Source organism: Mya arenaria, chromosome 8 (assembly GCF_026914265.1).
Source record: "Mya arenaria isolate MELC-2E11 chromosome 8, ASM2691426v1".
In the NCBI taxonomy this organism is placed as follows: domain Eukaryota; kingdom Metazoa; phylum Mollusca; class Bivalvia; order Myida; family Myidae; genus Mya; species Mya arenaria.
The window spans coordinates 37,000,625-37,144,803 of NC_069129.1; the positions used below are offsets into that span (position 1 = coordinate 37,000,625).

The 144,179-nt window shown below is 35.6% G+C and overlaps 4 protein-coding genes across 5 annotated transcripts; all 4 read left to right on the forward strand.

Annotated features, from left to right (window-relative positions):
• Positions 1-24,100: 24,100 nt before the first annotated feature.
• On the forward strand, positions 24,101-26,197 carry LOC128244165 (uncharacterized protein K02A2.6-like). The gene has a single exon (XM_052962181.1). The coding sequence runs from the start codon at positions 24,101-24,103 to the stop codon at positions 26,195-26,197; it is 2,097 nt and encodes a 698-aa protein (XP_052818141.1).
• A 527-nt stretch (positions 26,198-26,724) lies between these two features.
• On the forward strand, positions 26,725-28,047 carry LOC128244166 (uncharacterized protein K02A2.6-like). The gene has a single exon (XM_052962182.1). It carries the CDS (start codon positions 26,725-26,727, stop codon positions 28,045-28,047), a length of 1,323 nt encoding a protein of 440 aa, XP_052818142.1.
• A 23,556-nt stretch (positions 28,048-51,603) lies between these two features.
• On the forward strand, positions 51,604-101,695 carry LOC128243277 (SNF-related serine/threonine-protein kinase-like). Of its 2 annotated transcripts, XM_052960932.1 has the most exons (7): positions 51,604-52,322; positions 52,532-52,673; positions 53,108-53,317; positions 57,078-57,254; positions 73,070-73,495; positions 82,561-82,629; positions 84,149-101,695. In XM_052960932.1, the coding sequence occupies exons 1-7, from the start codon at positions 51,728-51,730 to the stop codon at positions 85,491-85,493; spliced, it is 2,964 nt and encodes a 987-aa protein (XP_052816892.1). In that variant the 5' UTR covers positions 51,604-51,727; the 3' UTR covers positions 85,494-101,695. The 2 variants fall into 2 exon arrangements, with proteins under 2 accessions (XP_052816892.1, XP_052816891.1); XM_052960931.1 differs by lacking the exon at positions 73,070-73,495.
• On the forward strand, positions 97,091-112,287 carry LOC128243285 (uncharacterized). Its single transcript, XM_052960954.1, has 7 exons — positions 97,091-97,184; positions 106,462-106,563; positions 107,060-107,119; positions 108,664-108,737; positions 109,356-109,812; positions 110,511-110,685; positions 111,828-112,287. Exons 2-7 carry the CDS (start codon positions 106,489-106,491, stop codon positions 112,124-112,126), a joined length of 1,140 nt encoding a protein of 379 aa, XP_052816914.1. The 5' UTR covers positions 97,091-97,184; positions 106,462-106,488; the 3' UTR covers positions 112,127-112,287.
• Positions 112,288-144,179: the final 31,892 nt, after the last annotated feature.

Sequence of the window (144,179 nt, forward strand, 5' to 3'; positions counted from 1 at the left end):
TAAATCATTTTTTTACAACGGTCGCATCAGTTCTAGTAGAGAAACTGCCTGTTGCATCCAAATTGGTCAATGTTTCATCTAGTGTTTTTCAAAACTTCTACAAGCAGAGAAACCCTGAGTCAAAATCCTTTTAACTACATACTGTTTCAGAGCAATTTCTCTTAAATTAATTATCCAAACTAAATTGTTCAAAAAGCACTGGGCTTGATGATATTCCTGCTAGATTTCTAAAGGATGCAGCTCCTTTTATTAAGATACATATCACATTTTTAATAAATAGTTCTTTTGTTAATGAAAGCGTGCCAAATGACTTAAAGAGTGCCAATGTCATACCGCTTTTTAAGAAAAATAGTAGGTCAGAAGTTTCAAATTATAGGCCTGTTAGCATTTTATCAATTGTGTCCAAAATTCTTGAGCGAGCTGTCTACACTCAGCCGGAATCCTTCTTAGTAAAAGATGGTTTGTTGTATGAATATAAAAGCGGGTTACGTGGTAACTACTCTACCGACTCCTGCCTAATAGACCTTATAGATTAGATACGTAGATAATCTGCTAAAGATTTATTTACGGGCATGATCATGTTGGATCTACAAAAGCTTTCGACACAATAGATCATGATATTTTATGCCGAAAGCTACAGGTCTTGGGTGTGGAGTCGGTGGAGTGGTTTTGCTCATACCTAACCGACAGAAAACAGTCTGTTCATGTTAACAATACCAAATCAGATTTTGATCAAGTTGTGTGTGGTGTACCTCAAGGAAGTATATTAGGTCCTCTGCTGTTTTTATGCTACATTAATGACATGTATACAAGCATCAGTTCTAAATGCAAACTTATACTTTATGCTGATGACAGCGCTATCTTATTTTCTCATAAAGACCCTGATATTATTAGACAAGTTCTTGGTCAAGAATTGCAAAACTGCAGCATGTGGTTAACTGATAACAAATTATCCCTTCATTTAGGAAAGACCGAATGCATTCTTTTTGGCTCCAAACGCAAACTTGGCAAAATAGGGGATTATAGCATTCAATGTAATGGCCATGAAATCAAGTCTCAAGATTCAGTCAAATATCTTGGGTCAATTTTGGACTCTGATTTGTCAGTTACATCTACTGTGAATAATATTGTTAAGAAGGTTAACTCTAGAATCAAATTTTTATATAGAAAACGTGAATTTTTAAACAAATCTCTTAGGCCACAACAAATTGATCATTTAATCTACGGATATTGCCAAAAAAAAGTAGGAGCGAGCGAGCGGAAAAAAAATAAAAATACTTTTTTTTAATTTAAGGCATTTCAGAGGCGAGCGCAAAGCGAAAAATTAAAAAAAAATAAAAAAAAGTTTATTTCTTACCAAATTTATCATACAATTATATCAAGAAATGCTTTTTAATTGCAAACATAGGTCCTCAGTTATAAATGAAAAGGTTTTGATTGTATCACATGAAAATCTGTCTCAATATTTAACAAATGGCAAAAAGATCCAGTGCTTTACTATTAACTTCAATTTAAACGTGGATATATTGTAAAGACAACATTCCTCATAGTAACGTGCAATTATTCGAAGACAAAACTTTTTGTATTCATTCCGTAACTTACTATCACAAAAAAAACATTTTAGACTTGCCAGAGTAATTCAACATTTGAGCATTTCCAAATATTTGGTCAGGTCTAAATTTGAAGCTCTTAAAGCACATGATAAGGTTGTAGTGACTTTGATATTGCAGAAGATCGAACATGTAAATGTAACACAGAGAACATTTAAAAAAAAGACATTGTGGATTAAATTGCGGGACCTCATAATTAAAGCAGCACCAAACAAATCTGCAAATGTTGCAACGGTCATTATATAAGAGCAGGTGGTGGATTAAAGACGTTTTCCTTTCAAGACCTCGCCTTTGCCATGAACCTGCGGGGTAAAGGTCCGTGCCTTAAAAAAGAATATCATGACGGCCTCCATAGCTTTAATGCCCGTAAGAAACAGGCCACTTTAATCACAGGCCACTTTACTGGACTTTCAGTCCAGCAAACCCGGCGTCATCCAACGCATTCACCCGGCTAACCCTGGTATACCCCCGGACCCTGGATGGGGGAGGGGGGGGGGAATATTTTAAAAACATTTACAAGTCCTACTATTTATATCTGTTTATAACAATTATGAGTATATGAAAACTGAGAAATGCATTTTAGAATTTAAAAAATACTCACGAAAACATGTTCAATTGTTGTAAGTCGTGTGTCCGTGTATTTTAATTTAAGTTTTGCACTCAAAATCCGATTTAAATAGTTATTATTTAACACTAAATTTTGAGTACAAAACAATGAATTACTAAAACACACATAAATAATTATTGCCTTCGGCGCTGTGAAACTGTTGTTGTTTACTGAAGGCTATAATCCATTGACTATGACACTGATTTTCATTAAAAACTTGATTTTACATTACGAAAACTGAAAGTAATCTGTATAATACCGGAAATAAATAACAACGGTGCGACCTGCAAAACATTCCCGACAAAAAAGACTGTCAACAAATATCGGCTGTTTTGCGGTTACCCGGACCTGATTTTGTCCTGACACGAGGAAATTTTGCTCGCAAAGAATGTAAAGCATGGAAATACCTTCAAAAAAAGGCGAAGTCGACGTTGCAGGTTTAAATTCTATGTAAAAGAACTTCAGAAAGTAGAGGAAATTCAGAAGTAAACAAAAAAAATATGCGCGGCCAAAAAGTATGTGCGGGCGCAAAAAAAGAGTTTTTTTTCGTTTTTCGAATTTTAGGTGCGGCAAATCCGACGAACAAATGATCAATTTGTTGTGGCCTTAGGAAAACTCTTTGTAATGCATTAGTTCAATGTCATCTTGACTATGTTTCATCATCTTGGTACTGTGGCCTTACCATGCAGTATAAAAATAGACTCCAGGTGGCACAAAATAAAACTGTTCGTTTTATTAATAGTTTTCATGGTAGAACCTCGCTTTCAGTGGCAAGTTTTGCTGATCTTGGTTTTTAAATGTCGAACAAAGATGTAGACAACTTAGGCTAAATTATGTACACAAAATATTTTATGACAAGTGTCCAAGTTACATGAAGGATAATTTTGCCAAATGTATCGAAGTTCACTCATATGGCAGTAGATCCAACTTAAAATTTTATGTCCCACATAATGGTGGTTTTACAGCAGCTTCTTTTTATTTTAATGGTATACGGGATTGGAACATGCTTCCAAATAACATCAAAGATACAAAATCAAAGTATGTTTTTAAGAAATAAGTCAAAACTCACCTCTTAAATGAGATGGAGAAGTTTGAAAAGTCTGTCTTTTTGTATTCATAACTTTAATGTATAAGATAAATATAAGTGCGCTTTCTAAGAATACGCACAATTTTTATATAGTTGCTTTGGTAATTTTTAAATATTCCTTAACTATTTGTATAATTGTGTGGTATATTATATAATTATGTGATACTGATCGTAGTTTATTTGTGATGAATGTCATATATTAATTTAATTCATCTGAGTATATGATATAATATTATATAATACTGTTCACTAAATCATTAAATGCCAACTTTAATACCTTAGACATGGACCCCGTTGGAAATAAGCTTTTGTACTTGTGCAAATCTTTACGGGTTATCCTGTGCAATGTCATTTATTATGTTAAACTTTATTTGGTAAAATTTTATTTGGTAATAAATTAGATAGCTTTATCATTAACACCAGAAGTAATACTTGTATAATTAGATCTAGTATTATGTATTTCATGCTAAACTTTCTGTGATATAACTTATTAGGACTCTAAATATCATGCAAATACAATATGTGATATATCCTATATTGATGTAAAATGTACTGTTATTGACATAATGCACGAATAAAACTACTACTACTACTACAACTACTACTACTACATGCCACAGCCGTACCCTTCAACCCTCTACTATCACTACATACATTTCAGCTAGTGTTTACGTCCATAAGCTTTACAATTTGGCCAACCCTGCCTAGTCCTTTGTCATCAAAAAACGATTACACAGTCTCCGACGTAATAAAGTGTCTGATGTACGCAAACCATTCACATTAACCAATTTGCATGCTTTACTTCTTGCTCTTAAATACGTCGTCCCATACCGCTACACGCTATTTCCTCATGCACTCAATGTTTATTACAGCTTTTTTGGGGTTGTTCCGTGTCGGCGAACTGGCTCATTCCACGATCGGTTAACAAAATGTTATCCATAGACATGACATTTCATTCCACTACCATAACTCAAACGTTAGCTCTGTCTCGCTCACGTTAAAACATTACAAACATTCGCAAGGCCGAGTTGCGCACATTCCCCTCGCCCGGCACCCAACCACTAAATTATGCCCCGTCCGCGCCATATTACATTACCTACGTCTCACCTCACATACATCCGGACCCCTGTTCATACACTCAAATGGTTCTCTGGTCACCACCTTCTATTTCCGCTCTATACTCCGGTCATGTATTCTCATATGTAACCTCAATCCTCGGCTCTACACTGCACACTCCTTCCGCATTGGCGGGTCTACACATGCCTATGACAGAAATATGTCCTCTTCCAATATTCAATCTCTTGGCCGGTGGAGGTCTTCTGCTTATAAGCAATACATTCGATCCCCTGTGCATCCCCTCATCTCTCATTCCTAACAATGTTCCAATATCCCCTCGGGCGCTCAACATTACCTTCCTTTAAGCCACCAAAGATCTGACGGTTTTTAGGCAGCAGATCTATTTTTTCCACAGTTTTTTCATCATTTTTAGTGGAATGCCGTTACCTGTTCTTCTTGTATAATTATGTGTTATGTCTTATTGTTTGATCATTTGTATATTTTTTTTTTTTTTTCATTCGTTGTCGACGGTTTAAGGCCGCGGCATCACTCACTATTCCTGAAGTATGTATTACATGTTTTATATTGTTGTGTCTCTCAATGCCTTACATTTGACAGCGCGGTTAGTACGGCCTGACAGTTCAAGGCTGCAGGTTCCAGCTAACGGTTCTCTCAAATTTCGATTTTATTGTCATGTGATCTCATATGGCCGACGGGTTAAGGCCGCGGCATATTAAAAATTTATCATGTGCTTTATCCCTGTTTGGTATATACTTGTGCAATACACCCTTTTCGTTGTGTATATATGCATGTTTACCTTGTTAAACGACCCTGACAGTTCAAGGCTGCAGAGTTTTGTATATATATTTATGTATATATGTTTTATCTTCATACCTAGTTTTTGCGGATGACAGTTTAAGGCTGCACCGACATATGTTTAATTTTTTTATTATTATTATTCCTGCCCATTTCATGTTTTTATACATCTTTCACACAGTCTCGTCTCTCTGGGCGGCGTTTCATTTTGGCGGTTTTGGTCCACCCAGATATGTTTTTTCGGACAACTTTTCTAAATTACCTTTTGAATAACTTAGCAATATTTATGGCATTTTAATAAATGCCCGTTTTTCATTCAAACGGTGTTTGTTTTCCTTCAATCCATACTAGTTCGACTTCCCTGTACATAACGTAACTTTGACCGTGGACAATTACATAAATAATTTGTTCGATAAGCATCAATTCGAACCTACCGAAGTTATACAAGCTATCGATGTTCGATTGAAATTTCATTTATAGACAATCTGTTTCACGTTTATTTTTTACGCGTGGCAATATTTGTCTTCGGTCATTTCAGATACTCCTCTCAAAGATGAACCACAGTCCATCCACAGTGAGGCTGATTGTCAAGACATGCTACATTCTCCACAACTTGATGAGGAAGAGGTACCACACTATGCAGAATGAAGAGGACAGAAGAGGCGACCTGGTTCCTGGGGGAATGGAGGAGAGATCGCTACTTGGAGGATACCAGGACTGTAAATATCAGGGGCTGCAACACAGCAAGCAAAAAAGTAAATTGAGCCATATCAAGGGGAAATGGGTCTCATGGTGTTGCAAACGTGTAGACCCAGATCAGCCGCCGCGTCTTCGACAATTCCTAATTAAGTGGTTGAAGACACTACAATAGTATACCCGAAGTATTGGGTCAAGAGTACAAGAGAAGTAAATATACTAAGACAAGAAATTTTATATACACAATTTCTTTAATGAAAAAGGACTTCAGGTGTAATCAACATACATACAATGATACAAAAGCAGCAAACACAGTGATCATATACATCACTGACAAAGTATCTAGGTGTTTCACCGACTACGTGGTGTGATGGCCCGTGAACTGGATGAAGCATCCGGAGCAGACAACAGAACTGGAACAGAAAGGGGACGGGTGGTACCACGAAGACTACTATCTATGCTGTTTCCTTATTGACCGAGGACATCTGGGTTCCTGGTCATAACGGACATGTTGACATGAGAACAACAGAACCTGAGTAAGAGGGGAGGTCACGTTGGCCACAGGGGTCACAGGGATATACTAGTGCACTTACAAAACTTCAAAAAAGTTGAAATCAAACAGCAGTCAAACAGCATTTTTTTCGGCCAAATAAGAAGACTCGGTGACGTGACGTCAACTATATATGACGTAGTTTTAATCATACGCAGTTCAAGATTTCCGGTAAAAAACGGCAAGCGAAAGACATATCAAGTTGAAAAAGTAAGATTTTATGTTTTCCCGCGACCAGATTTGTTAAAACTTCTGTTTTTTGTTTATCTATTGTATGTTTCCTATAATATTTATGTCGACAAAAAGTACATTAATTCTACCTTTTAATTAGTAAGTGTTTGTCCTATTTTGACTCTGATTTTAGCGTTTATTATATGTATACTTTAATGTTTAATTCTAGCCGCGAAGTCACACGTGTCAAAAACTGTCAAACAATAAATTAACGAAGTTGTAACTTGCCGAAATATTTAAAGAAATATGCATTTGTTTATAAAGCTGCAACTGCAGTCTAAAAGTACATAAAATTGACTACAAATTGGTGTGCATTTGTCTTAAGTTGAATATAAACTGAATTTAACACTTGAAAATTGCAAAATCTAGCCACGATGTCACAGCCTTTGATATTAATGTGATGTCGACGTTACGTTTGAAAACTCAATAATGTTTACGTATACGATTATATACGAACATTGCAATATAATTCACTCATAACTTATTTGTTTAGAATTAAATTAAAATGAATAATGTATAAATACTTTCATCTCCACTATTAAGATGAAGTTCGAAACTGGAGCAGAAAAAATAGCATACTATCGAAAAACACCTCAAGTAATCTATGCAACGTTAAAACGGTTAAAAATGACGATAACGTCGGTTACGCTAATGTACGCCAACATCGTACGCAACGTCCAATACGACGTGATGTCGAGTCGGACAACGTTAGAAGGCAAAGTGACCCCACCTGGTTTTCGCCAGTCGTGTACAGCGTCCGGTAACGTCCGGATGCGGAAATACGCTTTCGAAAAGCTTCGGACGGCTTCGGAAGCATGCGCAAAGTTGCGCTTTGGTTTGAATGTTTGCGTTCGTAATCGCTTACGGAATGAACAAAATTTGTTTGCGCGATCCAGCGCATTTTAGCGAATAACAGTAACCGTTCGTCACACTGCGTAAATCATTCGCAACACATATTTCCCTTACCATTCGTTTTATTTCAAATTGTGTAACAAATTTTCAAACAGTTTCGGTCAAAATTCGCCAGAATTGACAAAATATCCAATTCGCCAGGCTACGTTTGATGGATTCGCCTATGTGTGAGGAGGCCTTGATAAAATGTAGAAACTGTACGTGACCCAACGTGACCCAACACGATAACCCGTCATCCAATCAAATCGCAAGAATTTCGTTAAGATACCGTGTTGGGAAAAGCTGGTATCACAGTTTATGGTACCGGATACTCGATGTTGTTACCGGGGTTTTTGTCACAGTCGGTACCGGGTTATATAATATTCTCTCAGAAAATCCCGGTATCGATAGGTCCGGTATGTCCACAATAATCTACTATGACTTTGAATACAAATGTATGTTAAACAACAGAATTAGCATGTATCAATAGGTAAAATAATGCACTTTTAACATACTGTAAATATTGATTATATATATCTATAAGGAGACTATTTATCCTGGTAATAGAAATTATGTTGTTTTTTTCTTGGTAGGATGCCTAATTATTTGGTTTTTGTGCGAAAATTGCTTGTTAAGTGGAGAGAGGCATTGATTCCATACATTAGGAACATGCTTGCTTTTATGATGTTAACTATCGGTCAGGAGTGGTGAAAAAGACATGGATATAATCATATATATAGGATGCCAACTGAGTGTTTATTTCGTATCGAATTTATTAAACGAGTTCATTTTCAAACGATAAAAACGAGGCCATGTCGAGTTTTTATCGTTTTAAAAGACGAGTTTAATAAATTTGATACACAATTAACAGTAGTTATTTATAACATAACTCATTTACGGTCGAAATCTTGATAAAAATTCTTCAATATACTTCACTTGTCATAGTGCGAAGAATTTACATTGTGTGTTATTAGGATGATTTATCCGCAAGAAAGAAAATTGCCCGACATAAAATCATTTTATTAACACTAAAAAACATAAATCATGTTTCAATTATCAACAGATTGTCAAAGGTTTCAATTTAAAACAACAACGATATTTCAATCAATTTGAATCATGCAAATCAATAATAAGAGCAATGTCATAACATCGTGACGTCATAAGTAATAACGCGAGTGTGTACTTGTCATTTGGCGGTTGAAGTTTAAAATGACCGTAAGTCAGCGTCATGTTGCAGTCGCTTTCAATAGTGCGAATTTGCGTTGTAGCTGGTCGATAAACATGTTGTAAAATCCACCAGAAAATTTTACAACATGTTTGTAGCTCCAATTCACGGAGGTAATGTCCTTGTGCACATCCATAAAATGACAAAAATCCATGATGAAATCGACCAGCTACAACGCAAATTCGCACTATTGCCCGATTCTTGTGGAATCAGTGACTATGACAGTGTCAGTGTGTGAATGTTCAAGCATTGCTGGCGAACTGCATAGATCGAGCATTTTGCTAGGAAGTAGACGAGGTATTTTCACCGGATAACAGGATACTGGACATTTTCTTGTGTTGATTTTGATTTTATCAGGCTATAGTTGTTTATAGATGCATTTTTTGGGTACCGACGTTTGCATAATCTGGTTCGCAGGAACATTGTTGTCATTCAATTTCTGGACGAGGTATTTTCTGGCGATGTGATCAGGGAGGTGTTTGTTTGGATTAGGCCAGCCTTCTTCACCATTCGTTTCATCGTGATGCTGAGTTTGTTGACACCGACATGATTTAGTTTGAAACATTATTTCTATTGTTTGTTAACACTTTTTGACAGCGCGTATGAATACTTTTTTCTGTGATGCGGTTACCTAATTTGCATAGTTATTACACTAGTTATTTATGAAAATTATTGCATGAGGTTATATCACTCCTGCGTCGTAAGTAATGTTATAAATAATCATACTTACGATATTATTATTTATTTCATACAAGTTAAATTAACATCTAAAATATTGTATGGCTGAGACATAAAATATGAAAACTTGAAAAATAGTCCGTTGTATACACTCATTTTCTGATGACATATCTCACAGTAGCCTAGTGCGCATGCCCAAATCTACTGCCGCAATTCTACACGAAAAAATAGGTTTTATGACATAAAAGAAATAGGCCTACGATTGTACATCACCACAGATCATCATATTAACATAATATTTTCTATAATAATTAAAATGACGTAAAAAATCACCATCCCTGAATCGATACTTCCACGTTTGCCTGAAAGAAATAATAATTTCATTTTATATGAGATATATTGTTAAACAACAGTTCATGGTGAAAACATGGAGTGTGACCTATATTGTACTGTTTCTTTGGATGCTATAAGATGTATATGTATTTGTATAATATATATGTTTAATATATATGTATATATTATAATACAAAAACATCTTATAGCATCCATAAAAACAGTACAATGTAGGTCAAACCCATGTTTTCACCATGTATACATTATATGTATATTATTTTAAATATGTATGTTTTGATCTTTAAAAAGATGATACATTAATGTAGTCATGTAAATCTTGGGTAAAGAAGCTTTTAATTTAATATTTTTTTTTATTTTTATTTTTTGTGTGTGTGTGTGGTTTTTTTTAATGTGATACTTGGGGAATAGATTTGTATATTTTTATAACATTTAATGTTTTAATTAATACAATGAAAATGTGTTTTGATCTTAAAAAAGCTGATACATTAATGTAGCCATGTAAATCTTGAGTATAGAAGCTTTTAATTTAATAATTATTGTTTGTTTTTGTGTCTTTTTAATGTGATAATTTTGGAATAGATTTGATTTTTTATAACACTCAATGTTTTAATCAATACAATGAAAATGTGTTTTGATCTTTAAAAAGCCGATAAATTAATGTAGTCATTTCGTACCATAGCCATTCCTACCCTCCAATTTTTTAAATGTGTGATTATATGGTCCATGGCTATTTAGATAATCTTATTGTAATACAACATGTACACAAACTGCAAAACAGAGATCTTTATCCGATAATCACTCCTTCAATAGGCAATAAATAGCGGGTCATTTGATTCCGAGATATGTCGTCTGATAATATAGTACCGGGTTTTAGCACCACCCTTCTTTCGGTTTGAGTTTACGTTTGAGGTCAGTGGACCAAAGGTCAAGGTCGTTGTGACCGTAAACTGAAATAATTCAATTTCCTATCAATAATTTAAAAACGCTTGGGCCTAGAAACCTCGAACTTGGTAGAGGTCCCTCATACATGACTATTTTGACACCAGTTGGGTTGAGATCAAGGGTGACCTTGAGCTGAAAATCCGATTTCTTTCAATACTTGGTATGCTAGTGAACTGCATCATTCTGCTTCTTTTAAGTCATGTTTCAACAACATTCGCGACGTCTTTGATGTTTTGCATCAAAATTAGTCTTGTTATCAATTAAAGTACACATATTTTTAAAACACACTGTACTTCACATTTAACGTGGAAAATATCAAAAGCAGTCTTCTGCAATTTAAGAACTGGTCCATAAGTTAAGACTACATATTGGACAATATCAAATATAGTCGGCGTGTACTAAAATAGGGCACCGACTAATAATAATAATTATAATAATAGCATATCAAAATATAACAGAGAGGCGCGCCCAGGACACTATTGGAACACGCATTTACAAAAGCCGTTTATTAAAACATATTAAGATAATTACAAAATATTCCATAATATAGTTATACATATGCATAAAATTAAAAGGAAAGATGGATCAGAGCACTGAATTTAATAGTTAGATTTGACCACAGGGACTGAAATAGGAGGTCGACATAGCGAAAAAGTCGAGATAGAAAAATCGGCACAAGCAGATTTATTTTATATAGAATAAGAAAGAATAAATTCTGGACCGAAGAAAAAAGTCGACACAACCTGAAAGTCGAGATATCCGACGTCGACATAGCCAGTCTGGACTGTATATGCTATACACTTGATTTACACCCTAGAAAAAGTAGTTAGTGTTATACATGTTACACAGTCTGAACGAAAGAGCGGAAAACAGGCGGTTTGGACGGGCAATGCATTATAATATATTTCTGTTTAGTGGGAAAGTCGAATGCAGTGAAACCGAGGAGTGCACTGGTGTTTGTTTTATGCCGGTCGGGACGAGCTTAGTGCGGCTGTCGAAAGCGCCAAATAGGAGGTTGCGGGAGTTGTCGGGTCGTTGAGGAGATTGTTCCCGAAAATGGGAGCTTCGCTGACTGACTGAGTAATGAAGATGAAGTTTGTTTGAAAATCAAGTCCTTTATTTTGAAAGCAAACACACATATATATATATATGAATAAACACAAAGTACAAAAGATGTTACAAATACTTAAACTAATTTGGGGAAATTAGCATACAACTCGCTTTTAAAAATGCATGTGAAAGGTTAACTGGTTGACAACATTTCATATTACAATTAGTTTAATTTAATAATTGTTTGTTTAATAACTTGAATAAAATGAACTTTATAAATACTTGCGAACCAAAATAAGATCTGTACATTTCTAAGTGAGTTCATATTTTTAGACACATAATTGAATAACATAATGTCCACATAATTCAAACTTCTTATTACATGAAAATAACTTCTAAAGACAGTACAGCATTACTTCCAGGACGCATCCAGTTTACATAAAGACAATTCATCATTACTCGAAGGACGCACTAAGTGAACTTTGAAGACACTACAGCATAACTTCTAGGACGCACCTACTTTACGTAAAGACACTCCAGCATAAATCCAAGGACGCACCTACTTTACCTGAAGACACTCCAGCATAAATCCCAGGACGCACCTACTTTACCTTAAGACATCCCAGCATTACTCACAGGATGCACCTAATTAACCTTTAGACACTCCCGCATTTCGCCCACGACACACCTCGTTTACCTTAATGTACTCCCGCATTTTGCCGCAAAAACACCCTTGAAGTACACTATCTAGTTTACATTCTACAGGTAGTCTTTACTATCTACAGTCAAGCGTAGAGGCTCTAAAGCAGCAAACTATAAAGATGAAAAACGTGTTAGTTATTATTAAATCCCAAATGCGTGAGGAATAATTTGATATATGGTGGAATAGACAAAGACCGGGTGAGAAACAAATCAAGGTTCGTGAGTTTTTTTATAGTTTAGAAATTATATTTAAAGTGGACGTAATCCACGTCCTCGTTACATTGTGAGCAAAATGGACAAATTCAAGGATCGCGAAACGGCCTGGAATTCAAGGTCACCAGTTGAAAAATCATTAGTGAGCATTTCCATGTTGAAATCATGGAACCACGACGGATGCTTCTACCCAAACCAAAGGCGGCCAAGTAAGCTGTAAAACGGGTCCGACACGCTGTACGTAAATGGGATTCCGGTAACATTTGACTAGGATCAAAAGCAGTACCCGGAGGCCCGAGGGGCATGTGGAGGACCCTCGAACGTGCCGACCCCCCGTTACTCAACCCAGGACGGTGTTGTAACTAGACAGCGGACAATGTCCTCATATACTTTTCCACCATCGTCACAATCATCACATTCTACCGGGGCATCCATGAATAACGAAAACAGTAGGTCTAATAATGAATCAGAAATGTTTGCTTTCCTTAGAAATATGAAAAGTGATCTAGATAATCAAAATGGTCGTTTAGTCACAGACATCGGAAACATAAATAATAAAATTGATTCAGTGTTTTCGTCTATAAATGAACTTAAGCAAAACAATGAAAGACTTCAACAAGATAATGAACTGCTTCGTGAAGAAATGTCCAGTCTTAAAAACAGTCTGATCAACTTGAAAACCAGTCACGCAGAAACAATCTACGTTTTAACGGAATAAGTGGGTTTCTCAATGAGAAATGGGCTGATTCCGAGGACAAAATACGCGCATTCCTGCGAGATACACTGAATTTGGGAGAACAAGCGGACAGTATTGAAATTGACCGTGCGCATCGAATTAAATCCCGGGACTTAAGTAAATGTTCTATCATGGTTCGCTTTACACGGTACAAGGACTGTGAACTTATTTTAGGACGTGCAAATACATAACTCCAGCAACTCATTGTCTGTACAGCAGGATTACAGTGACAAAGTTCGTCAACACAGAAAACATCTTGGGAAGCGTATGATGTCCGAAAGACGGAAAGGAAACTACGCTTCGGTGAGATATGACAAACTTATTGTCAACGATCATGTATATAAATACAATGACAGTACGCAATCAATCGTATCAATTGGTTTACGGCAATCAACAGCTCGACCACGTGCTCCAGCACGTGGTATTCCGCAAGGTCAACCTGACGAAAACATAAACTCGGGGCAGCGATTGGACGTAAACCATGTGACCAGTGACATAGATGATTCACGCGGCGGAAACCGACCAATCAGAGACAATACGGACTTACCCGAGGACGACGCCTGTCTGATTCATCAATTATGGATTAGGGACACGGCCGAGGCTATTCAAACCATGACAATACTGTGGGGGCGATTAATATAAACATTGTCAGCTGGAATGTTGCTGGCTTGGGTAAACATGTAAACAATATGGAATTTAAATCCTTTCTAAATGCATTTGATATTATTCATTTGTGTGAAACATGGGGTAAAAGCATTGGTGAATTTAGTAATTTGCTACAATCATACATTTGTCATGATAATGTACGACCATTTAATCAAGGTAATATACGAAATAGTGGGGGTGTAAGTGTTTTCATAAAAAGTAACTTACAGAAATTGAACATTATTTCACGCATTTAGAATTGTTACAATGATTGTGTTGTATTATACTGCAAATTTTCAATTTTGTTTAAATCAAAAGATATAATTATGCATTACACATATGTCTCCCCTGAAGGGTCACATATTTATAATTGTAGGGAAGAGAAAAATGGTATATCGTATATGTTTTCAAATTTAGAAGAGCTTAAGTTTGAATATCTAAATGCACTTACATTTTTGAGCGGAGATTTTAATGCAAGAACAAAAGATTATTTAGACTATATACCTTTAGATAATTTGAAATCTATTTTTGGGGAAGTAGATTATAAAGGTAGTTCTTTTAATATGGTCCGTAGAAATTTAGATAGTGTGCGAGGTAATAACTTTACTTTTGTCTCTAATGATGGTGCTAGTGTTGTAGATGACATGATCGCTTCGTCGGAGCTATTTTAGAAATCAGTTGTCTTTAAAGTACTTGATCGACACTAGTCTGATCATTTCCCGATTAAATGTCAATTTAATATTGAATATTTATCAGCAAATACTAATGGTGACTGTATTAATTCAAATATAGTTTTATCCAACGTGAAGAAATATAAATGGGGCGATAGGCATAGTGACTCTTTCTGCAACAGTATTAACACGCTGTTTAATGAAAATAGGCGTTTAATAACATATCTTATTAATCACGATATTAACGCGGCGATTGATAAAATAACCGCCTTTTACTATGAGGCGGGAAGTAGGATGCTTTTAGCACCGAAAAACTTTCAATCATTGCAGCCTCGTTGGTGGGATGAGCGTTGTGATTTTCTTAAGAGACAAAAGTATGTGTATTTACGCAAATTTCGCTCTTTAGAATTAGCGTCTGATCTAAGACTATATAAGGACTGTAGAAATGCTTTTAAGAACCATTGCGGTGTAAAAATTCTTGAATTACAAACATAAAATAGACAAGAACTGATTAATAGTCGAAATAATCCATGTTTTATGTGGAAGAAAATCAAACAGGCTAAAACGAAGCAGTCTTTAGATACTAGTATAGAAGCCAGTAAGTGGTATGATCACTTTCGTAGTCTGTTATATGATGATGGAGTCATGCCTATTTCTGTAAATAACGACATGCACAATACTGATATTGATGATAATGATTCCAATACTCTAAATGAGCCCATTACACACTCTGAAATTGAACACGCGATCCGCAAGTTAGTTAATGGCAAAAGCTGCGGAATAGACGGAATTCCATCTGAATTTTATAAAGGCACTATCGGTAGTATTGCGCCTTACTTATTGACTTTGTTCAATAGAATATTTCAATGGGGATTTCCCAATTTCATGGGGTCAAAGTATAATATGTCCTATACATAAAGCGGGACCCACACACGTTTCTGGAAATTATCGTGGTATTTCACTTACCAATACTATGTATAAGATTTTTTCAGGTATCATAAATAAACGTTTATATGAATGGGCTGAAAATAATAACAAAATAGATGAATCACAATCCGGATTCCGATCTGGTTATTCAGCCATCGATAATGCATTCTTTTTCCAAGCAATGGTTAAAAAAATATATCGAAAAGGGGGGTAGGTTTTATTGTTTATATGTCGACTTTCGTATGGCGTTTGATAAAATAAATCACCAGATTTTGTTCCAGTCGTTACAAAAAGGGTATCAACGGGAAGTTCTTATATGTTCTCTTGTGTTAAAGTACCAAATGAGGTCTCTGGCGCGCAATCTAATAATAACGCCTGAACAACCATTACCGAATTCTTTAAATGTTATATAGGAACGAGACAAGGGGATAAGTCAAGCCCGACCATTTTTGCATTATTTATTGACGATCTATCGACGATGTTACGAGAGAGATGTGGTTCCGGAATATTTATTACAAACGAAATTAATGATATTATATGTCTGATGTTCGCCGATGATGTAGCTAGCTGTGCGGAAACAGCAAACAAATTACAACAACAGTTAAATGTCATTGAGCAATTTTGTGCAAATACTGGCATGGAACTCAATTTAGACAAAACTGAAATAATCGTTTTCAGAAATGGTGGACCGCTAAGAAACTACGAAAAACGTTTTTTTTAATGGTACCCAAATAAATACTGTATTTCTACAAATACATGGGGTTACTACCTACTCCCGAATTATCGTGGGGTTATTATCTGCACAAGCACAAAAGCACAAGCACAAAAGGCATTTTTTTCAATATATAGCTATAAGAAACACTTTGGAACTTTCCCAACAAAGGAATTATTTATACTTTTTGATAGCATGGTTAAGCCAATTTTGTGCTATGGATCGCAGATTTTGGGATATAAATATATTGGTACCGTAGAATCAGTTCAAAATAAATTCTGCAAGAGACATTTGTATGTTAAAAGAACTAAAAATACATGTATAACTCTGGGCGAATGTGGACGTCTTCCTCTGTGTGTTACTTATTTTGTTAACTGCATTAAATACTGGTGTAAGTTATTAACTATGTCTAATTATAGATATCCTAAACACTGCTACAAAATGATAAAATCGTTAGATGACGCCGGGCGAAATTGTTGGGCATCCGATATTAAAACTTTGTTATTCACGTACGGTTTTGGATATATTTGGATTGCTCAAGATGTAGGAAATATAGATCTAATTATATATACTTTTAGACAACGGTTGATTGACTGTTTCGTCCCAAACTGGCATAACGACATTAGTGAGTCCACAAGGTGTCACCATTATAAACATTACAAAACATTATTAAATACAGAAAGGTACCTACATCTGGAAATTCCATTAAAATATAAGATTGTGTTTTCTAGGTTTCGCTGCTCCAGCCATAAACTGAATATGGAACTTGGAAGATATATAAATACTCCACAAGATGAGTGACTTTGTATATATTGTCTGAATCAAAATTTGACAGTTATTGATTGTGAATAGCATGCATTCTTTCAATGTCCCAAATTCGATATTATTCGTAGACAATATCTTTTTAATTGGTATTCATCTGGTAATAGTTTAAATGATTTCTACTCTTTAATGTCTACTGAAAATGATAATACAATATTGAAGTTAACAATCTATGTATACCATCTGTTAGACTTGATAAATGTGTAAATCGTATGTTGCAACTACTATACTATGTTTGTTTTATGTACATTTTGTGTATTTTGGGCCGGTGGCCTTTATTTACTTGAATAAAATGAATTGAATTGAATAAAATGAATTGATCCATCGGAGACTGAAATAAATACCTGTCTGGAGTTGTAAAGGTCTAACGGGAAATAAACTTTCTGACAAAGATTTTCTAACATATAAACAGCAAATAATACTGTCATTTTATATGTATCATGGACTAATTATTGCTCTAGTTTAAATGTTAAAAGGTTTTAAGTGCTTTTTTCAGAATTTATAAACTTAATTTCACAGGGTGTTTTATTTGAGTGTATTCAGATTCATTTAACCCTAAATTGTATCTGTTGAAATAAAGAATCAACTATCTTATAGTCTTTTGAGTTATTATTTTCCTCATTCATAATTAATATTCAGTAAGTTATGATGTTTTGAACAGCATTGTATTCACTGGGGTGTTAAGCTACCCTCTATGATAATACGGTGTAGAGTCATTTAAGGTAGTACAGTACTTACTTTGTCGCTTAAAGGGGCTGTACTCCGTATGATGAAATAGCGGGGGGGGGGGAGAAAATTGTCGAAAACTGACATAAACTTGGTATCGATGTGTACAATGCATTGAAACTTATTAACTGAAGTACCACATAGTTTACAATTAATTTATTTTTCGCAATTATTTCGTATTTTTCCATTAAAAAAAGATTACTAGGTATGTCTACCTAGTAAAATTCATTCCTTATGCGTGATTGGCTAGTCGATGTTATCACGTGATATTACCAAGTAAAGTATATAGCTTAAATATTCCACTTAGGGTAAGCTTTCATAGCACAGTGGATACAACATTTTATTAAATAAATAATACCGTCCCTTTAATACCTGCATGCAAGTACACTATACCTTATCTCCTTAATACTAACAGTTGTTCAATCGTGAATAGAGTGGATCTTTGCCATTCGATGCTTGCCTCTTGATGACTACGAATCGTATTAAGATATATATTATGCATGTCCGGACTTTCAGACAATATCAACACAGAAAGCTTTAAGAATTACTTTGCTGGTCTGTTCAGTGGCAAACGCTCTACACAAATAGACGAAATATATAATTTTATCAACAATTCTGATTTTAATATAGATGACCCTACATTTGAAGCACATATTATTCGTTACTAGCTATAATTCATAATATAATTTAGTCTGTTGTTGTTTTTTTCAAATTGCAATTTAAAAAAATATGGTCAAAATATTTACATTTACATACTCAAAAAGTGACACGCATAGGTCCGCTGCAAGTAGATCGCGTAGTAATTTTATTTAGCAGTTAATCTTTATGACTTTACTCGTGGGAATCTTAATGATGTTTGCAATAAATCATTTCACTGGCAATCAATTTAAACTTAGATCAATAAATACGATTCTAAAACAATACATTTAATTAATGATATAATTGTTTTCGATTAAAATGGCCGAGGAATTCCGATTGATGGACATTTACTTTTAAATTTTGATTATACGGTTCAATGGCAAAAAGGACAGAAAATTAGATTTCTGTTAAACAATTTGAATGTTATGAATATAAACGGGGCTTATTTGTTTGCTATTTTAGATGCAAAATTTGCTATTTTAAGTCTAAGTACTAGACTTAGTCATTAAGAATTTCACCTTACGCGGGTGTTTACAGGTCCGCCTACCGCCACTCATCCGATACACACTCCCTAAGTCAGAATTTGCCTTGCCAATGTAACAGCCAATAATGTTGTATTATAAGTCAGTGAGATGACCTGAAGTAATTTCATAATTAATGAGAAGCGCTCGTTAACAATTTACTTCATGCCATCTAACTACTACTGAATAAAAATCTAAGAAGTAATCACCATTAACATTGAATGGAAATTTTGGTTTAAACTCAATAAATTAGTATGAAGATGTTAAAAGAATAATTAATTACGTTGATGATTTTAGAAGTAAATGGTTGTTTCTAAAAACAATCAATTGAGTAATCATTTTAATATTCAAGTAAGTCCAGAGGAAACTTTAATTATATTTGCAGTTTGTTTATAAATGACCGTTCGGAACACTTTCAAAACAATAGGGTTCGCAAAACATTGTTCCTCATGATTTCTGTAGTTTGGGAAAAAGCTTGTTTTAGTTTGGTATTGGATTGTGTGGTATATCCTGTGGTTTGGTCCAAACTTTTCAATTTGGACTAAGTTTCCATTTGGTTTAACCTGATTAAAAAACTTGTGTTTGTTTTGATGAAATGGTGTTCGACGTTTCTTTCCTTGTAGTGTTCTATTGGCTTGACGTGTCCAAAAACTTTGCACTGGACATACCAAGCAAACTGTTTGTCTTTGAAGCTTTCCATTTGGACTGTCACTGGTTAAAGCTTTTTAATATCTAATGTAGGAAGTTTAAGACGGACAAGCTATTTTCATTCTTGAAATGTTGGAGCACTTTCGTTGATGGCACTGGGTCCTGATTGAGGAGAAGCCGATTAAGGTTTATCAATATTTTGTGGCTGCTTTTTTCTTAATTGTTATCACTTTCTTACTTTAATTGTTTTTTCAGGTGTCTTCTGTTGAATTTGTGTAGTTGCTACCGCAGTTTTTGGTGATATGTCTGTTTTAGGTTTTTCCTTTCATTTTCTCTTTTTGGCATTTTTTAAGTGTTCTGGTCTTGCGGTTGTTGTTTCCGCACAGCCTTTCTGTTGTTTGCATTCCAATTTTGTTTACTGGTAATATTATCCTGATAGGTAGTATCTATGACTGACTATGGATTAATTGTTTGGTATGGAAGGCCGGAGTTCACCTTTCCGGAGATCATAATTTTGCCTATATATTTCAATAGAAAAAATATTATCCCCGGGAATTAATTCTCCGGAGATCTTAATTACAATTATCTCCGGGATTTGCAAACAAGAATCCCGGAGATCATTATTATAATTATCCCCGGAAAAAGTGTCAGAATTCCGGAGATCATAATAATAATCATCTCCGGGAATTGCAACCAAGAATTCCGGAGATCATAATTTTAATTATCCCCGGAAAAAGAGTCAGAAACCCGGAGATCATAATAATAATCATCACTAAGTGCAACCAAAATTTCCGGAGATCATAATTATTATCCCCGGGAATGAAAAGTCAAAAACCCGGAGATTATAATTATTAGATTTCCCCGGGAATGATTATGCCAAAGTATCGCGGCATTTAGCGAGATTGATTGTCTTTTTTAAAGTTCATAGCCGTGGGGACTAAGAGTGTGACAAAATGCGCGTGACAGAAGGTATGTGCATACTTTCATTGTTAAAGCTGTTTTGCATTGTAATATAGAATTGAAAGTGATTTTTAAACGTCATATATCTTTTAATCTTTATAAAAAATATGTAATACTCGTTTGTCTTTGGTTTGTGATTTAAAATTAACGATACTGGAGATCTGATAAGACGATTACTAATTTAGGCAATAATAATTAGATCAATTAACAATTTAGGTTGTTGTGAAACGACCGTTATTGAAGACGGTCTTGACAGCGCTCACGCCTGTTGGTATTCATTTTGAAGCTTTCACCCAAAACCCTAATCATTTTTTAACCAAGACAGAATCCAAACTTCCCATCAAAGAATTAACATGTATATACTCAAGACCTTAATCATTCTCATTCATCAGAGGCATGATAATCAGGGGCGTAGTCAGCCTTTACTGAATGTTACGCACGGATGGGGGGTTGGAAGGGCGACTACACCTGTAGCCGAAGGTGCTCGGGGGGGGTCCCAGGGGACAACAATGAAAATGGAACTAACATGTTGAGCACTGATGTGTATTTGAAGTGATTTATAGGTTCGAGGACGCTGACTTCGTAGTATCAAAGTGATTGGTTTAGCCACAGTAAGCTATCTAGTACAGAGAATCAATGTTTACTATAGCCTGTTCTTCCCTTTATAATATTTTGATATCAATATTTAGCTATGCCCTCGATTTTGATGCCATTTTTGCGATATATATTTTTTTCATTTCTCAAATTGATATTACGTAAGTGCGTAACGCTGGCTACGCCCCTGATAATGATTAATCTAACGTATTCACTGGTGAGTAAGAATGGACCAAACCAAACTTCATAATAACAACAAAGGACACTGATTACATATAAGCATAAAATATATAATACATAAGTAACATAATTATAATTCTTGGTAATGTTTCGTAGGTAATATATAATACTCGGTATACAGTATACCAAGAGTGAGCTATATATAATATTATTTAATAAGACTATTCGCAAATAAAAAATTGTAATCGATTAAATGATGCATCATGGCAATGTCCAATCAAGGAAGCTGTGTTCAACATCCTCCGACGAATTTGAACCAAGCAATAATTTATACTCAAAATTACGCTTAAGCCATGTGTAATACACAAAGTCAAGTGTAGTTACTTAGACTATTCAGAGCTTGAAGGAATTTTCATTAAAAACTGGATTAATTTACAGTAAACCGTGAGCACAGGGAATAAACTTTTACATGCAATACAAATTCGCGGCTTTCCTGTCATAATCAGATCTATTTGTGTCATTAGAGAAATATAGAAATCTCTACGTAAAATGTGCACAGAGTTATGCATGAGTCTGCTAACTTAATGTAGCCAAATGTATAAAGTTGTGCAAATGCACCTAATTCAAGAAAATGATGGCGTAACTCTAAACATTTGCGAGGAATGTAAAACTACATTGTTTAATTTGCCGCGTACATCATTATTACACGAGCTCCAACCTTGCATAGATCTGTTGCTGAAGAGGGTCAAAAGACAAATTCAAAATGTGTTGCACACTTATTTTTTAATTCCTTCTACCAAACTATGAATAAATTACATTTCTGGATCACTCCTGGTATGCACGGTATACTTAGTATTTATTTACTGTCACTGTAGTCTTCTGATAATTTACAGATATAAAGGAGCATATCCGACAATACCATCACTTGGGTTACAACTATAGGTTGATACACCATCTTCTAGAAACCAGACATGAGTGTACCATAAGGTAAGAATCATGTATTCTAGAAATGAATTGCTCAGTTAGCGAAGGTATACTGATAAAATGTAATCAGTAATTTCATCAAATTCAGTGATTTTTTGGTGCAATTTACTGCCTTCTAAAGGCTGTTTTCCATTGCGAAAAACTCAATTTTTCCCAAGATTTTATAGCTTTTTTGCCAATTTGACAAACACAGATTACATTTATGAATAAAAAGGCAATGAAATTCTTGAAAAAGAGACAAAATCTTGACAAGACTAAGTCTTTCACCTTATAATGTTTGTAAAAATAATTTTAAAAAATGTAAAATTGCCATTATCATAGCTATTTTGGCCTGATTTTGTATTTTTCCCAAAGTTGACTTTTTATCTAAATTTTCAAGGCACAGGCGGTGAATATAATTCCAAAATTATTATGTGGTCTGTCTATCCAGGCAGCACATCAACTTAAAGAGATTTGAGTCAATTATTTAATATGTCTGAAATTGTTTAACCTTGAAATTTGAAAAGAATGTTTAATCTGCTTAATGCACCAGTCAATTGTAACCACTGCCCCCATCCCCCCCCCCCCCAAGGTCCGGGAGTATGCCGGGGGATAGCCGGGGACATGGGCCGTGTATTTACCTTTCAGATGGCCCCGCAGCGCCGGGTGAATGCGGTGGTTTCAAATAAGTCCGGACTAGGTCAATAATTATCCCCGGAAAAATCTAATAATTACGATCTCCGGAATTCTTGGTTGCAATTCCCGGAGATGATTATTCTTATGATCTCCGGGTTTCTGACTAAAGAGTTATTATAATTATGATCTCCGGGATTCTTGTATGAAAATCCCGGATATAATCATAATTATGATCTCCGGGATTCTTGTGTGCAAATCCCGGAGATAATTGTAATTATGATCTCCGGAGAATTAATTCCCGGGGATAATATTTTTTCTATTGAAATATATAGGCAAAATTATGATCTCCGGAAAGGTGAACTCCGGCCTTCCATAGTTTGGAGCATTGCACTATGGAAGATCATTGTCTTCAATTTAATCATCAGTGTTGTCATTGAGTTCGTCAGGGTCCAGTTCATCAGCTGAATTGTGAAGATCATTTGAGGTCTTTTTAGGCCTTTCATCTAGATTGTAGTGTTGTCTCGATTCGCATTGAAGAGGGATTTTACTATTTTGTCTGAGACTGTCTCACTGTACATTGTAGTTTGGTCCTATCTGAGTGATGAAGTATGGACCGACCCACTCGCGATGTAGCTTTGGTCCTTTTCCAGGCGGTATTTTTGTGCTGTGTAGCCAAAAACGTTGTGCTGTTTGTAATGATATCATGTATGTGGCCAGTCTATGGTCACATGGTCAAGCATGCTGTAATTTGATAGGCACTTCCGCCCAAAGGTGAAGCGCCAGTTCTTGGAATAAACTCACACTGCTAACATCGCTGTTCTCTGTGTTTATTACAATCCTAAACTTAAGTGGATTTAATGCATCCGATTAGCATATCTTTACATGGTGTCAGAAGTAAAAACTCTGACACAGAATCTAGTGGAAATTGAAAGGAATTATTTCAACGTTCCAAAAGGATATACGTGGACATAACACATTGTTTTGGACTTGCCCATTCAAACACGTGGCCATTATGGAGATGTATGGGGTGTCAATTCCCAAAATGGATTGGGAAAGCACGAACTTACCTCAAGCCTGGGATAAGTTTCAAAGGCACGCCGAACTAGTGTTCTCTGGGCCCCTAAAGAACAAAAGTGACGAAGAGAAAGCGTCGCACGTCCTTCTTTGGGTCGGAGACAAAGGAAGGGATATTCGCCAGACGTGGACGACAATTAGCGAGACTGACGCTAAAAAGCCGGCAACGTTTTTTAAGAAATTTAAGGAATACGTCCAGCCGAAACTTAACCCGATATTTGCCAGGTTTAAGTTTAACAACATAGTTCAAGGTGCTGACAATTTTGAATCATTCGTTACAAAACTGAGATTAGCGGCGACAGATTGCCAGTTTACCAGCTCAGACGAAATGATTCGCGATCGGATCGTTTTTGGAATTTCGTCGGCCAAACTGCGCGAGAAGCTTATTAACGAAGGAGAGAAACTGTCGCTGGACAAAGCTGTTCAAATAGCACAGAACTTTGAAAACGCCAGAGAGCAGATGCGAACCATAACGACGACTTCCGGCGAAGAAGCCCATTCTTCAGCTGTATACCAGGTGCGGCGGCAACCAAATGAGCGATACCGGAAGTACCAGCCAGAGAGACCAGCTGCGGCGTATAAGCCGAGGGACGACAACAAAAACTGTGGTAATTGTGGAAACAAACATTCAAGGACAGCCAACTGCCCTGCAAAGGGAAAACAATGCCATGCGTGTAAAAAGTGGAACCACTTTGCACAAATGTGTCGTACGAATGAGGTGACCAAAAGGGTAAACGAACTGAGAGTGGATTATGAATCAAGTTGTGAATCAGACGACGATGCATTCTATGTGGACACCGTGAAAACAGCAGGTAAGTTGGTTTCACAAGCCCATGCCACTCTTATCATTGGCCCCGTCAAGAAACCTATAAAGTTCAAAATTGACACAGGCTCTATGGTGAACATTTTGCCTAACAATGTTTACAGGCAGCTTAAAGTTCACGGCCCCTTATCAATAGCATCACACAAGCTGACCTCTTACACTGGGGATTCTCTGAAAGTACTCGGCACAGTAGACTTGCCATGTGGCTACAAAGAGCACATGGTAACAGCCACTTTTTACATTGTAGAAACAAATTCCCAACCTCTACTCTCGCTGACTACGTCTGTTGACTTAGAGCTCATCAAACTGACATACGCTGTCGATAAATCGTCCTCTAAACATGACATTGTGACAGAATATAATGACATTTTTCAAGGTGTTGGTCTCCTTCCAGGTAAATGTCAATTACACCTGCGAAAAGATGCAATTCCCGTAGTAAACGCTACTAGACGGGTACCGTATGCAATAAAAGACAAACTCAGACAGGAGTTAGATCAAATGGAACAAGAATCGATCATTTGCAAGGTCACAGAGCCAACAGAATGGGTCAATTCTCTTGTTTGTGTAGAGAAACCCCAAACTGGCAAATTACGCATTTGTATAGAACCTAAACACTTAAACGACGCTCTACTGCGACCTCACTATCCAATGAGAACACTTGAAGAAGTGACCTCTGACATCTCAGGTGCTCGCTACTTCTCTGTGTTGGATGCCAAATCAGGTTACTGCAGTATCGAGTTGACAGAAGAGTCTTCATACATGTGCACATTTGGCAGTCCATTCGGACGGTATAGATTTCTTAGACTTCCTTTTGGAATCAAATCAAGTCAAGACGAATTCCAAGGACGAATGGACGAGTGTTTAGAGGGTCTCACTGGTGTAAAATGCATTGTTGATGACATTCTTGTTCATGGAAAAACGCTAGAGGAACATGACACTAACTTACGCAACGTACTAGGACGATGTAGAGAAACGGGCATTCGACTCAATCCTGACAAATCCAAAATCGGACTGACAGAAGTCCCGTACTTTGGTCATATTCTTACATCCGACGGACTCAAACCAGACCCTGACAAAGTGGCATCCATCCTACAAATGAAAGCACCGACGTCACGTGCAGAGCTAGAGACTCTGTTAGGAATGGTTACATATCTCAGCAAGTTCTCACCAAAACTGGCCGAGTTGACAAACCCATTGCGGGCACTGCTATAAAATGACGTGCACTTCCATTGGGACAGACAACATGACAAAGCTTTTGACGATGTCCAAAAAGCCCTGACTGAGAGCCCTGTGCTAGTATATTTTGACACGCACAAACCTGAGACGCTTCAGGTAGACAGTTCAAAATACGGACTAGGTGCATGCATATTGCAAGATGGTAAACCTGTCATATATGCATCAAAATCATTGACACCTACAGAGGTAGGATACGCACAAATTGAGAAAAAAATGCTTGCTATCCTATTTGGGTGCAAACGTTTTCACCATTTCGTGTACGGACGTCAGGTTCTTGTTCAATCAGACCACAAACCGATTGAGAGTATCATAAAAAAACCGCCCCAGCCAGACTTCAACGTATGTTATTGCAACTGCAAGCATACGACATTCTGGTCACGCACGTACCTGGAAAATCAATACCAGTCGCTGACACACTTTCCAGGTATTATGCCGAAGACACATGTTCAGACTTAATTGACGGTCTAGATTTCCAAATCCACTCAGTCAAGTCAAATCACAACATGAGCGACACAAAACTAGACGAGGTTAGGATATCGACTGACAAAGACGCCGAACTTTGCACTTTGAAACGTGTCATTCTCGATGGATGGCCTGACAAACGCACACATTGTCCTTCGTCTGTATTGAAATACTGGACATTCAGAGACGAACTAACTGTCACGGACCGTATGATAGTGAAAGGTGAGAAAATTCTCATCCCTCGCGAAATGAGATCTTCCATGTTAGAAAAAATTCACATAGGTCATTTAGGAATCGGCAAGTGCACCAGCCGAGCACGTGACGTAATGTTTTGGCCTGGAATGTCGAGTGACATATCCGACATGGTTCAACAATGTGACATTTGCCTGACGCATAGGAGTTCAAATAACAAAGAACCAATGCAACCTCATCAGATTCCAGAACAGCCCTGGCAAGTTGTTGCAACTGACATTTTTACACTGGACGGTGTTGATTACCTCGTTACCGTTGACTATTACTCCAGATTCTTTGAAGTTGACAAATTATCGGACACAAAAAGTATCACCGTAATACGCAAACTAAAGACACATTTTGCTAGATACGGTATCTGCCAAAAAGTTGTCAGCGACAACGCAGCTCAGTTCACATCAGAACAATTCATTACATTTGCGAGGGAATGGGGTTTTGAGCATACGACTTCTAGTCCCCTTTACCCTCAATCTAACGGTCTGGCAGAAAAGACGGTACAGACGGCTAAACGACTGTTACGAAAGGCAAAATCTGACAACAGAGACCCATACTTAGCCTTTCTAGAGTATCGAAACTGCCCACTGGAGTGTGGATACTCTCCCTCTCAACTGCTGATGTCACGACGATTGAGATCTATTATCCCGACGGTAAAATCTCTTCTTAAACCACAGACGGTTAACACAGACATTGTGCAGGACAAGATCAATAAATCGCGCTCCAGCCAAAAACACTACTACGATCAGACTGCTAAATCGCTACCGCCCTTGGCAGACGGACAGACGATCAGGGTTCAAATGAAAAAAAGATGGGTTCCGGCAAAACTTATTAAAGACAACCATGACAGATCGTACACAGTTCAGACTGAGGACGGTGGTATTTACAGACGAAACAGACGATTTATTATGAGTACTAAAGAGAAATGCCCCGAACTTTCGGAAAACTTTCCAAATTTGCTGCATCAGACATATTGCGGCAAGTCTCAGTCCAATGAGTCAGCCGAAATATCTCCCTTAATCTCTCCACAAAATATGTCTGCGTCCCACGAAAATCAGCCATACGTAACTAGATACGGGCGCTCTGTGAAACCAACTTCCCGCTTAGTAGAACACGCTTGAATGAAAGCATGTGAGGTTTGTTTACTATTCGTAGTAAATGCCATGCATAGTAAATTCCCGAGTGCCACAGTCCAGACTGTAAACAGCCTCTATAGACTGGCACGCGGGATTAAATCACCATGCAGCACATGTTTTATATGACGTGTTGATATACCGGACTACATCAAACACATGTTATTTTTATACTGTTTATATAAGTTATCAAATTAAGATTCTTTGATGAAATATGTATCTCTCATAAAAATGTTGTTCAATCTCAAAAGAAGAAAGATGTAATGATATCATGTATGTGGCCAGTCTATGGTCACATGGTCAAGCATGCTGTAATTTGATAGGCACTTCCGCCCAAAGGTGAAGCGCCAGTTCTTGGAATAAACTCACACTGCTAACATCGCTGTTCTCTGTGTTTATTACAATCCTAAACTTAAGTGGATTTAATGCATCCGATTAGCATATCTTTACACTGTTATGTAGCCTGATAGTTTGGACCGCTTCACATACTCTTTCTTGTACTTAGCCTGTGACCGATGGATTTTTAACCTGCAAGCTTGCGATAGACCTCTACATTTCAGTTTAATATCTGAGAGATGGTCTTTCGTCTGTAATACCGTGTCGATGGGAATCCTCATTTATCGCCCAAACAGCAGAAAAATATAATACAAATAAGACAAAGTAATTATAAATTCATTTATATTAAGCACTTATACATTTAAATGCTCAACGGCAGGCGTCAGGGGTTGATCACCATGGTGGGTGGTTTTTCTTATTTCAATTAGTGTAACATAACCTGTCTACACTTGAAGTGTGGCGGAGGTTGCGCAGTAAGTCATTGAAATTTCCATTCCCACGCAGATAATCAACAAGCAGCTTCGCTGTCGAATATATTTTCAATTGTGCAATGTATTTTCAATTGTAAATTGCAACGTATGAGATCAGTGTTGTACTAGAGCAGTTGCAGTTGACAGTAAGCAGCCCATGAGAGAACAGTTGCTCTTTCCATCTCATAGGCGGATCCAGGGGGGGGGGGCGGACCCGGCGCACACCCCCCCCCCTAAAATTTTCCAAGTATATGTATAAATTATTAATATATCGTTCCATCATTGTAGATAGCTTTTAAGGTTATGATTTGCTCCACACAAAAAAATAGATCTCGATTTACCGTGGTGGTATCGAACATCTATTTGGCCACATTGGACTCTTACGAAACATAATTGGTCCGAGACGTTGTGGAACGCTCTTATCGATTAAAATATATATTATGACGTATTCAGTAGAATGTGTTAGCGTTTGGCTATCCTCCGTTTTTACGGCTATACGCAGGAAGTAAAACGCCGTTCAATCGGACACATGCGTAGTTTTGTAGTGAATATCGGACGGCTGAAATACATGCGGGGAATATCGGACACAACAGTTATTTTAATAAAATATGTTCTGGTTTTATTCGACATTGTGTTGAATGTATTAACCCTGAGAAGTCAGTGAAACAGACATTTGCTCGTCTGTTTCACTTTTCGGATTATGTTATCTATGCAAATAACTATGTACTTGATTTGGATCCAAGCTTTTAAACTCAAACTACATGAAAATATAAAAAAAAAGGAAACATGTATTTTGAGCAGGCGACACTTTTCGATGTAGACTACGGGAAACAGTTGGGAATTGGAACTGATTCGACTGCTATTTTCGAAGGATGTGCTCAAAAAAATATGCCGTTAGATTTAAAGCCTGAACACGGTAATGTCGTTTTTTTTGTGCTCGATTCAGATCCGATTCCGGTTTCCATAGCTCCCAAACTGTAATGGTTTAACCCTCATCCTGCCTTCAAAGAAATAGTCCGCTGAATTATCATGTGTTTGGTCATTAAAACTTGTTTGGTCCGTCTGAAAACTGGTAAAACAGTTGACTGAGTGTAAAACAGCTTGGATCCAGATCAGACGCCGAGTTAGTTCGTCCAAGCTGGTTAACTTTAAAATTACTATGGTCGCGATCGGTATGATAAGGGTCAACACTGTTTATAGCGGTAAGGGACAATTTACGAGAGGCAATCCAATTTAAACTCATAAAAAAAAAATCCCACTATGGCGTCAATTTCTATCTGCTCGAGATGCTAATACATGCGTATCTATGAAGTAAATGGGTAATTTCGATAAAGTTTTGTTTGTTACCCTAAGCATGCCGATAGCGACCGTAGTGATGTCGTCGACCAGATTGGATCCGGATCAGACGCCGAGTAACTCGGCGTCTAATCCGGATCCAAACCGTTTAGCAATCCAGTAACATTTTCACCAAATCCGATAATATGAAACAAGATTAACTTAAGAGATCAAATACACGAGAATTCAGCGGATTACTTGCTTAAAGCAGACACTTTCACTCGGTGTCACTGAACAAACATTAAAGTTTGCCCAATAACTGTATGAATTACTTTTTCAATATTACCAAGGTCTTTCAATTTATGCGGGGAAAAAACTTGATCTATAGGGAGGTGACGATCAGCTTAACGGCGTTACTACGTTACAAAGTGTCTCTCGCAGTTCAAGCTTTGTAAAAACAGTGTAAACTATGGAACGCCGGTGCGCAATGCTTTTTGCGAAATGCGAAATACTTCATGCTTTTTGCATAATGCTTAATGTTTTTTGCAAAACGCTTAATGCTTTATGCGAATGCTTTTTGCGAATTGCTTAATGCGGAATTCTTTTTGCGAAATGCGAAAAGCTTCGATTCAATATTTTTTACCGTTTGTTAGCATAAATTGAGCAGAATCATTTTGTATGAAATGAAAAAAGGTACACATTAATTTGAAAAATACTTTTATCTGCATGTAATGGAGGTGAAAAATAATACGTTTGTTGTGTCTATTCATTAGAATAACATATATAAACACACCAATACAATATAATATTCAGAAACGGTAAAGTAAAGAGGTGTCCTAGAGAAAATAAGCCAAAAAGTCAGTTAGATTGCGAATAGCAAGATGTGCAACTCTGTATATTGCTGTAAACGCGTTAGGTTAGAAAGAGTATCGTTTCTTCCACCGTATAATAATATTTCTGTAGCAGTATCAGTAGCCTATGTCTTACATCCCCTTCATTGCCGGGAGCAGTTCGGAACGTGCACAATATTTCGTCCGATTCAATTTGATTGTGTTATGCCATATGCGAAATGCTTTTTGGGAAATGATTTTTGTGCAAAATGCGAGATGCTAAATGCTTTTAAAATGCTTCATGCGAAATGCGAGATGCGAAGGAAATCCGTTATTCAGGAGGTGTTACTATATTAAGATTTCACAGAGCACGAGCTTCCGTAATTCCGTACCCGGCCATTCGATTGGTCGAAAATGAAACTATTGTCTATATATAGCATTTGCATAACGCATTTCGCAAGAAGCATTGAGCCCCGGCGTTCCATAGTAAACATATGCAATAGTTTAAGAGCTTGAGCCCCTGAATTACCATGAAAACACATGGGGGCCTTAGCGGCCAACAGAAGTCAATTTCAGAAGTTACGCCCCCCCCCCCCCCCTAACTGAGAAACCTGGATCCGCCACTGCATCTGGCACCATTTAAAAACTGGTTTCAAGTATTATTATCTTTACTGTTTCTCTTCAGGGCAAGCGTTTATATGTAAAACGTATCGCCTATATAAACTATAATATAGTATACGGTTAATATGGTGTGATACTCTAATTTGACTTCTGTATTCAAGTTTTGGGGAAATTATGCTAACCCGAACAATTCTTCAAGTGTAGACATTTCATATGGATGTCTTTAACCAAACATTGTGCAGATGTACATTTGATTTGAAAACATCATTTTTGGCATTCCTCTGTGTCAAATATTTATTATGATAAAGATGTATTTTCGGGCATTGGTTGAGTGCCTATTTCCAAGCCTTGTACTTTTAAGGATGGATTTTCGGGCATTGGTTGTGTGCCTATTTCCAAGGCCTTTACTTTTAAGGATGGATTTTTGGGCATTGGTTGTGTGCCTATTTCCAAGCCTTGTATTTTTAAGGATGTATTTTCGGGCATTGGTTGTGTGCCTATTTACAAGCCTTGTACTTTTAAGGATGGATTTTCGGGCATTGGTTGTATGCCTATTTCCAAGCCTTGAACTTTTAAGGATGGATTTTCGGGCACTGGTTGTGTGCCTATTTCCAAGCCTTGTACTTTTAAGGATGGATTTTCGGGCATTGGTTGTGTGCCTATTTCCAAGCCCTTTACTTTTAAGGATGGATTTTGGGCATTGGTTTTGTGCCTATTTCCAAGCCTTTTACTTTTAAATATGGATTTTTGGGCATTGGTTGTGTGCCTATTTCCAAGCCTTATATTTTTAAGGATGTATTTTCGGGCATTGGTTGTCTGCCTATTTCCAAGCCTTGTCAGTTTGGGATGGATTTTCGGGCATTGATTGTGTGCCTATTTCCAAGCCTTGTACTTTTAAGGATGGATTTTCCGGCATTGGTTGTGTGCCTATTTCCAAGCCTTGTACTTTTAAGGATGGAGTTTTGGGCATTGGTTGTGTGCCTATTTCCAAGCCTTGTACAGTTTGGGATGCATTTTCGGGCATTGGTTGTGTGCCTATTTCCAAGCCTTGTACAGTTTAAGAGCGATTTTTGGGCATTGGTTGTGTGCCTATCTTCAAGCATTGTACAGATTGGGATGGATTTTCGGGCATTGGTTGTGTGCCTATTTCCAAGCGTTGTACAGTTTGGGATGCATTTTCGGGCATAGGTTGTGTGTCTATTTCCAAGCTTTGTACAGTTTGGGATGGATGTTTGGGCATTGGTTGTGTGCCTATTTCCAAGCGTTGTACAGTTTGGGATGGATTTTTGGGCATTGGTTGTGTGCCTATTTCCAAGCCTTGTACATTTATGGATTGATTTTCGGGCATAGGTTGTCTGCCTATTTTCAAGCCTTGTACATTTATGGATGGATTTTTGGGCATTGGTTGTGTGCCTATTTCCAAGCCTTGTACTTTTAAGGATGGATTTTCGGGCATTGGTTGTGTGCCTATTTCCAAGCCTTGTTCTTTTAAGGATGGATTTTCGGGCATTGGTTGTGTGCCTATTTCCAAGCCTTGTACAGTTTGGGATGGATTTTCGGGCATTGCTTGTGTGCCTATTTCCAAGCCTTGTACAGTTTGGGATGGATTTTTGGGCATTGGTTGTGTGCCTATTTCCAAGCCTTGTACATTTATGGATGGATTTTTGGGCATTGGTTGTCTGCCTATTTCCAAGCCTTGTACAGTTTGGGATTGATTTCCGGGCATTGGTTGTGAGCCTATTTCCAAGCCTTGTAGTTTTGGGTGGATTTTCGGGCATTGGTTATGTGCCTATTTCCAAACCTTGTACAGTTTGGGATGGATTTTTGGGCATTGGTTGTCTGCCTATTTCCAAGCCTTGTCAGTTTGGGATGGATTTTCGGGCATTGGTTGTGTGCCTATTTCCAAGCCTTGTACATTTATGGATGGATTTTTGGGCATTGGTTGTGTGCCTATTTCCAAGCCTTCTACAGTTTGGGATGCATTTTTCGGCATTGGTTGTGTGCCTATTTCCAAGCCTTATACAGTTTGGGATGCATTTTCCGGCATTGGTTGTGTGCCTATTTCCAAGCCTTGTACAGTTTGGGATGGATTTTTGGGCATTGGTTGTGTGCCTTTTTTCAAGCCTTGTACAGTTTGGGATGGATTTTTGGGCATTCGTTGTGTGCCTATTTCCAAGCCTTCTACATTTATGGATGGATTTTCGGGCATAGGTTGTGTGCCTATTTCCAAGCCTTGTACATTTATGGATGGATTTTTGGACATTGGTTGTGTGCCTATTTCCATGTTTATACGTACTTGATTTGTTGTATTTTTTGTAATAGCTTCAGCACTATGGTCAAGAAGAACCCTTAATCTGCTAAGACGGGGAAAAGTAAGGCAGACCCTTAGCCCAGCACAGGAGAGAAACAAAGCCGATGTGTTGTAGGCCAATGTGATAGCGAAAGATGATGACATTCTTCAGGAAATCAGGGATTTGATCAACAGTGCCGGTGCTGCTAATCCAGACGCTACAGCTGTTTCGATTGCGTCCTCTGTTTCATCAGAGCAATATTTATGCGAAAAACTACAGAAATAAGCTCAGTAGCAAAAAGTTTAAACATAAACTCGGTTTAATGGCACTGGGTAAACGCCAAAGACATAGAACATAAAACTTTGCTTCAGTGGATTCGCTTTATAGCGAAGTTAATACTGACTTCACATCTGAAAATACTGCCCAAGAAGTTTCTTTTGGAGCTTTCTCAGAAATTCACCCCCCGTTAGATCAGAAACTTACTGACAAAATTTTAAATGGAGAATATGTTGACTATGCATCTATTATCCAATGGGGCCATCATGATGAAACAATGACCATCAGAAAAACAAACAATTCCGCAGTGACTTCAATACAGAAAGCATCTTCTTAACAAATAACTAAAATTGACCAGGGGAATAAGGCTTTTCAAATCTACTCAGAAATATACTCAGCAAAATATCCTTCTCAAGCACCACAACTTTTCCGGTACATGTCTATCATCCAAAACCTCTCCCATAACTCGCAACAATGGATTGCCTACGATGAAAAATTTAGGCGTCTGCGTGCAGCATCGCCATCCATTCCTTGGGGAACTATACACACCGAAACATACCTTGTCTGCTGTATGATGAACCATTCCTTCCGAGGCCCTTCAAAGTTCAATTCTAGGCAACACACAAACAAAATCCCTTCACACATCCTATACAAGAAAGGATACTGTTGAGATTTTCAAGAATCAGTAGCCTGCAATAAACTCAAATGCACAGTTTCTCACCAATGTAGCAACTGTGAGGGGCCCCACGGTGCCTGTGGATGCCCAAAGCCATTCCATGCACCAAAAAGATTCCCATACTCAACAGTTCATGGTCAAAGAACCCATCAACTTTACAAACAAGCCTGTTTTCGTCTCATCCACGATTTATCATTCTCACATTCAGCAACCTTGCCTGCTGTGAACTCACTTATACCAAAACAAAATTCCGCCGTAACATAGGAAACATTTGACCATGTTGCCTCTATCATTCTGAAATGTAGGCGTAACTCCGCCATTGCAAAAGCTGGTATTGAAGAAGCGTTTCGATTTATCACAATGTCACCATTAGACTACCACAAACTAGGTTTCACTTTTGATAACAAATATTATTTCGACACTGTTTTACCAATGGGTGCTTCATCATCAGTGGCCATATTTGAAACTTTCTCTTCAAGTATTCAATGGGTCCTACAAATTAATTTAAGGTCAACCATAAATGGATACCAACATTATTGATGACTTCATATTTGTGGGTCCGGCAGGAACTCAAGTTTTTTTCAAATTTTCTGAAAACTTTCCTCAATTTTGCTTAAGATTTCTGCCAATTAAGGACTCCAAAACAGTCCATCTAAACACTTCAGCAGAAGTGCATGGAATTCTAGTAGATACCACTTCCTTAACTGCCAGGCTGCCTGCAGACAAAGTCAATTTGCTTCAAACAGCGTAAAAAGGTTACACTGAAAGAATTGCAATCCCTTTTAGGTCATCTAAATTTTGCATGCAATGTTATAAAACCAGGACTCTGCTTTTTAAGGCGCCTTTATGACCTGACCATTGGTGTAATCGAACCTCACCATCATATTCGCACAAACGAAACTAGAGCAGATCTTGCACTATGGCATATCTTCCTAGATAACTACAATGGTTGCACACTTTTAACAGGGGATCGATTCATTCCATCTACAACCCTGAATTTTTTTCCAATGCCGCGGGGTCCAAAGGGTTTGAGTGCACCCATTGTTCTTCCTGGACATTTGGTATATTTCCTTCAAAGGTCAAACATCACCATATCAATATCCTTGAACTGTACCCATTGCACTTGCCGTGACAATGTTTGGCAACCTCTGGCAGAACAAAAACATATTATTCATTTGTGACAACATGGCCGTTGTTTACTGCATGAACAAACAGGCGTCAATAGACAAATTATGATAAAACTAATAAAGTTATTGTTCTGACTACTTTGGGAAACAATCTCTGCTTTCATTCCAAACACGTAAGCACTAAGAACAACACAATATGCGCCTTGCTTTCTCGTTTGCAGGTTAACAAGGCACTGCCATTGGCTCCTCACCTCAACAAAACACCCTTTCCAATACCACTCAACCTGAGCCCACAGAAATTGATGCACTTAAACAACATCTGTTGCATAATCTACTAGGCAGAAATCGGCTCACATCTATCTCCTCAAAACTCAAAAAGCAAACCAGCCGTGCAATACAACACGTTGTCACATAACAATTATGGTGGATGTTGGTTGTGCATCCATTTCACATGGCATTTCTTCATGCAAGGGTTTTCTTCCTTTTTAACGATTAGGGACATTGGTATTGTGTCTCAATCATCTATAGACATGTGCTTTGATAATCATTGTAAATACTTGTGTCATATGTATATATGTTTCATATGCTGTTAATTTGCGTCGAAATATAACTGTCTAAACGTGCCAAACTTGTATCTTACTTTGCCATGACTTCTCAAGTGTCAAATCTTTTGACAAATGTTTTTTATGATGTTTACTTTTCATATGTGTCAATGACTGCATTTTCAATGAGCTGTGCCTTTACACTTCAATTTACTATACTGTACTATATGTTAGTATAGGTTCATATGTATTGCACATTGTCAACTTTCTTAATTCATTTTAAACTTGCCATCTTTTATTTTTATTTCATTTTTTAATTGTTTGGTAGTTTTTGCTACCCTGAAGTATTATTCTCTAGACATTATTGAATACGAATATACTTGCGCTCGGTTGGACTTGGTTTGGGACTTCTTTGTACGTCCAACTTTATGGGACTTGTACTTATTATTTCACTCATATACTTAATTATATAATCATACAATAAATATTGGCTGGTGTAAATACATCAGCCCTTTTCAATATAATATCTGTTAGTGTTCTTGTCCCATAAATGAACTCCGGTTGTGAGAGCGCAAATATATAAAATATAATTTATAAGACAAAGGAATTATAAATTCATTTATATTAAGCACTTATACATTTAAATGCTCAACGGCAGGCAGTCAGGGGTTGATCACCGTGGTGTCTGTGTGTTCTTATTTCAATTAGTGTAACATAACCTGTCTACATTTGAAGCGTGGCGAAAGTTGCGCAGTAAATCATTGCAATTTCCAAGCCCACGCAGATGGTCAACAAGCAGCTTCGTTGTCGAATAGTTTTCTTCCTACCCACCCCACTTCTTTTCTGCCTGTCCAACGTTACTCATATTGTTTACACTTCATATACGTCCAGCTTTGTTTTTTTGTGTTAATATTGTACAGTCAGAAAGGCCTTTTTTGTACGCCCAACTTTATGGGACTTTTACTTATTATTTCACTCCTTTTCTTAATTATATAATCATAAAATAAATATTGGCTGGTGTAAATGCACCAGCCCTTTTCAATCCAATAGCTGTTAGTGGTTCTCATAAATGAACTCCGGTTGTGGGAGCGCAAATATAAAAGGGGCTGTAATCAGTTTATTTAGTTGCTGGAGTGGGTCAGTATGTCATTAGATTTCCCGGAATTTCAGTCAGTCATCCTGCTGATCCCTACAGTAAGCACGGAATTATTGTAGTACGAAAGAGTTCTTAAACTCAGCAAGACCATTGGTTTGAGGATGGTAGGAGCTTGTGTTGGTACGCTTGATGTGGAAGAGTTCAGACAAGACACTCACAACTTTGGACATAATTTATGAGCCTGTTGAATTTAAGGACCCGTCTGTGCTTGTTGAAACCGCTCTTGTGTTTAGTTTCTGTTCCAAGAGGTACTTGCTAAAACAGAACGAACATACAGGGTTGAGAAGATAGAAGCCAATGGTTCAGCAAAGGTTTCGGAGACGTCTGACGTATGAGGAATGGGATATGACATTGGCTCGGTGATTGCATTGAGCTTGCGGTAATCAATGCAAACTTTGCATTCGCTAATTTACTTTTTTACCATGACAACTGGCCTAAGCCATGGTGTGCTGCACTAGTGAACCTTTTTTCATCTCGTCAAGTTCGGCATCCAAAACTTTCCCCATCGCTGGAGACAGGCGAAATAAACCAGAGCTAGCAGGTCGAGCTCCATGCTTGGTGTATATTTCATGGGTATGAAATGTTGTTTCACCAATTTCAGATAAATACTTTGCACATATATCTTGATTTTCTGCAAGAAGATTGTTAAGTTGAACTTGTAAAGTTGAAACTTCTGGAGTTCAGTTAAAATCAAATTACTGTCCACATTGATCCCGAGTCTATTAGCCAAAATCTTGTTATACATATCATTTAAGTTCACATTTGTTGTATCTATGTTTTTAATGGTTATATCTGCTGATTATTCCTTTAAATTCAAAACACAATTGTTCACTAGATGCGTTTTTCTTATTGCTAATGCTCTGTTTATAAACACTGGTTGCTCTATTGGGTTCATTAAAACAATTCAGTGTGTCTTGTAAAAGTGATTTAGAAATGGACAATATTGAAGCTTTCTGAGCAGAAATACTCCTATCAAAGACTAAACATATTTTAATAAGGTCGTGGTATAGACCACCTAATCAAAATGACATCTTATAATTATTTGAGTCAGTTTTATCCAATCTTTGCTCAGACCTAAAATTATACATTTTTGGTGATTTTAATATTTGTCGCCTTGAAAACTCAATTTTAGTCAAAGCATTTCCTAAGATTTTAGACATTTTACCTTAAAGCAAGTTATTGTCAATCCTACTAGGATTACTAGTCAAACCTAATCGTTGTAACATCATACGATATATAGTAATCAAGAAAATGTGTTACAGTGTGGTACCTTACCAGGGGGGTCTTAGTGACTATATAGTATATACCCATACTCTGTACAAGGATGTTCTAAAAAAGGTACATTTGATGCACACAAAATTGTTTCGCTAAGATCATTGAAAAATTACAGTAAAGATAACTTTATTCTTAAGTTTAAGCAATCTGATTAGTATAATATGTTTACTGCCTGCTCTGTACAGGATTCATGGTTTATTTTTAAAGAAATGTTTTATCGGTTATAATTAACTCTGTCGCACCTGTCAAAGAAGTTCGTCTAAAACAGAGAAGTGAGCCTTGATTGGACTCACACATTTTAGAGCTTACTAAGAAAGGTGAATTTTTTATTTGTTTAAGTACAAAAACTTAATCAAACTGACTGATACAAACTATATTGTTTTTTTTACAGAAATTTAGTCCAAAGAGAGAAAAAAAATACTAGTATGCTTAGTGTCATTTTTTAGAAGATAAGATGGAAGCAAATAAACTAAATCCTAAGAAACTTTAATCACAAACTAAAAATAGAGTCCTAGCGTTGTTTTAAAAAATGATGATGAAAATTGTTTTGATAATATCAAATTGCAGATTATGTCAATATTTATTTTACCGCAGTAGCATCTGTACATGTTGATAAACTACCTTCACCATCGTAGTCTTTTCGTCTAGACTCGTCTATTTTTAAGAATTGTTACAAACAGAAAACTCTAATTCTGCAAAATTCAAACTGCGCACAGTTAGTGAAGATTTTGTTTTCAAAAAATTCAGCAATTATTTTAAATGTAACAAAAGCACTGGGCTTGGTAAATTCCGGCTAAATTTCTAAAAGATGCTGCACTTTTTATAAATATATCAAGGGATACATTTTACATTCTTAACCAACAGTTCAACTACAAGTAATAAAGTGTTTAGTGATCTAAAAGAGGCTAAAATTAAACCTTTGTTCAAGAAAAACGAACGATCAGATGTCGATAACTCTAGACCTGTTAACATTTTATCTATTGTTTCCAAGATACTTGAAAGAGCAGTGTATAACCAACTAGAGTCGTTTCTTGTTAAAATTGATATTGTGTATAAATTTCAAAGCGGTTTTAGAGGAAATTACTCCACTGATACCTACCTTATATACTTGAGTGAGTTTATCAAAACACAAAGCTCAAAGGGTCTTTATAAAGGCATGATCGTCTTAGACTTCCAAACTCGATACTGTGAATCATGTCACTTTGTGTGACCTGCGTGGAATCAATGTAGTTGTTTAACTCGTATTTATACGAAAGACGACAATGTATTAATGTCAACAATACTGTGTCTAATTTCATAATATTTGATAGGTGTACCCTAGGGTAGTATTTTTGGGCCACTTTCGTTTTTATCCTATATCAATGACATGAGGATTAGTATTAATGAAACATGTAAATTGATTGTATATGCAGATGACAGTGCTATACTGTTTTCACATATATAAGGATCCAAATTTTATTGCAGAAATCTTCGTGAGGAACTAGTATGTTGTCAGGAATTGCTTGTAGACAATAAGCTTTCATTACACTTGAGTAAAACCGAATTTATTCTTTCCGGATCAAAACGTTAACTTTCTTAATTAAAAAACTTTTCTCAAATGCACTGTGGGGGAACGGACACCGGATATAGCTCAAAAAAGGATAAGTAAACATACAAATATGCAGTTATTTTTCTTTACCAGAGGTAAGACGTATCTACAAATGAAACAAGTGTTTGAACTTATAGCTGAATGCTAAATTTGGCCTATGGTGTACTTATAATGCTTACGATTTAGCAGACCATGAAAAATGTTACTTCAAATCAGAGATGATCACCTCAAAACTCACAGAATTTCGACAAGTATTGTTGTTTTAGGTAATATATCGAATAAATAAAAAATCTGAATCAAGGGAATTTTACAAGCATAAGCTAAGTTGTTTATATTGTAAGAACTGGCAATGTAACTTTTAAACTGTTAAAGATATGCCCTTAGAAACGCTTAGAGTACTGTACTGGGGATTATGTTCTGAGGATAGTTTCAAAGTTGAAAAATGTGTACTGGGGATAGCATGTAAAATGGGACAAAAATGATAGTAACACTGTTTATATACAATATACATGTTTGTCTATTTCGAACTTTTTCGTTTACTCCAGTCTTTATAAATAGTTATAAATATTTATCATATGTACGTTTAATACTTATTTAGTATCCAAGTAGGGTGCAAGATGTAACAAGACGTATCACATTTTACCAGAGGCAAGCTGCTTAAATATCAAGGTTGGTCACAATACATAATTTCTCACTGAAGTGAACGAGCAGAGACCATTATTCTTATTCTAAGTAATAGCAACATCGACCCAAGCTTAGAAAAAGCTTCACGTGTTCCAAATTTTATCACAATATCGTCATTCCTTTCGGATGACTTTCTGTGTGCAAAAACGTACCTACTTGATTTACAAAACAATTCCATATATATGTATAGCAAAGACCACATAAATTATACGGCCATATGTTTTGTTTCCTCAATAAATTACAATACCGGCGTATTTCAAATATTTAAATATTTGCGACTCGAACGTTGATGCTTGTGAAAAACACATCATGGTCAACTAATCTATATGAATGAAACAGTTTTAAGTGCATACACATACAAAAAACAACAACATTTTTTTTGCTCTCATCCCTCGATATGGACATCATCGAACAATCCCCCACCCCCGAGCTTGCGTAGAGGTAAAAACCGTTATATCATTATCACAGTCTCGTTATTCTAAATACATCGTTACTATCCTTACTATCCTCAGTCCACTTAATAGCTATCCCCTGTGAAGTTATTTATTTGCTTCATATATCCCCAGTATACCTTATCCGTAACAACAAAACATATCGTATTGATATATTACACAATACTAGATGCTGCAATTACAATGAAATCGCTTGATTCAGTTTTTATTCTTATTTTCTATTTTATTTTTGAAATCGTACCACATTACTGAACATTTGTAAGCGATCATGCAGCTGTCGGCGAGAATTGAGCTATTATACAAGTGAGGAGACACACTTCCATCATAGTCGTATATTGCACAGGATCAAGCTATTCAAAACTCTTCGATTTTGATAAATATCACCATAAAATACAGATTTTTTTTTACCATGAGTCAAAATCAAACGCTTATCGATTTATCAATTTTTAGGCTATATCCGGCGTCCGATCCCCCACAGTCTGTATCTGTTTCTGTTCTGATACGTAGAAGCGCCACTTCTAGTATATATCTACAGGGTGTGTGTGTGTGGGGGGGGGGGTTCTAGTAGCGCTGTGGGAGAGCTGTTCAGTGAGTAAAGGGAACGTGTGTTATTTGAAACACGTCTATCTATTATATTAGAAGTTAAAAAATCCGTGAATGCCTTTGCTTTTATGCAGCGCTTGTTTGATTGTTAAGTCAGGTCAAGATCAGGGTCCGGCACCATACCCCCTGCTATCTTGTAGAGCATCACCAGTCTGTTGAATACACGGCGGTCCTGTAGGGGGCTAAGTTCCAGTGTGTTAAGCATTTCTGTCACACAGCCTTCTTCCTTAATTTGTCTTGTAGTTGTTTAGGACGAAGAGTGCTCCTAGGCGTTGGATTTTTTCTAGTTTATCAATATCTTTTTTTCAGGTATGGGTCCCATATAATTGAGCCATATTCTAATTAAGATCTTACGAGTGCAATAAAGGCAGTTTTCCGGCATTCTAGTGGACAATGTTTCATGTTACGGCGAAGGAATCTAAGTGTAGAGTTTGCCTTTTTGCAGATGATTGCTATGTGTTTAGACCATGTTAAGTCATTTGATATAAGAAATCCAAGGTAATGGTTTGAGTCCACGTGTTTCAGTAACATAACATAACATAACATAACAAAACATACAGTTTATTGTAATCTAAGGCCTCCGGCCCATAATACAGTTATTCATACATATACTTTTAACAACAAAGATATAATACAATGATGAACAAGATATATTTTAAAGCAATGAGATATCGATAATATTCTTGCAAACTGTTTTAAACAAATGTTTAAAAAATGCAAAGAATCAACATGCTTGTACATCAATATTGCATTCATAAGCTTCTGGTATAAGAATAAGATGCATATATAATAATAAAGTACAGGTGAATAACACTATAACGAGTTATCATTACGTTTAAGAAATGTTTCTCTTGTTATAAAAGCGTTGTGAATATATTTTGAAATCAGTACAATACTATTTTGACACTTCTGATATAATGATGCTTGCGTGGGAATAGACAAATCCAGTTAGGTTTGAAATATTCATTTCGCAAGTTTGCATACAACGGACAAATCATGAACATGTGGAAATCGTCTTCAATGACATATATATGTTCGGACAAACAATATGGGCGAAATCTAAATTCTCGCTCAATATTCAGGTGTCGACCCTTTTCAATCATCAGGGGGTGACTTGAGCACCTAATGTTTGACAAGTGTCTTTTCAATATTTATGATAGATCACATGATAAATATCGTTCAGGATCAAGAGCAGTTTTGAAATGTTTATAATGGACTGCCTTTGGTGAAGCCTCTATATACAATCTTTAAGTCTTTCAATAAATAGCCTTAAGAAATGTTCTTGGTTTCCAATCTCTTGTGAAATCCACGCATAACCAAAGCCGTTCTCAAATAATAATTTCTTCACACTTGTTGTACGACCTGATTCATCCAGTGATTTAAGCATAAGATAACTCTGTCGTGGATAACGGTTTTCTGGCATGTGTATCAGTTTTAACCAGTACTTAATGCAACGTGTTGTATATTGTATGGACATAGGGTTTCTTCCACACTAACTTAATGCAAAAAAGTTAGCAACATACTCCGTACTTTCAGAATAACGGTATACCCATATATCGGCACAATAACACAAAATAGGTTGTGTAATTGAGTCAAACAATTTAAAAGCGTCTTTCGGGTGTAAATAACCAAAATGTTTTTGATATCTTAATATGTTTGTAATGGCTTTTGTCGCCTATTTCGCTAGTGTTTCCCTAGTCAGTGTCCAAGAGAGCTTTGGAGTGAAAACTGGGATACAACTTCCAATTGAGTACCACGATAGTACCATTTTTCATAGTGTCTTAAAATACCACCATTTCGGAAAACCATATCTTTCGATTTGTCAGTACTAAGTTCCATACCAGTATCAGCACAGAATGATTCAATAAGGGTGATTTGTCTTTGTAAGTTTATAGCTGTGTCTGCGAAACTCGATACATCGTCGGCAAACATTAGAGCGTATAAATTACCTATTTTGTCGGTTACAAATATCCCATTCGTAGAATTAGCCGTAAGGTAGTGAACTAAGTCATTCATAAATAATGAGAATATTACTGGTGATGACACACAGCCCTGCTTTGTCCGGCTACCAGACAAATCGGCCCCTTACCAAATCGGCCCCTAGCTCAAACGGTTACCTTTTCGGCCCCTTACCAAATCGTCCCCATCCCGTAGACGTTTCGGCCCCTGATTACCGAGACGTTTCGGCCCTTATTTATATTTTATTTTTTTTATTTCTAAATATAAGTAAAAAACATGTAATTTCATTTTTTTATTTTGATAGACAAAGCTATATACATGTAAAGATTTATTCACGAGATATTTTTATAAAACAGAATAGAGTTGAAGAAAAAAAAACAAAACTTCATTTTTTTTTTAAATAATCTTTAAATATTATACATAACTATGTTGCTAATATTATGTATAATGACATGTCCATTGTCTAGCATCAGACTTGACCAAACACCTATCGCCCGCCGTAGATGGCACCAACATTTTTCAGGAACGCCTCGCAGGTGACATCATGCGAATCGTATGAGTCCCACTCATCCATGATCCTGGCGTCTAGAGCGGATACGTCATTTAAAGTTTCATCAAGGAACGATTCCGCAGTGGCGAACTGCGAAACATCTGAATTGATGGATAATGATTTATGAAAAGAAGAAAACAGATTTTTTATAAGAACTAATATACAGTACATCTTCTTATTAACTACAATTTAATAATAAATAAACAAACACATGGTAAGACATAAGTTATACATTTTATGAATTTATATTTTAAATCAGGTAAGGATGAAAAAAAACTATTATTAATCTTATATTGAATACGTATGCAAAACCATACTGGCTTAAAAGGTGTTTTTAGACAGACGGTCTTATGGCGAATTGTCACATTCCACAGGGGTATCAGGCGTTGGAATTATGACACTTTGTGTTTACAAGCTTATAAATACGTGTACAAGCTTTGTTCCGACTTTCCCAACCGCTAATTCTCACACTTACAGAATAATACCAATTATCTCTTCGCACCTCAAACAGAATATTATTATTTTATTACGGATATATTGTTTTACTCTTTTTAAAATGCACATTTGTTGTAGAATATCTGTTGAACTATCAAGTTGTCACTTGTTTGCAAGTCATATCTATAAAACAACCATTATTTCCTAATTATGTATAGATAAAACACTAATTGTCAAAAATAATAATTAATAATTATTCTGGAGCAATAGTATACCACATACATAACAAGTTAATGGTTGAAACGTAAAGGCATTTTTAAAGACCTTGCTTAATAACATAAATTCTATTCTATCATAAGTTTGATAAAAAATATTGTGAGAATGCTATCGATATTAAGGTATAATATGAAAAGGTAATGATTTCGGTGTTATACATACCGCAAGGTACATACAACACAAAAGAAACAAGAATATGTACATCGCGTATGTCCTAAGGATCTACAGAATTATGTTTAAACACTACCGTTTTTGATACAATAAACATAACAAAGAAAAAAAGCAAAGAATTTATATTAGGGAATCACAAGTCAGACACGCGTGTAATCAGGAATGATTGCAAAATAAAAACCACGAAAGTCAGTCCAGTGTCAATGACAACAGCTTTGATATACCTTTGGCGGTACGTGCATTTTAATCTAAATTAAACCACAAAGTTATGGGAGTACATAGCGGTAAACATACCTGGATAGTGTTATACATTTATATTTATACGTTTTTTTTGTGCCTATAAAACATATTACTTGCACCTACCTGTATCGCAGACTCGATGCTGCCAACGGTCTCACAACCTTACCTCACTCAATACAAAAATCCGAATCATACATTACAAATTTTAACAAAATTCCATTACAATAAAATAAAAGTAGAACAACAACGCGTTAATAATGTCCAATACACGAAAATTTAACAGTAGCACAGCAACACGTTTAAAACAAATGGTACCCACTAAACAAATGGTTCCCACTTTTAGAAACGATTTAATACATATATTTACGGTGTTTATATTACTCAAATCTTCTTGAACCAACTGTAAATAACATTAAAAATTAAAGACAATTATTCATTCACACGTCTTTGAATGTCTTTTTCACACCCACAACACTTACCGTTTGCCTTGTAAAGAACGCATGGTTCAAAGACACATTTTCTTTGAAGTCTTTAATGATCAATTAATAATTATAACAGTTATAACAAATAAACTTTCTTAGATTTTCTAACATTTTATATTAAAAATCAGGGTTAATAGTTATTTAGATTTTAATTATATTTTTTATATCAGTCATATCAATGTTTTTCATGCATATTTGTCTATTTGTAAATTTAAAGATGTTATTTACAACTTATTTACCGATCTCATTTACATTTATAAGACGACCTACAATGTTTTTCTTTATACTCAAGATAAAAATAAAATAAAATTAAGGGGCCGAAATGTCTCTGTTAAAAATCACTAAGGGGCCGAAACGTCTCGAGTCATTTTAATTAAGGGGACGAAATGGCAGGGCCGAAACGTCTTAGGGGCCGATTTGGTAGTAGGCCGATTTGGTAAGGGGCCGATTTGTTTGTCCCAATGGAGCACCGGAAGTAGTCCGTAAAACCGCCTGTTGCTGTGGATTGGATATCATCGGTAGGTATACGAGCCTGGACGTTGGAACCTGGTATTTTCACGCAAGATTTTAATTGTTCGTACATAGATTGTAATATCACTAGAAATTTACCACGGACTCCATTTCTGTACAGACATTGCCATAGTTTTTTTGTATGTTGACAGCTATCAAACGCCTTTTTAAAGTCCACGTAAAAGACGTAAAATCTCCCTCGTTGTCGTGAGATATGATTTTGAATCAATGATTGCAACGTGAATATATTGTCTATTGTAGAGTATTTACTTCTAAACCCTGCCTGAGCCTCATCTATGATTCCATTTTCTTCACACCATTTAGTAAGACGCTTTGTCATTATATTCACAAATATTTTGCTTAAACTATTTGTAAGCGAAATTGCTATTATTGGTATCCTTTAATGTCCCCTTTTTGTGAATAGGGGTGATAACATTTTCACTCCATTCCGATGGAAAGTTACCCGTGTTAAATATGTTATTAAATAGATCAGTCATATACGGGGTAATCAATTGAGGGGTACTTTTGAACATTTCGATACAAATGCCATCAGTTCCGGGTGAACAGTTCCCTCGTAAGTGTGCTATACTATCCCGTACTTCACTTTCTGTTATTGCTTCATTCAATATGTCACCGTTTACAGGTCGTGTAATATCATCAAAAACTGATCGATTATCCCAATTATCGTAATTATTGGGGTCGCAAAATAACTGTTTGAAGTATTCGAACTATTCACTGTCAGATATACAATTGATACTCGGTTGTTTATTGTCCTTTATGCTTTTCAACGTACTTCAAAAGAGCTTTGGGTCATTTCTACAGCTGATGAGATCGTTTCGGCGCCTTTTTGGAAGTTCATGTTGTTTTGATCTACATACAGCTTTAAAAGCATTTTTTGCTATTATATATTGCTCAAAATCCGCTTGGTTATTTGTAATACGAAACTTTCGCAGCCTGCTATATTAATCATATTTCAACTGTGAACAATCAACGTCCCACCATTCAGGTTTTTCATTTACTTTTGAACGATAACTTTTGCAACGTTGCCTTTTCATAAGTGCCCCAGCTTCTTCATATACATGTATAAAATCAGTTAAGCTTTGATTTATGTTTAATAATGGTGAAGAACGTTCGAAAACACGAAATAAGTTACCAAAAGTATTCACAAAGTCACTTCTCATCGACTCCTTCCATTTGTAATAGTACGCATGATTTAATTTCTTGTCTCTATATTTTACTTTTTGAGTGTCATTAAGGGGCCACTTTATGGTACATATTAATGGAAAATGGTCTGAGAACGATTCGCAGCCGACTGTAAAGTAAGAAACGTTGGCGAACAGTGACGTCGATGCAAGTATAGTTAACAACGCTTCGCCCATTGTTCGCGGTACATGCGAATTCTGCGTTATTATCGTGAAACAGACGTCCGTTCAGTGTGTGAATGTCATGTGTGCAGCACAAATCTATCATCGATGTCCCAAATGTATTCACTATTGTGTCTTTATTACATTTAGGAATAGCAAAGTTATCGGGCGGATAATCACTGTCTCCGAAAATGAAGTCCAAGTCATCGTTTGGAATAAAATCTTGCAACAATCCGATACGCGCATTTAGATCTCCAGCGACTATAAGATCAGCCGATGGAAAGTCAGATTCAATCGCAGTTATTGTTTGGTTAAAAATAGATATACCGTTCGTATTAGTTTCTTCATAAATTGTCGACCGCTCGGGTGACACATATGTGAATAGCATAAAAATGTCATTTTGCAGACAGTTTAGTTGTTTTGCCAAGACCAAGACTATACAATCGTCTTAATCATCGTAAATTCGTTTAACATGGTCATTTAACCAACCTTTCATGAAAACAGCTACTCCGTCAGAACCTCGTTTGTTTGAGCATATACGAGATTTGGAATACAAAGTATAATCTGACAGATATAAACTAAAATTATCATTTTTAGTTTCCCATGTTTCATAGAGACTAATGATGTCAAACTGAGCACAAAAGTCAGAAAATAAACAGTCACTTTTAAACTTTCTCAGTCTCTGAATATTAAGTGAACAAATCATAAGTTCGGTAAAATTGCTATTTACAAAACTGCATTCTGGACCTTGGCCGGAGCCCTATTTTTCAACTAGAACTGGCCTTTTTTCAACATCATCGTAACAATAGGCACTTCCATTCTGTCATGTTTGAAATGAGCCTTTTTCCCCTCGTCCGGATACATTGTTTGAGAAACGGATAGACCGGTGCGAGCTTTAACTACTGCTTCCGGCAAATCTTCTACAACCCTACCATCTACGTTACCGTTTTTTCGTTTCGTTCGACATTCGCGCAGTACACATTTCCGGTCAAGATAATAAGCAAATTTAACCAGTATTGGGCGATCGCCTCTGCCGGGCAGTCTGTACATACTTTTATATATCATTTGATCACCGCCGATACCAAGTTAATTTGTTATATAATTTTTCACTTTAATTCCAATTTCTATCTCTGTTTCATTTTCAGTTTGGTGTAGGCCATGAAATTTAAGGTTATTTCTGCGAATATATGTTTCAAATTTGTCATTTCTAGAAATACTTTTAGATAATTAATCCCTTACGGACGTTAGTTCCAGTGTAAGCGAATTTACAGTTCTTGACAAATTTCCATTTTCTTGTTTAATTTCCGCGTGTTTAGTTTTGATTTCATTTACCGATTTTTCTAACCCGTCGAATCGTTTGTTTATCAATCGAAGTTCGGATCGGATGTCTAGAAGAACCGACGTCATGTCAGTTTGTCCAACGCTGATAGCCGGTATGTGGTCCGTACCTGTAGCCGAGGTGGCACACTCCTCCTCCGGCGCCTCCCGCTGAGGCCGAGGATTCAACCAGGAGGAGATGGACGCCTGTCCATGGGAAGTCTGCGTCAGCTGGGCGAGATTGTCTTGTGACAATGCGAGTTGACTGCTCTCAGAGTCACTGACAGTTTGGGTGCTGTTGGCTGATGCTACTGATGAGACTGGCCACCGCGTCCACCAGTGCGCTGTCGGGCATTTCGGAGCTCGGGGCCGGGGCCGGGGTTCATTTCAATGCACTGGGCAGCAAGCAACAGGAAAAGTACTATTCGTATGCATAACGACACATGTCCATGTGATACTTTGATCACTCTAACGGTATTTCTGTTTTTGATTGGTCGTGAAAATGTTCCAATTGTTGCTTGCCACTGTGAAACGTCGTTTCCCATGATGTACCGCTATGTCCAACGATGTAGCGGTTCTTCGAATAGCGGTATGTTCATGCGTGAAAAGGTCTTTGAAGGGATATTGGCAAGGTGATCAACTAACGATGAGCACTTAACGGTATTTTTTTTTACAAATACAATAGGTATAATAGTTCTGATATGCTAGATATGATATGTGTCCATGTTTATCAACAATCGCTTGATTAATTTGGGTTTTTCGTCCAGACAAAGGAAATTCTGTCAAATGCAATAAGAACACATTTCCTGTACCGTATATAACAAACTTTCGTCGAAAAGTAAGGAACAAGTCACTTGCTCACCGTTTGTTAAATACTAAGTCCCATATTTATCCAACAAACACTATATATCACAATTTTCAGTCCCACAAAAAAATCTAACTTTCTTCATACCGGAAGCGGAAGCAGATTTTAGTATAGTATTGTCAAGTTCATAAAAGTGGGATGATTTACTTTTGATACTTAGAATATAACACTTTTTAGCATTGAATTTCATGCCCCATGTGGAGGCCCACTTTTCTAGTTCCGATAAATCTTTCTTGAGTTTAATGTGGTCTGAGGTGTTCTTTAATATCTGTCGATTCAGCAAACAATCATCCGCAAAGAGTCGAACCTGTGATTTGACGCTCGATCAATGGCAGATTATTTATATGGCAGAGAAACATCAACGGTCATAGGACTGTTCCTTGTGGTACTCCTGAGTCTACGTTAATGCACCTTGAGTTTTCGCCTTCCACCACTACATTCCGATGGACCGGTCTTTCAAGAAAGATGACAACCACGCCAGGAGATGGCCTTTTACCCCATAATGCGACATCTTCTGCAGTAGGTGACCATGGGGCACAGTATCGAAGGCCTTTCTAAAATCAAGTATAGCTATGTCCATTTGATGTTTCTTTCCAAGGTGTTCATGAGGACATGTAAGGTGACCATTAACTGCTTTTCAGTAGAGAACCCAGATCTGAAGCCATGGTTAAGTGATGTTAAGACATTATGTTTTCCAAAGTGTTTCAGTAGGTGGCTACTGTACAGATAATATGTTCTAATATGTTGCATGTTACTGATGTTAGGCTCACTGGTCGATAGTTCTCAGCTGTATGTGTGTCGCCCTTCTTGAACACAGGGGTAATGTTTGCGTTTCTACAGTCCAGGGGGAGCTCGCCGCTGTTTAAAGAGTGTTGGAATATCATGCTCAAGCCTGTTGACAGTTCATTTGTACAGTTCTATAATACTATTTTAGGCGACAATCGTCTATGAAATACCTTGGAGTTGCATTGGATAATGATCTTTCTGCTAATTATTTTGTTAACGAAACATATATTGATGATGCTGATTATGGATGATGATGACGATGGTGATGATGATGATGATTTATCTGCACTGTACAGGGGAGACAACCGCTACGGCAAAAAACGAGCCCATTCAACTTTTCTCACGTGACGACCTACAATGCGCAAAAACGTTGCGCATAGGCTTTGTGTACATTAAAATATTGATATCATGGAAGTCAAATGGGAAATAACGTTCAAAATGCTCTAATTTGCATGGATTTCGACAGTCGATCTCTAGCAAAAATAGTTTAAATTAAAGTTTATTCTCGAACATGGCTCATCGCCGATTGAGAAGCGATTTTGATGGTAAAATCGCTGGTTTATATGACCTGGAAGAGACGATTGGAGAAGGCCATTTTGCCGTTGTTAAACTTGCAAGACATGTATTTACGGGCGAAAAAGTTGCTGTAAAAGTTATAGATAAGAATAAATTAGATGAAGTGTCAAAGGCGCATCTCTTCCAAGAAGTAAGATGTATGAAGCTTGTACAACACCCAAACGTAGTACGTTTATATGAAGTGATTGATACTCAAACCAAACTGTACCTGATTCTAGAACTTGGAGATGGTGGGGACATGTATGATTATATCATGAAACATGAAAAAGGAATAGAAGAAAACAAAGCAAGACATTATTTTAGCCAAATTGTAGAAGCTATTTCATATTGCCACAGGCTCCACGTAGTTCACAGAGACTTAAAGCCAGAAAATGTTGTTTTCTTTAAGAAGTTGGAAGTAGTGAAATTGACAGATTTCGGTTTTAGCAATATGTTTAATCCAGGAAATAAATTAGAAACATCATGTGGTTCGTTAGCTTATTCTGCTCCAGAGATCTTGCTTGGGGATTCATATGATGCACAAGCAGTTGGTAGGTATCCAATAAAAATAGTGTTCTCTCAATCATCAATGTTAGTCCAGCCTCAGATGGGTTCAACTTAAACATCCCAGGCCATGTCGGCAATTGGCAGTATCCTCTGCTATTCTACATAATTATATCATAAATGGAACATCGGCAGTTATGTATGACAAGGTATATATTTACTACAGAGTTTGTACTTTTGGCATTGATATTTTTAGATATATGGAGCCTTGGAGTGATTCTCTTTATGCTGGTGTGTGGGGAGGCTCCATTTCAGGAAGCAAGTGATAGTGAGACGCTGACCATGATCATGGATTGCAAGTACAAGTTTCCACCGCATGTATCACAGCCATGTCGAAAGTAAGAAATTAACCATTTTTTCTTCTTATATAAATGTGATAAGGGCTTTGCACCGAGTTAAACCAATCTTGCTTTTCCGTTATACAAATACTACAACTTGAAATGATGCAGACCCTCATTTCTCAAAATAAAAACATTATTTAATAAAGTCACTGAACATGTTTTTCAGCAGTCAACTGATCATCTTTTTCAGCTGCCAACTGACAATCTTGAATTAATTTCTATTTCTGTTAACTATTTTAAACATTCTCAAGAAACTTGCTTAACAAGGTTATACAAGAGTTTCATGATGACGGTGTAACAGGAGAACTTGTTGATAAGTTTATTTCATTATCTAGTTCATTTCTTCAAAAATCATACCTGTACATAGCCTTCAACTATTTAAACCATTTTTGCAGTTCCACAGTTTTCAGGGCTTGTTTTTCTATCCACAGTCTTATCTCCCTGATGTTGCGCCGTGAGCCAGGCCAAAGGGGAAATCTGCAGCAGATCGAAAAACACGAGTGGTTGAGAAAAGGTGGAGATGATGTGCCACATTTCCACATGCCCCTTATCTCAAGAGAACAGGTGTCTGAAGAGGATCATGTCAGTGTCATTGAGAAAATGGTGGAAGGATGTATTGCCTCAAAGGATGAGATTTTGATGTAAGTACATCCCTTGGGAGGTATTTATTGCAACCAAACCAAAGTTGATGCAAGCAGAGCCTGGTCAGCCCTCATTTAAGCAGGGCTTATTCCTCTTTCTTCTCTTACCTCAGTTGTGTCAACCTTTAGGTGTCATTCATTGTTGTAATGAAACCTCTCTCTATGTCTTGTTAGTTATGACAATATGCAAGTTTGAATATTTGTATATTAGGAAAAACCTATAACCATACATGTGATAACGTCCCGGACGTCCGGGATTGTCCCGGAAATCGTATCTCTGTCACGGAGGGTGCATGTTTGTCCCGGAAAGTCATAAAAAAAAACGAAAAAAAAATAAATCTCGGAATCGGAATCGATTATCTTAATTTTACCAATGTAAGTCAGCTATTTTGCCTGTCCGGGACACTGGTCGTAAAACACAGGACATGTTGACACTAATCCGTTAATTGGTACGTGTGTCGTCGAGGTCATCGTCAATCACCCGATAATTGATCTATCGGCCTATTGTTGTGCTTAACGAGTGGGGGAGGGTTCTTGTATACAAATTCATTGTTTTCATATGGATTTGTTTGGTCTTATGCATACATGTGATAATTTCTTGGGTCGATTCCGGGACACCCATCGTAATGTCAACGCAAAATTGATGAATTGATATTTTTCACACATTTTACCAACAAACGAGTATGAAGGTAAGTTCAAAGAAAGTGACAAAATGAGTAAAAAAAACAAAATTAAAACACGGAAAACATCCCATATTCCTTTCAAATTTCATAGTCGATACGTCGTTATACTTTTAACAACTTATGCGTCCATAAGGAATTTTAGTGTTTTGACCTTTTTTCCGAACTATCGTGTGTATTTTTACGCCGAAATAAAACTGACGATATGGGGTTTACAGGTGGTTATATAGAGTGCTTTAATCACGTGACCATGGTAAGTCACGTGATCGCTTTATACAGCCGATTGTTGACACGTCCCTATCAAAATTATATGCATCTCCAAACGGAAAAAAGCTCATCGACTGGAAAATCTTCTTTATCGTCTGAAAAATATTGTGTGTCATAAATTGCAAACGTTTTAAATGTGATCAAAAAATAAATATTTTGTAACGCATGTTCTCAAAAGCGCGGGAAAACAGGTGCCCGTATAGTTGTTTTTTTCCTGTTTTGATGAAACCGAAAGTAGACTGCATATCCTCCTGGTTAGCACTTCATTTAAAGCCTGGGAAAATATCTGGTGGTTTTATTTTTTCAAGAAAATGCAAAAAAAAAAAAAAACATGTCAAGTAAAAAATACGTCTTGGCAGTCAAAATAGGTACATTTTCCCGACGTTAAAAACGACTAAAATAGCCCCAGATATGCTATAGAATGCACCACAGACGTTCCCCATTAAAAAAAAATTCCGGGGGGGCAAGCCCCCGGACCCTCATAGTGTGCGTTGACATTACGATGGGTGTCCCGGAATCGACCCAAGAAATTATCACATGTATGCCTTAAGTAAGCTTACTCAAATAAGTATACGAAATATGTCACGGAACCGTTGTCTCTACAGGTATTGAAAAGGTATGTTAGCGGTCTGGTAACTCAGTCAGTAGAGCACTCACTGTCAGGGAGTGATCCCGTTTTTGAGCCCCTGTCTGGCTGCACATTTTCCTCACCCTGTGACAAATGGCGCCAAACCTAGGGGTGTGACTATGTGTACTCAATATTCTACTCATGGTTTTGTCAAGATCAGGTTCACCTTGTTTTCAATCCTGTAAATTCTGGTTCGAATTCCAACTTGGCAGGGGAGTATGTCACGGTACTGTTAGTGTTACATATACAGGTGTTGAGAACTTGTGCAAGCAGTCTCGAAGCTCACTCGGTAGAGCACTCACCCTGTCATGAAGGGGTCCTGTGTTTGAGCCCAAATTTGGCTGCACATATTCCTTATTCTGGGACATACTGAATTTTATGAAAGAAAATATGCAGTTAGTATATAATATTATTTAAATGATTGCCTGTGAACTACAGATAGTATTACTGGACTAAATTGTTTCAGTTAATTTTTTTCCATTTGTATGAAACATAGACTTAAGAATTTTTACAAAACAAATTTAACTACTTCCTGTTATATTTTCTGTCCGTATGATAAAATAGCGAAAAAACCAAAAAATTGTCAAAAACTGACATGAACTTGGTATCGATGTGAACAATGCACTGAAACTTACTAACGGAAGTACCACATTGTTTACAATTAATTTATTTTTCGCAGTTTTTTCGTATTTTTCCATTAAAAAGATTACTAGGTATGTCTACTTACTAGAATTCATTCCTTATGCGTGATTGGCCAGGTGATGTAATAGCTTAAATATTTCAACCATTTAGAGTAAGCCTTCGTAGCAGTGGATAAAATACTGGACTGCAATTCTGAATACCAGTTCGAAGCCGGTCTCCGACTTGGATTTTTTTTTTACAATTATGATATCAAAGAGTAAAACATTTTAATAAATAGTTGTCCTGAAATTTGATACAGAAAAAAACTTTTTTTGTGCCAATCTGGTGAACAGTCCCTTTAATAAGTAAAATTTGGTACCATATTTCCTCGACTATAAGACAGGGAAATTGGGTCTCGATTTCTAACCCCAAATTTGAGGGCCCATCTTATAGGGGAATCTATAAGAAATTCAGAAAGAACAGAGTCAGAATCAGTAATATTTAACATATGGTATAGGACTGACCGATTGATTGTCTGCTGATGATACCCCAATAAAAGTGACAAGATCACACCCATCGGATTAAGAAGACCGTCTCCTTTGTTTCGCTACGATGAGATGAACACTCAATATCTTCTAATTGGCAATCACTTGTTATCGGTCCAAACACATTGTTTATCACAGGAGACACATTTTACTGCCTTTATAATTAAAATATTTTGAAAAAATCATGTGTTTTTTTTCATGTCTGAAAGAAAACTTACTTTTTCCCTACGATTAGGCTATGTGTATATCATGCAGACTTACTGGCATGTTTCAATACACATTTCATTAATCGTTTAATATACATTTATTTATCCACAATCATCAATGGTTATTTATTTCTCCTAATTTAAGTCCCATCAACTGCAATCCAAACAAACACCTGCGAAAATTTAACTTATTAACACATGTTATGGAATGTTTCATGTTTGTCGCCTGCTGCAAGATCAAACAGTATAATTTGTGACGTCACAGAACGAGCTGTGTAAACATCAAAGGTGCATGGCAGTGTTTTGTATTTTAATGGGTCAAGCCTTTACCGTATAACCCCATTTACTCCCAAGATTGCGTCTAGGCTGGTTAAAACATGCCATACGATGGGAAAATTATAATCAATAATCCTCATCTGAGAACCTTCAAATCATGGCCAATATATTTAAGTTTTAATACTACAAATATGAATGAACCTTTGGCTGTATGAAAAAAATCCTTAACCGCGTAACGTTGTTCTATTATTAACCTACCTCCACATTAGAGAGTTCAAAGTTGACATTAAATCAGCGATTTTCTTCCAAGCAAATGAACAAATTTAGTTGATAATTGACTGTTTAGTTTGAACATTACCACAGCCTTGGAGAAATTCAAGCGCTGGATTTGCTTTAAAATTTGACCCCGTCTTATAAACGAGTCTAGACAAAAACACCAGATTTCATGGGCAAAGTTAGGGGGTCGTCTTATAAGCGGATCGCCTTATAGTCGGGGAAATACGGTACATCTATAATATTACATGATTGTTATTACAGGTCCATAGAGAAGGATATGTACAACCACATTACGGCCACATACTACCTTCTGGCTGAGAGACGTCTGCGCAAGCATCGACAGGATATGGTGAACCAGGCAGCCATGTTCCAGCTCCGTAAACACTCTGCCCCACCAGGGTCAAAACCAAAGCTGGAGCCGTTAGCTCTGTCTCCGCGGTATGTATGGTTTATTATTAAAATGTTTGTTGATTTTGATTACTGATATATAAAATTGTATTTTGAGTACGTTATTGTATTTATAATATAAGATATGACTCAGTTATAAATATTCTTTAATCCAGCAGCTTTTCCAATAGCTTACTTTCAGTGAATATGATTAAAATATTTTCTTCTCTTGTCTTTCCTTAAAGCTTCTTTTGATTTTGATTAAAGTTGTGAACAAGTATTCATAGTGAAGACCAGTTGTCAGAACCATGAAATTAATACTGTTTGTAAGTTATGATTATTATTTAATGATAACATATAATTACATTCTTTGTTTGACTGTGTGAGACAAACATTGTTGACAAGATGTTATAAGAAGAGCAAACCTTAGATTATATAATTGCAAGACCAGGAAAAATGTTGGTACTTTATTGTGTTAGCTTGATTGTCATTTAGATTTTAGAATAATGTCTTGGAAAATTGTTACAATTCTTAGTCATTATTTGCAGTTTATTTGTTTGAAATAGTACATATAATTGACCTTTCACATTTGACATAATATATTATTCATGTGTAGATGATATTCATTTAATGACAAATGTCTTTGGTTTAAGCATTGTAATTTGCAAAAACAGTTTTTACAGATATGAATATAAAGGTTGCAGTATACAGGGTTCGAATTTAACTTTGAGGAGCACTTTTTGAGGCAACTCACAAAATGAAAAATCAACTTGCAACTTTATTATTTGCTTTATTTCCTTATAATATTGTTTAATTAAAGTAGATATAAGTCATACTATAAATATTAAAAAGTATCAATCATGAGTGTTTGACATATTTCACTTTGAGGGGGGGGGGGTATGTTTTCCCTCACCATCAGGTAATACCCATTCCGCGAGCACGCTACAGATTTTATTGACTATAAGTATTAAAAACAATAACAATATAAATTTAAAATAAATAAAAGCAACAGTAAATGTAGTGTGGATACTTTGGACTATAGAATATATCGTAGTCTATTCACTTCGACAGTTGGGCGGATATATTTTCAAAGGTTGATGGGGATTACATATATTGCACAAAAGCGCTCAATTTAGCAAATGATTGAGCTAGGTGATTACGTCATTTGTATTCATTTTGTATTATTCACTCCTCGGAGCATCCCGGAAACATTCGAGATAAAAATCGGCCTTTTCCGTATTTGTTCTATTTTTGAAAACTCACTAGAGCGTGACTCCGTACTGTCTTCTTTATACTGGTAGTGTAAACATGCCACTTATAGGCTGTTTACACTTGACTACGTAGCGGAGTTAAGTTCATGTTTATTTTACTTTCCTTTTTAAAATAGTGTGGTCTAGGAAAAGCCACTCGCGGAATTTTGCGAGCTTGAATAAAAGTCACTCGCAATTTGCAAATTTCGCTCGCATTTTGCGAGTATGTGAGTCTAAATTCGAACCCTGGTATATAAGAAAGTGAAATATTTGTAAGAAAATTGTTTTTTAAAGATGTTTTCACTATTAAAAGGGCAATATTTAATGTAATGAAAAAGAATTTCATTCATCAAAATTAGACTTTTGAATGAACAGTCACAAATTCTTATACAATTGCTTGGCATCAAATTTTTTAACAAGCCTTGCTATATAAAATTCAGAATTTGAGCAGGCCCGGAAGACATTTTACCAGTGCAGGGCTTGCGGGCTTGTGTTTACTGTTAATTTCAACCACTGACATTTATTTATGAGTTGTGTTTTGTTGATTTATCTTGTATTGATGCACAATTAAATTCTGTGAGTTGATTATTGTTTTCAAAATGAATTTTTGTATCACATGATCATTTTTATACAGTGCCATTGTATTGGTCTTAAATTTCTGTTAATAGCATTGCGCTGGGTGCTATTACCTGATCTTCCTTGAAATGCTGTTCTAAGGTTGTCAAAGTGTTATTGGTCTTTGCCATGTGTTAAGTGTTGAGATCAATGACATTGCAGGGTTTTAAATTATCCTGTCTCACTGTTGTTACTCAGATAACAGGTAGCATTGTACATTTTCAATGTCATTTGACTAATATTGGGAATTCCAATTATGCCTAGAAATGAACAAGAATGCTTTAAAAAATAGACAAAAAAGATAACAGAATGTTAAAAATTTGTTCCTTTAAGAATACACCAATTCGTCCATACATTAACGGTTTTGGGCTCCAATTTTTTGATAAAGTACATTTTTAAAAATCAGATGTGAACATTTGGAATTTTATTTTTACTTTTGGGGAAAAAAGTATAAGATTATGCTTTAGCAATGGGGCAGAAGGTTGTTCCCAATTTGTTGTAAAAAACAACAACTGGGTTCACATGTTAATCATGACCTGTTTTAAATATCTGTGCGCACATTTATAGTATTCAATCTTGTTTTCTTTATTCCTTGTACTCAATTACATGCTGCATTTAAAACTGGGCAATCTAATGAACTTGTGTATAACAAAGTGGAATATTAAAGGATTGTCAATAATCAAATCCAAGTTTCAACCTGCAAATTCAAATAAATAGCCCAGCATTTAAGAAATGATCATTGTATATTGCAATCATGAACATGTTACAAAAGCTGTGAAGAGCTTTGTAGCCATGAACATGATATCTTATTTTTTTGGCCCCCAAATGTAGGCATATAAAATAATTGCGCCTCCCATCTGACCACTATTTCATGTCTGGGCTGTAACTATGTCATGCAGAGAAGGATTTTAACATTACTTGTCACCTGTATTCGGTACAATAAGATGTCATGTTGTGTGCAAGAGCCACAACCCTACCTCTTACTGCATCACTCCTCCGTGTTTGACTTCAACCATCATGGGGTCAGGCATACATATATATATATATATATATATATATATATATATATATATATATATATATACATATATAGTTATGCCACTGATGGGATGCATAAAGCAACTGGAATGCTGTCAATCTGTCCATCCCCAGGGTTTCCAATCAATAACTTGTGACTTGGGTCAAGAACCCCAAACTTGGTAGGCAGGTTGGTTATGACCAGCAGATTAACCCTAATGATTTTGAAGTCAGAGGGTCAAATGTCAAGGGTGTGGTATAATTGAGCTGATCATCTGTTTCTATCAATAACTGAAGAATGCTGAGGTCCAGGGACCTCAAAATTGGTAGGCAGGTTTATTATGACCAGTAGATGAACCCTATTTATTTCAAGGTCAGTGGGTGAAAAGTCAAGTTGTGGTGACTTCAAGTTGAAAATCTGTTTTTCTGATCAATAAATGCAAAAGCGCTCCCTACCAAGGACCTCAAACTCGGTAAGCGGATTGTTCATGGCCAATTACTGATGGTTCCTATTGATTTTGAGGTCAGTGGGTAAAGGTAAAGGCCAATTACTGATGAACACTTGTTTGGGAGATTGAACACTACCAGCGAACAACTCCTATTGATAATGGATACTAGGATTTCAATACGGTAAACCTGATGAACATTTAACTACATTTTTCATTTTAAGTAATCTGTTGCTCATTATTTTGTTTCTTCACTTTAACATAACATTTTATGTTTTTATACCATTTTTCTATTCTAGGTTAACATTAAAAACCTGAATCTTGGTAAAAATATCTGTAACATGACTATGTAAAATATTCACATACATACATACATGTTCATTGATGCCCAACAGAGTATAACAGACACTAACATTCATCCACTCAATCTTGCACATCATCCACTAAGCTCTGAGTGTGGATCAAATGGGGCACCCTCTGATCCAGAGTCTGATATGCTTTTGTTTTAAAATAGGATTGGATCAAACAATCATATGACCTGATAAGATGGCCAATTAGTTAAGGTTAATAACAAAGGAATCCTAAAGCTGTTATACACTTCTAACATATGTGTGGAAAAATTAATCTAATGCGGGGTCAGACCTGGGACCTCTGGGTGATAAAATAACATATCATTGAAACAATGTTTCCCTGAATACCATTTTATAACCTCCTATAGAAATCAACAAAATCAATACTTTTCAATGGTATTATTTTGGAAGTCACAGTGAGTGAAGCACTTGGGAAACCGATTAACACATACAGCATGAACTAGCAACATGAGCAAAATATTTCTTGGTAACAACATGCCTGACAAAAATGGAGCTTACAGACGTGGTCGACTGGCCGAGGAAAAACTGAGATAAAACCTTCCTTCTGGGGAAAACTCAGAAACCTCTGCCTGTTTGTCATCCAGATTTACAGGATTTGTCTCGTACCACTAGATGTAGGGCCTCGTCACCCAAAAGCTCCTTAACAAAGATGTATAGAAAACATATCATTTTTATGATTCATGTATACGTACTTTATCAAGTTATACAAATGCATTTTACATGATTTTGTTCTTTGAAGACAAATGAAAAATATATTTATCATTCATATGATGAAATTGCATAGTAACAGAAACCTTTCACAATAAACATTTTCTTGTAAAATTAAACAATCAATTGAATCGATGTGAACGGATCGGTTCCCCAAAGCTGAATGCCTTTACATTCATATTCGCACGAATTCCTCGTGCTTATCAATCGCCACCTGGCGGTTATTTCATTATGAACAAGGGAAATTAATTTTCTTCTTATTCGTTTTACTCAAACGTAGGAAATTATATTTACACACAGTCATGTAGATCTCAAGCAAAAGTGCAATAACATACATACTGTAACTGTATATTTTCAATAAATTTTTATGTTGGGGACCCATGAATGAAAAGTATCATATTATGATGAAAATTGGAATCCTTAAAATTGCATCAGGGATGTTTTCTGCAAAAGGGAAATCCCTGTACATATATCTTATTATGTTGTTTGTATTGAGTTAAATCTAGCTTTAGACAAATTATTTGCCCCACTAAGGTACAATGAGCTGTGCATGAACTAATGGATATATCTTTTATTTTTTGGAAAGAGAGACATAACTGTACGTCAGAACCCATTTAGCAATGGCAAACAATTTTCTTAACATGCCAACGAGTGATGTGAGACCAAGTAGATACAGTCCAGACTCGCTATGTCGACGTCAGATATCTCGACTTTCCGGTTGTGTCGACTTTTTTCTCCGGTCCCGAATTTATTCCTTCTTATTTTATATAAAATAAATATGCTTGCGTCGATTTTTCTATCTCGACGTTTTCGCTATGTCGACCTCCTACTTCAGTCCCTGTGGTTGAATTTCACACGTTTCCCTTGTTCCTTATGTCGAACTATAGATCGAGCTAGGTGTGAAAATATTCATGACTGGCGGTATGTCGCTAAACTACCGTGCGTGTCAAAATAACAAACTGTCATAATTGGAGGTTATTTAATATAAGCGCAGTGCTCCAGGCAGGATTTGAAAAGGGCAGGGTGGAGTTTTGAAAAGGGCAAGCTACATGAGTCATGTAAGGGCGATTGGGGGTGGTTGTGGGAGGGGTCCAACCCTGTCACAAAGGGGGTTTTGGGGGGTCTCCCCCTAGAATTTGTTTTGTGTTCATACTCAATTTAAATCATTTTCCATGATATCCAGACTTGAACAAAATGTGTTTTTTTCTCAAAATTTAGAAGGGTGTGTTTGAATTAAAATTTGTCTTTTTGTCTGTGGTTGTATGATTGTACTTGTCTGGAGTCTTCTTTATTGCAATGTCACATATTTCTCCTACAAATCATGTAAAATGAAGAAAAAACAATGACAGTTAAACATTTAATGCAATCAAATAAATAAATACACAAAAAAAAACAAATATGTAGGGGACGAATCTTAGTTTGGTACGATTGGAATTGGGTACGAATGTAACATTCGGCCTGGCTGTTATTTAATTGTCTTTGGTAAAACAATGTTTAATATGCTGATGTTTTAGAATAAATTGCCAATAAAATTTACTGCCCTTGCTTAAAAAAATCACTTTTAAAACATAGAACATTGATAAAATAACCCCGAAATTCGTTCTGACAAAATGGCGGTTTCGGCGATTTTTGCCATGATCGTATGCATGATAGGTAAACACTACATAAAGCATCAACATATTTTTGTTGGTTATCATCATGAATATTTTACAAATAAACTTTCAAAACATTTACTGAAAAAGTGATGTATTTGACTGTGTTAGCGCCACCTTTCTTATGTTTACAAATCGGCAGTGACCGTCTGCTTCAAGTCAACAATGTTTAAAATGGCTATTCACGTCTGTACAACACTTAACAATTATTTAAAAGATTTAATTGTGCTTGACAACATTTTTCACCATCCCTTCGCATTTGCTTTCGCATTTTACGAACTTTCATCATTGAATGAACGAGTTCTCAATGTATATTCTGACAATCAATAGTCCCGCCTCCTGGTGATGTTTCTCTATTTGGCGGTTCCTAATTATCGGATTAGAAGATGACCGATTATGAATACACAGGTCGTCTGCTTATTACACAAATACACAATTAGCTGTCATATGACTTGGACAAGGCACATGGGAAGATGAAGATGAAAGGGCAGTACGGTATATTTTAAGCAGTCAATGGAGGCATTGTGACACCTAGCGGGAGCACTATTATCATAAGTATTACGTAATTTGTCTCAATTAAGACAGCGGATTAAGGGCTGCCGATCTTTCATAATGATTTCAATAGTAAAAAGGGCACTAACGGAATAATTGGCACTAATAGAGCACTTGTGAAAAGGGCACTACTCAAAAAAGGGGCAGGGCGGTAAGAAAAGGGGCATGGGCGCTGCGCCATTGAAAAACAGGCTAGCTGGAGCACTGAAGTGTGAATAATTAAAGTTGTTTGTTTATGTTTTTTATTAAAGAGATATTTATTGTACAAGAGACATTTATTGTACAAGAGGCATTTATTGTACAAGAGACATTTATTGAAACCCACGAGGAGGCCCGTGATATCATGGGAAAATTTGACAACAATGAAAGTTAATTGACGAATTGCCCTCCCTTGCCGTCTCAGTAAAAAAGATTCCTTTGTTTGCATTAGATGATTTCACTTTTGTGGGTAGATAATTCAGCATGTTTTATTGGCAAAAGAAACCGTGCTCGTTTAATAACTATCTTTTTTCCAATGCTGCACGGGAGGAATCTTTTTTTCTGAGATGACAAGGGAGTGCTTGTTTATTTAGGTGAATGACTTTAAAAAACTTTTTCTTGCAAATTTTGTGCTACGGAGTGATTTTTTCTCAACATGAATAGCCCCGCCTCCTTTTCCCTTTAAAGACACCCATCTGAAAATATGTAAACACAATCGTTAGATTTTGGAAATACATTATAAGAATTACGACGACCATTTGCTATTAAGTATTAATTTATTAGACACTAAATAAACCTTAAAGTCCGCGAAGCTGTGTGGTAGTAGGTCATACTTAGAAAAGATCGAAAATGATATTAATTCAGTTAATTGTTAATTTTCATGTTATGAAATTGCTTCAGTTTTTTCACAATTCATTTCCTACTAAATTACTATTCATGAGCACCACAACCTATTCATTGGCACCACAACGTTCAGAAAATCAAGCATAGTGCAGCAAGTAAAACAAATAAAGTTCTAAAATTTGTAACGCGGCAACCTTTTGTCAATAAAAAAGCCACACGCATGTAAAGAAAATGCTTAAACCTAAGGTACGAGAACAATTTTCACGAAAATCCAGATTTTTACATTGTCAACACTAACGTCTAGCAAGTTATGCAAGTTCTAGACCATCAGATCAATTTTATCCAGAACATTTACATTTAGAACAACTCATGGCCATTCCTATGTGGAACTACATTCTCCAATTTTTATACGCCCGAAGGGTCGTATTATGTTATGGCCTCCATCGTCTGTCCGTCTGTCTGTCCGTCTGTCCGTCCGTTAGCAATTCCGTGTCCGGGCCATAACTTGGTAACTAATAAAGCGATTTTCAAATAACTTTATACAAATCATCACTACATTAAAAGGATGTGTCGCGCGCAATTTCCAGGTCCATACCTCAAAGACTAGAATCACCATGGGGGTGGGTTAGCAAATCCATGTCCGGGCCACAACTTGGTCACTAATAGAGTCATTTTCAAATAACTTTAAACAAAGCATCATTACATTAATAGGATGTGTTGCACGCAATTCCAGGTCCATACCTCAAACACTAGAATCACCATGGGGGGGGGGACGTTAGCAATTCCATGTCCAGGCCATAACTGGGTTACTACTAAAGCAATTTTCAAATAACTTTATACAAATCATCTCTACATTAAAAGGATTTGTCAAGCATGCTTTCCAGGTCCTAACCTCAAAGGCTAATTTCACTGGGGGGCTTTAGCAATTCCGTGTCTGGGCCACAACTTGGTAACTAATAAAGCGATTTTCAAATAACGTTATACAAATCATCACTACATTAAAAGGATGTGTCGCGCACAATTTCCAGGTCCATACCTCAAAGACTAGAATCACCATGGGGGTGCGTTAGCAAATCCGTGTCCGGGCCACAACTTGGTCACTAATAAAGTCATTTTCAAATAACTTTATACAAAGCATCATTACATTAAAAGGATGTGTTGCACGCAATTTCCAGGTCCATACCTCAAACACTAGAATCACCATGGGGGGGGGACGTTAGCAATTCCATGTCCAGGCCATAACTGGGTTACTACTAAAGCAATTTTCAAATAACTTTATACAAATCATCTCTACATTAAAAGGATTTGTCAAGCATGCTTTCCAGGTCCTAACCTCAAAGGCTAATTTCACTGGGGGGCTTTAGCAATTCCGTGTCTGGGCCACAACTTGGTAACTAATAAAGCGATTTTCAAATAACGTTATACAAATCATCACTACATTAAAAGGATGTGTCGCGCACAATTTCCAGGTCCATACCTCAAAGACTAGAATCACCATGGGGGTGCGTTAGCAAATCCGTGTCCGGGCCACAACTTGGTCACTAATAAAGTCATTTTCAAATAACTTTATACAAAGCATCATTACATTAAAAATATGTGTTGCGTGCAATTTCCAGGTCCATACCTCAAACACTAGAATCACCATGGGGGGGGGGGGACGTTAGCAATTCCATGTCCAGGCCATAACTGGGTTACTACTAAAGCAATTTTCAAATAACTTTATACAAATCATCTCTACATTAAAAGGATTTGTCAAGCATGCTTTCCAGGTCCTAACCTCAAAGGCTAATTTCACTGGGGGGCGTTAGCAATTCCGTGTCCAGGCCACAACTTTGTGTTACTGCTAATAAAGGAATTTTTAGAAAACGTGTCCTAGCCACAACTTTGTAACCAATAAAGCAATTTTTAGATAACTTTATTCAAATTATTGCTACATTAAAAGGATGTGTTGTGAGCACTTTCCAAGTCCTGCTACTTTTAAACTTGTATTCTCAGATTTTCTAAGGAAGGTTCAGATATTCTATTTTTTTTATAAAAATATTTCATTTCATAAAATCTGATTCCATATTAGTACATCCTTCATTGCACTACTTAACAGTATGTATGTTGTTACACAATTATTCTATGTTGTAAAAAAATACTGTTGAACAAAGGTTTTTATTAGCACTGCTAAGTTAAGTATCATTAAAGTTTCAATATTGGAAGTTTAAGCCTTTGTTGTAAACACTTCACACCTAGTAAGCAGTATACTAGCATAACCTAAATGTTTATTAAAGACCTCAAGCCGAATCTTCTTCGGGCGTATAATGCTCCGTTTCGCGGTGCTCTTGTTTAAATTTACTTGAATAAACCTCTAAAAATGAAAAATAAGAAACAATACTCACTGTTTACATCCATATTCCACTCATTCAGGGGTGTAGAAATGAGCCGGGAGCCGGTAAAATAACCCGGTTACTTTAGCATCTCCACCCGGCTAATTTCCCCGCATCAACAAAAATAAAATCTATTTATTCTATCTAGTTATTTTTTGTCATGTCTGTTCTGTTTACATCCGTTTAAAACCTTGATTGTTGGTACTGTTTATTTTGCTTTCCGCGCGTTCTGACTACAATACAGCAATAGCTCGATACGTGACGTCATTAGTCGCATCCCCCTCTGGGATGTTTTTCAAGTATTAGGTTTGGGTCATTCGGAACTCCTCGGCCATTTTATCGAAAACAACCTCGGATGTATGCCGGTACATCTGTTGAAGTAGTTCGTAAAATTTTGAATTATATCATTAGTTAAATGTAGTGTTTTAGAGTTGTATTTATTGATCTAAGTTTAAATTTATTGTCATTGAATTGTATTATTGCAAACATAATGAAGAATCCCAAGAGTTAAGTCACAAAGTTTAACTGCTAAATAAAATTATGTCTCCCCCTCTCTGGGGGAGACATATTGTTTTTGCCCTGTCCGGTAGTCCGTCCGTACGTCACACTTCGTTTCCGATCGATAACTGGAAAACCGCATGACCTAGGATCACCAAACTTGGTAGGGAGGTTGGTCGTGAGGTGTAGAGGATCCCTATTGTTTTTGGGGTCACTAGGTCAAAGGTCAAGGTCGCGGCGACCCCCAATATAAAAAACATTTCTGCTCAAAATCTTGAGAACGGTTTGACCTAGGTTCACCAAACTTGGTAGGGAGGTTGGTCATGAGGTGTAGAAGATCCCTATTGTTTTTGGGGTCACTAGGTCAAAGGTCAAGGTTGCGGCGACCCCCAATGTAAAAAACATTTCCGCTCAATATCTTGAGAATGGTTTGACCTAGGTTCACCAAACTTGGTAGGGAGGTTGATCATGAGGTTTAGAAAACTCCTATATTTTGGGGGGTCACAAGGTCAAAGGTCAACGTCGCTGTGACCTCTAATGTAAAAAAATATTTCTGTGCAATATCAGGAGAATGCTTTGATCTAGGTTCACCAAACTTTGAAGTGAGGTTGGTCATGATGTCTAGATGATCCCAATTGTTTTGGGGGTAACAAGGTCAATAGTCAAGGTCGTGGTGACCTTCCATGTAAAAATCATTTGCGTGTAATATCTTTATGTCTCCCCCATTCATGGGGAGACATATTGTTTTTGCCCTGTCCGTCAGTCAGTCCATCAGTCTGTCAGTCAGTCAGTCAGTACGTCACACTTCGTTTCCGCCCAATAACTATAGAACTCTTAGACCCAGGAACTTCATACTTGGTATGCTAGTTGGTCATGACTAGTAGATGACCCCTATTGAATTTGGGGTCACTAGGTCAAAGATCAGGGTCAACATGACCTTGAGGTGAAGAAACGGTTTCCACTCAATAACTAAAGATCCTTTGGGTCCAGGAACTTCATACTTGGTATGCTAGTTGTTCATGACTATTAGATGACTCCTATTGATTTTGAGATCAAAAGGTCAAAGGTCAAGGTTACCTTCAGGTAAAAAATGTTATGTTGGCAGTGACCTTAAGCTTAAAAATGGTTTCTGCTCAATAACTAAAGAAAGCTTGTACCCAGGAACTTCATAGTGTTCATGACTAGTAGATGACTCCTATTGATTTTGAGATCAGTAGGTCAATGGTCAAGGTCACCGTGACCTTGAGGTGAAGAAACTGTTTCCGCTCAATAACTAGAGAACGCTTGCAACCAGGAATTTCATACTTGGTATGCTAGTTGGTCATGACTAGAAGATGACCCATATTGATTTTGAGATCACTAGGTCAAAGGTCAAGGTTGCCATGACCTTGAAGTGAAGAAAAAGTTTCCGCTCAATAACTAAAGATCCTTTGGTTTCAGGAACTTCATACTTGGTAAGCTAGTTGTTCATGACTAGAAGATGACCCCTTTTGATTTTCAGATCAAAAGGTCAAAGGTCAAGGTTACCTTCAGGTAAAAAATGATACGTTGGCGGTGACCTTAAGCTTAAAAATGGTTTCTGCTCAATAACTTAAGAACGCTTGTACCCAGGAACTTCATTCTTGGTACGCTAGTCGGTCATGACTAGTAGATGACCCCTATTGATTTTGAGATCAGTAGGTCAAAGGTCAAGGTTGCCATGACCTTGAGTTGAAGAAATGGTTACCGCTCAGTAACTAAAGAACACTTGCACCCAAGAACTTAATACTTGGTATGCAAGTTGGTTATGTAGATGATCCCTATTGATGTTGTGATCAGTAGGTAAAAGGTCATGGTCATGATGACTGTGAGCTGAAAAATGGTTTCCGATCAATAATTGAATAACGCTTGCGCCCAGGAACTTCATACAATTCAAACTTCGTTTACATTTTCCATGATTAATCAACAACACTTTCTTCTCTTCACTATTTAATATAATCGAATAAACCAAACTTCACTGTTGGTTTGTCTCCAGTCCAAAGTTACAAATTTCATGTCCATCATTTATTTTTTCTCAGCTACGACCACACAATAGGGGAGACAAGCGCTTTTTCAAAAAAGCAATCTCTAGTTATTACGCGATCTGCTTGCAGCGGACTTAAACGTACCACTTTTTGAGTGTGTAAACCATCCATACACATCCGAGGTTGTTTTCGATAAAATGGCCGAGGAGCTCCGAATGAGGTTTGGGTTTCCCAGTGTTCCGAATACAATAACATTGGCTGGATACATGACCTTATTAGTCGCATCCCCTCTGCGGATGTTTTGAAATTAATGATTTGCGAAGCAATGGAGGGTGAAATAAATATTTTTTTCCAGACACAAAAAAGCGTAGTAAGTATGCAACATGAGCGTGTCTGGCCTTCTGTTAGTCCTATTACCATTTACGCAACAGTAAATTTTATATACGCGTGTTAACCAGGTGTAAACAAAATGAACAAGCTTGCAGTGATATCACTGCTAAAATAATCCATTATTTTGATGAATTTTACATGTACGTTGGGTGAAATTTAGTAGCTTTAAATGTCACAAAGTGTCCAGACATTTCTTTTGGTTATTAAAATGGAATAAGTTAGCTGCAGGTGAAATATCTAGAACCACAGAAAATGAAGTTAGATGTTTAATTTTCAGAGGTTAATAGTGATTCAGTGGCTGAAAGTATATAATTGGTAGAGAAGAAATTACATATATTATTAGGAGGGAATAGCTAGCAAATGTCAAGGCATGTGGACTGGAATGTTATAATATTATCCTGAATCTGAATTTGACAGTAGTTTGGTTCATTAGTTAGCCCTCACTGGTGGGTGGTGGGGGGGATAGTACCCAGTTTCAGTATCATATTATAGTACATTTATGTTAAGGTTCCCTGTTACAAAATAAACATGCACCAGAAGACTAGAATGTTTGGTTAAAAAGCTTAAATTCATCCCACAAGGGGCATTGCCCCCTTGACCCTAACAGGGGGAGGACACCCAGACCCCCCGCCTACTTTTAGGATATTCCCTGCTACTTGAATTAATTTCTACACCCCTGCTCATTGGCACTATAACGGAAGACGCGTTGGAGCACATAACAAAATGTTATGGCTCCAACGATTACCCGCTGTGATGTAGAAAGCAAACTCTTTTAAATCAATTAAATGAATTGAATTAAATAAATTTGACACAAATTAACCATTTTTTTACTTTATATTTCAATAATGCGTTAGCTGTTATCACGACGGTAATGTGTAACAAGACCTTTTAATTGCAGAAGTCGGACATAAATTGAACTCGGATGTGTTGAGTTTGGTGATATTGCTTTTGTAATTCGGATGTGTCGAATGTTCGTTATGTCGACTTTTTTCCCTAGGTCCTGACAAAGTCGACATAACGAGTTTCGACTGTACTTGAATTTTTATTTTTAAGAGTTTGGGAAGTACAAGTAACAAAGGTTGTCCATTTATTTTCTTTGCATTTGGTATGAAATGCTGATCTCCGCACATAACAATGTCATCCTTTCATAGAAACCTGAACATTTAGTTAATCCCAAGTGGTGGGAGATTGGTTTTCAATGAAAAAAAGAAATCAATGTTTTGTATAAAAAGGAATGCTGCAGTCTCTACGTGTCTTCTGTATTGATTGGACTTGACTTGGAAAGGATGAAAGGAAAATGTTCTTGGACATGTACACCATTCTGTCATTATCTCTTATCCTCCCTGACATTTTAGTTTTGCCACAATTCTGATTGAGGCATGTCTGTAAAGTGCACTTTTCTGAAGATTACCACTACCAGTATTTGCAAAGGGATTCTTTTTCTTAGCATCCTTACAAAATTTACAGAACATAGCCTGATCTTTTGTAGGAGTACACTGATCTAATTTATTCCGTTCAGATGGAGTAACACAATCATTGTACAAATCACAATTAATGTTAGAACGTTTCTGAGAATTGCCACTACTATTCCATAACTGAAACAGACTCCGCAGAGCCATCATGGAAAACACAAAACTAACACATAAGGAACATGTACGTCTAATCTGATAGATACTTTTTGTAATTATAAAAGGGTAATCAAAATACTTACCTTTCAAATTATGAAAACGCAAAAAAAAAATGCAACAAACAGTTACCAAAAAAAAACTTCTACTCACCATTGTCATCGCAATTAATTGACAGGTACAATCCAGTCATCATATACCCTCATCGAAGCATCCGAAAAAATAGTCTCCATAAATTAATTAGCCCATTAAAGCCATGTTTGTTTATTCTATGCTGCAATTACACAAATATAATTGGCATTTAACACATGCTGAAATAATACGGAAGCATGACCCAATTATGTGTTAAAGCTGTATTATGGTCCTCCTTTAGCGTTGACATCAGCCGACTAAAATCCAATCAGCGATTCATTTGTATCTCGATAAATTGGCTACCGATAAAAGCGAGACTCTGATTGGCTAGTTTCGGCTCGCTGTAAATCATGTCATTCATCAACAGAGTCTTGCACTGAAATTCCCCATGGTCAAAGTTGAAGCTTGCTCTGAATTTATGATGCGTCATTTTCGGGTCATTTACAATTTCTGTGCAGCAAAACCCGGGAGCTTGGGTCAATTGAAAGCCCTGTAATATAGCTTACATTTTGATTAAAACTCTACGCCCTTGTTAATCACAGTTGTTGCAAGTCTGTATTTACAAGTTATTTTCTCAAAGGAAAAGACAATATGCACATGAATAATAGCAAGGCACATAACTTTTGCTTTAATAAATTATGAGTAATGCTCCTTGTTTGACTGGAAAAAACAGGAACAGAGGAAGGGTGTCGCTTTTGTTATTTTAATAAAAAAACCTATCACTCATTTGAACTTTTGTGGTACATGAATATGTTTGTGTTGTTTTATATTGTCAACACAAAGTTAATTTGCTGGTCACAGCTGATTTTTAAAAGTTAGAAGTGTTGTCATATGGTTATAAACAGTCGGTCTTTTGTATTTCATTATTTACTATGTTTGTTTCGTTATAATAATATTACTACCATGACAAACAGAAAAGGGTCTTGTTGTAATTTTTTTAAATTATCACATTAGTTATGTTTTCTTATTTCTAAGATGTTGAATTATTTTACATTACAATCTTAGTGGTTAATTCTGTTGTTTTACATGAATGGAATTTGACATTGAATTTACAGTACAAAATCATGCTCTAAACAATAAAGAAAGTCATTACTGAATTTTTTCCAAATGTGTTACTGTTATCATAGTTTAAAAACTGTATGTTTAAAGATATAGTTCTTTGCCATGCAAGGAAAATAAATGTACTGTTTTAAAAACTTGTCTGCTTATATTGGTACTGTATTCAAAATTACTAGTTAATGCATGTCTGGCAGGAGATTACTGCGTTTACTTTAAACCTTCATTCGAAAGTAAACCAAGATAAGTCATGTGAATAATATGTGAATAATTTAAAGACATAATTACTAGATCACTTGTACTCAAAACAAAATACTGTAGAAGTATTATTTTATCCTTTTTACTGTCTAATTAAAGAAAACAGAGAGAAATTAAGAAAACAAGGACAGTCCCCCTCAACCAAGATGCAGCTGCACAAATGCTCGCTATTGCTGAAAGTCCCTCACATGATGATGCAGACAAAGACCCACAGTCTGGATACTTCAAATCATTAACGTCTAGCCAAACACTGGACAGGCGATCTAAAACAAAGCTCCAAGATCTGGAATCTGGTCCTGGTCCTATTTGTCCAAAGCCAGTACGTCCGCTTAATCTGATGACAAGAAGCGTGCCAGAAATACAAGAGCCAATACGAGCAAAACTGAAGAAGCCTCGTAACTTTAACAAGATCGCAATTCTTAGCTCCTTCTTCGAGCAGAAGATTGCTCAGCTGGCTGGAAATGGGGCTTCAAAGAAGAAGAAGGGAAAATCTTGGAGAATTCTTGCATTTAAAAAGGACAGAAGGTATTGGCTATACAGAATGGAATGGAATTTCCGCATCATGCTGTTATATGATCAGTTGAAAGTTTGGTTATTGGTACAATGTAGTCAAGACGTGAAACTAGAAAATGTCTTTGAAATAGTCAGTCTGCATAGTTAGAATGTTGCCCCCCTGTTCTGTGGTGTTGGAGGTGATATGAAAGAATGAATGTTTTGTTCTCTGTAGTGTTATATAACTTTAAGGCTCTCATCCTATTGAGGAGTGATTTTGTACCTTGGAGAGATTTTCATTAGTGTACTATTGTGAAATCTCTTCTTGGGAAGAAATGGCTCCTAGGAATTAAGAGTGTGTACTACTGTTGAAACTCAATCCTAGGTATGAAATCGCAATTAGGATTTTTGATGTAGCAGCTCCATTGTATTTAAATTAGCATGTAATAAAAATGTTGAGTACAATATATTTACTTCTTACTGTTTAAGGCAAACTAAGGCGAAATGTATTGCATCCAAACAATATTTGCATTGCCTTCATACAACTGCAGTACTTGACAAATTTATTTAAGGGAGCCCTGGAGTTTGACAATCATGTTTACGTTTTGCTTGTTTCAATACTGTTTTGCTTGTTTCAATACTAACCAGATAAATTATAGCAAATAATGAATACATTTAAGTTTAATTTGTAAGTCTGACATTGATACATGTACCTATTCATCCTGTATACTGTATAGTGTTACTTTCAAACAGACCAGGCCCAATATCAAGAAAATACTTTAGTCAAATCTCAATCTTAATCTCAACTCATTTTACAATATAAAAGGATAGTATTTTTAAAATCTTGTATGTTTTTATACATTTTGAAAACATATTTTCTCATAAAATGTGTTATTGAAAGATTTTGACAATATTTCAAAGAAAACTTATTCTATAACAAATAATATACTTGAGTACTTGTTAAAAGGCAATGAATTGTGCTCAAGTACATATTTGCCTGTAGAATATTTTTCGATTGGAATCTAGACCAAAGGTTTCAATCAACAAATTGAATGATAGAATGCGGTTTGAAAATGTGTAAAAACATATATATTTTTCAATAAATGTTGATGTTATATGGTAAAATGAGTTTAGATTGAGTTTAAGATTTGACTTAAGTATTTTTGTGATATTGGGGCCTGGTTCATTAAAAATGACCTGATTTCCCTGGGGGTTTTTTTTGGGGGGGGGGGGGGGTCATCACCATCAACAATGAATTCATTGAAATATATAAAACCAAAAAAAAATAAAAATCGCTATCTGGTGCAAGTGCAGTTTTATTTTTGGTAACTTCAATCAATAAGGTGACAGTTTGACAACATGCAGTAGATTTTAACAGGTCGCTATATAACAGGGAAGTAATCTATTCCTAAAAGCCTGGATACCTGTTTTTAATGTGAAGTGTCAAGCAGCCTGGTATTCATGAAGAAAAAGACTGTTACTGGTCTTGAAAAGGGGTTGGCAATGTTATATTATAGATGTTATAAATTTATTTTTAGATCTGAAATCTTTTTTTGGATCAATTCTTAAAAAATGTATTTAAATATGAAAAATTTATAGATGACAGTCAGGCATGGTAGTCATATTTTACAATTGCATTACTGTAATTGCATACATGCCATATCCCCCGGCGGGGGAAAAATCACCCGGAATTTCGATTCATCCCCTGGTCTCCCGGCGGGAGATAAAAATCCCCCGGAATTTAAAAAAAAATAAAATAATTTTTGGAAATTTTACATCAGGCAATAATGACAAAGTGAAACCACAGTATGTGAGTGAAACTCTCCAAAAGGAAATTTTTACAACAAGTGATCAATTTGTAGTAATTATCAAAGGCAAAGAAATATTACTCTTTTGGAAGGAAGAAATTAATAATATTTATTCTATTCCCTTATTGTCTGAAAGTCATCAAAGCTGATAGAATTAAGCACAATTTTTTTAAAGACTTTGGAGGAAGGTAAATTTCATTTAATTGTCTTGAAAACATATTTTTCCAATGACATATTTTGTTCTGCAAGTGCATTACTGTATGACATGACAGTGTATCATAAAAATATGATAAATCATGACATAAAATAATTCTGTATAATGAAAAAGTTAAGAGGTTTTCAAAGCAAACTATATGTGAAAACATTTTTTCATACTTGCATCTAAAAATACTTTAAAATTTCGCCAACTTAGACCTGCTAAAAAAATCCCCCTGAATACAATCAAAATCCCCCTGAATTTTCAGCCTTTTGAACAAATCCCCCTGAATGGTCTCCAGAAAATATGGCATGTATGGTAATTGTGTTTGCTATGTGTTTTTCCTGTTTTGGTTACTTTAGAGGACATGTTTCTGGTGTTTTAATTGCGTTTTATACTATCTTAGCATGTTAATACACTTGAACATCCCTTTTTCGAACGTCATTAATCCGAAAGATTAGCTATTTTGAAATTATTTTTCGGTCTCGATTTTTTCCTTCTTTGTTTCCTTCTGTTTTTTAGCTCACCTGTCACATAGTGACAAGGTGAGCTTTTGTGATCACAATTTGTCCGGCGTCCGTCCGTCGTCCGTCCGTCCGTAAACTTTTACTTTAAACGACATCTCCTCATAAACCGCTTAGCCAATTTCATTCAAACTTCACAGGAATGTTCCTTGGGTGGTCCCCTTTGAAAATTGTTCAAAATATTGAATTCCATGCAGAACTCTGGTTGCCATGGCAACGGAAAGAAAAAAATCTTCTTCTCCAAAACCACAAGGCCTAGAGCCTTAATATTTGGTATATAGCATCATCTAGTGGTCCTCTACCAAAATTGTTAAAACTATCCCCCCGGGGTCAAAAATGGCCCCGCCCCAGGGGTCACTTGTTTTACCTAGACTTATATAGGGAAAACTTTAAAAATCTTCTTCTCAAAAACCACAAGGCCTAGAACCTTGAAAATTGGTATGTGTCATCATGTAGTGGTCCTCTACAAAATTTGTTCAAATTATTCTCCTGGGGTCAAAAATGGCCCCGCCCCAGGGGTCACTAGTTTTATTACATAGTGTTATATAGTAAATCTTTAAAAATCTTCTTCTCCGAAACTGTAAGGCCCAGGGCTTAGATATTTGTTATACAGCATCATCTAGTGGACCTCTACCAGATTTGTTCAAATTATTGCCACAGGGTCAAAATTGGCCCCGCCCTGAAAGTTATTTGTTTTTATATAGTCTTATATAATAAAACTTTAAAAATCCTCTTCTCCAAAATATAAAACCTAGAGCTTTCATATTTGGTATATAGTGTTACCTAGTGGACCTACACCAAAGGTATTCAAATTATTGTCCCGGGGTCAAATTGGCCTTGCTCAGGGGTCATTTGTTTTTACATTGTCTTGTCACTTAAACATCTTTTCCTCTGAAAGTAAAGGTCAGAAAGACTCCATACTTGATATGTAGCATCCTTACATGGTCCTCTCTCAACTTTGTTCAAATGGTTTTGTTTGGCCCCTTTTAGGTGTCACCAGAGCAAAAAATAGAAAAACCTTTAAACAACTTGATCTTATTAACTGCTTGATGGATCTTCAAGTCTGAAGCATCCTAGCATGGGCCTCTGTCAGGTCTTTCAAATAATTTTGTTTGGCCCCTTTTAAGGGCCACCAGAGCTAAAATTAGTAAAAAAAACTTAACATTTTCTTCGCATGAACCCCTTGATAGATCTTCAGCAAATTTGGTTTGAAGTGTCCTTGCATGGACCTCTCTTAAATTTGTTCACATAATTTTGTTTGGCCCCTTTTAGCTAAAAATAGAGTAAAAAACGATTATTCTTGTGAATCTCTTGATGGATATTTACCAAATTTGGTCTGAAGCACCCTTGCATAGACTTCTCTCAAATGTATAAAAATAATTTTGTTTGGTCTCTTTTATTTTCATATTTCTTATAATATGCATGAATGTTCTCAAAATGTCAAGACTTAAATCATTGTTGTGTACGCTAAATTACTGAAATACGACGATAATCACGAAATACACAAGACAGTTATCGAATTATGCCTTATATACAATTTTTTGTTTGATTTTTACTTCAATATATGTTGTAAATACTAGTGTTGGGAATCGGTTGCAATTTTACTATCGATGATCGGTTCCACTCAAGTAACCGATTATCGATAGTACAATCGGTTTTTAAAATACTAGATAGTACCTGAGTTGTAGTTTTATTCATGTAGAGTATTAAACTCTTAATCATTATATGCATATACCTTATGTCTATGATTGAAGTTATTAAGTGTTGTTGTATAAAAAATAGTTCATTTCCTTGCTCATTGTGGCTTTCATCAGCCATTTTGTTAAAGATAACATCTTAACACTTACTAAAAATATTTTTTTTCGATAATCGATTATAACTAAATACTATCGATTGTCGCCGATTTCAGACCCAACCAATCGATTTTCGATTATAATCGATCATCGGAACATCACTAGTAAATACTTTACCAACCTCAATTTTTCGGCTCCGATTTTTACATTTTTCCGCTGCGTCCCACACCTTGTTGTTGTATGTCCGTATGACTAAAGCACCTATCTTATATATTAAGGGTTTTTACCCCGTTTTTTCAACTATTTTTTTGCCTGTGTCCTATCTATGCTAGCGTTCTATACATGATAGAATACGGTACCTTTCAGCCAAGTCAAAAAAAAAGAAAACAACATATGCTGCAAATTTGTTTTTCCATCATTTCCATTCTTTGAATGAATAATCCAGGAATTTGTTCTTTACAAATCACTGATACTCTTTTTCATGTCTTGAATTTCACAATTTATTGTTAACGCAATGCTCTAGTATCAAGAAGAACAACAAACTGTTCCTAAAATAATCTAAAACCTTAGTACAGTGCTCCAGCGAGCCCCTTTTTTGAGGGCGGTTACCTCTAAGTTGAAGGTCACACTTAGTGTTTATTCACAATGGTATGCTGCATATAAGTACATGGAGGTTAGGCTGTCGTAACCGGGCTGTAACTTTCTCTTGAATGGACAGATTTTAAAATGACTAGCCACATATTTTCGACATACCAAGACGACATGTCGTGTGCAAGACCCATGTCCCTACCTCTAAGGTGAAAGATACACTAAGTGTTTATTCACAATGGAATGCTGAATATGAGGACATAAGAGTGTAGGCTGTCAAGTATGGGTGGTATTTCAGAGGCAATTTATAATAATTTGCCATAACAATTTGACACGTAAAGGCAAGATCACAGACAACGCGAAAACTTTTTCTCCTTCACAGGACATTGCGACAGGTAAACACTTAAAGTTTACCTGTAGCAACAAATTTTTACCTGTCGCAATGTTACAAACAGTATTCGGTTACATCAGCCTAAACCTTGATTTTAAGCCTCTTTTTTAAATAAGTTTTCTAATTCCCCATTATAACAGGTTTAGATCGTTTTGGTTAGATTTGTCCTACAGTACTATAATAAATTACAAAAAAGCTAAACATCATGTAAAAAAATCAATATTCGAATCTTATGTCATAATTTTTTCTTCCCTTGCCTCCCAAAAAAAACCCCTCATATCTGGTTCGTCTACCCATGGAACAGCTAGATCTTACTCTTTTAATTCATCTTTAAATTAAAGATACAGTACAGTTATAAAATGTAACGAATTGTACTACAAGTCAAACTCAGACACAACATTTACGCAAAAACGAAAGTAGAGTTCTTGTTATTGGCAATGTTAAACAGAGCGGAAAGAAAGTCAGCTCGGTATATTAATCATCATATTTAAATTGCCGGGAACCACTTCGCCGAAAATAAATACATTTTGTAATTTCCGAATATTTCCGTAAAATAAAAGTATTATAGTACGAGCTGAGATCGGAACCTTACGCGTTTTATCGGCTTTTACGGAAACATGTCGAAACGGGGTTTACAAATAGTGATACACGGATTAACACGCTGAATAATCATGATATAATAGTTAAAAATAACTCTGAACATTTATTTAGAAACTGAAAGTAAATTTTCCGAAAATTCAACGGTGCTGAATGTAATTTTTCACCGGACATTGTGACCTACCAAAACAAAAGTTTCGTCGGTCAAAATGGAAATATACCGGACATGTCTGACTGTCCGACGGACATTCGCATTGTCTGAGATCAACTTTTCATGTACTTGTTCATAGGTCAATGACACATTCGGGGGCATTCGTCTCATACTGTGACAGCTCTTGTTCAATATTCTTTGAGAAACAAGCTATATTGATAACAAAGGTTAAACTCTTTTACTCAGGTGAGCGATTTAGTGCCATCATGGCCCTCTTAATCCATGGTAATCTTTAATCCGAAATAATCGCTATTCTGAAGTAAAAATTATGGTCCCGCTTTGGTATTTCTCACCTATTTATCAATCCTTATTTTGAACTCGATCATCTTATAGTTTTTCACACCATACTGCGAATGCACCAGCTTGAGGTGACAATGGAGCACAATTAGTGCTTGTTAAAAAATGGCATTGAGCACGCGTATGTTACAAACATCGATGTCAGAAAATGAGCGATTCATTTGGGTGATGTAGTGTGTATTTAATTGCTGGTTAACAATGAATGTCATTTAAAATTTCTATCTCATCAGATTCGATCGCCGCATTGCTCACTCGACCCGCTACCGATCTTTTTAAACATGCTTTTTATAAACTGAGCTATGTTCGGAATGCATACTTGTGCTGTCATAGTGTTTTAAATGTTTATTGTTGTTTTAATAAAGAAATATAATAATAACAAATTATTTGTCATTTTTATACGCCCGAAGGGTCGTATGATGTTATGGCCTCCATCATCTGTCTGTCTGTCTGTCCGTCCGTTAGCAATTCCGTGTCCGGGCCATAACTTGGTAACTAATAAAGCGATTTTCAAATAACTTTATACAAATCATCACTACATTAAAAGGATGTGTCGCGCGCAATTTCCAGGTCCATACCTCAAAGACTAGAATCACCATGGGGGGTGCGTTAGCAAATCCGTGTCCTGGCCACAACTTGGTCACTAATAGAGTCATTTTCAAATAACTTTATACAAAGCATCATTACATTAAAAGGATGTGTCGCGCGCAATTTCCAGGTCCATACCTCAAACACTAGAATCACCATGGGGGGGGGGACGTTAGCAATTCCATGTCCAGGCCATAACTGGGTTACTACTAAAGCAATTTTCAAATAACTTTATACAAATCATCTCTACATTAAATTAATTTGTCAAGCATGCTTTCCAGGTCCTAACCTCAAAGGCTAATTTCACTGGGGGGCGTTAGCAATTCCGTGTCCAGGCCACAACTTTGTGTTACTACTAATAAAGGAATTTTTAGAAAACGTGTCCTAGCCACAACTTTGTAACCAATAAAGCAATTTTTAGATAACTTTATACAAATTATTGCTACATTAAAAGGATGTGTTGTGAGCACTTTCCAAGTCCTGCTACTTTTAAACTTAGTAAGCAGTATACTAGCATAACCTAAATGTTTATTAAAGACCTCAAGCCGAATCTTCTTTGGGCGTATAATGCTCCGTTTCGCGGTGCTCTTGTTTAAACAATAATTCAACAAACATGTATACGGAAGATCACTCAAACCGAATGTATCATATTTGTGACATGTAATCGACATGGTAATCTTCACGCCTTAATATTTCACGTCATCTATAATTTGATGACGCTGTATTTTTCTGAAAATTGTTATGTGTGGCCAATCAAGTTTGATTGTGTTATAAATCGCCACAGCACCTCAATACACTACAAAGTTTTGCCCCTTTCACATTATAATTGTCACAATTTGTGTGATACAGATTTAAAAAAACAACATATTTTTTTCCCAGATTCCATTTTTTATGTTTTAATCATACATTTTAGATGGAAATTTTAAAGGAAAGGAAATTAATGATTATGGCTTGAATGTTGGCCATACACATAAATCATTGTCTCTTTGCCATTGTTTTGTCACAGTGTTTGCATTATTTTTGTTAATATTCGTTATTAGTATATGTGTTTTTAATTAGGTTTTCATATAGTCAGACCTGGATATAAGAATGACATATATCATTGTTCAGAGGCCCCTAGGGTCAAGGTCACTCTAACTGAAATGGTTGAAACTGAATAACTTTAGTTACGGTTGACATATTGTGACCAACTTGTTATACAAGAAGAGTCCATTTATGGGATTGTGTTTTAGGCCCCTTGGGTCAAGGTCATTCTTACTATAAATAGAAAAACACTTTAAAGACTTGAATCAAAATAACTTTAGTAAGGGGTTGACATAGCATGACCAAACTTGGCATGTAGTAATTGTTTATGGAGGACTTTCATGGGAATGCATTTAGGGCCCGTACGGTCAAGGTGTTACTAAAATTAGAAAAAAACAGTTGAAACTGAAGCTTACACTCAAGGCTTAAGTTCTGTCATTTATTGAATACCTGGCTTTGGCACATTGCTGCATTTCGTGTTTATTTTCGTTGCTTGAAATTTAATTCTCAAACCTGCCAATTTTTTTGCATGTTATGATTTTTTTTCGACTTCTGTATACCGGTAATAATGCTACAACCATTTACCTTCTACCAGCAAATTACGACTTTTGCCTTTCCATAGAAAATCGGCATTTGGGGAGCATCCATTGGTTCCAGCAATACTCTTGTTTAATTTTGATTCCTGAATTTAAATTGTCTTCATAAAGCTCTAGATCTTTCTCTCATTGACCTGTGCTTACTCAAAAAGCTTCTAAACAAATAGATGAATGACACTTCTCAGAATGGTTGATACAAACTTTTGGATTCGAAAAAAGCACTAGCCTGTATACATTTTCGATAACAGGGGAACAATTCATCAAAAATCCTAGGAGTGATTTTGTACCTAAGAGAGATATTTTACAGTAGTACTTCACCGTGGAAAATCTCGCCTAGGCTATGATGTGACTTAGGGACATGCACAGAAGATTTTTTGTTTTCAACTAACAGTGTTCTTTGGTTGAAGTCGTAATGGTCATTGACAAATATATTGATTTTACAACTGGGTTATCTTGTGGCCTTATGGTTGTGTTTGGTTTTCTTTGAAGAGTGAAGATGCGCGGCCTGCCTGACATCTCTAATCTTGACACTCCAGCTAACTCCTCCTTTGAGGACTGGTAATGAATTATCTCCCTTGATCATGAAGAAGAAAACACATAGTACATTTGTGCGTACACAGATATCTGCAAAGGCTGATTCATATACTTCTTTATTTAAATTTTGGTTTCAATTTTATTTTTTTTGTTTCTTGAACATTATGTTGTCATGGCATATGATGTTTCGATACTGTAAAATATTTTAATGAATCCCTTAAAGATATAAGGTGTTAATTATAAGGGGAAGTAAATATGAAGAAAAAACATCTTCAACCTTCTTGAAGATTTCTGTTGCATTTTACACCAGCTGTTATTAAGGATGAACTCTGTTTTTCAACATTTCTCAAGTGTGAGTGGCTATATTTTACCTGCTACGTTATTAAGTAATGCTGCTTTTTTAACCAGGTTTTCAATGAAAACCAGGTTATTAGAATGGGGAAGTTGTTGGGCCGGCGGATGGGAGTCAATCATTGGTTTCCGCCCAGAAACATAAGCTAGCATTGATGGATAGAAATGAAAGTTAGTGTGTAGGGGGTTGGAATCAAGGTCAAGGGCAGTGTTACTAATAATAGAAAAATGGTTTCCGCCCAACAACTTTAGTTAGAATTGATGGAAACTAAACACTTTTCTAGAGTAATTTTTTACTTATGTCTCTTTTTGATAAAAGTAAAAATAAAGGCTGCTTCTTTTACCTAACTCATACAAGAAATTTCTTGGCTATAATTTCTGATTGCCCATTATTAAGGACCTGGTTTCGTCGCATTGTCCTGCTTCTAGTTTCTTGCATACTTTATTGTAATTTACTAAACGTTCTCCTAAAATGCATTGTTACTACTTTATTTATCGAAGAAGATAAACAATTATATTTTACCACAGGGCTTGTCACATTGTGCTTTGTTTTGATTGAAAGTTTGTAAATGCATATACCTTATTGCATGTGATAATATTTTTATGTACTTTCTGCTTAAATAATTTGATATGGCATTGCTTTTTAACTTTAGAGGAAAGTTTTCCCTTGTTTCAGTGTTAGGAACTCAAATATGCCTTGGTTTGCTTACATTTTGCCTACAGCTGGCATATAAATCTTCAAAGCGCATGATTTATGCAATGTTTTGTGTATATACTAAATGGCGCTTTATTTTTCAGTCAAATATTGTATACTGTCATATAAAATAAGTACTGTTTATTATCACATTTTAGGTTGAATCATGGTATTGGTTTTGGTTGAGATATTGCATTAATATATGTTAATTTGTATGGTTAAAAAACATCAGAATATACGGTAGTTTGTAAACTTTGCTTAGAATGAATAAATATATTGAGATGCAGTATTTGTATTATTTCAATATTTAGTATTGACATAGGCTGTATACAAATTAAAAAATAGATAATCAGAGTATGGAACTGCAATGATAAACTATTTTTTGTAAAAGCTTGATTCTCCGGTTAAACGTATTTACTTTACATAATTTAACTCTTAACATACTGGTGGTTATCAGAAATTCTGTCTAACACATTCATAGTTTATTCATATTTTCAGCCAACAAAGCAAGGACGCGGAATCAGCAGATGTCTTCAAACACCAGTTTCCAAAGCAGAAGGGCCTCGTCATGTCTCTCCTTTCCCCACAGGGAATCCACCCGACCCCATCAACATCACTACGAGACACTAGCCCGGCGACACGCAAATGTAGCCTTATTCAGGAAGAAAGCGTCGATGAAGGGGATGAGGAGGACGAAGATGCCGATCTTGAGATCGATAATTACACAGAGTTGATTAGGGCGTCTAAGTCTGTGGAAAATTTGGATATTGATGAAAACCATAGTCAGAATGCGTCACCAGTTAGAGAAGTGAGAGATAGGGAAGATCAGTCGACATCAATGTTTGTGAAACGGCCTCTGTTGAGTGTGGCAAGTTCTCCACAGTTGTTAAATCAGATCTGCGAGGAAAATGAATCAGAAGAAGATGAGGATTTTGTTCCCCCGAGGTTGAGTTTGCATAGTAGAGTGTTGACAAAGAGGAATAGTGTGGCTTCTCCAGAGGTTATAAGGAAATATGAACAACGCAGGAAACATAGAACATCTGTTGGATCTCGGGGAACGAGCTGTAGTAGCTCTGACGCTAGTGATACAGATGATACAGAGGGACGTTCAAGAAAAGATAAACTAAAACAGAAATTTATACACCGGAGAGACAGTAGTGATCATTCTAGTGATACAGATGGGGGCCCAAGTGGGCATGGAAATGGTGGGTTTGGACGAGGACTGGGGGGTGGGGGGTCAGGAGGGAATAATGGAAGGGGAGGAGATGATAAGGGGGATGGTGGGGGAAAAAGGGACAGAAAAGGGGGCAGTCCAAAAAGTGGTCACAGTCATCACGGAAAAGGGAAGCAGAATCATTTGAGTTTTAAGATTGGTGGGGATTTGATAAAAGCAGGAAGCGTGGGAAGAATTAGTGAATGCTCGACCGTGTCAAATAATAGCCTATCAAGCTTACGTAGTAGAAGTAGCTTGAAATACGTCATTGAAAGAGATGAGAACATATCAGATAGTGATGCAGAAGATAATGCCGATGGTGAAAACGAGGGGGGGGATAATGAATTGAAGAAATTAAGGAAATCTTTGTTAGAAAAACTTAATCAGGAAAATAAGATGAAGAGCAGGTTGAATAAACTAGAAAAAGGTGACTCAAGTGTTCTGAAGAAATCTTCAACGGAGGATTTAAATAAACTGATTTTAGCCCGATGTTCGCTGTCGTGTAGTATTACTGGAAAAGAGAACAGTGGTCGTGGTCTGAAAATGGATATTAATAGTAACATGTCGTGTAAGCAAAGCTGCAAGGTTGATCCTGTCAAGATAGAGACAAAGTGTTGTTCGCTGGTGTAAGTCTGATTCCAGATACTGGCAGACCGTATCATTTATTTCGTGAAAAAGGTTATTTATTGTGTATTCAAGAATGAATTGTTTAAATCAAGATTTTAATGCAATTATTTTGTGTGATATGTTTGCTTTAGAGTGAATTTTAGAGCTGTACTGAAGTTGTCAAGAGTTGTATGTGTTCTGAAAAATTCATGAGCATATTAATTTATTCTAATTGACAATTGTTCGTATCAACATCCCATTCTGGTAGATTTTTATGATTTAATGAGATTATATACCCTTGCTATGATAATTTGAAATCATGACAAAACCTTCATTTTGTATCAATCATTTGTTAACATTTTTTTTATTTTAACTATCATTATAACAATATTTTTTTTTAAATAGCTTAAACTCTTAAGAATATAGACATTTTTACATATATTAATGCATTTGGTGCAAGATTTATTCCACATAAAATCAAACAAACTTATTTTGTTCAGGTAATAAGCTATTTATAGCTCTGTAATGCTATGTCTTATTTTCTGTATAAGTATTAGCTTGTATAACTGTCAACACTCGAATAGTCCAGGTGATATTTTTTATGGTTACGACAAACAGATTATTTTCTGTGCACCATTTTAATATATAGCCTTAGTTTTACTCCAGTATTCGTCTTCATAATGATAGTTGTACAAGCGTTACCTTGAATGTGTTATATTATGGAAGGTTGTTTTTAACTCTACTGGCCAAAGGCAATGGCAATGGCAATGTGTACGTCGTATGTGTGTCTGTAAACAATTGCTCGTGAACACAATACAGTCTTTAGTTTTGATTGTATCTCAATGAAATGTACAGTAGTTAGATATCCATCAGAGCTCGGTTCCTTGCGAAAACCAGCCCATGCATGGCCAGATTATGGCCCTTGAAAGTATTAAAAAAAAATGCTATTTTTGGCCAAGTCTATAGCCAAGTCTAGGGTTAAAGAGAGACAACTTGTGTTTTGGTTGTGCAGTTGGTTTTATGTTGTACGCTCCCTTGCCCTTGTTAAAAAGAGATCACAATTACAGTTGGGGTTGGTTGATTTTTAGCTCTATTGGCCAAAGACCAGAAGTGTCTTTCGTTCGTGCACCCATCTGAACACAATTGCTTGTGAAGATTTGTTCAAATTATGCCCCTGGGGTCATTACTGGCCACACACCAGGGTTCACAGGTTTGGTATACTTACGGTATATACTTTCAAAATCTTCTCGTTTCTAACCACAAGGCTCATACCTTTGATATTTGTTGTGGAGCATCATATGATGACCCTCTACCAAGACAGTTGAAATTATGCCCTTGGGGCTAAAGCTGGCCCCAACCATTTTGACCTACTTGCTTATATTTTTAAAGTTACAAATATTAATGTTGTCCTTGGATGACCTTAACTGTGACCTTTTGACCTACATTTTCTCAAATATATTAAACCTCGACTAACTTTTTTTATTTGAAAAAAATCATTTCTGTCTTGTCTTGACTTCATTATCAATGTTATGGTCTTAATCTTTAAAATGATAGGAAAGCATAATCTGTAAAAAAAAAGAAATAAAGAAATTTTATAAAAGACTTGTCAATTTTTGCAGGTAATATAAACTGTTTTTTAGAGCAAAGTTAATGAAATTTATTTGACATAAGCTAAGTGTTAATTGACTTAAAAATTCCTCATCAAGCAATGATGTACTCCATTTAATAAGATTTTTTTTCATGAATCATATGTAGTATTACAGTCAATTCCAGAGACAAAGTTATTGTGATGTTCTCTCTTGTTTGTGCAATATTTATTTTTTTGTCTTCGACAGAGATTTTTGCCTCTACTTGTTGCAGGTGTTTTCTCTCATGCATGCATGTGCTTACTGCGCTTATCTGGACCAGAAAAACATGATTGATATTTTTTCTTGCATATCTAAAACAATCAATTTGTGGAAAAAATGACATAGAAAACACACTTTTGTACATTTCACCAAAAAGCCCTGCGACGTTACTGACTTAATAAAGCGCAGTAATTTTAAAGCTGCACTCTCACAGATTTACCCTTTTTCCAACATTTTTAATTTTTGTTTTTGAAAGAGCAAATTTTTGCGTAAATATCTGTAAACCAGTGATAAAAGACTGTTACAAAAGATCAGATCGCAGCTTATCATATTTCTGTCCTGAAATTGATGTTTTATGCATTTTACTTAAACCGTTAGTAACGGTGTAAGCCACAAAACATTAAATTTGGAATGTAAATATGAAAATCTGCGATCTGATCTTTTGTCAGCAGTCTTTCATCACTTGTTAGCAGATATTTACGCAAACATTTGCTTAAATTCCAAGACAAAAAAATAAAAAAGTTGGAAAAACGAAAAATCTGTGAGAGTGCAGCTTTAAATCACTATTCACATCAAATTGTTCCTCTAAAAAAATTGTTACAATTATTTATTTTCAATTTGAAGTAAAATTATAGAATACTTATATATTTTATTGCGCTTATTGAAATGCGGTAATATACTTTTCATAAACCATACAATAAAAGAAATAAAAAGTGGCGTGTTGTTGCGCGTGACTCATCTTACATGGGGGGGGGTTAAGACAGGGTTTCCAGCACTGGTCACATGACCGGAAACACTCGTCTGGTATGCAAGAATGTGCTTTCTCTCATGATTGTATGTGCTTTCTCTCTTGCACCTATGTGCTTTCTCTCATGCGAGTATGTACTTTCTCTCATGCGAGTATGTGCTTTCTTTTATGCGAGTATGTGCTTTCTCTCTTACGAGTATGTGCTTTCTCTCATGCGAGTATGTGCTTTGTTTTATGAGAGTATGTGCTGCTTTCTCTCGTGCGAGTATTTGCTTTCTCTCTTTCGAGTATGTTCTTTCTCTCATGCGAGTATGTGCTGCTTTCACTCATGCGAGTATATAAGTATCTATCATGTGTTTCCAGTACGGATAGAAAAATCCAACCCGAGGGCACGCGCGTAAGCCGGTAATGAGGCTTGCCGAGTTACCAGTCACGCAGCGTGCCCGAGGGTCGGATTTTTCGATCCGGACCAGAAAGACATGATTGATATTTTTTCTTGCATACCTTTAATTATGAATTTGTGGAAAATTTGACGTAGAAAACGCACTTGTGTACATTTCACCAAAACCCGCGTGCGATGTTGTTTACTGACGTCATAGAGCGCAGTGATTTTGAATAACTAAAAATAGCATTTTTTAACGATTATTTATGTTCAATTTTAATTAAAAGTCTTGCAAAGATACATATTTGATTGCGCTTTATTGGAATGGCATAATATATTGTTCATAAACCATACAATTTATTGAAATAAGAAGTGGCACGTTGTTGCGCGTGACTCATCTTACATGGGTTATGTAAGATGAGTTTTTCCAGCACTGGTCACATGACCGGAAACACACGTCCGGTATGCAAGAATGTGTTTTCTCTCATTGAGTGGTGACCTTGAGTTAAATAATATATTTCTTATCAATTACTAAAGAACTTTGGGCCAAGGGATCTCAAACTTGGTAGGTTGGTAGGGAATGACCTGTACATGATCCTTATCGATTTTGTTGTCAGTGGGTTAAAGGGCAAGCATTTGGGAGGGCTATACCCCTGGCGTTGATGTCGGCGTCGGGTCAAAGTTTAAGGGAAAGTAGGGATTTTCACTTATAACCCCAATACCCTTCATTCAATTCACTTAATACTTCACACATTTGTTCAGGGCCATCACACAATCAGGTTAGATAACTCCATATTATCCTTTATACAAAGTATGGCCCCTGATTGACTAAGGAACTTAAGTTAAAGTTTTAGGGCAGGTTGGGATTTTTATTAATAACTTCTATACCTTTCATTCAATTCACTTAATACTTCACACAGTTGTTGAGGACCACCACACAATGAGATTAATAACTCAATATTATCCTTGATACAAGCAATGGCCCCTGATTGACTTAGGAACATAGGTTAAAATTTTAGGGCACGTTTAAGTTTTAGGGCAAGTTGGGATTTTGATAAAAAAAACTTCTATACCGTTCATTCAATTGACTTAATACTTTGCACAATTAATGACAGCCATCTTACAATAACGTTACACAACTCCATTTTAACCCTACAAATTATGGCCCTTGATTGACTGTTTTTGGGTTGTTGTTTTTTTTTAATTCTTTCTTTTTATTTCTTTTGATAGGCACATTTTTATATTCTTGACCAGGTTTTCACAAAGGGAAAACTAGTTATTAGAATGACTTGCATCATCGTTCCGGCAGGCTGGGCAGGGAAGCGTCAAAGTCACCTTATGAATCAATTGACTTTAGCTTGGACACATAGTTACCGAACTTGGTATATAGGAGTTTAAGGAGACCTTTCACGCCTTAGGATAAAAGTAAAGGTCAAAGTTACTATTAATAGAAAAATGGTTGGTATTGAATAACTTAAGTAAGGGTCGTCATATTGCGACCAAACTTGGTATGTATGAAGAGTTTATAGATCCCTTTCATGAGATTGTGGTTTTGGCCCTGAGATTTTTGGTCTAGGTCAAGGTCACTGTTGATAGAAATAGAAAAAAGGTTAGTACTGCATAACTTAAGTAAGAGTTTACATAGTGTGACCAAACTTGGTATATAGGACAAGTTTATGGAGAGCTTTCATTGGATTGCCTTTTGGTCACTGTTACTAAAAACAGATTACTATTTGGTACGGAATAACTTTAGTTATGGTTGACATACTGTGACCAAACTTGATATGTAGGAAGAGTTTATGGAGGATTTCCATGGGATTGTGTTTGGGGCCCCTAGGATCAAGGTCACTGTTACAAAAAAATAGAAGAAAGCAGTTGAAACTGAATCTCTTCTGCCAATTATTAAAAACCCTGTTTTGTCACATCGCGGTTCGTGTTTACTTTTTAATTTTATTTTTTTATTGCATTTGACAGGCACATACAACATCATAATGGTATTCATTTTCTTAGTCAAAGTGGCGTAGTCGTGCTGCCTTACAACTGTTGCTTGTTTGTTTTATGATGCAACATGTCATGGATCCTTTTAGTTTTCCAGATATTTCTAGCCAATATTTCTAAAGTACATTAACTGTCATTTTGACAGTTATATTTCTTTGCTTTAGTGGTACCCATCCATCATTCACTGCCTCTAGATGGCAGATTTATAGGACATATTTAGCTTGACTATTCAAAGTATATTGGCTGTTAGCACCTTTAGGTCATTATCTCTGCAAAAGCATCATGAATTGAATTTAAACTTTAGACATGTGTTCCCAACTGTCCAACCTGCTTAATTAATAAAGTTAGATTATAAGTATCTTCCATGGCCGAGAGTGTAAGAGGTTCATTCTGACCGGAGCGTAGGGTGTTTTGCGGAAACGAGGTTTACCGAGTTTCCGCAAAACACCCTGCGCGAGGGTCGGGATGAACCTATCTTACACGAGCGGCTATGGTAGATGCTTTTTCTCCCACGTCAGTTAAAACAAAAAAAAGTTAAATGTATATTTTTGGTGGAACTCTTTTGTCGTAGTGAAAATAATGCGTATAGATATTTGATAACTCGTCGTTGTCATGGATATGTGCGCATTGATACAGATTATGTTAATACTCAAAGCGGTCTTTAAATAGTGCTGATGAGAGTGGAGCATTATTTCATGAAAGGTGCATGCAAACTTTTTTATGGTAACATTTGAAGCGAGAAATAGTTAATTAGCATTCTAAATATTGCCACAAGACAAGGTTTCTATGGTGCTACAGGCGGCTGTCTTCAACAAGGGAGGTAACTTCAATGTGATGATCATAAAAAAGGAGTTCCATACGGGCATTTTATCTTCGCCCGTGGGCAAGATAAGAATTTCTAGCATGGTTAAATTATTGGATCTACTTATCTGAGGTGGGAGAAAACATTATCTTGAATATGATGAAAATTATGGGTCTTTATTATTCGACTTAAAATTCTGGTTATGGTTTTCCATTTAACCACACATAGGTTAATTTCTCAGCAACCACTTACATTGAGACTTTATAAAACAGTACTGAATCATCCAACCTACTTGAATAACCAGGATAGATAACTCTATTTTTTGCATATAATGCAAATTATGGCCCTTTATTATTCGACTTTGAAATTCTGGTTTCAGTTTTGCATGTGCACATACATCATATATTGCATTGAAACTTAAGACATCTGTTCCCAACAATTCAACCTTTGAAAGCTAACCTCATGTTAAATAACTCTATCTTGCATATAATGCATGTTATTGCCTTTCTCATTCAACTTCATTCTTTTTAAGGGTTTGCATGTAAGCTTGCATACATCAATATCTCAGAAACTACAGGATTCATTGTATCAAATCTTTACTCTATAGGGCTCTTAGCCATCCAACTTACTTAATTAATCAATTTAGAAAGCTCTTTCTTGCATATATTATATATTTAAAAAACTCTATGGTATATAATATAAAGTTTCTCCCTATATTATTTGACTCAGAAACTACTAGATGTATTGCATTGAAACTTTATACAATCTAGTAGATAACTCTAGTTTGAATGTAACGCAAAGTTAAGTATTGCTCTGTATTATTATCCCCCGCCTATGAAATAGGGAGGGGGATATTGAAATGGCGTTGTCCTTCCGTCCGTCTTTCCTTCCGTCCGTCCGTCCGTCACCTGTGTTTTCTCAGTAACGGTATAATTTCATGAAACTTAAAATAAATATGAACCACTATACTGGAATGATGCCCGTCCAAAAAAAAATTGGATTGGTCAATTGTCCTTGGAGTTATTGCCCTTGATTTTTTTAACAATGCACATTCACAGCCATTTCTCAGTCACTAGCTGGCAGAATTTCATCAAACTTATAATAAATATGAATTACTATACTGGGATGATGCCTGTTCATTTTTTTTTGGATTGGTCAATTGTACTTGGAGTTATTGCCTTGGATTGTGTAATTTCTATATGAGTTATTTGCCCTTGATTTATTAAAAGATCCATGTTTGCAGCCTTTTCTATGCAACTAGCTGGTAGAATTTCATGACACTTGGAATAAATAAGAACCAACGTATGGACTAACAGCTCACAAGTCACAAGGTAGTACATATAATCATATGATAGCAGACTTGCAGAAACCCCAAAAGGCCCAGAAAATGGCAACACCGCAAGGCCTAGCATACACCATGCTAAGTAGAGCAACATCTAGAGCAGGCATTCAGGTGTTAAATTTCAGTAAATCTGACATCACAGTCAACAGAAAAGCACTGGAGGAAACTAAACGAATGCAAGCTGAGTCTATGCTTGACATACCATCATTGCATGACGGTGATTTGTATTTAGGTCATGTCAACATCAGATCTTTAAATAAGCATGCATGTGATCTAATCATTGACCCAACTGTTCAACAGATGGCTGTTCTGTGCTGTACTGAAACAAAAGTTATAAGATGCCGCAAACAAACTTTAATTCTTGGTTACAAAATGATCCTGGACAATAGAAAGCATGGACTTGCAATTTTTGTCAAAGAAGAACTTGTGTTCAACACGTTAGACTTCCTACTTGAAGAATCTGATATTGAAATTCTTGGAATATCTCTACATTTGGATAACCTTGTATACAACGTCATAGTTGGTTACAAGTCACCAACTTATCCAGTTGAAAGGTTTCTCCAAAGCTTACAGACACATATAAGGAAGTTACAGAATCTGCTTATCTTTGGAGATTTCAATCAAACATTGAACACTGCAGCATTTAACTTTTTCTTGGAGACAATGGTTTTCAGCAATATATCAGAACTCCGACCCACAGCCTAGGAGGTACCCTAGACCTAATTATCAGTCCTATGACAAACCAGCAGACAACTACAAAGCCACTGCCATACACAGACCACTACCTGATTGCAGTGAAACTGGGCAAAACATGTGCCGTTGTGAAGTCAACTGAATGAATATGGTATCAAATCATATACATTTATTATAACACTGTCTGATATATAATTATCCATGCATTTTAGCGCCACTTTAAGAAGAGTAAAGATATCTATTGTATTTGTGTCACTGTTGGTTTAAGTAGCAAAACCTAGTATTCACATTTTTCCTGTGTTATTTAAGTAATAATAAATGACATCCCCTTAGTATTGTAATATCGATTTTTAACCCATTCACCGCATACCTATGCTGTTGAAAATAGTGCAGTTCCAGATAAGACGCCGCTTTTAAAGGTGGCGTCTTATCTTATACTGTACTGTTTTGCAATGATTGATGTTTCCGAGTAAGCAGTTTCGGAAAAGACAGTTTTATTTAATCATCCCTCTGATTTATTTCGTTAAAAATTTTTATCATAAAGTAGTCCCGGTCAATATTTTATAATTTGGCTCGGAAAGGGATAAACCAATGTGCTTATCTTATTCTTTCTGAGATTTTTTTTAACCTTCAAGCACAAACAAGCCATCAAGCACAAACAAGCCATCGTTGGCGGGGGATATCTTTTCGCTGAAAATGCTTGTTCAACTATGAAATTCTGTTTAAGGAGTAGCATGTTAGCACACACAAGTCAGTATCTCAATATGAAGCAACTGCTTCATGTATTGCATTGAAACTTTAAACAAGGGTTCTCAACCATTCATCATACTTAGTTAATCAAGTTAGATAACTCTATTTTGCATATAATGCAAATACTGACCCTTTATTATTTGACAAAGAAATTATTACGGTTTTCCTTCCAGTCCAGGAACTTCATACTAGGTATGCAAGTTGATCATGACCAGTAGATGACCCCTTAAAAATCCAATATGTTGGGGGTGACTTGAAAAATGGTTCGCTCAATAACTAAAGAACACTTGCACCCAGAAACTTCATACTTAAAGTAGATGACCCCTATTGATTTTCAGGCCAGTTGATCAATGGCCAAAGGTGACCTTGAGGTAAAATAAACGTTTTTGCTGAATTACTAAAAAATGCTTGGGCCCAGGAATTGTATACCTGGTTTAGTTGGTCTTGATAATACCCTATTGATTTCGATGTCAAGGTCACAGTGACCTTCAGGTGAAAAAACAATTTGTCACTAGTCTGTATGACACAATTCTTTCCGCTCAATAACTAAAGAATGCTTGGACCCAGGAACTTCATACTTGGTATGCAGGTTGCTCATTTCCAGTAGATGACTCCTATGTTTGTTTGTCTCCAGTCCAAAAGTACAAATTTTATGTCCATCATTGATTTCTCACCTACGTATACACAAAAGGGGAAACAAGCGCTTTTTCAAAAAAAGCAATCTAGTTAAATTTTCAATTTACCACAGTTTCTTATTGAAGCCTCTAGATACTTTCATTTCAGTATCAAATGTTTTCAGCTCACAGTGATCAGTCTATGTCAGGCGTACGGCATCAACAATTGCTTTTAACAACATCTTCTCCTTAACCACTTTGCTAATTTTGATGAAACTTCACAGGAATATTCCATGGCTAGCCCCCTTTCAAATTTGTTCAAAGAAGTGAATTCCGAGCAGAACTCTGGTTGCCATGATAACTGAAAGGAAAAACTTTAATCTTCTTGACAAGAACCATGAGGCTAGACGCCCTAGAGGTTTGATATTTGGTGTGTTATTTTGCCTAGTGGTCCTCTACTAAGTTTGTTCAAATCATGCTCCAGGGGTCAAAACTGGCCCAGGTTTCACAAGTTTCTTTCATACTTATATACCGGTAGGTACATCTTTGAAAATCTTCTTGTCTGCGACTGCTAGGCCCTGACCCTTGATATTTTGTATGTAGCATCATGTAGCAGTCTTCCACCAAGTTTGTTCAAATTTGCCCCTAGGGACAAAGTTGGCCACGCCCTGGGACAACTTCCTGTTTTTCTTTTAAAAAAAATAATTCTCGATAACTACAGTATCAATTTATTGAAACTTCACAAGAAGGTTAGTTGGGTGACCATTTACTAAAATACAACAAGGCCTCTGAATTGACCTACAACAACAATAAAAAACAGCCGACTTTCCATTGTACATTTCAAAAATCTATTTGAAATATGATTTTTCTTAAGCTGTATTTAAGATACAGGAAACTCATTCAATACTTAAATTCCAGAAGTTCTGAAAAACTTTTCCATTGTATGTTTATGGTTTCATTGTAATATAAAAAAAGTTTTATGCAGATTGAAATTCCATATTGTTCATATCTTTAAGTGAAGCTATACTCTAGTGATAGGAAAAGACTTTCTGAGGTCAAGCCTTGTCAATGTGTGTATATCACGTGATAAATTACGTCATATATGCTACATCAGAAGGCAATTTTCTGCTTAAAATGAAGACTTAAAACAATGATTACTTTTCTTAAACCATTTTAAATGAAACAAAAGGCAGTCTTTGCCGCTGGAAGAGTCCCACCTTCGTTTTATTACCGGAGTTTGATAAGGTGATTAGTTTCAGCAAAAATACTTCAACAAACCTGTTTCCAAAATGATGTTTTGACAGTGCTTTGTCAGACGGAAGTTTTGCGAAAATGCTTGACAAAGTGTTTTAAGAAACTAAACTCTCGATCAAATTCTAGTAAAAAACGAAAGGCCAGGCTCCGTAAGTGACATAGACTGCGCTATGTTTTAGTTAAAAAGGTGAAGAAATATTGGTTATCTTTGTTTAAAGTATTCGGTCGAAGCAAAAAAATGCCTTCTGTCTAGCATTTATGACGTAATTTATCATGTGGTATACTCACACTGCTTGTAGTTTAACCTTTACATCACCGGTCAGAAATCAGCTGCTTTTTACCCAAATCTTCAGACCTTGTGAAACCTACAGTAAGCAGATAACATGTTTTATGATGCGTATATCTTATATTCATAAATCCATCAGAATAGGCCAAAATGGTAGCATAAGTCAAGTTTCTGGGACTGTTCTTGTTTACTTTTTAGGAAATAGTAATTTCCAAACAAAGTTTGCCGCTAGACTCCATAGTACTATAATCTCTAACTAAAGTCATTTTTTTTTAAATCCAAAAAAAGGTTTAAAAAATGGTGACAAGATTAAACATGTTAAATTACAAGTCAGTGGAAAAGATATATAAAATAAAGCAAAAACATTGGCGCTGAAACATAATATCGTAATAGTCTGTTTAAAGCTGCATTCTCACAGAATGACCATTTGGACAACTGTTGTTTTGTTGTCTTGGTTACTGTATAGGCCAATCTTTGTGTAAATGTCTTGAAAACAGTGATAAGCGACTGCTGATAAAAGATCAGATCGCAGTTCTTCATATTTAAGTTCGGAATTGGCCAAAAGGGTTACTTGTGCTTAAAGAAAAATGATATTTTCAGCAGTTTTTCTAACAATTGACATACTGTTAGTTAGGCTGTGTTTTTTTTCGTAAGTACAACTCCCTGTTTACTCCCTGTTTGGGTGCAAAGCTGACTAAATGAACTACTTAATGTCAATTGTGTGTATTACCTAACAAATGTTTATAGGCAGTGTTTTTCTTCTCATCTCAGGTGAGCGATTCAGGGCCATGTTGTTTATTTTACACTCCGGCATTATCACTGGAAGCAAGTTATTTTCACATTATGTTAACCAATCTTGTTGACATGATGTTACGTGTGAGTGTGGTCTTGTGTTGTGGGGGAAACCAGAATGCCCAGAGAAAATTTGATTGTCTGGCTTGGTAACTACCAACCAAACTCACATGTGCCCGAGCCAGGAGTCAAACACAGGTTGCCTTGGTGAGAATCTTTTCACTTTCCATCCATTGTAAAGTAGGAATTCTCCATTTTCCGTAAATTCTATTTTCAATTTTATTTTAAATATTGACAGTGCATAGAAATTGATTGTTCTTAAGTAAAATGTTTGCCAAGTTTTTATTACCTCTTAGTTCTACGGGGCTGTATATTTTGTGTGCCAAATGTTAACTGAAGTAAATTATTCTTATACTGTTATTTTACTTGTTTTAATTACATATTCTCTAAGCTGTTTCTATTCTGCATTATTTTTCAGTCATCTTTTTTTGACGAAAATGGTGAAGTATTGTCATAGCCATGGTGTTGTTATCTTTGTCAGTGTTGTGCAAAATCTTAAACCTTGGCTATAGCTCGAAAAACCATTCATGATTTTCACATAAAACTTGGTACACATTTTTCCAGAGACAATATGCAATTTTTGTGTCACAAGGCCAATAACTCTTGCTTTAATAAATGTAGATTTATGTCCCTTTTTTATAACAGATGCGCATAAGTGAGTACTCCTCGGCACTCTTGTTAACCAATATTGCATGAAATTATGCATTTTCATACTTTTGTCAGAGTAGTGATCTGTATTTTGCTATGAAACATAATTGATAAAAACCGGTTTAACTTTATTATTAATTAACTGATTGTCTTGTTAGTGAATTGTTTTAAGTTTTAGTGCTCACATAAAAAATTTCTGCCATGTTGTCCGTTTTGATGGTTTTGAGCTCTACTGGCCAAAGGCCAGAAGAGCTTATGCAATGGTAATGTGTATGTAGTATGTGCATCCGTGCGTCCGTGCGGTCGTGCGTTCGTGCGTCTGTAAACAATTGCTTGTGAACACGATACAGTCTTCAGTTTTGATTGCATCTCGATGAAACTTGTACAGTATCTAGATATCCATTAGAGCTCGGTTCCTTTCGAAAACCAGCAAGATCCGCCCATGAATGCCTAGATTATGGGCCATGAAAGTTTTAAAGAAATGCTTTCTATTTTTAGCCAGGTCTGCATGAGCGAATTCTATTTTTAGCCAAGTTTACATGTACATGTAAATTCAAGTTAAGGGTGACAATTTGCAAGACTAGGATTTTGAGAGACAATTTGCTTTTTGCTTCTGCAGTTGATTTTGTGAATTACTCTGCCTTGTTCGTGTTGAAAGCCCGAAGGCCATTTTTTAGCTTTAAGTTCTGTAGTTTGCGCATTAATCTTAACAAAATTGGTTGTGAATGTTTAAGTTATGCACCTGGTGTCATTACTGGCCACACCCAGGGTTCACAGGTTTGGTAAACATAAATCTGGAAAGGTTTGAAAATCTTTTTGTGTGTTCGTGCAACTCTCAGCACAACTGATTGTGAATGTTTGTTCAAATTGATCAATGTTGTCCTAGGATGCCCTTGATTTTGATCTTTTGACCAACTTATTTAACTTTTAAAACTACAGAAATTTGTACTATGAGTACAGTTTTGAAAGCATTTTTTTTGTCGGATGACTTTTACTTTGCATATACTAAAATAGTTCATGCAGCTAATCTGCTTAAAATACTTTCTGGGCTCAGATGTTGAATGTGCTACGTTTTCAGGTAACCCAAACACAAAACATAAACTATATGTTGGTTGCGTTTTACCCATACATACATGCTCTGGATTGATATAACCACAAAAGCCATGCCAGTAGAGCATAGGCCCTTTTGGGCCTCTTGTTTTGTAATGAAAAAGTCCAGATATTGTTATATGCTTGGAGTCATCATGGGCACTGGCAGTGTCGAGCAAATCTTAAAGGGACTGTACACCAGATTGGCAGCAAAAAAAGTTTTTTTCTGTAACAAATCTCAGTACAATTATTTAATAGAATGTGTTACGCTTTGATATCATTATTGTAAAAAAAGTACCAAAATGTAAAAAAAAAATGAGTCGGACACCGGTTTCGAACCTGTGTCGGCAAAATTGCAGTCCAGCGTCGTATCCACTGAGCTTCTTATGCTTTCTCTAATCGCGTGTCATAATTAGGCTATACACCTAACTCGGTAATATCACGTGATAACATCGACCAGCCAATCACGCATAAGGAATTAATTCTACTAGGTAGACATGCCCAGTAATCATTTTTAATGGAAAAATACGAAATAACTGCTAAACTGAAATAAATTGTAAACTATTTGGTACTTCAGTAATTAAGTTTCAATGCATTGTGCACATTAATACCAACTTTATGACAGTTTTCGACAATTTTCTTTTTTTCTTGCGAATTGATCATCTGGTGCACAGTTGCTTTAAGTCTTGGTCCTTGGCTTTTTCTCAAAAACTGATAAAGATATTAACATGAAAAGTAGTACACATCGTCACCTTAGTGCAAGAACTCAATATCTGCTTCTATATCTATATGCAGTTATTGAGTTATTGCACTAAGGTAAAGTCATGTTCACTATGATAATATGCACAGATGAAATATTTTTTGAGAAATGCTCCTTGATCAATGGAAAATAATGGATGAGTTCTAGTATCCGCTCTTGTTTTCCCTTCATTTCGCTTCAAATTTAATGTCAATTTTTTTGAATGGTTGAATTTGCTGATCAGTTACTTATGAAAAAAATCAAATGGCAGAAATATTACAGCAATAAAAAATATTGATCAAAATGTAACTGAATATTACTTTTGAAAAACTGATCAGGACAAATTTGTAGTCTGGTTGAATGTACGTGTAAAATTAAGAGCAGGTCTCTTATTGGACATTTTTGTACATAGCTGAGTAAAATAAGTAATATATTGTGTGTTTATGTATGAAGTGTGTTGTATATATTTATTGCCTAGTGTATACTGTATATTAAGTTGCTAATGTGTGTGTTTGTGTGCATTAATATTCAGTTGTTCTTAATACTTTGAACATGGCCAAAGAAAGACAAGCTATTTTGGGGTGTTGATTCCAATATTTTAGCACACATTTGAAGTTTTGTTTTCTGTGTTTGCAAACATTGTTTTTTCTCTAAGTAAGCAATAGATCTTTCACTGAGTACACATGAATAATTAAAGCTCAAAAGGCATTTCACTTTCTAACAAGAAGCATTGACTGAAGGTCATCATAGGACTAAACTTTCTTGTGTATAAAGAAATATTCTTATCATATGTTAATAAATTGCTTGTGGAGGGGAATGGTTATATTTTTCTCAGCTTCTTCAAACTACAGTGGAAACTCACTAAACCGGATCTCCACAAAACCGGAATCCTCGGGATACCGGACTTTTTTCAGAGTCCCGGTTTTCCCCTTCTATTTTCAATGTAAAATAATCCCTGCAAAACCGGAACCTCGGAATTCCAGATACAGGACAAAAAATCGAGAAAATTTGTTAGTTGTCAATGTAATTTTACCTCACAAAACCGGACGTACATTTGTTCAAACATGTCAAAATGATTTTGTGTATTAGGAATTCGCAAATCGCGTGTCACTTTGTCACTTTGTTTTGACAACCAGTGCATCGTTAAATATTGCATACATCCGTCTAAACGTCAACTTCCCTTTAATGGTTAACTAAGTTAATATTTTGAGTAAACTTACTCCGTACATCAAATCCTCACTAAACCAGAATCCTCACTAAACCGGAAATTTTGCCCAGTCTGGACCTTGTCCGGTTTAGTGAGTTTTCACTGTATTATCTTATTTTTTTAAATCTTCATAGAATTTGATGTCAGTTTGCCATAGATATCAATGGCCTGTAAGTTTGCCTTAGATATATTTGACCTGTAAACCTGTAAGTTTGCCATAGATGTCAATGACCTGTAAGTTTGCCATAGATATCAATGACCTGTAAGTTTGCCATATATATCTATGACCTGTAATGTTGCCATAGATATCAATGACCTGTAAGTTTGCCATAGATATCTATGACCTGTAACATTGCCATAGATATCAATGACCTATAAGTTTGCCATAGATATCAATGACCTATAAGTTTGCCATAGATATCAATGACCTGTAACATTGCCATAGATATCTAAGACCTGTAGCATTGCCATAGATATCAATGACCTGTAACATTGCAATATATATATCAATGACCTGTAACATTGCCATAGATATCAATGACCTGTAATGTTGCCATAGATATCTATGACTTGTAACATTGCCATAGATATCAATGACCTGTAACACTGCGATACTGTAACATTGTGATAGATATCTATGACCTGTAACTTTGCCATAGATATCTATGACCTATAAGTTTTAATAATCTTATTGCAGTTGTTGATGGATTTTAATTAATCTTCCTTGCACTTTATTGAATTAACTCAATAGTCAATACAGTGGAATATATCAAATACATAAATAAAAGTAGTATTTCATTTTATTTTTTCATAGCAGGTTGTTATTGTTATTCAGTAAGCCGATAACATATGTGGAGTGATTGTTCGTTATTATCTTTAACATAGTTATGTTTTATTTAACCTAGTTTTAGAGCACTAGTGTTTCAGTGTATTATATTGTTTCTGTATTAACTGACAAATACATGATCAAAGTTTTCTGTTCTCTATGTCTTGTCAACAAACCAATCTAATAAAATGAAGCTTTCATTTTAATAAGTTTATGTGCAAACCTACATGTAGAAGTAAAAATATTAGCCATTAGGCTGTGGTCTTTAGCATTTAGCTTTGACACAGAATCTTTTTGTGTAGGTTTAAGGCCATTTTGACTACGTTTTGAACCATTTTGGCCGAGGTTTCAAGCCATTTGGACTAAGTTTTGGCCAATGTTTTAAGCCATTTTGACAATGTTTTGAATCATTTGGTCTAGGTTTTAAGCCATTTGGACAACGTTTTGAATCATTTGGCCGAGGTTTTAAGTCAGTTGGCTAATGTCTTCAGTCATTTGTCTACGTCCTGCTACTTTTGACTACGTCTTGAACCATTTGCACTCCGTAGTCTACTTTCTGCCTAAAGGCTTAAACAATTTGCCTAAGTCTTAAAGCATTTGCCGTCAGTCTTAAACCATTAGGCCTAGTTTGCCATTTTCCTTAGGTCTTAATCCATTTGGCTTAGGTTTTCAACCATTTGGCACAAATCTTGAACCATTAGCCCTAGGTATTAAACCATTTGCCCTAAGTCTTCAAGCAATTTTCCTGACTAGGCGTACATGTACATGCCATATCCCCTGGCGGGGGAGGGGGGATCCCCCGGAATTTCGACCCATCCCCCGATCCCCCGGCGGGGGGATGAATATCCCCTGGAATTAAAAAAAGTGTGTTTAAATACGCAAATTTATCACAGGGTTTAATAGTATTCGCATGTTTACAGTTATAATGCCCTTCCTGTGTCATTGTCAACTAAAGGATTAAACCGATGCGGCAACAAAGAAACATTCAACCACATTTTCTTTAAATACCCGTCATACAGTGTGTGTATACCACGTGATAAATTACGTCATATATGCTACGTCGGAAGGCAAAAATTTGCTTAAAATGAAGACTTAAATCAAAGATAACTTATCATTTACAACACCATTTTAAATGAGACAAAGGGCAGTCTATGCCTCTTAAAGAGCCCCGCATTTGTTTTAATTCCGAAATTTGATGAGGTCATTTAGTTTCATCAAACACGTCGATAAAACTGTTTCCAAAATAATGTTTTGACAGTGCTCCGTCAGACGGCCGTATTGTGAAAAGGTTTGTCGAAGTGTTTTAAGAAACTAAACTCGCAATCAAATTCTGGTAAAAGACCGAAGGTGGGGCTCCGTAAGCGGCGTAGACTGCGCTATGTTTCATTTAAAATGGTTAAGAAATAGTGAAGTTATCTTTGTTTTAAGTCCTTTTTCAAATCAAAATATTGCCTTCCGACGTAGCATTTATGACGCATTTTTTCACGTGGTATACACACACTGTCATATAAGGAACAACGAGAAAACCTGAATATAGAACTTCTGGAACTAAATATGTCAGTCATCGACAGGTATCATCTGCTGTTTCCCGAACCTGATATTACAGAAATGGTAAGGGGAGCAGTGTTTGCATACCTGTCGGGAATAATGTACCTAAACAAAATTTAATACCACACAAAACAAAAGGTTCTATAAGAAATAGGGTCTGAATAGGTTCACAGCACTAATCGAACAACAAATGCAAAACAATTAAAAAAAACATGTTCATTGTATACGCCGTATACCTGTTGTTGGGGCCCTTTTTGTAAAGGGTGGTAATACAATGACTGTTTTAACAGCAATAAGAAAGCAAAAAAATAAACACTAATCAAAAAAATAAAATAAAATAAAAAGCACGTTCATTGTATACGCCTTGTACCTGTTGTTGGGGCCCTTTTCAAAAGGGTGGTAATACAATGACTGCTCAAACATCCTAATGAAGCTTAGAAAATAATTCCCTATGAGTAAAACTTAGTGAGGGGCATCACGATCCTCTCCGGCGCCTTGCTTAGAGATACGTTCATTAATAACAACAAATATGGCAGGTTTACCTGACAACTACAAACACATTATATTAAATTATATTATATTGAAAAAGAATGAGCATAGAGGGAACGAAACGGTAACCAGCACCATAAGCGACACACGAAAGTGATTCACACGATAAACGAAATACTAAGCTAACAGCCAAATGTATATAGAATATTTATTGTTTTAATATTTTACCTTTTGAAATTATCGAACCATACGAATGGAATTCATGGATTTAAGCAGGGTATCTGGAACGATAAAATGAATACCAAATCGACTATCCATTATTATCGAGCCCGGTAAACAAACATTTCATCCCCGAAGTTATGAGATGAACGCGTATAATTTGGATCTCAACTACTTTCAGTAGCTATAGATTATTGTAATGATTTTCAATCTGCATTATGGTGACAAAACATTTCATTTCTTTTCTTCGTTCGTTTTCCCATGGAAGGATGAGGATTAAGGAGTATGATGATATACATCGATTTAACCATAAATTATTAAATGCAAGTCACCATAACCTAAAACGAAACCAAATTATTTTGCGGCCGAAGTAGTCGAGAAAGAAAACCAATATCCATATATCGGTATAAAGACATTTTGAGTTAACAATTCTACCAATTTAAACCGTTACACCCATAGTACTATTAAAAGTCAATGATGATATTACATGCTATGCTAGGTGATGGGGTTGTCCTATAACGCTTCTGGTCCAGGTTCATTGTTAGGAAAAACAGTTTTTGATCCTAGTCCTAATTCATTCATTTGATCCTAGTCCTAATTCATTCATTCATATAAAGATATTTAAATTTTGAAAATATATATTGTAACGACCCATGATAAAAAGAGAATGCACTGGACCAGGGACTTACATACCTGTGTCTAGGAAGTTTACTATGTATTTTTATCCCGCACAAACATATTAAAATGGGAAAAAATCGGGCGCGGGCCGATTTAAAAAACAAAAAGGAAAACAAATAAAATACTTGAAAAAAATCACCATAGAAACCCTCTCCATATATGTACATGAACATTTAAAAACACATGTATGGAAAACAAATAATGTCAACGCACTCTCTGGTCTTGAAGAAGGTAATTAAATAGTGAGGCAATAGTGTAGTTAAGACTAGAGAAATGAAACCATATCCAATAGTCAGAGCTGTGGGACTATGGAAGGGTATTAACGCAAAAATTACATCTTGCTTTCTTACGTTACATCGTGCTTTCTGACTTGTACATCATGGATTCTTACTTTTACATTTTGCATTATGACATGCACACAATGCATTATGACTTGCACATTTTGCTTTAAATTGCATGAATCGTTCGTTATTTGACTATCTTCAATTTTGTCTACGTTAAAGTTATATGTTTGATGCTAAAATCAGGTCAGTTTAATTATAATGATCGTAAACTGTCTACATTTAATGTGTACAAAAATAGGAAACCTATGTTAATCGATTATACATGTATAAATAATAAATGGAAGCACGCACTTTGTGAAATACAACAAGGCAGGTTGCAAACTACACTGTTTTTACGACAGAGGGCGCAAGTTCGGAAACATGTACGGAACCATACGGAAATTACCGAAAATATACGAGTATCCGGAATATCGATCACAATAGTGATGTCCCTTATTTGCAATTTAGCCATAGTCTTATTTGTTACGGTTTAGGTTACACACCACCATTGTTTTTCCCTATATAATTCAATGTAAAATTATAATTTTTAGACAACATTTAAAGGCATTTCGAGCGAATGCAGGCTATGATAACCACATATATTCTTAAAGTAAAAGCTTTAAATTACATTTTAAGCCAATAAAAAAGGGGAGTCAAGTTATTCCTAAGAAAAATCACTCCACTTGAAAAACAAACTCTAAAAATTGCACCGTCCGGCATGACAGTTCTTCCAAAATGACCTTTCAACTATAGGGCAGCGGTTTATGCTTTAATCTCTACTCTAAATGATAAATCAAGCAAGAATAGATACTTAAGGTATAAAAGTTTCAGGAATAATGATAGTTTTGATTTACAGTGTATTGAGCATGTGAAAACATGTCTATCAATCATAAGAACTTTTTTTTTTAATGAGAAATTTCCACACAACGGAAGTACATATGACGTAATGACACAACGGAAGTACATATGACGTAATGGTGACGTCATTCCTTGATGCCATGTGGTTGATTTTTTTATCATCTGATCATTTGTTATAAATAAACAACATCTGCTATTCATATACACCAAAAGCAGTTGCAGATTCATTCTTTTTTAGTATAAGTGATAAAGAATTGTCAGTGTTGGATTAAAGGTGACAGGCGTCTGATGTACATGATCGTGTACATTGCCGTCTCGCCTAACACACATAGTGGCTTGATGACACAGGAGTTCATATTAGTCCATCTAGCCATAATAAATAAGTTTAACTAGCCAAAATTGATATAAATCTATGCTCCTCACAGGTATAATTGAAATAAGGATATTGATTTCTTTGATTGCCTCTTATAAGGTTTAGCTTTTGTTTTATTTGAGTTATTTCTAGAAACTGTATCACAGTAAGATAATACTCATGTGCTCAAAGCTCCGAACTTTAGTCACTATTTTTGGTTTAAACAGCTCAAAATAGCATTGCATTTTTATAAACACGATATTCTTCGTTTTTACTCAGCATCCTGTATATGGAAATTATAATCATCTTTCAAAGCAGAGAGTCTAAGTGACATGTATGTAATTTTTCAAATCTGCATAAATTTATAAGCACTATTTAGGAAAGAATAATTATCGAAGTTGCATAGTAAGTGTATGCATGTATAAATGTATTAAGAATTTTGAAACAGGTTGATACTGATGATCAAACAACAGAGATGTGTTTGAGGTGTGGCAAAAGTATTCCTCTTCAACGTCTTCGCCTCCATATTGATGCTCGTGGGACTGATGAGGTACCTCACTAGTAATTACTTGTATCTATCAAAAGTTAGATTTTGATTAAAGACCAACCCATTCCATGATACAGAATTCATATCATTTCATCCATTTTAATGAACTCTTCATATTTCATATAACTTAAGGTCTAGGCATTTGTTGATAACAAGGAATCTTTAAGATTTTATTGAGTGGTACATGTGTAGGTAGAGAACTAGTTGGAGTGAGCTTAAATCTTTATTTTAAGGGGGGAAACTTACTTTGTGCTTAACTCTTACCATTGGTAAAAGCAATTATGGACCATTCAATTTACAAAATTAAATATGAAATAGCAAAGGTCTGTATATTTTGTATGTGGATATGACATCATGTTTGCATAAAGAAAACTGAGCCAGAGTTTGTATATGTTTCTGCTGTATATTCAAAAAAGACAAACTTTTCAATTCATGCAAGTGAGATTAATTAACATAATATTTTGTTATCATTTAAATGTGTGCAAGCTGTAAACTTCAGGTAGATGCAGCCAGTGCAAAGATGAGCCAGGGACAGATTCCAGTCTGCAAATTTGCATGTGTAATTATTTTGTTTGTTTATTTACAAGTTACACGTACATTGCCAATAATTATTAAAGTTTGAAAACTCCTTCTCAGCAGTAGGAAAGAAATTGTTAAGATCTAAAAAAAAATCAGTTATGAATCTGAAAACAAATTTTATAAAATAGTTGAAATGTTTTAAAGCCAAATTAATTTTTGAAGGATATTCAATTTCTAGATTGATCAGCAAATTTATCTTATTATATGGCTTGGTTTGTGTAATATATACAACTTTGCATTATAATCCAATATGAATTGATTTCTTTATCTGATAAGAGTTTTTTTATTGAAAGGCTAATAAATATTTCAATTGTTACCACACTTTCATTTTATCAATACCTCAAACTACCCCTCATACAAATATGCTATTATTCAGTTGTTTTTTCACATTCTGTGATAGACCTAGTTTAGCTAAAATTACAGTTGTGTTATTTAAAGGCAATGGATACATGCAAACCATCAGAACAGTAATTTTCTTTTTTAAGTTTATGAGTTACAAGTTTTATAAGTGTTCTGCCAAGATTGAAAATATAATAATTTATTAATTCATTATAGTATGTAATTCAAATTTGTCTCATCATGTACACAAGAAAAGGACCTTTGTTGTACTCCCAGAACATACCAAAATAACAAACATTCAAAGGGGATTGAACAAGATAAAGAGGTAATCAACCTTGTTGCCAGGTTAAAGGTCAAAAAGCTTCATTGAACTCTGTCAAATTCCACTCTATGTTTATTTACAGTGATACTGAAAAATATTAAAGTTTTTTTTTGTCAAACATCTTGAACATCACATAGCAAGGGCATCTGTGCCTGTGACACGTTTCATTTTATTAATGAATCTGAATAACATCATGTTTGAGTCTTTGAAAAATTATTTCAGTGTCTTGAAATGTTGGCAGAACACACAATTTATCAGTTACTGTTTGTGGCTTTTTAAGAATATATTGAAGAATGTATTGTCTACATATCTTGCACCCCCTTCCCCCAGACTACCTGTTCATTCAGCTGTTGCATGTTTTTCTGTTGCACCAAATAGTACCAGTGTAAAGTAATGAAGAACATTTCCAAACATATAGGTTTTGCAGTTTTTTTCAAGTATTTCATGTGGATGTCATTTCTACTTAAAATCAAGTTCTGGTTAAAATCTGCACAATGTCATTTTTATACACCCATAAAACAGTTTATGACATAAAGCGGTATATTGGTGTACAGCAATGAGTTTGTGGTTTGGTCAGTCTACTTGTTCTGTGGAATTTCCATACAATAACTACTTAATAGGTCAGCAGCTTATGATGTTTTTCTTCATTTAATATATCAAAATAAATAATTACTGACAAAGTTTTTATTTCAAAAAAACTTTGCTACATGTATATATACCATTAAATTCATTGTAATGTAATATGAAATCATTAAAATCTACTAGACCAAAAAAACAACATACCTAGGTTAAATGATTTCAGTATATCACTAATATTCTTTATATGTAGCAGTACAGAGCTGTGTCCTCTATTCCATGATGAGTTCCCTGTCAGCACCATAGAAGAGCATGCTGCAAGTTGTTGTGAGAACCAGCTGTCTAATCCCACCCTTGCTAGGTAAGTGATTTTGGTAGCCCAAATAATGTTATCACTCAATTTTAGTTCATTGGCTGGATGATTTGGTATTCATGGTTGTTTGTTAAAATGAAATTGTAACAATTTATTCAAAAGACATAATTAAACATATGACAAATTATATACAGTCAGCATAATATAATACATTGATAAAACGCAGAAACCATACATGTAAAAAGCTGTGGTCAAGTCCATAAGCATAACGTTACCATCTGTAGATTTAATAAGGTGACAATAACTGTTTTTGTCGAACCTGCTTGTGGTAAGCTCGACATAGCTTTGACAATGGCGGCTCCGTGTATGTGCATGTGTGCTTCTGTCTGAACTGGGGTGTATCTTGACCATGCATTATAAAATTGTTTAACATATCCAGAGTATGTTATATCTGTATATTATTACATGGAATAAGGAAGTGAAAATCAGGCCAAAATTATTTGTTTGTTGTATCCGAAGTTTTATTATAACTGGAGTTATTATTTTAGGAGTTTACTTTATACTACCAAAAATGCTGTCATCCAGTTTAGGACCTTGTATAGCATTGTTTTACATCTACAATTTGTTCCCTGTCTTGAGTATTTATAAGAAATATTTGTTTTTAAGGACTCTTGATGCAGAGTTAGATGCCATAGCAGCAAAGGTTGGAGACTGTAATGAAAACTGGCTAATCAATGTTGTGAGGAGAAATTTCTTTAAAACAACATTTGAAGAACTATCGGATGCTTTGACAATTGACTGGGAAAAACCTATGAAAATTCACTTCATAGGAGAAGAAGGCTTAGATGCAGGTGGCTTAACCAGGGCGTTTTTCAGCTTGTTGTTTAGGAACAATGACCTTTTTGAAAATGGATCATTTAGATTAGATTCAGGCCTGCTTGAAAAGAAGACTTATGAAACAATGGGAAGAGCTACTGTACGTGCCATCCTCGCAGGACACCCAGGCCCAAAATGTTTTAATCCATTGCTGGCCAGGTTCATTTGTACTGGTGAAGAACCAGATCTAGCAGATATACCAGATGAATATGTTGGAAGGCCTGATGTGTTAGCAGCCATACAAGAGGTATGTTTAGACTTTCGTTAAAGAATTGAAGTTTACTTTACCTCCTTTCAAAGTAATTTTTCTCTGTAAATACATCATAAAAGACACAGCCCATTGTTATATTTATATTTATACAATAAAAAGTATATGCATTTTTTAAAGTTTTTTCCTTACAACTTTTAAAACCATTTCAAATACCAACTTCAAACTTCATACATATTGTATGATTTATGGTCCTTTGTAACCTATCTGAACTTGGAAGGATTTAAAAGGAATTGAATGAAACTTAAATTATCAATTTAGTAATGGCAATATGGCCTAATTAATGTACAAGAACCACAACTCTACTACCTGTTGTCACGAAATAGCCTCCCTTGATTTGAAAGAAAATGCTAAAGCATGTTATACTGAATAAAATGTTTTGGATGAAGTTTCATTCATCATTATGATAATGACAGTGGAATTATATAAAAATCATAACACTGTGACCAGTGCTATCAATTAGTCTCCAGTGTAAACATGTACAAATTGTAAGAAACTTTATGATATATTTGAATCAAACATATACATGTATGTTGATCATCTCCCTTTGCTCAATCTTCTTATACCGTTTGGTTAGTGTATTTAACAACTTTGTATATAGTCTAAAACAAATTAAAATATGACTCCCTCTCTCAAAAGGGTATACTCCCCATTTATGATCGGTAATTATTTTGCAGATCTCAACAGACAGTACGGGATCTGGAGACCTTGTTCAAAGACATGGTGATCTGCTGGAGCAGGCGGGCTTTAGAAAAGTTTTGTCATCATCAACTACCAGTGAAGCTGTACATGCTCTGAAACGGCACTTCACCTTTTATCATGTGATTGGACCACTTCTTCAATTCAGACAAGGCATGGGTTTACTTAATGTTTGAAAATACTTGTTTGAAATCAATATTTTTAGTCAATGCATTTCTCCATCTTGATTGCATACATGTTTTAAAGGATTGGACACTATCAATGTTTAATTTGAAAAAGATAGGTTGTCAGCAGTTTGAATTACTTCGGTACCAGTTATGTCTGCAAAGTTTAAGGGCTCATTTAGAAAATTAAACGCTGTGACAATTAAAGGTACTATTAAAGTTCTGAAGCCATTTATTTAAGAATTTAAATAGATTTTAAAGAAAAATGTTAAACATGGTTTTAATACTGGGAAGCTGGTTGTGTTTGGAATGAGTTAGGAGCCTTGTCTCAGAAATTTGATACTATGGAAACTTCATATAGGGAATTTAACTGGCAAGAATGTGAATATGTATTTAGTATTTGCATTTAGTAATTATATTCTAAATTGGAAAGTGAAAAAGATTGTCACAGTTTCCTATATTCTTATTTTAATGTATACAGTGGCCTTGAAAATCAATGTTGTTTTTTTTTTGGGGGGGGGGGGGGGTTAAAGAAAAGAATCAAGTAATTGTGATCATTTCTTGTCAATGTCATGCAAAAGGTTGGACATAACTAAAGAATGTCCAATATTTGAATGGACTAAGGTATATGTGTCACAAGACTCAATGGTATGGATGATTGTATTCAGTATTGATACCGAGTAATTTTGGAAAAAAAACCTATGTATTGTGTTGTAAATTATACATGAATATGATTTCAAAAGATTTCAGTAAGGAAACAATTTGTTATTAGTATTTTTAAAATTTCAAACATGCAGGTCAAGTATATAGTGAGACACATAGTATGCACACATTGCCAGTGTCATTTTGCACATATATAGCAAGGAACTCTCATATAAAACATTATTGAGATGTGCACTCGTTTTATTTAAAGATTAATATGAAATAAGATTTGTCTAAATTAAACCTTTTTTAAAACTTCTAAAGCATACATTTCACTGGATGTTGATATGTATTCACCATAACCGAATGTGATCTTTTTTCTCTTTTACTTCAAATCAAGCAGATGGAAGCAAATTGGTATACATTTTAATTTCAGGTAACGTCTAAAGACATTGAAAAGTATATATGTTCCTAAATCATTCTTTGCAGGTTTGAAACTTCTTGGTGTTCAAACTGCCATCCAGGGACATGTCGAGGAGAGTATAAAGTTCTTTACCACATCTCCAGTTAGTGCGTCAGATGTACAAAGTTTCTTCAAACCGACTTACACACCAAATAGCGAATTGAAGCCGAGGGAAGAAATGATCATGTATAACTTTGGGAAATTCTTAAAGAAAGCGGAACGTATGTACTTAAAAAAATTTAATATGTTATTCATGTCTGCATGTGAGCATCTTTATATGCACTTCAAATTTAACAGAACCCCCAGGGCTGTCCCTAATTTTTAGACCCAGTAAAGGTCCCATTCACCTAGCCAAGGAATGTACCTATTTCACCAAATTTGGTCAAAATTCCCCTCCATTATCCCAAAATGTTTAACCTTTGAAAAAATGATTACAAGTCAAATGGCAAAAAAAAATCATTGATTATTGACACTTCCTTGTGTAATGTTTTTGGATTCATGAACTTAATTTACATCAATTGCATTAAATAGAGTAAATTTGTTTGTTTCAGTTAAAGATGTTCGATATATTCACCAAGTGAGCACCAAAAGTAATATTTCCCAAGTGGCTTTACTATTTCATGCTTATAATTTAACAAAAACAACATTTAATTAGTATTTAATAGGGAAACAGCGCAAAATTTCAATCAAATGACGTCATATCAGAAACAAAATTGCATTGCATTCTTTGCTGGCATTGCTTGCGCTCATGTTAGCATTTTTACAATGAAACAGGTAGAATCTGAGAAAACAGTGAAATTATATTTCGATAACTCATTGTTTCAAATGGTAAGTTTATCAAGATATAATCCACCTTTATAGTTTAATAAACCACCGGAAAGCATTAAATAAAATGTTATTTTTGTTTTGTTTCTGTCAATTTGCTAAATTCTTCTGTTGAGCCAAATAATGTTAAATTCCCCTTTCACATGAAGGTTTCGTCTAATTTAATTTTGTAGTGGCTCAACCAATTATTTATGAATTTAAGTCTGCAAAAATGTTCCAAACTGTTATTTCTTTCTGCACCTGTGGGGATATACTTCTCTTCCCTGATTCTAAAATAAATAGAAGAAAAAAAAACAACCTTATTTCCTTCCAAAACTGCATAACAAAAATTGAGCTGGGCCACTGCATTTTTTTTTAACAATCGCCTCACATAAAAATTGATCTTTTGAGTATTGATGAGACAACAATAGGACAAGCCAATCTTTGAACTAGCATTATAGTCTGTCATTGTTACTTTTTTCTTGATAAAACCTATATATTACTGGTGAACTGGTCATTGTATGTATGTTGGGAAAATAGTAAGGATATGATTATCTAACCTTACCTTCCATCTATTTTTTAACAATATGGGCAATATACTCCATTCAGGTGGAAATTATTATTCTGTTCAAGCCCTTGTTTCGTTTTTCAGGCAGAACACTGTCCACACTATGGATTGATATTTACGATGGAGTTGAGACACAGCGGTGATTAACACTGGACATGTTCTTCAGGCTCTCATAGGATGTGAAACACTTCCACGAAATATAGAATGTGGATTGGTTGAATTTAGCCACACATCAAATAATTTAACAACTGTCAACACATGTGCACCTTCAATTATGTTCTCACAGACTGCTCATATTCAGGAGTACGAGACTTTTGAAAAGCACTTTTTGAGCCTTATTGTTGATGCTGTTGGTTTTGGAATTGAGTGATGTTGTATGACCAAAGTAAAGAGATCTTTAAAGAATAGAACAAATTTCATTTGCTAGCCATGTTTTTACCATGCTATGTCATTTTGCCAAAGATGGCTGGATTTGAACAGATTTTGTAAAAATGTTCCTTAGATTACCACCCCAAGATTGCTCAAATGATTTGGGTTAAAAAAAACAACAGTCTTCATTGGGATGGCCCCATTTTTATGCTTTTTAAAGGAGGGCAGCATATAGTCGCCGCTTTGTACCTTTGCATGTCTGTCTGCCCGTCTGTCACACCCTTTTCGAGTAAATAACTTAGAAACTAGGTATGGGATTAAAATGAAACTTGATACATGTATATAGGTAGATGACAATGTGAGTAAGTGCACTGCACAAGAATCATGCAAATTTATAAAGTTGGTGCTTGTTGAGGCCATATCTTGATATGTACCAAAGGGATTCAAATGAAACTTGGTATAGATGGCAATGACAAGAAGTGCAGTGCACAAGAATATTAATTTTGCCCAGTATATATATTTATTTATCCCTTTAACAATTGCTGTTCTTTTATTTCATTGCTTGAAATATACTTTAAAATTAAATTCTCAAACTTGCCAATATTTTTGCATGTTATTATTTTTTTCAACTTGTGTATAATGCTGCTACAACAATTCATCTGATACCCAGTGCATTGTATTACAATGTGTGCCGTATCATAGAACATTTCTGTTTGGGAGGCATCCATCGCTTTTAGCGATACTCTTGTTTATTATATGTAAACTGTAGAAATTATTTCCATGTACACTGGACCACATCTTTTATACATTCGAAGACGCTTTACCTAGCTGAGAAATAATCAAGAAATAGATTGCAATGATCTATCTATAGCATTATTTTGAATATGTGGCAAATTGTTTATTGTGAGTGCCTCAGTTTTCTAGAGACAGTTGTTGTTAAGATGATGTTTTCTCTTGTATCTATACCAAGTTGTAATCAAAGACCTTTCATGGCATATTTTAAAAAAAAATCCATCATCAATATGGCACATGTAGAACTGCCATTTGATAAATTATACATTTAGAACAAAAACTGATTTTTCAAATTACAACTGAGAGGTCAATATTTTACCATATGGACTGTAATTTGTGTGACAGCCATGAATTTTCACTAATAAAGACATCATTTTTGGACTTCACCTATGACCTTTAAGTAAGGTCAATACAATAAAATTGAGGTTTTCTAGTTTGCCTAATCCCTTTGTAAACACATTTTAAGAATTATTCTAGAATGAATGAGGCTAACAGAGTATTTTTCTGCTCTCATGGAGCAATATGAAACAGTGTCTTTCAGATTGCATTGTTCTATGATATATTAAATCTTGTATTTCATAAAAACAATATTTGTATAAATACATCCTTATCCTGTATTTATATGATATTACAATCTATGTTTTCTTGAACAATGATGCAACTAAATGATATCATGGGTCATGTAATACAGAACTGTTATGCACAATATAAATTTTATACATAATGCAGAAAACAAATCTTATCCGAGACATTATGGATATATGGATTAGGCTTCTCTCAGCCGTGCTCTTGTTCATGAAACATCATTGTCAGCAAGTGCACTACACAATTTTAAAATACTTTTAATATAAAAAAACAACACATACATGTACTTATTGTTTTTATAACTACATATAAAACATTGCATATAGCCCTCCTTCACTGACAAGGCACATAATTCAAGTGAGAAACATTTGTATCCATTATCTAATGAAACAGTTTCACTTTCGCCACAGATGTGGCTGTATTTAAGCATATCTTGTTGTTTGTAATCACCAAGATGATACTGCTTGATCTGATATACGTGGCTTTTGACAAAGCACAACTTAACATATATGATATTTAAAATGTTTGTAATAAATCTTAAACCGTGTAAAGTGTTTCTTTGTGTTATGCTGTACTTTTATATAAAAAAAGGCTATTCCGATTTAAATGTCACAGCTGTGATGTTGTTGTGCAAAATGGTTAACATAAAATGTTAGGACATGGCTATTATGCTTAACTATTCAGCTGACACCCTGGCCTTACCCAAGTCTAAAGTGGAAAGTGCCTAGATAAGTTGGATAAAGTCTGACAAAAGTTATTTAACTTGGTCAATTTTAAATGTGAGGAAAACATAAGATGTGACAATACAATCGCAAGTTTTTTCTGCTTTGTTTGAAATTTAAATTAAACACAAATGACAATGAGAGGTTAGTGAGACTTGCATTCAAAACACCATTCAAATATGGTTAATTATTTCCATTCATTGCACAACATGCCAAACAATCGGTCAATTTACAGCTCTTATTGTTTACATTGACTAAAAGTAATCAATGTTACCATAGAAAAATATCGTATAAAATATGAAGACCACTGGCCTGTTAAACAGTCAAAATAAAACAAAAGCTGGACAACCCATAGTGCATGCAATATCGCAATATCATACAATCAATCATCACTATACTGTCTGTAAAGATATGCTAATCGGATGCATTAAATCCACTTAAGTTTAGGATTGTAATAAACACAGAGAACAGCGATGTTAGCAGTGTGAGTTTATTCTAAGAACTGGCGCTTCACCTTTGGGCGGAAGTGCCTATCAAATTACAGCATGCTTGACCATGTGACCATAGACTGGCCACATACATGATATCATTACATCTTTCTTCTTTTGAGATTGAACAACATTTTTATGAGAGATACATATTTCATCAAAGAATCTTAATTTGATAACTTATATAAACAGTATAAAAATAACATGTGTTTGATGTAGTCCGGTATATCAACACGTCATATAAAACATGTGCTGCATGGTGATTTAATCCCGCGTGCCAGTCTATAGAGGCTGTTTACAGTCTGGACTGTGGCACTCGGGAATTTACTATGCATGGCATTTACTACGAATAGTAAACAAACCTCACATGCTTTCATTCAAGCGTGTTCTACTAAGCGGGAAGTTGGTTTCACAGAGCGCCCGTATCTAGTTAAGTATGGCTGATTTTCGTGGGACGCAGACATATTTTGTGGAGAGATTAAGGGAGATATTTCGGCTGACTCATTGGACTGAGACTTGCCGCAATCTGTCTTATGCAGCAAATTTGGAAAGTTTTTCGAAAGTTCGGGGCATTTCTCTTTAGTACTCATAATAAATCGTCTGTTTCGTCTGTAAATACCACCGTCCTCAGTCTGAACTGTGTACGATCTGTCATGGTTGTCTTTAATAAGTTTTGCCGGAACCCGATTGGAGCGCGATTTATTGATCTTGTCCTGCACAATGTCTGTGTTAACCGTCAGTGGTTTAAGAAGAGATTTTACCGTCGGGATAATAGATCTCAACCGTCGTGACATAAGCAGTTGAGAGGGAGAGTATCCACACTCCAGTGGGCAGTTTCGATACTCTAGAAAGGCTAAGTATGGGTCTCTGTTGTCAGACTTTGCCTTTCGTAACAGTCGTTTAGCCGTCTGTACCGTCTTTTCTGCCAGACCGTTAGATTGAGGGTAAAGGGGACTAGAAGTCGTATGCTCAAAACCCCATTCCCTCGCAAATGTAATGAATTGTTCTGATGTGAACTGAGCTGCGTTGTCGCTGACAACTTTTTGGCAGACACCGTATCTAGCAAAATGTGTCTTTAGTTTGCGTATTACGGTGATACTTTTTGTGTCCGATAATTTGTCAACTTCAAAGAATCTGGAGTAATAGTCAACGGTAACGAGGTAATCAACACCGTCCAGTGTAAAAATGTCAGTTGCAACAACTTGCCAGGGCTGTTCTGGAATCTGATGAGGTTGCATTGGTTCTTTGTTATTTGAACTCCTATGCGTCAGGCAAATGTCACATTGTTGAACCATGTCGGATATGTCACTCGAAATTCCAGGCCAAAACATTACGTCACGTGCTCGGCTGGTGCACTTGCCGATTCCTAAATGACCTATGTGAATTTTTTCTAACATGGAAGATCTCATTTCGCGAGGGATGAGAATTTTCTCACCTTTCACTATCATACGGTCCGTGACAGTTAGTTCGTCTCTGAATGTCCAGTATTTCAATACAGACGAAGGACAATGTGTGCGTTTGTCAGGCCATCCATCGGGAATGACACGTTTCAAAGTGCAAAGTTCGGCGTCTTTGTCAGTCGATATCCTAACCTCGTCTAGTTTTGTGTCGCTCATGTTGTGATTTGACTTGACTGAGTGGATTTGGAAATCTAGACCGTCAATTAAGTCTGAACATGTGTCTTCGGCATAATACCTGGAAAGTGTGTCAGCGACTGGTATTGATTTTCCAGGTACGTGCGTGACCTGAATGTCGTATGCTTGCAGTTGCAATAACATACGTTGAAGTCTGGCTGGGGCAGCAGAGAGTGGTTTTTTTACGATACTCTCAATCGGTTTGTGGTCTGATTGAACAAGAACCTGACGTCCGTACACGAAATGGTGAAAACGTTTGCACCCAAATAGAATAGCAAGCATTTCTTTCTCAATTTGTGCGTATCCTACCTCTGTAGGTGTCAATGATTTTGATGCATATATGACAGGTTTACCATCTTGCAATATGCATGCACCTAGTCCGTATTTTGAACTGTCTACCTGAAGCGTCACAGGTTTGTGCGTGTCAAAATATACTAGCACAGGGCTATCAGTCAGGGCTTTTTTGACATCGTCAAAAGCTTTGTCATGTTGTCTGTCCCAATGGAAGTGCACGTCATTTTTTAGCAGTGCCCGCAATGGGTTTGTCAACTCGGCCAGTTTTGGTGAGAACTTGCTGAGATATGTAACCATTTCTAACAGAGTCTCTAGCTCTGCACGTGACGTTGGTGCTTTCATTTGTAGGATGGATGCCACTTTGTCAGGGTCTGGTTTGAGTCCGTCGGATGTAAGAATATGACCAAAGTACGGGACTTCTGTCAGTCCGATTTTGGATTTGTCAGGATTGAGTCGAATGCCCGTTTCTCTACATCGTCCTAGTACGTTGCGTAAGTTAGTGTCATGTTCCTCTAGCGTTTTTCCATGAACAAGAATGTCATCAACAATGCATTTTACACCAGTGAGACCCTCTAAACACTCGTCCATTCGTCTTTGGAATTCGTCTTGACTTGATTTGATTCCAAAAGGAAGTCTAAGAAATCTATACCGTCCGAATGGACTGCCAAATGTGCACATGTATGAAGACTCTTCTGTCAACTCGATACTCCAGTAACCTGATTTGGCATCCAACACAGAGAAGTAGCGAGCACCTGAGATGTCAGAGGTCACTTCTTCAAGTGTTCTCATTGGATAGTGAGGTCGCAGTAGGGCGTCGTTTAAGTGTTTAGGGTCTATACAAATGCGTAATTTGCCAGTTTGGGGTTTCTCTACACAAACAAGAGAATTGACCCATTCTGTTGGCTCTGTGACCTTGCAAATGATCGATTCTTGTTCCATTTGATCTAACTCCTGTCTGAGTTTGTCTTTTATTGCATACGGTACCCGTCTAGTAGCGTTTACTACGGGAATTGCATCTTTTCGCAGGTGTAATTGACATATACCTGGAAGGAGACCAACACCTTGAAAAATGTCATTATATTCTGTCACAATGTCATGTTTAGAGGACGATTTATCGACAGCGTATGTCAGTTTGATGAGCTCTAAGTCAACAGACGTAGTCAGCGAGAGTAGAGGTTGGGAATTTGTTTCTACAATGTAAAAAGTGGCTGTTACCATGTGCTCTTTGTAGCCACATGGCAAGTCTACTGTGCCGAGTACTTTCAGAGAATCCCCAGTGTAAGAGGTCAGCTTGTGTGATGCTATTGATAAGGGGCCGTGAACTTTAAGCTGCCTGTACACATTGTTAGGCAAAATGTTCACCATAGAGCCTGTGTCAATTTTGAACTTTATAGGTTTTTGACGGGGCCAATGATAAGAGTGGCATGGGCTTGTGAAACCAACTTACCTGCTGTTTTCACGGTGTCCACATAGAATGCATCGTCGTCTGATTCACAACTTGATTCATAATCCACTCTCAGTTCGTTTACACTTTTGGTCACCTCATTCGTACGACACATTTGTGCAAAGTGGTTCCACTTTTTACACGCATGGCATTGTTTTCCCTTTGCAGGGCAGTTGGCTGTCCTTGAATGTTTGTTTCCACAATTACCACAGTTTTTGTTGTCGTCCCTCGGCTTATACGTCGCAGCTGGTCTCTCTGGCTGGTACTTCCGGTATCGCTCATTTGGTTGCCGCCGCACCTGGTATACAGCTGAAGAATGGGCTTCTTCGCCGGAAGTCGTCGTCATGGTTCGCATCTGCTCTCTGGCGTATTCAAAGTTCTGTGCTATTTGAACAGCTTTGTCCAGCGACAGTTTCTCTCCTTCGTTAATAAGCTTCTCGCGCAGTTTGGCCGACGAAATTTCAAAAACGATCCGATCGCGAATCATTTCGTCTGAGCTGGTAAACTGGCAATCTGTCGCCGCTAATCTCAGTTATGTAACGAATGATTCAAAATTGTCAGCACCTTGAACTATGTTGTTAAACTTGAACCTGGCAAATATCGGGTTAAGTTTCGGCTGGACGTATTCCTTAAATTTCTTAAAAAACGTTGCCGGCTTTTTAGCGTCAGTCTCGCTAATTGTCGTCCACGTCTGGCGAATATCCCTTCCTTTGTCTCCGACCCAAAGAAGGACGTACGACGCTTTCTCTTCGTCACTTTTGTTCTTTAGGGGCCCAGAGAACACTAGTTCGGCGTGCCTTTGAAACTTATCCCAGGCTTGAGGTAAGTTCGTGCTTTCCCAATCCATTTTGGGAATTGACACCCCATACATCTCCATAATGGCCACGTGTTTGAATGGGCAAGTTCAAAACAATGTGTTATGTCCACGTATATCCTTTTGGAACGTTGAAATAATTCCTTTCAATTTCCACTAGATTATGTGTCAGAGTTTTTACTTCTGACACCATGTAAAGATATGCTAATCGGATGCATTAAATCCACTTAAGTTTAGGATTGTAATAAACACAGAGAACAGCGATGTTAGCAGTGTGAGTTTATTCTAAGAACTGGCGCTTCACCTTTGGGCGGAAGTGCCTATCAAATTACAGCATGCTTGACCATGTGACCATAGACTGGCCACATACATGATATCATTACACTGTCCACATGAATTTGTACTGTAGTGATATCTTATTCATTTATGTATACCAAGAATGCAAGACCTCAAACATCCAACTTAAGAGTACTTGTTTTCGTTGTTAATACAAATGTCCCTTTGTTTTTGCAAAACTTGTGTGAGCTATCTGTTATTTTTATGAAAACCAATCAAATGGATTCAAAGAGAGAACATGCATCCATGTACATTAGTACTTCGAATGGTGTGTCAACAGGCTGTTCAAGTATTGCATTTATCTCAGCCTCAGGATAGTTCACTTCCTGCACTTGTAACAGTTGTGGTACAACTATACTTTCTTCATCATCATTGCAAACAGATTCAGGAATACCAAAGTCCATGCCATAAACCTCTGATTCCTGAAAAATATACAACCACCTTCGGTGTATTAGAGGTGGAACTAGAGTGATCATTGATATGAACATCTATGATACTGCTTTGACAGTGTATAAGGGGTGTTAAAAACTTCCAATATTGGAGACAGTACGACTCGTATTTGCCAAAACGAGTATACATGCAAACTTTTAAAATGATAATAAGCTCAAACACTAATGGTTTATCAAGAAAAAGAACTGTCACAGGATCAAGACACCAATGCTCACCACTTGAAAAATGCATTGATTTCTTGACATTGAAGAAACAAAAACATTTTCAAGCTCTGTCTGTATTTAAAAAAGTAACGCTTTGTCTTAGAAATGAACGATGATGCAATGTGTGCCTGTAATTTTTTTGTTAAAAAATAAAGGGCCATAATTTGCATTAAATGCATAAACATTTCAATGTAATAAATCAAGTGGTTACTGAGATATGGACTTTAATATAGTTGCACTCTAAACTTGAACCAGAATTTTAAGTCGAAAAGTAAAGGGCCATAATTTGCATTAAATGCAACATAGAATTATCTTACTTGATTATTTTAGTTAGTGTAATGGTTGAGACACCTTGCATAATGTTTAAATGTAATAAATCAATTGGTTACTAGGATATGGACTTTAAAGAAGTGTCACTCAAAACTTTAACCAGTTTCTAAGTTAAAAATAATAAAGGGCCATAATTTGCATTACTCATTTTTGGTTTAGCATAGGAACTGTAAAACCACATTACAGCACTTGTGATCATGTAGAATATTGGCGATTAGGTAATCAAATGCACATTAAAAGAAGTGATTCACTAATCTGTGTTTTAATAGGAATGAAGAAGCTTGAGCTTGACAGGCTTTAAATGCATGAAAGAGTTATCTTACTGGCTTTTTTAGTTGGTGTGATAGTTGGGAAGCCTTGAATAAAGTTTAAATGCAATACATCAAGTACTTGGTACACAATAGTGTAATTTGTACTTGCATGCAAAACTTTAACCAAGGTATGATGCAGACACCAACGCCAGTATAGCTCTCCTTATTCTTCGAATAGATGAGCTAAAATTTAATAAATTAGTACCTAGCTATAGTTACCTCAGCAGTAAGCTGAATCTTTGGGTCCAAGAATTGTCCCATTATCCACATTTGCATGGGTGTTTTATTGTGTTCTGTCCGTGGTGGTCGATTGGAAACAGCATGTACAAAACGGTCCACTGAACTTTGAATCCTCTTCAGAAAGACAAGGTGAAGAGAAAGGAGGTTGACCTCGTTGTCTGCATCAAGAATTCCATCCTGTTCCATTGTACGGAATAGCTCATAGTAGGTGCAGGTGCATCCCTGCCACAGTTCCCGCCAGAACCGCTCAATTCTGAAATCAAAACATATGTAGTTAACCTTCAACAAGAACTTGATAGTAAACAATGGCTGACATTGATTAATTTAATCTTTTTCTTTCAAATAAAATTTGGGACATATCATAAATCACTATATAAATGTCCTACTATACACGATTTTGGCAAGTACAGTCTTAAACTTCCATTATAAAATGAAGCGTGCATGTGTTCTATTGCTAACCACAAAAACATAATAACCATAAGGCGTAAAAAAATATGTTTCTTTCCAGTTTCCCGACCTACCTTATTTTTTTGCCTGGACCCTAAACCTTTTATTGCCTTGAGAAATATTTTTTATCATTTGGTTGATTTTTTTCTTTTAAAAGTTCAGAAAGAAGTGTTTTTGGTCTAAACAATTCCAGTGTTGCTCATGCTGATTTATAGATGTTCATAAGCATATAAGTTGTAGTTTTGGGTAACAGAAAAATCTCAAAAATCAATTTGCCTAATCAAAAGAAAAATATTAAAAAATTACTACCCACCTACCCTTTTCTTTTTGGGCATGAAACCAAAAACAAACATACATTTTTTTTCGCCTAATGAAAAATGTCTACATAGTGATTCATTTGAGTATTCGGACCATTTGTATAGTCAATTGGCTCAAAAGATTGTATGATATCACAACTACAATGTAAAAAAATATTAAATGGTGAACATTACTTCTAAAACTCAAACTAATTAAAAGAGGAATATTCTTACAAACCGTTGATTATGTACACTTCTGCCAGTAATATGGCTTCTTTTCTCAACACCATGATTCTGAAGCATAAATTCAGCTATTCTGATGTTTTCCATGCCTTTATCTGTCCTGACACGTTCTGGTATGCCATACTGCTGAACACCTATTTGAAAGGAAGTGAAAGCTGTAGCAGCAGTGTTGTCAGCAGCTACTTGTAGGTAGACAGGAAGTCTTGAATAGCCATCAATGCCACCATGAAAGATGAATCTCCATCTGAAATAAAACAAATCACATGCAATGATAATACAAGAAAGACCATTGATGCAAAGCATCAAAGGGCGCCGTTTAATAGTTCATGCATTTATTATATGTTGAAAAACAAGGAATGTCAAGGCCAACAAGCATATTATGGTGCATTGAACCGCATCTATGAAATTCTCAAAATATTTGTAGTATTCTGCTTGACAACATAGGCAAAAGCATTGAAATTGAAGAGTTTCAAGTTGAACATTGCATTAGGGGTGGGGTACATTAATGAACACGACAGAATTAGGTTGCTTGTGCTCTGTACTTTTTGTCATTGCCACCTACCCATATACCAAGTTTTATTTCAATACCATAAGTAGTTTTAAAGTAATGCTCTGGTCAAGAAAAAGCGGCAAAGGGCAATAATTATGTAATCAGCTTAAAAAGAGCTATAGTAATTGTGCACTGCACTTCCTCTCGTTGTGCTAAATACCATTGAATGATGCTTAATGAAATTCCAAAAAAGTAGTTTTCTAGTTATGCTCCGGACAGGAAAAGATACAAAGGGAATAACTCTTGCAATACGCTGAAATAGAGTTATTGTTCATGTACAATGCAGTTCTAATCATATAGGGGGAGGGGGCAACGTCACCATGCTGGAATGACAACTTGTAGGGAAGTAAAAGTTACCTCATTCATCATAAGGAAGTGATATGAAATAACAAATTAACAATTTTTGTAGTACTTTAATAAACATTATCATTTCATCTGAAAGTTGCAAACATAAATAGAACATAATTATTGAACTGTTATATAAAAAGTGAACATAATGTTTACTAGATGAAATGCATTTATAACATAACATGCCTTGTTTTTAGCTGTTTAACTAGAGATTGCTTTTTTGAAAAAGCGCTTGTCTCCCCTATTGTGTGGTCGTAGCTGAGAAAAAATAAATGATGGACATGAAATTTGTAACTTTGGACTGGAGACAAACCAACAGTGAAGTTTGGTTTATTCGATTATATTAAATAGTGAAGAGAAGAAAGTGTTGTTGATTAATCATGGAAAATGTAAACGAAGTTTGCATTGTATGAAGTTCCTGGGCGCAAGCGTTATTCAATTATTGATCGGAAACCATTTTTCAGCTCACAGTCATCGTGACCATGACCTTTTACCTACTGATCACAACATCAATAGGGATCATCTACATAACCAACTTGCATACCAAGTATTAAGTTCTTGGGTGCAAGTGTTCTTTAGTTACTGAGCGGTAACCATTTCTTCAACTCAAGGTCATGGCAACCTTGACCTTTGACCTACTGATCTCAAAATCAATAGGGGTCATCTACTAGTCATGACCGACTAGCGTACCAAGAATGAAGTTCCTGGGTACAAGCGTTCTTAAGTTATTGAGCAGAAACCATTTTTAAGCTTAAGGTCACCGCCAACGTATCATTTTTTACCTGAAGGTAACCTTGACCTTTGACCTTTTGATCTGAAAATCAATAGGGGTCATCTTCTAGTCATGAACAACTAGCTTACCAAGTATGAAGTTCCTGAAACCAAAGGATCTTTAGTTATTGAGCGGAAACTTTTTCTTCACTTCAAGGTCATGGCAACCTTGACCTTTGACCTAGTGATCTCAAAATCAATATGGGTCATCTTCTAGTCATGACCAACTAGCATACCAAGTATGAAATTCCTGGTTGCAAGCGTTCTCTAGTTATTGAGCGGAAACAGTTTCTTCACCTCAAGGTCACGGTGACCTTGACCATTGACCTACTGATCTCAAAATCAATAGGAGTCATCTACTAGTCATGAACAACTATGAAGTTCCTGGGTACAAGCTTTCTTTAGTTATTGAGCAGAAACCATTTTTAAGCTTAAGGTCACTGCCAACATAACATTTTTTACCTGAAGGTAACCTTGACCTTTGACCTTTTGATCTCAAAATCAATAGGAGTCATCTAATAGTCATGAACAACTAGCATACCAAGTATGAAGTTCCTGGACCCAAAGGATCTTTAGTTATTGAGTGGAAACCGTTTCTTCACCTCAAGGTCACGTTGACCCTGATCTTTGACCTAGTGACCCCAAATTCAATAGGGGTCATCTACTAGTCATGACCAACTAGCATACCAAGTATGAAGTTCCTGGGTCTAAGAGTTCTATAGTTATTGGGCGGAAACGAAGTGTGACGTACTGACTGACTGACTGACAGACTGATGGACTGACTGACGGACAGGGCAAAAACAATATGTCTCCCCATGAATGGGGGAGACATAAAGATATTACACGCAAATGATTTTTACATGGAAGGTCACCACGACCTTGACTATTGACCTTGTTACCCCCAAAACAATTGGGATCATCTAGACATCATGACCAACCTCACTTCAAAGTTTGGTGAACCTAGATCAAAGCATTCTCCTGATATTGCACGGAAATATTTTTTTACATTAGAGGTCACAGCGACGTTGACCTTTGACCTTGTGACCCCCCAAAATATAGGAGTTTTCTAAACCTCATGATCAACCTCCCTACCAAGTTTGGTGAACCTAGGTCAAACCATTCTCAAGATATTGAGCGGAAATGTTTTTTACATTGGGGGTCGCCGCGACCTTGACCTTTGACCTAGTGACCCCAAAAACAATAGGGATCTTCTACACCTCATGACCAACCTCCCTACCAAGTTTGGTGAACCTAGGTCAAACCGTTCTCAAGATTTTGAGCAGAAATGTTTTTTTATATTGGGGGTCGCCGCGACCTTGACCTTTGACCTAGTGACCCCAAAAACAATAGGGATCCTCTACACCTCACGACCAACCTCCCTACCAAGTTTGGTGATCCTAGGTCATGCGGTTTTCCAGTTATCGATCGGAAACGAAGTGTGACGTACGGACGGACTGACGGACTACCGGACTGACGGACAGGGCAAAAACAATATGTCTCCCCCAGAGAGGGGGAGACATAATAATACTAAAATGTAATGTAAAATTGCATAAAAATCTGGTCAATGGAGTTATGATGTTAACTTCTTCATTTACATAGTAAAGAAGAGTTGAAAATGGATGTTTTAGTTGATATTAACACAAAAACAGCATGTGTCTTATTGGACAATGGCAATTTTTTTAAATATGATAAAAATAACGCATTCAAACTGAATATGTATCAGACTATGTATGAAAGAAATAATACTGTTTCTATTTTTCACAAAGGTTTTGAAATACAACAATGCACATATATATAAGCATAAAGTTTAAAGTGTGTTTTCATTTGCATTAAATTACATTGTAATATATACCAGAAAAGCAATTATAAAAATCCTTAAATGTATAAGAAACTGAAGACAATAAAGAATAACACCCATTTATGAATATCTCCAAAACAAATCAGAGGTCACCTATATATAAAACAATAATCATTCGTATAATTAGTATCAAATGTGTCTAGTTTTTGTGTGTCTGTTCATCATCTTTAAATAAGCATCTTTAAAGTGAAACTCTTATTTGAAATCAATACATATAATTGTATATATAACACACATCAAATTGAATGAAAAAACAATAACTACTTACTAAATAATGCATTTACTGAAATATCGTTTACTGATAACAAGCTTGTCACCCTGTTTATAATAGCAGAATGCATGACAAATATTAAATGATCAATTGGTGATTGCTAAAAGATTTACTGTGGTCTACTATAGTATCACAAGGCAGAAATACCATGTTTTAAGTTCATTCTTATTAGCAAATTGAACTCAAGATCCTTCATTAGAAACATTGTTGTTGACATCTATCAACCCATTTTGAAAAATGAAAACAATAATATTAATTATCATAAGTCTTATTGGGGAGTAAGAGTGCATCTTTAAAAATAGTGTGTGTGTTTTTTCACTTAAATATGTAACAATTCAATTTGACAAATGAGACAAAAGTTAGGAAATAGAAGTAGTAATTGTACATAATACAAAACATCAACACAAATTGACAAAGCTCAATATAACAGGAAATCTATATTATGAAAACACAAATCCTTTAAGGCCATAATTATTTGAACTGAATTAAGGTATAAGTAATACACACTTTTATAAAGCTTTTACGGACAACATAGTCATTATCATGGTACGTTATGGGACTTTTATCCAAATTTTGAAGATTTTTTACTGTTAATTAAAAATATTTTGTCTTTATTTGATTTTGTTTTCACATTATCAGAGATTATGAAATAAACACAACAGTTTCTGGTAAAATAAACTTCAGTTAACAGAAAAATTACGTTCAACCGAACATATTATTGATACACATGGAAAAAAAACATTTTGATTGATCTTGTGAGTCTTCGGAACAGAGCAGTATTTCGATGTTTGAAAATAAATAGCAGTTTTATAAATTCATAAAAAAATAGTTAATAATAAGACAACCTGCTGAAATCATTTAAATATTTTCTATGATGTCTAATGAACAATTCAAAAGACAATTTATGATAGTTTACCGTTCAGTTTTGAAGAAAATATACATAATGTCATGTAACTATACATTTTTATAACTAATAAAATGCTTAAAAACCAACCTTTTTCTTGTAAAAAGCTCAATTGGACTTATTCATAAAATGAAATCATTCAAATAAATGAATTTTACTTATGATACTAACTCAGAATTCAGATTTAAAAACAATGAATGTACTTTTAAATTAAAATATGTCAAGAAACAAGAACACTAAGTAGGCGGTAATGCCCCTCCAAAAATGTCAGAGTGAAAGTTCTCAACTAATGTCTTTTGAATATTATAACATGTAAACAGTCTCTGTTGGTAATCGATGTCTATTTGTTTTATTTAGTCAATGGTATTCTAACATTTAGAACTTTTCACAATAATTCTTCACTCTTCAACATTTGAAGTTTGGTTTGTTCCCATGCGTTTGTACTTGTAGTGTCTGCACAGATGAAAATTACTCAATGCTGAGTCAATGCTGATTTAACAGGTCTTTACCCATCTAGAATGTTTAGTGCTGTAAAAGAAAAAAAAAGTAGTTTCTAACTAATTTGTATAGATTATAATACTGCCATACATATACAAAATAAAATATAAACAGTTTAATATTTCTCAACAGTATTTAAAAACAACAACAATAAGCTGATACATACATGTATATAATATAAAGAAATTTACTAAATTTATCAATGAAATTCATCGTCACCACCACCACCATCACCACCACCACAACCACTGGATTATTGAAAACAGTGAGTTTATAAAACAACAAACACCAACTCAAATATGTTTTATATGAAATACTCACATCATCTCTATCAGATGTGTATAGACATGGATGTCAAATCTGTCTCAATGATCCAACAAAGTATTTAATGCAGACTGGAATTCTTCATATAATAGTAATATTCAGTCCTTTTCCTGCCTGAAAGAAATTAGACTTCTGATTATCAATCAACAGAAACTACAATCGTAAAATACAAATGCACATGTATTAATTATACATTCTGCACTAATATATCCGTTTTAGCCAAGAGTAAGGGTTGGTAGGCACAAATGTGTAGATGTTGTGCATATGGTTGATAATGATTCACAACAGTATGGCGTTCAACGAGACCTACACCAAGCAAATGAATGTCGCTTGTGTCCAAGCTGTTGTGGCTTCCAGCCCGAAACCATGTACATCTTTTAATACAGGTTTATTTTGAAAATATGCAGTTTGTAAACAAATAATGGGTATTTTTAAGTCTAATATTTTTCTTTGTAAAAAATAATGGGTATTTTTAAGTCTAATATTTTTCTAAGATAAAACAATCATATAAAAGATTACATACTCATATCATATACATAAATGATGTACATAAGTACATTTAATATTTAGTTACAAAATATGTAACATGTACATAATGCACCAGTCAATTGTAACCACGGCCCTCCAGGTCTGGGGATATGCCGGGGAAATGGGCTGTGTTTTTAACTTTCAGGTGGCCTCGCAGTGCCGGGTGAATACGGTGGTTTTGTCTTTGAGCCAGATATACCAGGGAATATGCCTTACCTAGGCTCCCTGGGGTACGGGGCATATGGCGAGGATTTGACCATCAGTTCGTCCGACGAGGATTTTACCCGGGGTTGGCTGGACAGAAAGTCAAAGTCCCAGCTGTTCCTCGGACCTGGTGGGGCTTTGGTTACAATTGACTGGTGCATTATAAGTAGATGTAAAGTATGTAACATGTATATTTATAGTACATGTAGAAATATTAAAACGCTGTCTTAACGTTTAGCAAATAAAAATGATTTAAGAATTCCAAAGAAATTAAAAAACAAACATTTTTGAACACATAAACTTACACAACTACTCAAGGATACTTACATGAATAGCCCTTTGATACGAATATCCCAATTCCATGCTGATTGTTGACATTAGTTTTTTCGACAGAAAATCTTCTCTTACGCGTATAATTCACTTATAATCCATGTTTTACTGTAATGACTAAAATTGTTAGATGTATCGTAATCAACTGTCAGTGTTTACTTATTTTAAACAAATATTCATAAAAAAAACTTCACCGAATTTCCAACTATTAATCGACGATGTAGAAATTCCATTATTGACCTGTGAATAGCGGGGAAATACCTTCTGGTTCTAAAAATAGCAACATCCGGATATGTGTAGTGTTCTAAAAATAAAACAACTCGGGGGCAATCGTAATAAAATTTTACTAATGTCACCTTCAACACATTAACAAATAAAGTGATGTGAACATTTAATTCCAATATCGATTAAATTAAAGAAAACAGCTTACCTCATGGTTTATTAATGCAGTAAACATAACAAAACAACATGAAACATAATTATTCCCATTCACATAATTACCGGTCCACACATTTAACATTTCATTCGGAACTCCTCCGAATGTTTACATTTCCGTCACATGATATTACAGGTAACCAATCGGAAAACGTAAACGAATCGGGAACAGTTATTAAACTTATTTGTCGTTCTTCCGATATAATGTTTTGAAGATAAATTGAAGACAATCTATTCAACCATAAATAGCATTTTTAACACCAATGCAATCGCCATCAATTTGCATTTTTTAATCATAATAAAATAACAGTAAAACCCAACGGTCAATCAACTTAAAAACCGCTCCTACCACTGACTAAAATAAATTCCCATTCCACAATAGGCGCGCACTTCAGTGCGGCGCCAATTAATTCATTTTAACTTAAATTTCATACAATGGTACTTATATCAGACAGGCATGTTAAAAAAACTAATGTTATGAATAAAAATATATGCATGTATGACTGAGTAACTCAGTTTGATTGACAGTTGTCATGAGGTTAAGTGTAATATAAAATATACAGTGAAAAAGATGTATGACCTGGATAGTTATTGGCACTTCGTAAATACTACACTACTGTATACTTATCTAAAATAATTTGTTTGATAAGAATTGAAATGTATGGATTACAGTTCATACAAAATAACTAAGTGAACTATTTATAGTAACATTATCAATTTATGGTTAGTCTAGAGTCCACATGCCATAATGCCATTGGTGCTCGCACAGAGTATGACCGTCTCCTGATCGTCTATGTCCTGCAGAGAACATTGCGAAGCATAACGCCAAGTGGATCAACTTCTCTCATTATTCTGTGAATGCGTGATTCTGTTATTCGAATGCCTACTGACATCAAATGTCCTTAAACTGACTTGGAAGGAAATTGGGTCACTTTCTGCTGAACTACTGCCACCAGTTCTTCATCACTTATGGAAGAGTATGACTGCCTTATTGAAAGCCCATAGTCTTCCATTCTGTTGCTGACTGTTCTTGTACTGACTGACAGCATATCTGACATTTGCTTTAATGTAAATCCTTTTTCAATAAAATATAAAATTGTCTCCTCTGGAATGTTATAAGAAGGTCGGCCTTTTGCAGAAGTATACAATAAATTTGGTTTCTTCTGACAGACAGACTCTTCTGATTCAGCACTCATAAGGATATCAAAGGCTTCATTAACTTTATCAAAACTCATATTTACATCTACAATATGTAACATGATCGGACAACTGAGTTAGTATTGTCCTTACTGAGTCTATTTCATATTCTATGTTTTCAGTCCGGAAATTGCCAACATTATTAGCGACCTGGATGATTCTGTCTCTAATAGCAGATTTTATATGCGAACGTTCCGTCTGCTCATGGTTTTCCCTACAACAGAAACAAAACACCAATGACAAAATATAAGGTTAATCAAATGAATTGTTTGTCATAGAAGATATTAATAAACAATTTTTTCTACATTCTCAGTGGTGTTTGTATTGCAAATACTATTGCCTTAAGGTATAAAACTTTTTTGTTTTAAATAAATAAGATCTGCTATACATTTCCAATATCATGAAGGCTATAACTAAAGAAAACTACTAAAAAGGCATCTTCAGCCCAACATGCAATATTCATTTTATAACCATTTCTTGGGACCATTTTTGTACATTTTGTTTTTATGTACTCATCAATTAATATTATGAAATCATTCGTCTTAAAGCTGCACTCTCACAGATTGGCAGTTTTGACAATTTTGTTTTTATGTACTCATCAATTAATATTATGAAATCATTCGTCTTAAAGCTGCACTCTCACAGATTGACAGTTTTGACAATTTATTTTAATTTTTTTCTCAGAATCAGCTGATTTTGGCAGCAGTTCCTTCAATTCAGTTTAAAGCTGACACTGTGAACAAGAACCTGGGGCCGTATTCATAAAGCATCTTAGTGAATAATTTCAACTTAGTGAAAAATGACATTTTTTGACAAGTTGAATTTAAAAAAAAAATAACAATGTGTGTACAAATTTAGTTTGAAAATAGGCAAAAAAATGTCCTAATTAATAAAAACACATTAAAAAATGTTGTGGATGGTCACAGGTATTGGAAATAAGCCATGTCAAAATTAGGAACTTTTCAAGAGGATGAAATATTTTACTAAGAAGTTTTTTTATGGCCCAAGCACTTTGAACCAACTGTTCTATTTTCACAGTGGCTTGATGACAAAGGCTCATTAAAGTCACAATAAATAATTTCAACTAGCCAAAATTATATTTTATACATACTTGAACATGTATATTATCAATATAATAAATTGCCATCAACATAAAATGAGATTTGACAAAAAAAAAAAAAAAAAAACCTATACTGTAATATGTTTCATATTACAGTATAGGGTTGTTGTTTTTTTTCAAATATCATTTTATGTTTATGGCAATGCGTCATTCTACCTTATGACATTCGTCATTCAAGCTGAGTAAATAGACCCAAATACAAACAGTTGCAGGTTAAGTTATTGAATTAATATACCAGATCAACAAATGAATAATAATTGATCGTTAAATAACGATATCAACATACAATTAAGCAAAATTGGAATATATACATGCAAGCACAGTTACAACATGCATCGATATGCCATATTTGCCGAGAAAATACGAACAATTGTAGATAAAATCACAAGTTTATTTGTAAACATTGCCTCCTAAGCCACAATCTTTTCAATAACAGTTTTATCTTTAAAGCTATGATACCTAACTAAGATGTCGATCGAAGAATATGTTTTTCGCCACATACTGGACGCATACATTTTTCAAAATTTTAAGAAAAAGTCCACTTACCAGGCAAAAGTTAGTACCCGAATCAGTACTTTTCATTCTAAATCCGCCATTTTGTTTGCCATGAAACATTTTTCTCACTTAATGTTTGCATGAAACGAAATTACGTCCTCCCCCTTGTTTTTTCTTTGCTCGCCTGCTACATTTCCCCATGGCAATGGGAGGCCGCATCATTCTGAAAAAAGAAAACATTTTGTTTGATTAAATCATTGACCCTCTTTATTGTGCAGATAAACATGGTTTTGCTTCAGTTGTTCGACATCGAGGTTTATTACTGAAGTATCAACTTTAACATATGTCTATCAATATGCATTTAATCAAGTTTGATAATGAAAAAAGACGAAATGGCAACGTTTACTTCAATGAACGTTTGTTTAAGTTACATTCAATTGTTTTAATGGTTTTAATTGAAACACAATTAATGTGAACTACATGTAGGTGCACTTCTAACCTACCGACGACACATAAACTCCATTTTTGTCAAAAAATACCAGACAAGCTTATGAAGAACATGCAACGTATTGATGGAATCATGAAGTTTTCTGATCAATAAAAAGAGTGACATACTTAGCAGTGACATGTAGTTGTCATATATGTATATATGTCTTTTAATTGCTGTAAAACATAGCCGATGCTCATTGCAAAACAGGTTCAAAGTGGGCTCATTGCAAGATGAAGAGAGGTCGGCAATTGTTCCCCCAAAAACTGCTTTTCGTTATAACCACATAGGTTTTGCTTTTCGTCATAACAAAATAAAAACGTTTGATATTTCTATATACTGTATGCCTTATTTGTAGGTATGTATACATCCTGAGGATAGAATATGCATTCCGAGACTTCCGTTTTAAGGCAAACATGGTGAATATATATATAAACAACTTTTTGGACCAGAAACGTAATTTGCTTCTCGTCATAACAAACAATATTTTGTCCATTTTCAGGATTTGCCCACGATTTTTTAAAAAACTATAAATTACTCAACATGTCGCTAAGTAACCGAGTGTAGTGTACATTTTTCCGCTTAGCCTCCGCTAGGTTTTATAAAAATTGATATAAAAATAACGCACTTACAGCGATAATCCTTTTTGAGTCGAGCGATATTTTACTTCACGTTATAACTAAATGTGACGTCACAAACCACGTGGTATGTCCACACTAAAGACGCACACAGCAAAAAGCATAATGTGCATGTAAGAAAGCAACATGTAAAAGTCAGAATGCAAGATGTACAAGTCAGAATGCAAGATGTACAAGTTAGAAAGCACGATGTTACGTAAGAAAGCAAGATGTAATTTTTGCGTTAATACCCTTCCATATGGGACCACTCTAGATGTCATTCATCGCTGGTTTTGCGGCATTTGGGGTACAAAATTACTCCTTTGGCGAATATCCCATCAACCGATGGGGGTAAAACTCCCAGCCATTATAGGGCGCGGGCAGACCTTTATAAACTCAACAACAACAACTACAACAACAAATGGATTAATAATTTAATTAATGAGCCGGAAATTATTCGGTACAGAATTGGATTTAAATAACTAATAGACAATGCTGTTCTTGTGCATGCCTCGCCTATATGTTTACATACGTGACACTGACCTTCATCGCCAATATCGGAAAATAACAGAACTTCAGAAGAGAAACTGAAAGTAGACAATTCGGATGAAATTACTAGCATTTATTTATTATAGTGATGATGTTTTTTGATGAATGCCAAAAGGAAATATGTTTATGAACTTATATGCATTTGCTTTTGATCAAATGCAAACAAATCTGACTATTTGGGAATTAGAAGAAATGAAAATTATTGATATATTCATTCCATTATTTCTATTAGTCATCGTTTCTAATAGGCAGCAGATTTTGTATCCAATTTTAGAGGAATGTAAGCCCATTAAATTGTCTCTGAAACATATTTTTCTAGGAAAGTTTTTTGTTATGCAGGTGAGTGCTTAAATTATTGTGCAATATGACAGTGACATTGTCTCGTAAAAATGTAGTTGAAACGTTGGAAAAAGGGGTAAACAAGGTGAATTGTCACGTGCGCCATAGCGCTACGTGGCGATGATGAAAATCCCCTGGTATGTGACCCAAATCCCCTGGAATTCTGGACAAAATCCCCTGGGGACCCTTTCAAAAATATGGCTTGAATGTGACTAGGGGACCCAACCAGAGAAAACTTCAAAAACCTTTTTGCTGATATTTCTGTCCAATCAAGTGTCATTACTGTTACTCCTTAGGTTTAAAACATGCGCATCAATACTACTGTGCTATAGATATCTTCCAGCCTGTGTAATTGATCTTGGCGAATTATAAGAAGACGTTTGTGGAGAAATCATTACAGAATATAAAGTAGTTCAAACTATTCCAATGGATATTCATAAGGGTCTATGGATATATGTTTAAATTGTAAGAAAACTTAGAAAAGCGAATACTTATCAATAACATTTCTTTTATTTTTTCTTAAACTTTGTTGTAAAGGAACTGTTTGTATGTCAGTGAATAGTTATAACGCCAATAAAAAAATAAGCTTTTATAAATAAATGTTAACCAAACGGCTAAAGCGAGAAACAAACTTATTCACTGCCTTTTTATTTAGACTGGTCGCTATAGCACTGTGCTTGAAAATCGCTACATATCCATGCGCATACCTGTCGTAAGTCTTAAATAAAGGAAACACGATGAACAATATTTATGCAAAAAGCTACAGAAACAAGCTCAGTAGCAAAAAGTTTAAACATAAACCCAGTTTAATATGGCACTGGGTAAACGCCAAAGACATAGAACATAAAATCACAAACAAGAAACATGGAAGAACAGCACAAAACTCCCCAAGCAGCACAGTGCGTACATACTATATATATATAAAAAACTAGACCTGTATATTTTATAAAGGATTGTAAGGTACCGCCTTGGTCTCGGGCTTACCGCAATGCTCAGATTACTGAAATAGGCAGACATTTATAAACTCAAAGAAGGCGGATACCACAACTAGATATCAACCTTACATGTTAGAAACATTTTCCACATGTCCCATAAAATTGTTCCGCAGACATTTAATGCGAAATTACTTATTGGCTGCCATCTGATGGTGGAGGGGATACAAATTGGAACATCTCGGCCATTATCCAACAGAAAAGACCTCGGAAATAATACGTGTTTATAGAAAAAAGTTCATCATGGCCGACCAAGGAGATGTTAAAACAACAAAGCAAAATGTCGGAAAAATTCGCAAACCATTACTTGATAATTACAACTTGGAGCAGGTGCGAGTAGATGGTTAAATCCTATTGGATAAAACAACCTATGTGGCATCATTTCTTTTGATGATTTGCCTGAAGTTACAAATAAAAATGAAAGTGAAAATGAAAGTTTAGATCTAGGTCAACAGCTTAATGAAAGTAATGCCATCATCGTCATTCCAACTATTCATGAATATAAACATCAAGGCAGTAGATTTTTGGTAAATTTGGTCTATAGGTAAGGAATAATGGAAAATACCTTTCAGAGTTTAAACAAGTTGTCTTTACGTAAATATCTTACCTGAAAAGTGCTGTAAATCCGTTACGAAGTGGTTAAAAACTGAGGAGTCGGCAGCCATTACCAGTCTCATTGTTACTAAATTTAGCTCCACGTGTCCTCATGTCGACGATGTATTCATACGCGTGGGAAAGGTACATGCTACTTGGAATTATCCATTTGGAGCTCGGCCATTTTTATCGAAAACAACCTCGAGTATATGCCGGTACATCGGTTGAAATAGTTCGTATTTTTTTTAATTATATCATTAATTAAGTAGTGTTTTGGAGTTGTACGTCGTATTTATTGATCTTTTTTTTAAATTGATTGCCAGTGAAGTGTATTATTGCAAACATAATTAAGATTCCCAAGTGCTAAGTCAGAAAGTTTAACTGCTAAAAAATTACTACACGATCTATTTGCAGCGGACTTTTTGAGTATGTGAACCGTCCAAATACCCCCGATGTTGTTTTCGATAAAAATGGCAGAGGAGCTCCGAATGGGAATTATCGAGTGATGAATTGCGGTTCTTGGAAAATAGCAAAAAAAAAAAAAGATCTTTTGTTTTTTTATAGTTGTAATTATAAGTATTGAATATTATTTTATGAGAATGTGTTACTGTATAAATGAGGTGTATTTTCCGACACTTCATACATCAATGTAACGCAGAAAAATAATGTTCAATTCTTAATTAACTCGTTAGTGTTGTTCAGCTAAGAAGGTTATAGGTGGCAGTTCTGGGCACTTTCGAGCCAGTTTTTAGTCTAATGATATTTTTCTTACCAAAAGGGTAACGCAAATATTATCTAGATAGCTTAATTATCGCGAAAATTAAGTGGTTAAGACAAAACAATTCGCGAACGTTAACAGATTATCTTACTGGCACCATAATTTATAGATAAGTGGTAACACGAAACTTTTTAAGTTAACCTGTTATTATGTTACTTATTAAGTTGAATTCGCAAACCATAACTAGATAACCAGTTACTGCTTGGAGCCAAAAGTGCATTTATAGCTAAGTGGTTCCACGAAACTTATTAACCTCTAGTTATTCAGTTATTATGTTACTTATGTGGAATTCGCAAACCATAACTGTTAACCTGTTAGTATTGTATAACTGAAAAGGGTAATAGGTGGCAGTTCTGGGTTCTTTCAAGCCTGTTTTTAGTCTAATGATATTTAACTTACAAAAAAGGATCGCGAATATTAACTTGATGGCTAGATAATTATCGCGAAAATTTATAAATGATTAACACGAAACAATTCGCGAACGCTATCAGGTTATCTTACGGCAGTAATATGCCACCATAGTAATTAAACAAAATAGTATAGTGTGCGATAAAACATGTTAACACTATAGCAAGAAATAACAAAATAAATTTCTTGAACAGCAAGAGTTACTGAACCACTAATTCACCCTAGTCAAGGCTTATTGAAATTCGAGATATAAACCATATATCAGGCTACATAGGTGTGGGTATTTTAGATGCAACTCGTTGTGATTAGGTCATGCTTTATAGAAGAACGTTACAAATAAACCTAGTTATTTCAGCTTTAAATGAGAGTTATGAAAAAGGTGAATTATCTTTTACTCAAAAACAAAGTGTATTTTCGCAATTATAATAAAAGTTGACCCAGAAAATCTTGAAAACTGGCGACCTATTTCTCTCTTAAATATTGATTATAAATTAGCAGCAAAGGTATTAGCCAAACGACATCAATCTGTTTTACCAAGCATGATAAGTCAACACCAACAAGGATACATAAAAAAATAAAAATATATGTTTTAAAATTAGGCAAATAGATGATATAATTGATTATACGGACTTAACAGATTTAGACGTTGCTATTCTATTTTTAGATTAAAAAAAAAGCTTTTGATACAGTCGAGTGGCCTTTTCTGTTTGAAATTTTGAATAAATATGGATTCAAACCCTCCTTTCTTAATTGGGTGAAAACTCTGTTTTGTAACATAACGTCAAAAATTGCAAACAATGGATGGATCACAAACTCATTTAGATACAACGGTTAGATACAACGTGGTGTACGGCAAGGTTGTTCCCTTTCTGCTTTGCTTTTTATTATTGTACACAGTTGAGAAAATGTGAAAATTATGAAGGTATAAAAGTTCAAGGGAAACATCTTAAAGTTACTCAACTCGCTGATGACACAACTGAAATACCAATTGTTCTTGATATAATCGATCAGTTTTGAAATTATTCTGGACTGAAATTATACAGGGAAAAAACCCAAGGCCTTTGTGTTTATGTATTTCTTCAGACCTTGCGGTCAAGGATAACCCATGAAAGTGCAAGCACTTATTTCCAATGGGGTCCTTTGTTTTTGCTGAAGGGACAGCACGCTGAAGAGACAGTGGTGGGATACAAGGAAGTCCGGGTGCGATACCCTAGCTCTTTTTCGAAGAGACCCCTTTGTTCTTTTACGTGCTCGGTGTAAAGCACCGATACACGGGGTACAACTTTCCTAGGTTAAACCAGCACTGAGTACACCACTTTTCCAACCACTACCCTTTAAATGCCAAGCGCCAGGCAAGGGAGCTACTTGTACCAATTTTTAACGTCTTTTGGTATGACGCGGCCAGGGATCGAACCCACGACCTCCCGCTCCGTAGGCGGACGCTTAACCACTAGGCTACGGAGACGGTTAAAATCAATTTGGATAGGCAAATCAAAAAATAATATAAGTAATATTATGATTAACATAAAGAGTACGTCAAAAAACGTTAAATCATTTGGAGTATATTTACACCTCAACTTCCATTCCTTAAATGAACTGCCTTTCGGCTTTTTTATCAATCAATGAACGCAAGATCTTCGGATATGTTCGGATCGCAATTCATCGCATAACAATATACATCAAAACTATTGATCTTGTTATTGTTTGTATTGTGTCAGCAGGTCCCGTAAACTATAAATCAACATTTTAGAAGGGTTAATTTATTATATTTTATATGCATTGTTGCCATAAGTGTTTAAATTTTACGTTCAAAAGTGATTTAAAGTGGTTGATCCTTTCCCGCGTTATTGTGACGTCATTTGAAAAATGTTTCCGGTTACAGTCGGGTCTATTTACAGAATGGGTAAGAAAGATTTAATGAATGTTTTTTTTTTAAATGAAATGAAGTATTTTTTTGATAATTCTTGAATGAAATAAGGAACTATTGGTGTAAATATAAGTAATGAATTTCAGGGTTGATGTCATTATCGGGGTATGAACGCAATTGGGCTGGTCAAAGTGTGTGGAGTCTCCGCAATTCATTCCTTAAATATTTTGGAAATGATAAACATGAATGTTTAAATTTAAGCTGGAATGAAAAAATAGATAAATGTAAACAATGGATAAATAATTGGAGGAAAAGAAATCTAACTGTCTTTGGCAAAATAACTGTTATAAAATATATTTATTCATTTTATTGTAATGAAGTAGAAGACTACTAACACTTCTTTATTAAATGTCCATTTTTGACAACTTTCTGGAATGCTATACATGATATTTTTAAAACTTTATTTGTGAAAGGAGATCCAATATATTAATTATATATATATATATATATATATATATATATATATATATATATATATATATATATATATATATATATATATATATATATATATATATATATATATATATATATAGAGAGAGAGAGAGAGAGAGAGAGAGAGAGAGAGGTGGAACAATATCATTTAACAATTGTGGTAAATATAAAACATTTTGAAAATGCCTTCACATTATATTGTAATTTTATTAAAACAAATCGTATAAATATTGTATGTAATGTTTGTTTTATAAAATAAATAAAATAAACGGGTTGTCTTGAACTTGCAATTCCAAAAAGAAAATGAAAACGTTACAAATAAAAACAAGTGCACATTATAGTCGGTAGTACATATTGACCGTTTCATAAATTAATTTGAGCGTCTTATTCAAAAATGTTTTCTGCAATTCTGAGTCAAAATGGAACGCAGTTAGAGGTTCTGGTTGAAACAGTATGCGAAAAAACATTCCATGTTCAGCTTTTTAACGAAAATTACAAAATAATAGTCTAATATAGTTCATTTAATTCTTTATCAAAGCAAGAATTACATTCAAAGCTTAATGAACAACTGCTCTGTTGGTAATTATCCTGACTATCTTACAGAGATTCTAACAAAACAGACCCCGACACGGAACTTACGATCGTCCCATCATGTTAGCAGGTGTTATGTTGTTCCATTTAATAAGAGGAGAACTTTCAGTGACAGAAGTTTTTCTACAGTAGGACCAAAATTGTGGAATGAGTTGCCTCTTAGTATCAGAAACTCAGAGACTGTAGAAACTTTTAAGAAGAAATTGAAAACGCATTACTTTCGAAAAAAATGCATTATTTTAGAGAATGTATAGTGGCTGTGATAGTAACAAAAGTGTATCAAAGAACTGATTTTATTTTTACTTTGTATCACGATAAGTGCATCATTTGTCCTAAAATATTTTTTACATTTTCTTAAGTCATGAATTTATTCAGATTGCTTAATTCTTACTTTTTAACTAATACCAGTTTAGTAGTATAATGTACATTGCTTCTATTAACTTGCTTTTACATTTATTTTATTTATTTGTACAACGCCATTGAATATGTTTTTTACGTAAAAATAGTCGTTTAACAAATTAAAATGTTTCATGTTTCATGTAAACAGTTTTTCTCTCAGCCAAATTGTGCCCTTACAGTTTACAATAAGGTGTCTGGCCAATTTAGAGACATGAGCTTTATTACGCATTTTACGCGTGTAGGGTTTGAAATACCTTATGATTAAAACATTCATCGCGCTGATTGCATGTATTATTTAATCTTGGCAACAACCAGAGGTTTGAAGGTGCAATGCGTTCATGAATAGCAAGAAATCGCGAAAAATCTTCATCACTTTGTGTTCTACCTTTCCACGCATTGGTATAAAACTCTTTTGGGTTAAAATTAACGATTTTCTTCCAGCTATATTTACTAGGGAATGTCGAGGTTTGGTTATAAACCAGTGAGTAGTACTTTATAAGCAAACGCACAACGCTTGGCATGAATCCTCGTTGAAGCTTGTATTCTCTTAACACATACAGATTAAGTATACGTAATTATATATTATTCGCGCTAAGTGTTCACTAGGAAGGGTGCATAATCTTTGTAGAACACTTAGTTTGCGCTTGTATACATCCAGCTCTAACGGGAACCATCCTAGCATTCTCAATGCCATATCAGTTCGGGTCCACGTTGGTAGATCTTGTATGCGTTTAGCTGCTGATCTGATGTATTTTCAAGCTTTAGACGATTATGCGCTGATATGTCAAGCCTGAGTTCGACACAGTACAAGACTGTATGTATACTGGCTAAGTGTTAGCGGCTAAACGTCACTAGTGGGTTTTTTCATATCAAGGACTGACTCGTTCGTCAATCGCTTTGGTGCATTTAAAGGGGCTGTACTCCCTAAAATTGTGGAAAACTGATATAAACTTGGTATCGATGTATACAATGTATTGATACTTACGAACTGAAGTACCACAGTCATAGTTTACAGTTAATTTATTTTTCGCAGATTGTTCGTATTTTTCCATTAAAAAATATTACTAGGTATGTCTTACCCAGTAGAATTAATTCGTTATGCGTGATTGGCTGGTCGATGTAATCACGTGATATTACCAAGTTAAGTATAAAGCTTGAATATTCCAACCGTTCTGAGTGAGCCTTCGTAGCACAGTGAATACAACACTGAACCGGTTCGAACCCGGTCTCCGACTCGATTTTTTTTTACATTTTGGTATCTTTTTTATAATTATGATATCAAAGAGTAAAACATTTCAACAAATAATTGTCCTGAGATTCGTTACAGAAAAAAAAAATTCTTGGTGTACAGTCCCTTTAAGTCTACTTTCAAATGTAAAGGGTTTTACCAAAACACTATAACGGAAGTCTATATAATGAAGACTGATTGTTTGGTACATGTTACGATATTTTTCCGTTTATGTAATGCTTTAAAAGTTCATAACATTTTTTTCTGAATTTTACTTATAATAAGTATGATTTACAATTTATACTTCCTTCAGTTTCATATAAAATTTAAGTTATACTTTGTCCTTTAATTTTACATCCAGAGTTAAGCATCAGCTGGCTATTAATAACTGTATATGCAAATCTTGTAAATTTGATTTTGTTCGTAAATTATTCATCGGGAAATGTGCTTATTTTGGAAATGATAAATGTGATAGACTTTACGTAGCTTGTTTTGATTAAAATTTGTCATGAACATGTTCTATACTTACCAACATGTCGGCTCGTTATTAAATTGTTTAGCTTTGTCTTCTTAATTACCTTAATAACCAAATTAAACTGTGCTATGTATATTAATATTCATATTTTACAAATCATTCTTGGACCGGTTTTTCTGTCTACTTAAAGAACCGACTGAATCATTTTCTTTAAGTTATTTGTCCTCGGACGATTGCTTCACCATTTTTAATTGCATCAGCTTTGTTAATTAAGTGCGTGGGTTCCTGTGGACCATTCACATTGTTTTACAATAGGTTTTCAATTTAAAAATATTCATTGTTCCTGAGATATTATACCGTTGATTGTCAATTTGTGACACTCAGCGAGATTATTTCAAATTGACAATCTAAAGCTTTACATTATAGCTTGCCTGAGCGGCTAGGTGTGGCTAAGACACTTATAGTTTCCTATTACTATAGTTAACTTTGAAACAGTATTATTTCCATTTGAATTACTTGAATTTTGAATATATTGTGTTGAAAATTAACACATCTCAGTCATTTTTCACTCCCTGCCTTTGCCCTGTGTCGAACCTGAGGGTTCATGTAACCACCAGTGCGGCTACCACCACTAATCATATAAGACGGTTTGGATACACAAGTATGATACCCACGTGCTTTGCTGTTCCTGTGCTGGTAATATGTTCACTACCAAATTTAACATTATCGTTTTTGTTAGGACTAAAAAGTATTGCTTTGCTTTTGTCAACATTGAAGTCATACCTTTTCTAATGTTGTTTTATTTCAACATGGTGTTAAGTCGCCTGCAAGTGTTGGAATATCGTAATGAATACTGTTGTTAAGGGTAAGATCGTTGCCGGTAGTTTCTAGTTTGTTCAAGAGGCCGTCTAAAAGAGGAGATAACTCCAGGTGGAAAGTACTCGTTGCAATCTAGCTAAAATAATTATATGGCCAAAATCAAACACTACCTTAATTCCTATTAGAAAATCTATCCAAGACACAATGTTCCAACCATCACACCAGATCCCACTTTACAACTGTCTTTCAAGAAACAGCCGATCCATGTTTCGATTGAAGATCTGGAGGACATCCCTCAAGGCTACATGTAGTCACAGAAACCTCTCTAACGCTTTGCGTAGTGACCATAAGGAGGCTAGGAGAGGACCTCCCATGTACCGTGACAGACCCACTGAAAAATGGATAGTTCGTCCCCAGCAAGTGACAGCCAGCATCCATATATACTTTTCACTGCCTAAGTCTTAGGTTTCTAGGGGCTCAAACACCTACCATATTGGTTAACACAAAGGATGCCCTGTCCGATTACAGTGACTATCA

Bases quoted from the DNA above. Each gene is read 5' to 3' on its own strand.
- LOC128244165 (XM_052962181.1), top strand. From the start codon at position 24,101: ATGGAGATGTATGGGGTGTCAATTCCCAAAATGGATTGGGAAAGCACG.
- LOC128244166 (XM_052962182.1), top strand. From the start codon at position 26,725: ATGAGCGACACAAAACTAGACGAGGTTAGGATATCGACTGACAAAGAC.
- LOC128243277 (XM_052960932.1), top strand. From the start codon at position 51,728: ATGGCTCATCGCCGATTGAGAAGCGATTTTGATGGTAAAATCGCTGGT. The intron at 52,323-52,531 runs GTAGGTATCCAA...TGATATTTTTAG, and splicing joins ATATGATGCACAAGCAGTTG to ATATATGGAGCCTTGGAGTG. The intron at 57,255-73,069 runs GTATGTATGGTT...GTCTAATTAAAG, and splicing joins CCGTTAGCTCTGTCTCCGCG to AAAACAGAGAGAAATTAAGA.
- LOC128243285 (XM_052960954.1), top strand. From the start codon at position 106,489: ATGTGTTTGAGGTGTGGCAAAAGTATTCCTCTTCAACGTCTTCGCCTC. The intron at 109,813-110,510 runs GTATGTTTAGAC...ATTATTTTGCAG, and splicing joins TGTTAGCAGCCATACAAGAG to ATCTCAACAGACAGTACGGG. The intron at 110,686-111,827 runs GCATGGGTTTAC...CATTCTTTGCAG, and splicing joins ACTTCTTCAATTCAGACAAG to GTTTGAAACTTCTTGGTGTT.